This window comes from Rhinoderma darwinii, chromosome 5, assembly GCF_050947455.1.
Source record: "Rhinoderma darwinii isolate aRhiDar2 chromosome 5, aRhiDar2.hap1, whole genome shotgun sequence".
Classification (NCBI taxonomy): Eukaryota; Metazoa; Chordata; class Amphibia; order Anura; family Rhinodermatidae; genus Rhinoderma; species Rhinoderma darwinii.
This window is the reverse complement of record NC_134691.1, coordinates 143,181,779-143,325,957: the sequence shown is the minus strand read 5'-3', so window position 1 is coordinate 143,325,957 and position 144,179 is coordinate 143,181,779. Positions and strand designations below refer to the sequence as shown.

The window sequence follows — 144,179 nt, the reverse complement described above, 5'->3', positions numbered from 1 at the left end:
TCCGCACCTTTGCAGTTTGGGCAATTTTGCTGGGAAAGTTTTGACCTGGTATAATACAGGCACCGATGCTTCCAGCAGAGATGTTAGGGCCCGCCCCCCTTTCTTGGTTCCCTAATTTTTAGGGCCCTGATAAATCACCTCCTGTAACAGAAGAAATGTTCCCCCTCGAGCCGGCACAACTGCATATTTTTCTTAAAGAGGCTCTGTCACCAGATTTTGCAACCCCTATCTGCTATTGCAGCAGATAGGCGCTGCAATGTAGATTACAGTAACATTTTTATTTAAAAAAAACGAGCATTTTTGGCCAAGTTATGACCATTTTTGTAGTTATGCAAATGAGGCTTGCAAAAGTCCAAGTGGGTGTGTTTAAAAGTAAAAGTCCAAGTGGGCGTGTATTATGTGCGTACATCGGGGCGTTTTTAATACTTTCACTAGCTGGGCGCTCTGATGAGAAGTAACATCCTCTTCTCTTCAGAACGCCCAGCTTGTGACAGTGCAGATCTGTGACGTCACTCACAGGTCCTGCATCGTGACGGCCACATCGGCACCAGAGGCTACAGTTGATTCTGCAGCAGTATCAGCGTTTGCAGGTAAGTCGATCTTACCTGCAAACGCTGATGCTGCTGCAGAATCAACTGTAGCCTCTGCTGCCGATGTGGCCGTCACGATGCAGGACCTGTGAGTGACGTCACAGATCTGCAGTGTCAGAAGCTGGGCGTTCTGAAGAGAAGAGGATGTTACTTCTCTTCACAGCGCCCAGCTAGTAAAAGTATTAAAAACGCCCCGATGTACGCACATAATACACGCCCACTTGGACTTTTACTTTTAAACACACCCACTTGGACTTTTGCAAGCCTCATTTGCATAATTACAAAAATGGTCATAACTTGGCCAAAAATGCTCGTTTTTTAAAAATAAAAACGTTACTGTAATCTACATTGCAGCGCCTATCTGCTGCAATAGCAGATAGGGGCTGCAAAATCTGGTGACAGAGCCTCTTTAACTTATTTTATGTTTTCATAGACGTAGTGGTATGAGGACTGTTTTTTTGCGGGACGAGCTGTTCTTATTTATACCATTTTCGGGTAGATGCAACATTTTGATCACTTTTTTTTATCTTTTCCTATTTTTTTTTTTTTGGGAGGCAAGGTGACCAAAAAACAGCAATTCTGGCATAGTTTTTTTTTTGTTTTTTTTTTTTATATAGAGTTCACCACGCGTCATAAATTAAATGTTAACTTTATTCTGCGGGTTAGTACAATTTCCAGCGATACCAAATTGATAGCACTTTTTTTATGTTTTACAACTTTTTGCACAACAAAATTACTTTTGTAAAAAGAATGTATTTTTTCTGTCGCCAAGTTGTAAGAGCTATAACTTTACGTTTTGTTTTTTTCTTGTCGCCGGAACTGTGTGAGGGCTTGTTTTTTGCGAGACGAGCTGTAGTTTTTATAGGTACCATTTTTGGATACATGCGACTTATTGATCACTTTTTATTTCAATTTTTGAAGACCGTGACAAAAAAACAGCAATTCTAGCAATGTTTTTTCGCGTGGGATAAATAACATTTTTTTATAGTTCAGGACGTTACGGACGGGGCGATGCCAAATATGTGCAATTTATTTATTTTTTCAATAATGACTTGATAAAGGAAAGGGCAGTTTTATTTTATTACTGGATACTTTTTATTTTATTTTTTACAACTTTTTCTTTTATTTTTTTCCTTTTTTCTCTTTGTCCCACTAGGGGACCTGAAGGTCCAGCTGTTTGATTGCTGTTCACTGACAGCAAGCCAATCAAGACCTCCACCATCACTACTCCATGGCAGGGCTACCGATTTTGCTTCAAACCACTAAGATGCGCTTTCAATCGCTGCCGCGACCGCGATCACGTTGCTGGGGTGCTAGTGGTTAAAAACCCCTCAAATACTGCGATCTCTATTGAACGCAGCATCTGAGGGGTTAATCGGCCGGATCGGAGCTAGCTTCGGTCCTGGCCGTTCTATCAGGGTTTCAGCTGTAACATACAGCTGGCACCCGGCCGTGATGGTGCGGGCTCAGTGCAGACTCGGGAGCTATCACATAAGGTAATGGTACTGCGCTTTGTGGGAACCTCTGCACGACAGCACCGTATATATACACGGCGACTGTCGGGAAGGGGTTAAGGCACCATCATTGTCCACCAGGTGCTTGAGCAATATTGGAACAATCTAGTGTTATCCAGCAAAGGTTCCTGTATGCATCTGATTCCAGTCTGCTATTGCTATCAGTTGTCAGCCTGTATCTGGCTATCAATTATGAACCTGTATCTAGTCTGCTGTTGCTATCTGTGGTCACCATGAATCTGCTTAGCCATTGCCAGCCTGTATCCCGCCCGCGGTTCTCTTCTGTCACACTACCTGCTTGGGTCCAGCTATCCGCTATCTACCTGTGACCAGTAAGTTCACATCTCGTTTTGTGCACACGTTTGTGGTATTAGACGATGTATATGTTTTTAAAGTTACAAAAATGTATGCACTTGTAAAATATGCATACGTTTTTGTATAATACGTTTTTATATGGTTGTCCGTTCTTACTTCTAAAAACGCATACTTTTTTTTTTCTTTGTTTACCTAGTCAAAATTTCCCATATACGGTGACAAAAAAGTATACGTTTTAATTATGCAAATGTAGGGTTTAAGATTGCATACATCGTCCATTGACTTCAATACAAATAAAAATGTATACGTTTTGGAAAAGTACTGAAAAGTGTAGTAGACTATGCTTATCAGAACATGGGGGAAAAAAAGGATAGAACGTAAACGCACAAACTACACTATTAGGGCATCCGTCCTGACAATAGAAATCAATGTACATGCTGTGGTACACGGTTTTTTCATGTAAAAATGTGCACATCCGACGTACAGTAAAAACGAGATTTGTATCTCTGTATAGGGGATAAAGTGTAAAGACCGGGGCGGCTACGTAAATAACCACCTTAGAGGTGGACCTAAGCCAATCCGGTGGAGTAGCCCAGGGGGGGTCCACAAACCTGTAACATCTAGCAGCCATGATAAAATGTTGTGGGAAACTTTTATTTGTTTAGAAATAGCCCCAGGCAAGAGCAATAGTAAAGTCTTTTCAAAAGTGGGTACAAGCGATCCACAACAACCCGTATTATAAAGAGAAAATCGCCTTTTTGAAGGGTTTGAGGATCGCACACTCCTACCAGATGTGCATATGAGTATACGTAGAAAAAAAATTCGCTCCTCACACCTCCCAGTTATGGTAGAGTTATGAGTAAGGAAAAATGGAGTCGGTGTGGAAATGAAATGTTTTAATTAAGTGTATAGTAGTAGCCAGTCCCTGTCCGGAATAGTATAGGTCTCTTAGTGGACGCAGTCTGATAGATTAAATAATAACATATTCTGGGGCTCAGCGGTACCAACGAATCGGACAGGAACAAGCATTCGGTCCTGATGCTAAACTGTAAATTATCTACAAGGGGAGTGAGGACCAAGTCGCCAGGATAGTGGCCCTCTATGGAGCATTCGATCTCACAGTTGTGATCAAACCCTTTATTCGAAAGTCAGGAAGACGTATACCCCCTGATGACTTTATAGCTTATTCTGGCGCTAGTCCTTTCCAAATGAAATGGATGGCCATAGATTTACACTTAACCAATCCGCATACACAAAATTTTTTATTATTTTAGAAAAAAGTATAATGCCTGAGTAAGAATGTCAATTTTGAGGGCCGCCGAATTGCTAAACCAGGATAAGAGGGGTTTCGAAGTAGAGAGATCCATAGGTATAGTTTTAAGAAAAGCAGGAAATTTAGCAGAATAAAAATAGTTCAAATCTGGTGTTTGTTTGTTTTTTCCTAATAAAAAATTATCCATTTTATTTGTGCAACTTTGTAATTACATTTTATTAAAAATTATTTTTACTTTTTGAGATACAGCTGCTTTGTATCCTGTATACAGAGCAGCTGTATCTAGCGCTAAAACTTGTATCTGTGAGGTCAGCGGGACTAACTGGTTTAGTGACAGTGGGGATCGAGCTATTACTGATCACATCTAAGTTCATAAATTAGATATGATCGATAGCGCGTTGTGTGTGTCTCTGACACACAGGATCCACCTGTTGTCACAGAACCTGTCGGTGCTGCTGACCTGACGGATTCAGGTCTCAGCACAAGATACAGCTGCTCTGTATACAGGATGCAAAGCAGCTGTATCTAAAGTAATTTTTTTTTTTTTAATAAAATGTAATTACAAAGTTGCACCAATCACACTGATACATGTTTTTATTAGAAAAAAAAACACTACTTCAAAGGTGTACATAGCCTTTAACCCCCATTGTATTTAATGTCGTTAGATTGGCATTTGAAAGGTAAATTCAGATTTGTGTGTATTAACACCAAAGTTGCCGAGTGCTCCAAATTCGTAGAATTCAGAGAGTGTAGCAGAAAGAGAAAGTATGGGAGAGGTAACATATGAAAGAAGGTCATCTACATATGAGTTTGCACCTGTGAGGCCCAACACATATGCCTGGGATGGACGGATTGTTGTGTAGTGGTCAAACCATAGATTAATGGAGACCAAAGTCAACCTTGCCGTGTGCCATTAAAGATAGGAAAAGGTCCCATTTACGGGCAGTGGGGCCTATGTCTTTTATAGTGGCCTGTAAGAAGTCCCAATTAACCCTGTCAAATGCCTTTTCGACATCAATTGAAAATAGTAATAACCTATATATTTCCTGAGCCTATATCAAAAGCAAAAGACATTAAATATATCGATCACAAAACCCAAAAATGTCTATTTAAACCAAATCAGAACACAAATATTCCAAAATAATATTTGAAAATCTTTATTATTCCTAATGAAGGACAAATTACCCCCCTACATTTATAACTCGACACTGTACAAAACAGTATAAAAAACATTTATTTATTTAAAAACCGTTTGAGGTGAAAAGAGCCACAATAGTACAATATTTAATATATATATATATATATATATATATATATATATATATATATATATCAATGGATATTTACCAGGGGACAAGTACCTAGGATCAAGTCCTACTGGGAAAAACACAGGTCTTGGTCAAACAAAAGTGCAAGAAGATACGATAATTAGAACATCGTCAAATACCTGCGATGGCAGATGGAAAATCTACACCTGAGGAGACACCTTGACGCGCGTTTTGCACCCTTCATCAGGAGGGGTACTAACTGCAGTATGGGAGTACACTTGCTAATATACATTCTGGTTCTCCATCGTGCTGATTTGAGATTTTAATGGATTTTTTTTTATTCCAGGAGACTGGAAATCTAGTTGACTACTGCAACTGCTTGTACATAGAGTACAGCGGGGCTGGTCACATAATGAAGAATTGTGTCGTCATGAAGGAAGACTGCGCAACTAGACTTCCGGTCCCCCTCCAGCGCTATAAAATATATATTAAAATCCCATAATCCGCACGACGGAGGACCTGTATGTATATTAGCGAGTGTACTCACATACTGCAGTGCGTACACTGCTAATACTATTCGGTCTCCACATAACCCCTTTAACGTCACCCATGAGGATGAATCTTTAGGATAAAAGGTGAAAAGGGGGAGGGTGTGAAAGGGCGGTCGAAAGAAAAAAGAATAGAAACAGCTCCATACAAAATATGATCTCAAGGGTCCTAAACTGACCAGCAGACAATAACGGCATCATAATCTTCAGTCATACATATTGGTAGTAGAAGCCCTGGAAAAGTAGCAAGCAATAGGGAGCTCCAGAACACGCCCCCCTCCCCCTTTCTTTGTATTCTGGGTAAAACACACCTGTGGGTATTATAAGGGCATGTTCACACGTCCTATTTTCGGAAGTTTTTCGGGCCGTAAACGCCCAAAAAAATCGGAAGCTGAACCCCTCTAAACATCTGCCCATTGATTTCGATGGTAAAACGGCGTTCTGTTCCGACGGAGCATTTTTCGCGGTGTTTTTTTTACACGTAAAGAAACTGTTGTGAAAATGAAGTACAGGACACTTCTTGGGACATTTTTGGAGCCGTTTTCCATAGACTCTATTGAGAAAAGCTCCAAAAACAGCCATAAAAAACGCCGCAAAAATCGCGAGTGGCACAAAAAGCGCTCCGTATTTTGAGATGTTTTTGACTCTGCGTGTGAACATACCCTAACGTGGCATTAGACAAGACTAAGGGTATGTTCACACACTAGACTAAAAACGTCTGAAAATACAGAGCTGTTTTCAAGGGAAAGCCGCTCGTGATTTTTGTGGCGTTTTTCGCATGTTTTTTACGGCCATTTTTGGAACTGTTCAATAGTCTATGAAAAACCGCTCCAAAAACGTCCCAAGAAGTGACCTGCACTTCTTTTTCGCGGCCGTTTTTCAAAACAGCCACGTAAAAAAAACGGCCCATTGCAACAGAACGCCGTTTTTTCCATTGCAATCAATGGGCAGATGTTTGGAGTCATTCTGCTTCCGATTCCCAAAAATTTTTGTGCTGTTTTTCGGGCGTTTATGGCCAGAAAAACGGCCAAAAATAGGCCGTGTGAACATGCCCTTATGGTCTATATGGTATAAAGTAAACCACAAGAACATGTGGACTGTTGAGGTGCAATGCATGAAGGGGTTAAAATCCGTATCACTTATTCGAAACCCAATATAAAAATCCAAACCCCAAACGTGTTTCATGTGAGGCCACATTCACACAACTGTATTTTGGGTCGGTTTTTGCTTAGAAATATTAAGAGTGGGCCAGAAACCTAGCTGTGCTGCAAATCTTTCTATTATAGTTTTCCTCTTCTTTTTTTTTTTTTTTTTTTTTATATCTACTCTTGATTTTAGCTTACAAATACTGTTGCAAAATACTAACTAAAATATACATGTGTAAACTTACGACTTTGTATTGGTGTTTGATTTTATTGAACCTCTAACAAAGTAATGTTGTCTTGAAACCAGATAGAAGTGCTAGACATCCCTGATATCTATATCCAGGAATGCCCCACGTGTCTCTGCACTTACAATGGGACAGATTTACTAATACTGTCTTAAAGAGGCTCTGTCACCAGATTTTGCAACCCCTATCTCCTATTGCAGCAGATCGGCGCTGCAATGTAGATTACAGTAACAGTTTTGTTTTTTTTTAAAACGAGCATTTTTGGCCAAGTTATGGTCATTTTTATATTTATGTAAATGAGGCTTTCTAAAGTACAACTGGGCGTGTATTATGTGCGTACATCTGGGTGTGTTTACTACTTTTACTAGCTGGGCGTTGTGACGAGAAGTATCATCCACTTGTCTTCGCAACGCCCAGCTTCTGGCAGTGCAGACACACAGCGTGTTCTCGAGAGATCACGCTGTGACTTCACTCACTTCCTGCCCCAGGTCCTGCATCGTGTCGGACGAGCGAGGACACATCGGCACCAGAGGCTACAGTTGATTCTGCAGCAGCATCGGCGTTTGCAGGTAAGTCGATGTAGCTACTTACCTGCAAACGCTGATGCTGCTGCAGAATCAACTGTAGCCTCTGGTGCCGATGTGGCCGACACGATGCAGGACCTGGGGCAGGAAGTGAGTGACGTCACAGCGTGATCTCTCGAGAACACGGCTGTGTCTGCACTGCCAGAAGCTGGGCGTTCTGAAGAGAAGTGGATGATACTTCTCGTCAGAACGCCCAGCTAGTAAAAGTAGTAAAAACGCCCCGATGTACGCACACAATACACGCCCACTTGGACTTTTGCAAGCCTCATTTGCATAAATACAAAAATGGTCATAACTTGGCCAAAAATGCTCGTTTTTTAAAAATAAAAACGTTACTGTAATCTACATTGCAGCGCCTATCTGCTGCAATAGCAGATAGGGGTTGCAAATTCTGGTGACAGAGCCTCTTTAAAGAGGCTCTGTCACCAGATTAAAAATGCCCTATCTCCTACATCAGTTTATCGGCGCTGGAATGTAGTTATTAGCAATGTGTTTTTATTTTAAAAACGATCTTTTTTTAACCAAGTTATGACCTTTAGAACATTTATGCAAGTGAGGTTCTTAATGCCCAACTGGGCATTTTTTAATTTTCAACCAAGTGGGCGTATGACAGAGGTGTATGACGCTGGCCAATACGCATTATACACCTCTCTGCCTTAGGCCTCATTCCCACGACAGGGTTTCCCGGCCGGGTGCTGGCCGTTCATAAATCGTCCGGCACCCGGCTGCATTAGGAATAATAGACCCCTAATGGGGCTATTCACACGACCGATTTTTTTTGACGGCCTGGAAAACCGGCCGTCAAAAAAAATAGGACATGCTCTATCTTCGGCTGGATACCCGGCCGCCCGGCTCCCATAGAAGTCTATGGGGCCGGGTAATACACGGCCATCACCGGGATGTGTCCCGAGTGATGGCCGGGTTTTCCGGCGCTTGCGCTCAATCTCCTCCTCCTCACAGCGCAGAGTGCATGTGAGGAGGAGGAGTTGATGCCATTCTGACGAATGGCTGTGCGCTGTACACTGTGTGGCAGGGCCGGGGTGTACAGTAGGTGGAAGGGAGCGCTCCGCTGGCTCCCTTCCCCTGCTTGTTTTAAAAGCGCCCTGACCCGGCGACACCTTCGATGGCGCCGCTAGCAGCTGCTGCGGCTGCTACTACTGCAGCGACGCCACTATAGCAGAGCAGGGAGGTATCTCCCCGCTCTGCTATGTGCTAGCCGCACTTTAGCTCCTTGAAGGAGCGGAATCCCCGTGTTTTCGGGGATTCCGCTCCTGGACAGAGCGCTTGATGTCTCTGTCCATATCTGGGCAGTGACATCAGGGGAAACTCCTGAAGCGGAATCCCCGAACACATGGGGATTCCCCTTCAAGAGTTGCCGCTGATGTCACTGTCCAGATCTGCCCGGCCCGGCACGGATGCAAAACTTTATGGCCGATTTTACCGGCCGGCACTCGGGCGCGACCCGGTCGTGTGAATCCCGCCTTACACCCAAGCTTGATTCACTGAGTATAAATGTTCTAAAGGTCATAACTTGGTTAAAAAAGATCGTTTTTAAAATAAAAACACATTGCTAGTAACTACATTCCAGCGCCGATAAACTGATGTAGGAGATAGGGCATTTTTAATCTGGTGACAGAGCCTCTTTAAGGAGCCAGATCGCGCACACGTGTGAGATTGAGCTGATTGCTCCCAGAGCACCCTAGACTATAAGAAGGGCCCAGCCTGAGCTTTGTTGTCATTACCCTAGTTTGTCTCTGCAAATGGTCTCCCAGTTTCCAGTGTTACCCGTTCCTGCTACCTGTATCCCATGCTATCCTGGTCAAGTGCCGTGTCGAGTTGGAGTCGTGCTGTGCCGTATACCACGCCTGTCCCGGTTACACCATGCCTGGTGTCCGCCTGCTGCCAAAGTCCCTTCCGAGCCTGCCTTGCTACTGTCCGAAGCAACCTCAGGTACACCTATACGAACTATAGACTTTGACCTGTGTCCTGTTGGCCAGCTGCCATACCGTTAAAGTGGTACGGTCCAGTGGGTCCACGTACCCAACGTAACACCCTGTTGTGCTTTAACCCCTTAACGACATCCAACGTAGTAGTATGTTGCTGTTGGTAAGGACTTAACGACACACAACGTACTGATACGCTGTGTTGCTGATGCTGGCTCAGAAGCTGAGCCGGCACCATCGCCAGCAGGTGTCATGTGTATATTACAGCTGACACCCTGATTCGTGGCCAGGACCGGAGCTAGCCTCCGATCCGGCCGATTAACCCCTTAGGTGCAGCGCTGCATCTATGGTGGTTCCTAGCAAATTGGAACCCCGCAATGCAAATCGCGGGGTTCCGATGGCTGTTCTGGCAGACCAGAGGCCTAACAATGGCCTCCTGTCTGCTAAGTATGGAAGCCTGCTAGGAACCGCCCGGAGGCGGGGTCTAAAAGGCTTCTGACCGCATAACAAAGATGGAGCAGGCTCAGAAGCTGAGCCTGCGACATCATCCGCCGGTGTTGGCTGTATGTTATAGCTGACACCGTGCTGTAACGGCAGGGAGTGGAGCTAGCGCCTATCCCTGCCATTAACCCCTTAGATGCCACGATCAAAAGCGATCACCGCATCTTAGTGGTTTGTAGCGATGAGCATCGACACAATGTGATCGTGAGGATACAGATCGTTACTATGGTAACCGGAGGCCTAACAATGGCCGTCTGGTCTGCCACGTTCGATATCCTATTCGGGCCCGTTCAGAGACGGGACCTAATAGGCTTGCTGTCAGCGAATGACTGACAGCTCTAATGCATTGCACTGTATTAGGCTGGGTTCACACGACCTATTTTCAGACGTAATGGAGGCGTTTTACACCTCCGAATTACGTCTGAAAAAACGGCTCCAATACGTCGGCAAACATCTGCCCATTACTTTCAATGGGCTTTACGATGTACTGTGCCGACGACCTGTCATTTTACGCGTCGCTGTCAAAAGGCTTCTTGGGACGTTTTTGGAGCCGTTTTCTCAGACTCCAATGAAAACCGCTCCAAAAACGCAGCGAAAAACGTGAGTTGCTCAAAAAACGTCTGAAAATCAGGGGCTGTTTTCCCTTGAAAACAGCTCCGTATTTTCATACGTTTTTTGTTAAGCGTGTGAACATACCCTTAGAGTAAAAATCAGAGGTGCAGGCCCTCAAGTCACCTAGTGGGACAAAAAAAAAGTTGAACAAAAGTGTAAAAAGAAAAGTTTCAAGTTAATAAAAACAAACACTGCCTTTTTTCCCAAGGGTATGTGTACACACAAAATCAAATACGTCTGAAAATACAGAGCTGTTTTGAAGGGAAAACCGCTCCTGATTTCCAGACGTTTTTTAATCAAACTCACGTTTTTTGCTGAGTTTTTTACGGCCGTTTTTGGAGCTGTTTTTCTATAGTCAATGAAAAACGTCCCAAGAAGTGACATGCACTTCTTTTTCATGGGCGTCTTTTCACGTGCCATTTTTGGAAAACGAGGCGTAAAAAAATGCTCCGTTTCAACACAGTAAAAAAAAATAGCAATTCTGCCATTCATTTTTATTTATTACCACCCCTCTCAAAACCTGAAATAAAAAGTGATAAATTCACATGTGCCCCAAAACCGTACCAATAAAAACTACAACTGGTCCCACAAAAAACAAGCGCTTGCACAGCTTTTTTGACTGAAATAAAAAAAAGTTCTGGCTCTCAGAATATGGTGACATAAAAAAAAAAATGTTTTTTTTTTTTTTTGCAAACGCTGCAAAACGAAAAAAATAAATCTATACATATGGTATTGCCGTAATTGTATCGACCCACAGAATAAAGTAAAATTGGCATTTATTGGCCACTGTGAACACTGTAAAAAAAATAAATGGCAGAATTGCTGTTTTTTGGTCACCTTGCTTGCCAAAAAATGGAATAAGAAGTGATCAAAAAATTGCATGTACCCCAAAATGGTATCAATGAAAACTACAGATTGTCCCGCAACAAATAAGCCCTCACACAGATCTGGTGGAGAAAAAAAAAAAAAAAAAGTTCTGGCTCTCAGAATATGTCAACACAATATGAAGAGTGTTCCAAAAGCGGATAGGATCGGGCACCATTTATCAGTGCGACAGTGGCCACATGTCTATGAATTATTATTTATTTACTGCATTATTATACCCTCTTATTATACCCCTGATGTACTCCACACAGCTTACATATGTGCCCACATTATAAACTGAAATACCAGCATTACTCCAAACAGAACAACTACCAAGCAAAATCTGCGCTCCAAAAGACAAATGGCGCTCCCTCCCTTCTGAACCCTAGTGTGTCCAAACAGCAGTTTACGTCCAAATATATGGCATCGCCATACTCTGGAGAACCTGCTCAATGTTTTATGAGGTATTTGTCTTCAGTGGCACAAACTGGGCACAACATATTGTGCACTAAAATGGCATATCAGTGCAAAATTGCACTATACCCCTTTAAAATGCCTTTAAGAGTTTTGTTTCCAAAATAGGGTTCACTACTTGGGGGTTTGTTTTACTATTTGACCTCCGAGCTCCGCAGTTGTGGGCCAATGCTGTGAAAATCACCAAAATGCGCAGGATGCTCTCCACTTCTGAGCCCTGTAATGTGTCCAGGCAAATGATAAATGCCTTGAGGGGTGTAGTTTCTAAATTGGGGTCACTTCTTGGGGGTTCCACTTTTCTTTGATCAGTGCGAAAAAAGTAAATGTGTGTGTATAATATGTGTGTGAAACATATATATTCGAGGAAGTCAAGAAGCGCTACTTCATCCGGAGGTGGAGAGAAATGGAGTTAAGTATTTAAAGAGTATTTATTAAGGTAACTCGTTTCTACGCCGGACTGGCGCCTTCATCAGACCTAATACAGTAAAAGCTACAAACAGTGTGGTTTATATACATAAAAAAACGCCAGAATGCCCCCTGAGTGACAGTTGAACTGCCAATCAGAGGAGACAAAGGTATACCAAGAATTACCATAAAAAATTCAATCACAAAAACTTTTTAAAAAAACAAAACCTATAACAAAGGGTACAATAGAATGGTTATTCATATGTTAATGTTGATTAGCTGTATTTATTTAAAAAGACTAATAAAGAATGTACGTATAGATGTGCCTAGAGAGGTGGACATAGATGGAAGGACCGAAGAATCGAAGCCAGCGAGTTAGAGGTTAGGGAATGATATGTCAGAAGCAGAGGCAAGGGAGTGAGTGGAGTAGAAATGAACTGCATCCCCAAAAACAAACATAACCCCGAAGTATAATGCTCAGTAGACCGTGAGCGCAGGGACAAGAGGATTAAAATCATTGGCGGCAGTGTGACGGGAGGCGGCCAATCAGAGCTCAGCATTCGGCCAACATCCAGTTGTCATGGAGATCGGATGCTCCCCTGATTAGGCTGGGGAAACAGCCAAAGAGAGAAAAAAAAAGGACGAGCCCCCAGTGGAACGTAACGGCCACTGAGAGAAGGGAGATAGGATCGAAAGAAGGGGGAGAATGGGGGAGTAATAGTGAATGGATGTAGCAAGGAATAAGGAGATAGAGATACAGGAAATTGAAAGGCTATAATTGTAATCGGTAGTGCAGGAACATTGCTAGAAATTTTAGAAGGCCGTATAGGAAGGAACGATTCATTAGGTGAAGGCATATAAGGACATAATTAATAAAAGGGGATAATCAAAAACTAACTTATATCTAAAAAAGGAGAGTTTAGGTGAAGCAATGCATCGGTAAAAATAAAGAATCATTAAATGAATACATTGTAGGTGACAGGATTTAACTATATACTCTATCAATGGAAATGTATATTATTAAAAGGAGAGGTGTTATTAGATTAATATATTGTCAGAGAAAATATCAGTCGATTTAGATATATGATATAGAATTATAACAGTGAGAAAAAAATAACTCCATGAAAGTATAAATAAATACAATGTTGATAAATAATGCATAAAAAGCTGTTCGTGGGTAATACATAAAAGGATGTATAGTACACATAAAAATTACTTCACATAAAATTTAAAAAAATATAGATATATCCCAAAAAATATTTAGAATATATAAATATAACCACATGTACATGCTCACCTGCAGGAATGTAAACCGTGCGCATGTACATTACCCAAGTAAACCAGAAATGGTATAAATGCATGAGTAAATTTTATATATATATATATATATATATATATATATATATGCACACATATAAACATATAACAAAACAATATGTATGTACGTATAAATAAATATATATACAGAAATACAACAAGGGTAAAAAGATACATGGTTGAGATTAAATGGTATTCATAAATAGATAACTGTATAATGGGTGGCCTTAAAATGATGTCTCGATATACTCATTAAGACCATGCGGTTGTAGACATGACTGTTTATAAATCCAATAGTTCTCAAGTTGCCTGAGTTTAGCAAATCTATTGGGTGTGGAATTAGCAATTTGTTCAATAGGCGTGATACTATGCATTTAAAATCATTATTATGTGAAGTGGTACGGTGCCGTGATACACTGTTTTTAAAAAACCATTGCTGGCATAAGACCTATGCTTATTTATCCGGTTTCTTAGATGCTGTATAGTACGCCCAATATACTGGAGTTTACAGGGGCACTGTAGTAAATACACAACAAAGTCAGACTCACAATCTACTTAATTTGGAAAACCTCCTGTGCCACCAATGATTGAGAAGATGTTGCTCTATGGGTGATATTGAGACCACACAAACAACTGGAGTTATTGCATCTAAATGAACCGATGATATTAGCTGTGGGATTTATTGCAGTGCATTTCCACTCACTCCCTTGCCTCTGCTTCTGACATATCATGCCCTAACCTCTAACTCCCTGGCTTCGATCCTCCCGTCTATGTCTACCTCTCTGGGCACATCTATACATACATTCTTTATTCGTCTTTTTAAATAAATACAGCTAATCAACATTAACATATGAAAAAACATTCTATTGTACCCTTTGTTATATGTTCTTTGTTTTTTTTGTAAAGTTTTTGTGATTGAATTTTTATGGTAATTGTTGGTATACCTTCGTCTCCTCTGATTGGCAGTTCAACTGTCGTCTTTTTTATGTATATAAACCACACTGTTTGTAGCTTTTACTGTATTAGGTCTGATGAAGGTGCCAGTCCGGCGTTGAAACGCGTTACCTTAATAAATACGCTTTAAATACTTAACTCCATTTCTCTCCACCTCCGGATGAAGTAGCGCTTCTTGACAACCTCTAATATATATGTTTCATATATATATATATATATATATATATATATATATATATATATATATTTACTTTTTTCGCACTGATCTATTGCCACGCGGTGTAACTTTTTTGGTCCCATTGGCTAGGAAGCAGCGGCAATTTCATCTATTGTATGCCTTCTCAGCAGCGTTGTGCCTGGACACTGCACAACTTCCCCAGGTGAGGATAATTCTTACACCTGCATTCTTGTTCGGGATTCTGCACCAGGAGGCGCTTCTTCCATTGATTTATTTCAGAAATAAAGTGTTCCTTTCTACTTTGGTACCTCATGGTTTTGCAAATGCAACATGGCGCCCAAAAACGAAGCCAGCAAAATCTGAGTGCCAAATAGCACTCCTGCCTTTCTGAGTACTGCCATGTGTCTAAATAGCAGTTTATGACCCCATATGGGGTATTGCCGTAATCGGGATAAATTGCTTTTCAAATCTCGGTGCTTTATCTCCTTTATTCCTTGTAAAAATTGAAAATTTCCACGTTTTGGCCGAAAAAATTACATTTTCAATTTCACAGTATAATTCCACTAAATTCAGCAAAAAGCCTGTAGGGTCAAAATGATCACTATACCCCTTGATAAATTCCTTCAGGGGTGTAGTTTCCCAAATGGGGGTCACTTTTGGGAGATTTACACTGACTTGGTGCGGCAGCGGTTTTGCAAATGCGACATGGCGCCCAAAAAACATTCCAGCAAAATCTGCATGCCAAGTAGTCGCCCTGACGTGTATCCAAATAGCAGTTTATGACCACATGTGGGACATTGCCGTACTCGGAAGAGATTGGCTTACAAATGTTGGGGTGCTTTTTCTCCTTTAACCCTTGTAGAAATAAAACATATCAACATTTTAGTGGAAAAAAAATGTTGATATTAATTTTCATGGCCTAATTCCATAAAAAACCTGTGGGCCAATCCAGCAAAATCTGCACACCAAATTCCAAATGGTGCTCCTTCCCTTCTGAGCTCTGCCGTGGGTACAAACAGCAGTTTAGTACCACATATGGGGTGAAGTAGCTTTACAAGTTTTGGGGTGCTTTTTATTCTTTGCTTTTTATTAGCTGGAATGGTTTTCGGGTGTCATGTCGCATTTGCAAAGCCCCTGAGGGACCAAATCAGTAGAAACATCCCAAAACTGACCCCATTTGGGAAACTACACCCCTTAAGGAATCTATCAAGGGGTATAGTGGTCATTTAGAACCCACAGGTCTTTTGCAGAATTTATTAGAATTAGGCCGTGAAAATTAATATCAACATTTTTTCCACAAAAATGTTGCATTTTTTTCATTTTCACAAAGGATAAAGGAGAAAAAGCACCCCAATATTTGTAAAGCAATTTCTCCCAAGTTCGGCAATACCCCACGTGGTCATAAATGCTTTTTCAGAAGAAATTAATTGACCCTTTCAGTAGTGATCCATTTTTTTCTTTAACATTTTAGTTTTTCCCTCCCCGTTTTCCAAGAGCCATAACTTTTTATTTTTTATTTTTCAGTTAAGTGGTGTGAGGGCTTATTTTGTGCAGGAGGAGTTGTAGTTTCTAGTGACACCATTTAAAGTACCATTTAATGTACTGGGAAACTGAAAATCAAATTCTTTGCAGGCTGAAATTGGAAAAAGCTGTGATTCCTCCATTGTTTTTTGGGTTTCGTTTGTACGGCTTTCACCGTGCGGTAAAAACAACTTAAATTTTTTTATGAGACTTGATACGATTACGGTGATACCAAATTTATACAGTTTTTTTTATTTTTTATATATATATATATATTTTACTACTTTTACAAAGTAAAAAAACAAAACGTTTTGTTTCACCACATTCCGAGAGGCATCAGGTTTTTTTTTTATTTTTTGGTTGATTGAGCGGTGTTAGGGCTTATTTTTTGCGGGCTGTAGTTTTTAATGGTACCATTTTTTTTTAAATTTTTTTTTACATACAACTTTTTGATCACTTTTTATGATTTTGTTTTTTAAAAGTTAAGCTGACCAAAAAAAACGTTTATTTTTTATGGTGTTCCCAGTGCGAGGGGGGTTGAACGCAGCGTCTATGAAAGGCGCTGATTGGCTGGGCAGGATGACTTTCCCTGTCAGTCACCGCCTTTCATCGACGGAAGCTTGACTGGTACAAAAGGTACCAGTTGCTTCACTCGTGGAAAGGCGCTGATTGGCCGGGCATGGAACGTGCCCGGTCATTCATTGCTTCTAATTGTACCTGTGTCCTATAGACACAGGTACAATTATAGTGCAGGAGGAGGTGGCGCTGGCGCCCCCCTCTAAGCTGCACCCGGGGCACATGCCCCGCCTGCCCCCCCCTAGCTATGCCCCTGGCTGTAATACACAGCTGACACCTGCAGAATATGGAGCGGGCGCAGCGCATGAGCCTGCCCCATATATACCCCCACCCCCGCACCACGACATGCTATTAAGTCGTGGTGCGCGAAGGCATTAATGCGCAGCGGAAGGTGCAAAGTGAAAATTTAAACTTTCCACTGATATGTCATTTTAATGCACAATACGTTGTGCCACTGAAGACAGATACCTCATACAATGTTGAGCGGGTTCTCCCGGATATAAAATATCATATATGTGGACGTAAGCTGGTGTTTGGGCACGCTGTGGGGCTCAGAACGGAGAGAGCGCCATTTGGCTTCTGGAGCACAGATTTTGCTTGGTAATAGTTCTGTTTAGGGTTTTGCTGGTATTTCAGCTTATAATGTGAGGGTATATGTAAACTGTGCGGAGTACATCAGGGTATAATAAGCGGGTATAATAATTCATAGATATGTGGCCAGTTTAGCATTGATAAATGGCGCCCGATCTTATCCGCTTTTGGACACTGCCCAATTTCTGTCGCTATATTCTGAGAGACAGAACTTTATTTATTTTTTCTTCACTGGTGCTGTGTGAGGGCTTATTTGTTGCGGAACAATCTGTAGTTTTCATTGGTACAATTTTAGGGTACATGTGTTTTGTTTTTTTTTTTTGTTTTTTCTTTATCACTTTTTATTATATTTTTGGCAAGCAAAGTGACAAAAAAACATAAATTCTGACAGTTTTTTTGTCTATAAATGACTTCACTTTATTCTGCGGGTCGATACGATTACGGCTACCATATGTATATCGTTTATTTTTTGTGGCGTTTGCGCAATAAAATCACTTTTCGATAAAATTTATTTATTTTTTGACTCATATTCTGAGAGCCATAACTTTTTTTTTTCAGTCAAAAAAGCTGTGTGAGAGCTTGTTTTTTGCGGGATGGGTTGTAGTTTTTATTGGTACTATTTTGGGGTACGTGCGACTTTTTGATCACTTTTTATTCTATATTTTGGGAGGGTTGATGACCAAAAAAAGTGATTCTGACATTTTGTTTTTTAATTATTTTTTTTGCGGTGTTCAATGTGCGGGAAAAATAATATTATTGTTTTATAGTTTTGGGTCGTTACGAACGCGGTGATACCAAATATGTGTACTGTTTGTTTTTTTAACATTTTAGTTTTTTCCCTATAATAAAAGACTTATTATAAGAAAAAAAGCATTTTTTGTTTTTGTAACTTATAACTTATTTTTACACGTTTATAAAACCTTTTGTATCACTTTTTTTTTTTTTTTTTTACTTATTTTACTCGAAGACCTGCAGCACTGATGGCTGCTATAATAGATTACACTACCTAGGTAGTGTAACGTATTATAAACTGTCAGTGTGACGCTGGGAGTCACACTGACCGAAAGCATATTAGGATCAGCCTCAGGCTGGTTCTCATAGGCTGCTGTGCATGACAGACCCGGGGGCCGTTGTATGGCCTCCGGTTCTGCCATGCAACCGACTGCAGCACCCGCAATCGGTCCCCGGGAAAGTTTGTTGTAGCAACAAACTTTCCAGTTTGTTGTAGCAACGAACTGGAAAGTTTGTTACTATAACAAACTTTCCCTGCAATCACATGATCGGGTCCTGAACCAATCAGGTTTCCGATCATGTCTCTGGGACCAGAGGCAGGTGCTAACAGCGCGATCCGGTGTCCGCGCTACTCTGAGACACCCGGATTGCGCCTTTAACACCCACTGTGAACTCATTTTGGTACTGCATAGAGCCCAGCAAGTGCCGGCGTGAATTTACTGTGGGCGGTCGTGAAGTGGTTAATGGAAATTTTTGCAGTACGCGCCGCCATATCTTGCCATTCCCTAAATGAAAAGGATTTATGTAAGCTCCTCTCCCACATAGACATACATGACCATTTGTGCAACGGGGATACCAAATACAAGTAAATACTATATAGGAGATGACGACCACCACAATTATTCAGTAACAAGTTTTCAAATTCAGAATTGACTTTAAGGTCCGACAAAAGATTTAAATGAAGACATAAAATTGTGTATCTGATGAAAGCGGGAAATCTCAGAGTCTGGCATGTGATGTATAGATTGGTAAAAATGACAAGGTCGTATGCCTAATCTATTACAGAAGTGTCCAATACGGTAGAAATTCTTGTCAAACCACCGTTTGAAAACCGAAGGGCGAAGTACTGGAGCAAAGTTAGGATTAGCAAACAATCTAGCTCCTGGTGTATGTGGAGACTAGAGCCCCAATCTATGGTGCAATCGATCCCACAGTGCCAATGAAGAAGAGGAGTGGGCATAGAACAGGCGGTCTTTGACTGGGTTTTAACAAAACGTTGACAGGAATGTCAGGAGTAGCTGCCTGCTCAATGGGTATCCAGGGTGCTTGGTTGCGGACTCCAAGAAAGAGGCATAGAGGCTCAGTGGATCAGATCTGTTTTTAATTTTTGTCTTAAAGGGAGGAAGTTTGTGTGAAACTGGGTAGAACAGAAAGATGTACGTTGGACCCTTAGGTCAAACAGCCGTTTATGATCACATATGTGGTATTATTCTACTCGGTAGAAATTGCTTTACAAATGTTGGGGTGCTTTTTTTTTTTTCCTTTTAGCCCTTGTGGAACTGAAAAAAATGAGCTAAACCTACATTTTCTTTGATAAAAAATGTAGATTTTAATTTTCACAGCCTACTTCCAATAATTTCTGCAAAAAGCCTGTGGGGTAAAAATGCTCACTATACCCCTAGATAAATTCCTTGAGGGGTGTAGTTTCCCAACTGGGGTCACTTTTGAGGGATTTCCACTGTTTTGGCACCGCAAGATCTCTTCAAACCTGACATGGTGGCTAAAATATATTCTCATAAAAGGGAGTCCCCAAAATCCACTAGGTGCTCCTTTGCTTCGGAGGCCGGTGCTTCAGTCCAGTAGCACACTAGGGCCACATATGGGATATTTCCTAAAACTGCAGAATCTGTGCAATTCTCTGGTAAAACCTTCTGTTACAAAAAAACTGGATTAAAAATGAATTTCTGCAAATTCCTACTTTGCTTTAATTCCTTTCAAAATGTCTAAAGGGTTAAGAAACTTTCTAAATGCTGCTTTGAATACTTTGAGGGGTGCAGTTTTTAAAATGGGGGGGGGGTACTTATTGGGGTTTTTTAATATATAAGGCCCTCAAAGCCACGTCACAACTGAACTGGCCCATGTAAAAATAGGCTTTTGAAATTTTCTTGAGAATGTGAGAAATTGCTGCTAAAGTTCTAAGCCTTGTAACGTCATAGAAAAATAAAAGGACGTTCAAAAAACGATGCCAATCTAAAGTAGACATATGGGGGATGTTAATTAGCAACTCTTTTGTGTGGTATAATAGCCTGTCTTAGAAGCAGATACATTTAGATTGAAAAAAATACTACATTTTTCGCTACACTTTGGTGTTTTTCACAAATAAATACTGAATGTATCGAGCAAATTTTGCCAGTAACAAAGTCTGTGTCACGAGAAAACCATCTCAGAATTCGATATATAATAGAATTCCAAAGTTATTACCACATAAAGTGAAACATGTCAGATTTAGCTCATGAGTGATCTGGAATTGTTTCTTCTAGGTAGGCAGACAGTTTGATGTGGGAGAACTTGATATAGAAAAAATATCCCAAACTCCTTTCACGTCTCTCTGCTGAAGCCTGTGGTCCTGAACCACTTATGTTCCTATGGATGGATTCGATTCCAAGACTTAGTCCCGCAGTGGTCCCTAGCGGTTCGCGGAGACATTTGAGGTGAAGGAGATCTTGGCTACCAAGAGAGTAGGAGGAAGAACTTTTTATTTGGTGGATTGGAGGGGATTTGTTCCAGAGGAGAGGTCCTGGGAGCCAGAGGAGAACATAAATTCTCCTGTCCTCGTGAAGAAGTTTCTCTCCCGCTCTGGCCCCAAGAAGAGGGGGCGTAAGCGGAGGGATACTGTAACATCTATGGCCGCGGACCGTCGTCCTGACTTACCCCCTGACGGCCGCGGCCATGTATGACTGCTGGGCAGGATCTCGCTCCTGGGAGACGCCGGCACTGTCTTCCGCATCTAGGTACTGGTTCCCACAGGGTGCACGCGCTCGATCTTAAAGGACAAGTAAGCGCACATGCAGCATGTCTGCAATTAGCCCAGAATGCCTCTGGACTATAAAAAGTGCTATTCCCTTCCATTCATTACCTGAGCGTTTTTGTGTTACCTTAGTCTGTCTTTACAAATGGTCCCTTTAAGTGTTTTCCGGGTTCCCAGTGTTCCCGTTCCTGCTACCTGTATCCTGCATCCCGTGCTACCTTGTTCCTGTACCTTAGAGAGTTGGAGTCGTGTTGTGCTCTCTGCCTGCATCTGCTGTGTTGTACCACGCCTGGTGCCTGCCTACTGCCGGAGCCTCGTCACAGCCTGAAACCACCGCTACTTTCTACGTTGTCTCAGGTACTCTTTCCAGAACTATAGACATTGCCTATACCGGTTTGGCCAGCTACTATCCTGCTATGCGGGTCCACACCCCGCGCCGTGATAATAACCAAGCTCAATACATATATACAGAACCAAAGAGCTCAGTACATACATACAACTCCAAAAGCAAGCTCATCGTATAAATACAGCACCAGAACGAAGCTCAGTACATATACACATCATAACGCGACTAATTGATGTAGACGTGCTAGACAACTACCTGAGACCTAAATCTATTTTTTTTTTGTGTGAATTATGATGAAATAAATGAAAAAATTCCCCCTTATACTCTGGGAGGAGGTGGGGTCAGGAACTGGGCGGGGGTGATGAGAGGCGTGGAAGGGGTAAATGGGTGCTTTTTTTTACTCTGAGGGACAGACAAAACGGCACAGGCTCTAATCTCTTCACCAACTAAGAGATCAGAGCCTGTCACCGGTATTTTTCACCCGCCCTGAGGAAAAACGCATTTTGATTGGTAGGTCTGAACAGATCCACCAATCGCCAGCTATGAACCACTGCTATTGGTCCATTGCCGCTCACATGGGGCAGGGCGGGACATTGTAGTTATCGTTCCCGGACTTTACTGCAAGTACGGTTTTAGACGTAAATACACTGCGATCGCCGGCATCAGACCGCTATGATGGGTCCATTGCCGGTGATCTGATCAGCAGATGAACGAGTGTTTACTCATTAATCTGCTGATCGCTGCCCTGTTTACACAGGACAATTATCGTTTGCCCGATAATTGTCCCGTGTGAAACGGCCTTTACTGACTAGTGCGGCTAGGGGTTAAGGTAGATAACACATAATTACACCATTGATCATAGGTTATGGGGACAGCTCACGTCCTCCACCACCCTGCATCGTGACCTAGACATTTCAAAGCATGCACATAAAACCCTCCCATAGTAGTCAATGGGAAAGATTTATTAAAATGTCATACGCCAGTCTTAATATACAGTTAGCTTGAGTAATATGCAAAACATTTATTAAGAGGCGAACGCCTCTTAATAAATATGTTGTAACTTTTGGGTGGCCATCCGCTGACACCGCTGAGGCCCATCCCTCTCAATACCAGATTGTACATAAAAAAAACAACTCGGCGCTACATTATTCCACCCCAGACTGCACATACAAGGTCCTGATGCCAGGCAGCGTCAGGATGTTCTATGCGATGAAGCACAAAACCTCCGGTCTGATGTGGGAGCCTCAGGAGTTTCGGGGTGGGAGTAATTGGCGTTGATTTCCTCTATAATTTATGCCAGTTTCTGATGTAAATGATGATAAATTTGTCAGGCTGCAGGCGTAACCGACATAAAAGTTGCAACTTTTCACCCTAAGGGTATGTTCACACGCAGTGTTTTCAGACGTAATTCGGGGGTTTTACACCTCGAATTACGCTTGAAAAAACGCCCCTAATACACCTACAAACATCTGCCCATTGCTTTCAATGGGTTTTACGGTGTTCTGTTCCCACGAGCCTTAATTTTACGAGTCGCTGTCAAAATACGGCGCGTAAAAAGACGCCCGAGAAAAAGAAGTGCATGTCACTTCTTGTGACGTTTTTGGAGGCGTTTTTCATTGACTCCATTGAAAAACGACTCCAATAACGGCCGTAAAATACGCGAGTTGCTACAAAAACGTCTGAAAATCAGGAGCTGTTTTTGGTCACTGTGTGTGAACATACCCTACTCGTTTGTTGAAAAGTTGATAATCTCCCCCCCCCCCCCTCCCACAATGAGTTGCCTTATTACTGACTGAGGTTTGTAATGGAAAGTGGTTGCTGTAAAGAAAAAGTGTGCAGCTGCTGCTCACAACCCAGAGCAGCAGCTCCGGCAAGATGGCAGCCCCCATAATCATGTAAAGAACATAGAATAAAAATCACAAAATAAATACAGATTAGGAACAAATTTGTTTTAGTAGATATTCTTATTCAGTAAAATTGTATTTTAAAGGAATTTATCACATATCTGTTTAAAATTTTTCTGCACATAAATTATGTTAGAAATTATAAACACTGAAACCTCAAGGCCTTATTCACACGAGCTTCTCTGATTTGTGTCTGCAAAAAAGACAGTTTTTCATGCATATGAATGTCTGTTGCGTCCGTCTAGTTTCCGTGTGTCGTCTGTTTTTCTCTTCTGCTAGAACTTTCTGGTTTCTTTTTTTTTCCTCTGCATTTCTTAGCAACTGATCAGTGAAAAATGAGCAGCAGACGGATGTTATCTGTGTGCTGTTTTTTTTCCACGCACTCATAGACTTCCAAGAGCGAGGATAGGACACGGTGTGAGTTTCGCAACACACACACACACACACACACTTGACTTGTATGGGTCCGTGTGCTGTCCTTTGTTAAAATGGACAGCACACGGACAAAAAATACGTTTTCATGAATAAGGCCCAAGGCTGGATTCACACGGGATGAAAATGCTGTAGATTTTCTATGCAGAAAATCTGCACCGGATTACAGTTCCAGCTATGTGGATAAGATTTGTGCAAATCCCATTCACATAGTGCTGAACATTTTCTGGACTGAGGCCCCATACACTGAACCATTCCCGTAATCACACTCTGTGATTACTGGCACCGATGGCCACATTCAGCCATCTGCATTTGCAGGCCGAGCTCCCATATAAAGGGAGCACGGTCCGTAAAAAGCAAAAAATAGGACATGACCTATCTTTTGCGGAGCCTTTTTACGGCACGGACACCTTCTCGTAAACATACGGGAAGGTGTCAGTTGGCCAAAGAAATGAATGAGTCCGTAATTACGGACTGCTACGGTCATGTGCATGGGGCCTAAAACCAGAGCTTGCAGCGGATTTCATTCTTTTCAATGTAGAAGCGGTGAATTCTGCAGCAAAATCCAGGTACCCTGCGAAAAATCCACAACATTTCTGTCCCGTGTGAATTCAGACTTATAGTGCTCTGAATCATAATGTAAGCTCTGATATTAACACTCCAAACTACTTCAGTTTCTGACACAAGAAGATACTTGCTGTCTGCCATATACAGTTAAGCTACCCGCTGTCTGATGAAATTTCACCTTCACGCTCTCCAGTGTGATATTACCACCAAAGATTTTTGCTATAGAAAAAGTAAGAATCACAACCCATGTATAGGGGAGGGTCAGAAGTTCGAAGATATCTCACAGTATATGGCAAAGTTAACATATCGGGATCAAAATGCGGTTTTGCTGTGGTTCGTGGCAAAATACACATTTTGACTGCGACCGTTACCTGGCCTATGGTGGCTACCTTTTTAGCTCTCTTCCTACAACCAATAACTTTGAGACTTCCACCCCCATCCATCGCAGATTGAATTTCATCTTCTGTATGTTTGAAACAGTTTTCTTGTGTAGAGACATATGGCTCTTTTACATGGGCAGATCCTATAATGGCATGAGCCCCATGCAGTTTCCATATTGTCGGCAGCATACATATTTACACAATCGATCTTTTTACTAGCCGCATAAAAGATTTGATCAGCCGGTTTACAAAGATGACCGGGTGCAAGCGTTTATATGAGCGCTCGTTTTCCTGACAATTGGCCCGTGTAAAGGGGTCTTTAGATAAATAATGCAATTGAGCACTGAAATCACGTAATAAATATAAAGGTAGGTATTGATATCTCCTCAGTGAACTTCTGGGCAAGCTAAGCAATGTAGTCCAGTGATGATATACTTGATAAAGTGATCTGCATGCAGGGGGATTAGACTCCTCCATTTACACAAGAATGTGCTCATAACAGCCAATCACAGTGCAGCTTTAGTTTTTCAAGCGCATTATAATAAATGAAAGTTGCACTGTGATTGGTTGCTATGCGCACCAAAGTCAGTTTTTCTATTAGACAGTTTTCATGAATCTTCCCCAATATGTATAGACATGCATCTCCGATATGACACATGCCCAGAATTGTATGTGAGGAAAACAATGGAATTTATGAATGCCTTAATGCCTGTTATCTGGCGTTTAAAACTTGCAAATTATGGCACACACCATATTTGCGCAATAATTTGGTACTGTTTTTCCGTTTTACGCTACTCCTGACACTTTTACGTGGGAGGAGTTTACCAGAAGGGGCAGTGTGTTCAGCAACTTCACAAATTTTCTATCATTTATGCCAGAAAGTGGCGTGCAGCGTTTAATAAATTTGTTGTATCTTACACCAGCGGGCTTCAGTCTAAGGGCTTATTCACACGACCACGCCCCCTCATGACATGAAGGGAGACTGCAATGGTGCAGACCATTGATTGGCCAGCACAGCCACACCCCCAAAAATCGGGGCGGGATTCCAGCAAAGACGTGATGCCAGTTTATTCGCTGAAGATAACAGTGAGCTCATGAGGAGGAGGGTACTCTGTCTTTAAAAGACAGAGCATTTTGCCACTGACAGTGGCTAGCAACTATGTCCACGTTTGATCATAGAATCAGTGCATTGTCTACACAGACCTCTGGAATGCCAGAAGGTATAATCTATTAACTCTGTGAGCCCCTGATGAATTACTGCAGAGTTACTTATGAGTAAGGAAACACGTAGGGCTAGATAACTACAGATAGGCAGGATTAGTGTGTTGCTAAGCACGAGATCCTCACAGTGGAATCCACAGCAGCAGCAGCTGAAGCTGTATCAGCTCCTGGCACACACTGGGCTTGATAAATCAGCTGATCTGCTAATAAGAGAGCTGCACAGACATCTCTATAGCAGCAGTAGCTGAAATACAAGAGATTCATATAGAGGAACTCCTAGAGCAGCTGCTCATGTTGCTTCAGTTCCTGGCACACACCTTGTGACAAGGAGGGTACCGGTCCCAACTTGGAACAAAAATATTTAAACATAATATTTTTTGAAAAAATATATAAATATAAAAATAAATAAAAACCAGGAAAATTCTAAAATAAAATATAAATACTAGAGTGTGATGGTATTAACCATTTAAATCTCATCCTTGTCCTATCTGAACTTATTACATACGTCAATATAAAGTGCGCAAGCGCTAGTGAACGAACTTTATGGATACAATTGTATCACTATCTTAAATTGCTAAAACGTGAAATAAATCTCACATTAAAGGTTAGGCTCTAACCAAAAAAATTCCCATTGGTATTCATCCAGTGAAACACACACCATATTTGCGCAATAATTTGGTACTGTTTTCCGTTTTACGCTACTCCTGACACTTTTACGTGTGAGGAGTTTACCAGAAGGGGCAGTGTGTTCAGCAACTTCACAAATTTTCTATAATTTATGTCAGAAAGTGCCGTGCAGCATTTAATAAATTTGTTGTATCTTACACCAGCGGGCTTCAGTCTAAGGGCTTATTCACACGAACGTTGAATACGTTTGTGTGACGGCCATTAAAACAACGGCCTTCACACAGACGCATGTATTTCAAAGAGGCCATTCGCACAGCCGGTTTTTCAACGGACCATGTGAAGGGTCAGTTGAAAAATAGACTCAAGTCTATGGGGATCTGTGAAAACGGGTCCCACACGGGTGAAAAATGGCCGTTTTTCATGTCCGGGTTTCCCCAAGTTCTTGTGAATAAGCCCTAAGGCTGCCTATAAAACGTAAATCTGCCCCAATGATGTCACTGAGTTTAAGGTCTTGTGTCTTTCCTGTTTACTAATGGAAAATGAGTTCTACCTTGTCTTCTGTATGCTGTGATCGAAATGAAATGTATAAAGTTGTGTACTTACGCACAACCCGTGGTAGTGATTATGGAGAATAAATTAGAACTGAGTGATTACCACTGTCTAACACCGCAATGGAGCCGTCCTCTAACACCGCTAATGCCACTGGGTAAGACAGGCCACTGGCAACAACATACTTTATGGCATTAAATCCTTCTGTTCTCTGAAGGCAAAGAACACATCTATTATTGAGATCTGCTAATAAAATATTACCTGACTGATCAAATGCCACCCCAGAGGTATGTACAGCTAAAGGCAGAAGCAAGCTCAAGCTGAAACTATCAATTTGCCTTATGAGTTTCATCTCACTACTAAAAAGTTTCATGCAGGTACTGGAGGAGTTTTTGCTGTTCTTTGTGAGGTGCTCTACCACAATAAGATCTCCACTTGTCTGGCACACAGCAATTTCTCTGGGATTACTCAAATGAGAACAAATTTCTAAGCACTTTTGGATGTTTCCATTGTCAAAGTCTATAGCTAAGAGAACAAGATTTCCAGTGTCCGGATCAGAAACTATGACTTCATTCTTCAAGTTGATGTCCAGGCCCCAGGGCAATCTGAATGGCTGTTTTATTGCCAACTTGCACATCCCAGAATGACTGAACACCTTAAGGGAACGATCCCCTGTATCTGTCACAAGTAGGAAACCATCAAATGTTATCGCCACATCAGCTGGGTAAATAATGGCATTGCCAGAATCCGCTTTTGCCCCAGTTTGTTGCAAGCACTTCCCATTCACTGTAAATCTGGCAATTCTTTTCTTGCCATCATGTAACACGACCAAGCTCCTGGTTTTGGTACAGAAAGCAATGCCACTTGGGTTAAAAAGTACACCCCAACCACCAAATGATAGGCTAAGGTTAAAACTTGCAGATTTAAGTTTTGTCACTTGACTTCTTGCACAGTCTGCAGAAGAAACTTCAGGTTGATCTGGAACCACGCGCCCTAAGATCTCCAAAAGATGTAGGATAGGAAGACACACACTAATTTCCTGTCTTCGGCAACCTCTGCGGCAGAATGGGCACTCTAGCCGTTGATTTCCGGGGAGACAAAGAGATGAAACACAGTCTTGACACATAATATGGCCACAGGGAAGGTTTTTGGGCCTATGTCTCTGCTGCTGGCTGTATTTCTCAAAACAGACCTTGCATTCAAGTAAATTCATTTCAGTTTCCTCCATGAAATCCTTCATAGTCCTGATCTCTCTTTGTGCTGGAGATGACATTGCATATAGCTGTAATCCTTAGCAATAATGCTAAAGCTGATCAAGCTGGAATATATCACATGAGCAAGCCGCATGAAAGAGAAGGCAGTGCTATATAAAGCTATGTGCGCAAGTGCACGTAGTATCTTGATAGATTACGCCATCTATTGGGCTGAAAGTGAAAATTCATGGGATTTCTTTATCACGTCAACAGAGCTTCAAAGGCAATTTTCAATTTGGAGCGGGTACATTACAAATGTCAAAATAATGACAATTGATATTGTTAGGAAAGGCTGCCGGAATATGACCGTATTTTTAATTCATGTAGGATCTGTATATTTTATATATAAATTTGCCTTTAACCCCTTAAAGAGGCTCATTCACCACATTATAAGTGCCCTATCTCCTACATAAGGAGATCAGCGCTGTAATGTAGGTGACAGCAGTGCTTTTTTTTTTTTTTAAAACGATCTATTTTCACAAAGTTAGGAGCGATTTAAGTTTATGCTAATGAGCTTTCTTAATGCCCAAGTGGGCGTACTTTTACTTTCGACCAAGTGGGCGTTGTACAGAGGAGTGCATGACGCTGACCAATCAGCATCATATACTCCTCTCCATTCATTTACACTGCACTAGCGATATAGATATATCACTATGTGCAGCCTCATACACAAGCCCTAACATTACTACAGTGTCCTGATAATGAATATACATGACCATCCAGCCTGGACGTCATGTGTACTCAGAATCCTGACACTTCTGACTCTTTTTTTTGTGAGATTCCGGCAAGTGAAACCAAATCTTGTTTAGCTCCGTGATCTCGTATCCGTTGCTGGAATCTCACAAAAAAGAGTCAGAAGTGTCAGGATTCTGAGTACACATGACGTCCAGGCTTGGTCGAAAGTAAAAGTACGCCCACTTGGGCATTAAGAAAGCTCATTAGCATAAACCAAAATCGCTCCTAACTTTGTGAAAAAACATCGTTTTTTTAAATAAAAAGCATTGTCGTCACCTACATTACAGCGCCCATCTCCTTATGTAGGAGACAGGGCACTTATAATGTGGTTACAGAGTCTCTTTAATGACCAGCCTATTTTAGACCTTAATGACCAAGCCATTTTTTAAGTTTTTCCATCGTCGCATTCCAAGAGCTATAACCTTTTTATTTTTGCGTCGACATAGCTGTATAAGGTCTTGTTTTTTGCGGGACATGTTGTATTTTTTAATAGCACCATTTTGGGGGACATATTATTTATCGATTAACTTTTATTAACTTTTATTTGGGGGGAAATAGAAAAAAACCTGAAATTTTGCCACGCTTTTTCGCGTCTTAAATCTACGCCGTTTACCGTGTGATATAAATAACACACTAACTTTATTCAGCGGGTTGTTACGATTGCAACGATACCAAATTTGTATAGTTTTTGTATGTTTTACTACTTTTACACAGTAAAAATACTTTTTTTGCAAAATTATTTGTTTTTGTGTCTCCATATTTGAAGATTAGTAACGTTTTTATTTTTTCGCCGATGCGGTTGTATGAGGGCTTTTTTTTTTGCGGGAAGACGTGTAGTTTTTATTGGTACCATTTTGTAGCAGATGTGACTTTTTGATCACTTTTTATCACATTTTTTTTAAAGTCAGGATTCACACAAAACAGCAATTTTTGCATAGTTTTTTATTACATTTTTTACGGCGTTCACCGTGCGGGTTAAATAATGTAATAGATTTATAGTCGGGGTCGTTACGGACGCGGCGATACCAAATATGTGTAACTTTTTTGTTTTGTTTTTTTAAATTAACTTTATTAAACTTTTGCATTTTGTAAGGGGAAAAGCTGGGTTTTTCATTTTTTTTCACATTTTTTTTAAAATTAACTTTATTAAACTTTTTTTTCACTTTTTTACTAGTCCCACTAGGGGACTATAATATGCGATTCTGCGATCGCATTTATAATACACTGCAATACTTCTGTATTGCAGTGTATTACTGCCTGTCCGTTTAACACTGACAGGCATCTGCTAGATCATGCCTCTGGCATGATCTAGCAGGCATTCGCTCCAGGCAGACCTGGGGGCCTTTATTAGGCCCCCGGCTGCCATTGGAGACACAGACACTCGGCGATCGTATCGCCGGGTGTCGGTGGGATGAGAGGGAGCTCCCTCCCTCTCTCCAAAACCACTCAGATGCGATGCTCGCTACTGAGAGCAGGGAGATTTGACAGCTCCCTGCTCTGTTTACTTATTCCGATGCCGCGACGTAAAAAGTCTATGGCATCGGAATAAGGCCCGTTAGTGACCGACGTAAAAACACGATGGGCCGGTCACTAACGGGTTAATCATCAACGAGGCTCAGTCTTCCCAGACGAGATTATTTGTGAGTCCTGAATCGCTACAAACCCACACTTTTGTTTTCTTGCACGTTGTGGCTTCCTTGAGCACTGATGATCCATATATCATAACTTAGGGATGTTATATGCAAAGACACTATATGGGCAAAAGTATTGCGACACCTACACATTACACCTACATGAGCTTTTATGACATCCTATTCTAAATCCAAACACAATAATATGGAGTTGGTCCCCCGTTTGCAGCTATAACAGCTTCCACTCTTTTAGGAAGAGTTTCTACAAGATTTTGGAGTATGTCTTGTGGGAATTTTTGCCCATTTATCAAGACGAGCATTTGTGAGGTCAGACACCGAGGGCCTGGCTGGCAATATCCATTGTAGTTCATCCCAAAGGCATTCAATGTAGTTGAGGTCAGGGCTCTGTGCAGGCAGTCGAGTTCTTCCCTAACCAGGTCTTTATGAATTTTGCTTTGTGCACTGGGGCCCAGTCATGCTGGAACAGAAAAGGGCTTTCCCCAAACCGCTCCCACAAAGTTGGAAGCATACAATTGTCAAAAATGTCTTGGTATGCTAAAGCGTTAATATTTCCTTTCACTGGAACTAAGGGGCCTAGGCCAAACCCTGAAAAATAACCCCACAGAATTATCCCTCCTCCACCAAACTTTACAGTTGGTACAATGCAGTCAGACAGATAACGTTCCCCTGGCATTCCCTAAACCCAGACTCGTCCATCAGACTGCTGGATAGAGAAGCGTGATTCATCACTCCACAGAACGTTTCCACTGCTCTAGAGTCCAGTGGTGGCTGCTTTACACCACTCCATGCGACTCTCACAGTTTTTGTGCTGATAATGCCAGAGGGGGTTTGGAACTCTGCGGTTTAGTATATCCATTTTGGACATATTCGGGAAACAACTTCGAGCAGTAAAATGGACTTGTTATAATCGGCGACACTGCTTCTTGAAGATCTGGCTCCTGTAAACATCTGTATTACGGACGCAACTCCCGGACCTCTCGCGGTTCATCAGATCAGTTAGAGTACCATAGAAGCTTATGGTGCTCTTACGCCGGTTCTGATGAACAGCGTGAGGTTTGTTTGTTGTGTCTGAAGAATGAGCGCAAAGAAACAACCATAATAGGATCGTCTGAAAGGCGGCCTTATACTTCCTCTCTGTGTAGGTTCCACTCCTAATTTTGGCTTCCGAATACCAATGCACAATACTGACCTAAATACTGTTGTCTGAATGAGGCCTTAGATTAATTCAGATTTTTTGAAACAAATAAGATTGTAAGTATCATACAATTATTCTTATAATTCTCCTGGATTTAAATGGTTGGATTTAATCGCCCGCAGATACATATTTGTCTATGTCCATTGTAGAGCATAGCCTTCTAAAAACAGGGCATGTCAACACGAACAGTATATTAGATAGGCAAGACTGTCTGTCTGCAAGGTGCTGTATTCTATGCCTGCATGTAAGGCGCGGTTCATCACTGCTGCTAGAGAGATCCGTTCTCCCTTATGATTTATTTTTTATTTTTTTCCCACAGAAAACTGAACCATATCTCAAAAGAAGGAAAACGGGGAAAACATTCCTAAATTAACTGGATATACTCTCTGCTTCTTGTCACATTGGAAAGCAACTCTATGTAAAACTTACATAAAATAAATAATAAATATACTGTAGTATAAATGATAGGTAAAATTGAGGAAATAGAATTTATTGATCTTAACATTACAAGATGGGTAATTTTCGCTAATTCGATTTTCCAAAGAGGTAGTGGCAAGAAGATGAGAAACATTTAAAGACTAGGTAGGAATTGATGACTTGGACACCAAATTAGCAGGCCTGTGCTCCAGAAATAAGAATGACAAGAAAACCCATAGGGCCGTGGCGATTCAAGACTGCAATTTTGGTGTGACGAGGTAAATGTTTTCAAAGAAAAAATCGAGTCCCCATTGTTTATGCCTGTCAGTAAGTCCATCAATCTTCTTCAATAGCCTAAAAGTACACGAAGGACCTGAAGAGAGAGATAAAAAATAAATGTCTATGCTGGAGTATCATCCGGCTTTTTTTTTTTTGTGTGAGGATGTTTCGCTCTCTTCCATTTAATTCTGCGGAGTGTGACTGAGCATGCATGGTCAGCTCTAGTCAGAGATTGGGATTTAAGAGGATATCAGGGTTTCCAATTGTTATATTGCATAGCTAACTTGGCTTGGTTAAACATTATGCCCATGGAGGGTGGCTGTAGTGGCTCCAGTGCCCATAAGATGTCGCATCCGTGGGATGTTAAGTCATTATGGGCAAAACCTCACCAGGGCCAGAAATCGGCTGTTGATGGGACATCATTATGAACCACAGAAAAAGTGGTTGGAGTAAGTGTATTGCAAAATATTATTGTTTTATTTTTCTAGTTGAGGGGGCTTTAAGGAGCATTCTAATTAACAGGAAAATACTTTAAAGTGCTACGTATTGTTATAAATATTCACTTTACTAAATTCTCATATGCAATTACTTACCAAGCAAATTTTCTATGTCAGATTCAGACACATAAAATGGTGGGCCTATGAAAAAAAGAGGAAACAGTTAGGCTTGCCATCCTAGTCTCCCACTGTATAGTATTGGTAGGGACCATATATCACTGGGACATCTTACAAGCAAAGCTCATGGCACAGTCCATTGGGGGAAGTTGCTTGTTTTTCCTACAGGTTATGCAAATTATTAGATGTACTCATTTTAAGTGAGTCTAAAAGGGTAGAAGTTACTGGCACATCTGGAAGTTGGAGGATTATGGGGCCTTTTCAAAGGTATAGAAGCCTCTACAGGCGTGTATTCAGTGGCGGATTATCATTAGAGCGGTTCGGGCGGCACATGATCGCACGGGCCCCCTCATTCCCGGTGGTGCCGCTAGCACCGGAGGGGGCCCTGGTGCTAGCGGCAGCCACATTCATTTGTATCTGAGTCCTCAGGACTTCGGTACAAATGAATACTATATTTAAACAAAAAAGAAAAGACTGAGAATAGAAGCCATATATGTAAAAAATTATGACAATTTTTATTAATCACATAAATTGGACAGACATAGTTTAAAAAGGTGCAAAAATGGACAAGAAGACTCTATAGTATTCCAGTGTAAACATGAGAGGCAGACTTCCTATATATTTATGGAAATATATACTGAATCCTAAGAGTAGGAATATAAGGGATGGGTGGTAGGAAACTCGGTGATCACTGGATCCTCATACAATATTGATTAAGTGTAGACATAATAGTCAAGTGGTTTTCAAGAAGTTATATAAGGGAGACAGTCACAGAGGGTTTTTCCAAAAACCTTACCCATATTGGTGCTCATGGAAATCTGTATGTCATGCAAAGGACCCCAACGCGCGTTTTGTGGTGTGTGCTTCCTCAGGGGGTGCATAGTGTCTAAATAAGGTAAGGTTTTTGGAAAACCCCTCTGTGACGAACTGTCTCCCTTATATAACTTCTTGAAAACCCACTTGACTATTATGTCTACACTTTTTTTTTTAAAATCAAACAAGTTTTTATTGAGAATACAGCATACGTTATACATCTCATGTAAACCAGAAAAAAACTAAAACTAATACATTTTCGGTTTTGTACAGAATATTCAGTTACATTTAAAGTAACTCCCCATCCCTTCCCCTCCAACCGAACTCCCCTCTCCCCGCAGTACCTCCTCCTTTCCCTGGCTCGTCCAACCAGTCTAACTCTCCCATCATACTGATATAGCAAAAAGAAAACCAGCCAACAAAAAAGAAATATGTAAAATCCGCTGGCCAAATCACCTCAAGATGTCTCCTACCGCCCTGCAGTGCCATAGTTGTGTATCCATTTTCCCCATTGTTTATCATGTTTGTGTATTGCCCCGCGTTTCAAATTTATCCGATGTTCCAACGATACCGTGTGATTAACATATCCTACCAGTTCAGACACCTCCGGGGGATCCGCTTGCAGCCAATATTTTGCTATCATTTTCCTTGCGTGGTACAAAACCTTTTTAATAGACAGTAATTCAGCCCCATCTCCTCCCTCCTCCCCCATACAACCCAATAAAAAGATCTTAGGGTCTAACGGGAAATCCCTCCCATATACTCTCGTTACCATGCCTCTAACCTCCTTCCAATATTCATTTAGCATCGGACAGCTCCAGAACATATGCTTTAAGTCTGCCCCATCAAACGAACACCTGGGACACTCCTTCGTTGGTCTGAGCCGCATTTGCCATAACACCTTAGGCGTCCTATACACCCTATGTAAGAGAAAAAGTTGCGACCTCCAGTGCGCTACACTAATGGAGAGTATTTTGGACGATTCAAGTATCTCCTCCCACTCGTCATCTGTTATAGTCCCCCACATCCTCTTCCCATTTGCGTCTGATCTCCGCCAGCGGATCTCCAAGGAATTTGGAAAGTAACGTACTATATAGCACAGAGATAATCCCTTTTGTGTCCTTTGCCCCCAATACCTGTTCCACCACTCCCATAGTGGAGCAGCTCAAGTCCACTGACCTACCCTGGGCCTGTGCTGCATGACGTAATTGGAGGTATTGGGAGAACATCTGATGTGGGAGTCCAAACTCCTCCTGCAATTGTGAGAACAGTTTGAGACTTCCTCCCTCATATAACTGGTTTACGTATCTGACCCCTGCTTGTTCCCATTCATGAAAACCGTCTAAGATATTGAATTCCCATAGGTATGGATTGTCCCATAGAGGCATATAGTTTGAGCACCCTGTAACGCCCAATATTTTCTTACATTCCCACCAGACCCTATGTATCAATAGCAAAGTCGGTTTCCCTCTCGCCTCCCTCCGCAATTTATGAGACTCCACGGCCTCCAGTATATCCGTGCGCTGACTCAAATAAAACAGCAGTTTCCCACTAGAGTCCCACTCTTCCAACCTTTAAAGTGTTGCAATTGGGCTGCTAGATAATATATCCACGCATTTGGGATAGCTAAACCTCCCTGGTCCGTTGGTAATTGTAATTTTTCCAATTTGATCCGGGGGATCCCCCTTTTCCACACTAAGTCCCTAAACAAATTATGTATTCTCCTGAACCAGTACTTCGGCAACCACACCGGGGCATTATGCACAACATAAAGAACCTGAGGCATCAGAATCATTTTAATAAGGTTTGCTCGACCTAGCGCTGAAAGTAAATAATACAGGAAAAAGGACCACCGGCGCTGCTATAAGGGATGTCAAGGCAAGAGATGATAAATAATTGTTTATTGGAAGAGAAGGGGCTACGCGTTTCGACGCCGGACCGGCGTCTTCATCAGGCCAATCATTCTCTTCCAATAAACAATTATTTATCATCTCTTGCCTTGACATCCCTTATAGCAGCGCCGGTGGTCCTTTTTCCTGTATTATTTACTCACTTTGACAGCAAAACCGTTTTGCATGTGTACGGACCTGGCAGCAGCTTCTGGCTTTTGTGATACTTAACGGTATCCACTACCTAAGGTGAGCAATTTTCTTGCACTAGATTGCTCATTGTACTCCCTCGCTTTATTGCACTATGTGGCGCCGTGTCTCCTTTTTTCTTCTCCCTTAGCGCTGAAAGTGGTAGCCCAAGCCATATTTTGGTCTTATCTTTTAGTTTGTCCAATAATGGTTTCACATTCAGCGCGATAAAATCCTGCACCCTCGCCGAGACCGTAATCCCCAGATATTTAAACTCCTTGACACAAGGTACATCAATTCCCCCCACCACCAATGGCGTATCTAATGGCGTAAGTGGCAACAGTGCCGACTTGTTCCAATTAATTTGCAGCCCCGAAAATCTACCAATCCGTTCCAATACAGTCATTATCACCGGCAGTGATCGGTCTATCTCTCCCAGGAACAGTAAAATATCATCTGCATATAGTGCTATGCGCTCCTCCAAATCCCCACAGCGAAGCCCTTCTATACCCGGATGCTGCCTACTACATTTGCCAGGGGTTCGATCGCCAAAGCGAATAGTAGCGGGGAAAGTGGACATCCCTGACGCGTCCCCCTCCCCAGCCCAAAAGAGTCCGACATCCTTCCATTGGCTCTGATTGTAGCTACCGGTTCCTTATACAGCAATTTTACCCATAAAATTCCTCCCAAAACCGAACCGCTCCAAAACAGCCCACAAGTACCCCCACTCCACGCTGTCAAACGCCTTAGCGGCGTCTAAAGACAGCACTGCTCTACACCGTGCATCTTCAGCATCTGTCTGCAAATTCAGAATAATCTTCGTAGATTAACCGCTGTAGATCTTGATGGCATGAATCCCGACTGATCCGGGCCCACTACTTTATATTATGTCTACACTTAATCAATATTGTATGAGGATCCAGTGATCAGAGTTTCTGTTTAAACTGGAATACTATAGAGTCTTCTTGTCCATTTTTGTACCTTTTTAAACTAGGTCTGTCCAATTTATGTGATTAATAAAAATTGACAATTTTTTACATATATGGCTTCTATGCTCCGTCTTTTCTTTTTTGTTTAAATACATATTTAGGAGTTGCCTCTGCTTTAATTAAGGGAGAATGCTTTTGTCTATAGCATCATCTAGCCCATTATTTGAATTGCATTAGGAGTTTATGCAAATGAAATGAATACTATAGGCTGCAGCCGGTCACGGTCGGCTTGCAGCTTATAAGGCGCTAGGAAGACTCCCTGCACAGGCCGGCGTGATGAGGTACTGCATCAAGCCAGTCTGCGCATGCATCTAGTCCGGAGGATTCACATGCGTCCAGCTGGAGCGGCCGCCACAGGGTAAGGTAAATAAACTGTATATATTTTTTTTTTAGGTGGGGACTATCGCTGTGTATATATTCAAGGAGGGGGGGGGGGAGTGCTCTGTGACACTATATACAAGGGGGGGGGGGAGTGCTGTGTCGCACTATATACAAAGGAAGGAGCGCTGTGTGCACTATATACAAGGGAGAGCGCTGTGTGGCACTATATGCAAGGGGGCGGGGGCCTGTGTAGCGCTATCCACAGGGGTATGTGTGTGGCGCTCTTTATAGGGGGGGGCTTTTTGGCGCTAGTTACAAGAGGGGGAGGGCTGTGTGGCGCTCTACGGGGGTGCTGTATTGCACTACCTATAGGGGGATGTGTAACGCTCTCTACGGGGAGATGTGATATCTACAGGGGGCTGTGTGTGGCACTATGTACAGGGGGCTGTGTGTATGTGGTGTTTTACAGTGTGTGGTATTATTATATTCAGGCGTACAGTGTTTGGTGCTATTATATTTAGGGGTACAGTATGTGGCACCATGATAACTTTATTTTCGTTTATAGGTGTGGAAATGTTGGAAAAGTGAGGAGCCGAAGACATCTGAGTGGCAAATTCTGCAGAAATTAGTCATGGCCGGGAGAAGTCATCATGAGCTGTGGACCGGATGGAGAAGAAAAGAGGAAAAAAACGACTAGAATCTGAGATGTCGTCACCTGTGAGTCACTAGATTTATAGAGAATCTGTCACCTCTCCTGACATGTTTATTATAGTAAATCCTTGTATTTCACAAAAAGTCTTTCTGCAGTCCAGGACTTAAAGGCAATTCCCCTTGTCAGGAGGATGTGTCCCAGCACAGTGTGATACGGTCAGTATGTAGGGACATAGCCCTATGACAAGGGGAATCGTAACACCCATTTGTTAATGCTTGCCCAAAAAGGTAGTGTTAAAAACAGCCCAGGGTCCATGGTCTACTTAATCCGTCACTGCTTGTATTTGTTAGGGTACCTCATGGATTGCCTAACATCAGGAGTATTCTGCTGACAGATGCCCTTTAAAGGCCCAAATGTGAGGCTTGAAATGTTTAAATTGTAGCATGTTGGTGAGCAAATAAACTTCTAATTTTGACACTATTGAGTGCATGCTGTTGCTAGTGTGCTTGGCTATTTTGTTAACTCTCAAAAGAAGTGAATAGGATATGTCATAAATGTCCGAGATAAGAATACCCCTTTAGATGTCATCAAAATGAAGAGATGACAAGCCAGATGCACAAGCACTTTTTTAAATAGAAGCTGGTCTGATGATCCACTGATCGCCACAGGTCTGACTTCTCTAACGCCTGGCGATCAGTGGTTTATGCTGGGCAAAGCTGTGGCCAGCCATACATTTCCACTACAGGGACCACTGATCTCCATTCTGACTCCTAGATGGCGACCCTGAGCAGGGGACCCCCTTTCTGACATCCATATGCCTTTATAGGGCATACAGACAGAAGTTGTGGGACAATCCCTTTAAATCAATATATGATGAAACAGCAATCCCAAGGCTTGCATGTCTAATAACAACAGATATAAGCTAATGTAACTGCATGAAATGCATTATATTACATAGTTAACAATAAATCATAATCAGTTGTGTTACACGATGACCAGGTTTAATGTATCCATGTGCATTAGTGTTATTACACAGATGAAGTTATATGTGAGCATATTAGGAAACCAACTTAAAGCATTAAAAGAAACTTGTTAGCACGGTGTCATAATGGGTGACACTGCTCCTTGAAGCTCTGCCCACTGTATTAACACCTGTATTAACCTTGTATGAATGTTTTCTTGCTCTGTACTATGATGTGGAATTTGATGGCACTATTAAAATAAAATTAAAAGGTACGAAATAAAGCATAAGAGACATACTGTATTTTACATCCGCTCTCACCTTTATGCAACTTAGGATCATATTCAACTGTTAGAAGCAGGTAAAGACAGTCCTTAGCCATTAGTGACAAAACGACATTGGAATAACTGTGGAAAAAAGATTAATGCAAGTATGTCAACACATGACGAGACAGAAGTTTGCTCTGTACAATACTCGATTAAAACAAGTCAAAGCGGCGGAAAAATAACATATTGACCCCTTACGACACTTTGTGTACATTCACGTCATTGTCGGTAAGGGGGGGGGGGATATGGAGCGGCTGACAGGCTGAGCCCACTCCATTTGCCACAGGTGTCAGCTATGTATTAAAGCTGGCCCCCATCTCTAATGTCCAGGATCGCAGATAACTTCGCTCCTGGCTGCTAAACCACTTCAATGCCACTGTCGATAGCAACGGCTGCATCTCAGCCATTAGACAGAGGAGGTGCCCCTCTGTCAGTCCATCAGCCCAGTCGATGGTTGTCTTGGCAGCCTGGGAGCCTAATTAAGGACCCCAGATGTGCCATCTTTATGCTCCCATTAAGCTGTTGAAAATCACAATATACTGCAATCGCTTGTTCAAGTCCCCCTGACTAAAAATAAAACATAAAAAACTAGTTCAATAATTTTTTTTTGTAATATACAAAGTAAAAAAATACAGTTTTCCAATTTCCCCCCTAAAGCAATATAAAAACTAAAAATAAATAAATATTATTATTGCTGCGTTCGTAAAAGTCTGAACTATTTTTACTTATTTAACCCGCAGCGTAAACACTGTAAAAATTAAAAACAAATGGTGTCAATAAAAACTGCCGCTTGCAAAACAAGCCCTCTCACATCTCCATCAACGGAAAAATAAAAAAGTTGTGGCTCTCAAAAATATGGCAACACAAAACAATTTTTTTAAAATAGTTTTTTCTTTGTAAAAGTAGTAAATCTTTTCAAAAAAATAACTATATTTATCCTAAACTGTTATTTTCTGACTGTATATTTGGGGCAGACATATTGCCTAAGCTGTAGCAACAGCAATTCAAGAGATTTGCTTTACAGCAGGCACCTAGACATACAAACGATGGACTTCTATGGGAGAGTGTTGCGATCATGCCCTGCGACATGTGCAGAGGTAACTGTGCAGGAAGGTTGAAGGGGAGGTAGATGTGTCAATCATCTATTGTTAATCGTGTGATCTTGTGTTATCTGCCTACAGCTTTATAAGAAAAATGTCACATGGAAAATGTAAGAAACAAAAAACACACAAGCACCATTGTATTCATGGGGAGCGTGTTCCCCCTGCCCTCCAAATTGTTTGAGAAGGAAGAAAGTGGGAGCACTTGTATGCCGGACTTATAGGTATTCTTTGCAAAGGGTTATTAGACAAACGGCACAATTTTTTGTGCCATTTTGTCCTAGTAACCCCATGGACCTGGTGCTGCCGGTAACAAAATGCATACAAGATAAACAAAGAAAAACTTTTTAGATGTAGTTCTTCCTTATTTTCCCCGTAATGTAAATATATAGGTATTTTAATTGATTATATGATTGGATGTAAAAACGAACCGTTCTCTGTCTCTCGGGTTCACAGCTACCATTGCTCCTCTGTCCCACATTCCATTAAACTTTCCGATGACTGAGCTACAAATGACAACGATAGAATCATTGCAGACATACTGACTCACTTACAATTTTACAGTCATAAATATGCGTTACTCATGTCACATGCTCAACGTATTGTATTAATTTTCTTTTTGTAAGAATATGATAATATTGATAATAGCGGTGTCCTGACGTCCTGTAAATAATATTATGGAGTGAATACTTACTCTGATATGTCATAGATACTGCAGCAGTACAGTGAAATGTTCCCAGATTCACTCTGATGACAAATAACAGATATGAAACAGTTACATTGTCCTCACACAGGCTGCCCCCCCCCACAGTGATGTCATACAGGAGTGGTGCACGCACTGGGCTTAAATAGCCAAGTTCTAGTGTACTCATGAGACCTACACACCACCCCATCTGCGGAGAAGACGGGTACCACCAAGCCTGCTGAACTCACTCCATAAGAGGCTCCAGCAGTCTAAGTATCATTACAAACCCTATCCTAACCCTCTTTTTCCATGGCTCAGCAGCAGCCTTCTATCTGAATTAACCCTTCCCTACACTGCCATAACTACTCAAGCTGTTGCACCCCCCCAGAAATAGCTTAACTCCTGCAGCTCCTTCTCACTGCATTTTCCCTATCCTATCATAACCCTGCACGAACCCCCTTCCAGGCTCTCAGCCCATAGCCATATCCCACAAACCTTATCCTATTCCAACCCCCTTTGTACTTATTACTCTTTTCCCTACAGCCCCTTATTGTGTTAACCCCCTTAGTTACAGGGACAGTTCGAGCCAGGTGGGGGAGGGTCACAGAAGTAAGCGTTAGTGAGTGTATTGTATTTTATGTGTACGTGGGTGGGTATTCAGATAGGATACTGTACCACGTATAGTGTTAGTATACTCATTACATATTAATAGTTAGCATGTATATATTGAAGTATACTGATACTAGATCGTGAATATATAGATATTTTGTGTATACTGTGTTTTATAGCACAGTGTGATTTTGTGTTGGTAATAAACCTTGCTTTATTATACACTTGTGTCGGGAATCACCGCACGCACACTTGGCTAATAAGGCAAATAGAAAGTTTAATACAAGGGAAAAGATAGGGGAGCTAGGCATAACCCCAGTGACCCTAATAAAAGGAGGTAGTATCAGCGCGGGACCCTAGCGCAGTGAACCTCGCCAAATACTAGCCCGTTACAAACCGGACATATGCTCAAACTCTTGGCATACATCCCGCCCATAGGAATCTATGGATACTTTGCTACACATTTTTTTAATTTAATTTTTTAACCATTTCGAAACTCATAGTCGACAATTTTTTTCAATACAAGGGCATCCTGCACTTTAAACGAAGTCTGAACAGAGCCTTACTTGCACAAGAATAGTTCAATATTACTAACCTTAAATACTTTAGCTTGAGGGATCCCTGCTACAGCTTCTTCAGTGTAAGGGATATTATGTTCAGAAAAAAAATCCTTGAGTGCTATCTCACAGACATCAACCCCAACAATGTTATGGCCCATGTCAGCCAGCCTAACATAAACCATAATAAAAAGATTCTAGTCATTAAAATGATTCAGAATATTGCATGATTCAATTCCTGGCTATTTGTATTATGACCGCTGAATACTATCTGCATGTACCATTTCATATCCACCGCCTTGCCACAGAGAGGGAAGAATATGTTCAGTTTTGTCCTACCATTTTGCATTTCATTCAAGAATTCTGCTAGTAACCTAGATTAAAGATAAAAATAAGTCATCTGGTTAACAATTTAATTTATATAACAATACAATATTGCTAAAGAGATTAATTGGGATATGGCTCCCTAATACCTATGGTCAGTGAGTGATCGTGTTCACAGCTCCCCAATATCTCTGATCCTCCACTTTGTTATAGGTAAGTGGAATATTTTCATAAGCGCAAGAAGCTTTTCTAAGATGTTGGAAAATCTCATCGAACACACAATCAGGGTGATTATTATATATGAGGGTGAGTCATAAATTATCCGCACTCCAGTTATATTAAAACTTCTGTTGGCATCTTATCAGTGTTTTCCGTATGAGGTCGCTGTCTCCCCAGTCACCGCTGTGCAGGTTTGAACGTGTTGTCTGTTTATTTATGACTGCGGTACGAGAAACAATGGCTGTCCCACCTGTGATTTGCGCGGAAGAAGAACAGCGTGCAGTGATTTTTTTTCTTGTGGTCTGAGGGGGTGTCCGGTGCCGATATTTATCGAAGACTTTGTGCACAATATGGAGAAAGTGTTTTACCGCCAAGAAGTGTGTATGAATGGATAGAGAAGTTCAAGGAAGGTCGTACAAGTGTCAGCCATGAAGAAGGAGCCGGACGCCCGTCCACGACTGATGACAACATTGAGCGTGCACGTGAACTCATTCTATTGGATAGACCATCACCTTTTTGGTCCCATTAAAGAAGCCCTACGAGGACGAAGATCACGTGAGATGAAGAGGTGAAGACAGTAGTGCATTCGGGGGTCGCAGCTCAGCTTAAAACATTTTTTAATGTGGGAATACGAAAGCTTGTTGACAGAAGGACAACTCGTATTGAAAAGCAGGGAGATTATGTCAGAAAAGTATGTATTTGTCTTTTCTGAAAATTGATTAAAATAAATTCTACATTTAGTGCGGATCATTTTTTGACTCACTCTTGTACATTGTTGCATAAGGCTGTAACATTGTACTGTGTGTACTGTACTTTTTATACTTACGGGTGTATATTATTTTCATGAAACCCAATATTTCTTGTTTCCCATTTCTGTCTCCAGTCTTCTTCTGAAAGAACCCTGTTCTGCTTTGTTTCATTGAGTTCTGAAGGACTGGTCATAATTTGAAGCTGTGAAGAAAAAAAGAGAGGTTATACTGTAAAGTATTAGTATACATTTTTGAAAGCAATAGTCTGTCTAGATGGCTGGAAGTGTTGCCATTACAGCTGGAACTTGAGGAGTCTTCTAGTGAAATGGGGCTTCTCTCCTATGAAGTGGAATCACTAGCACATCACCCGGCCATTTCATTAGCCTTTGCTTTCACAAAGGATTTGCAGACGTGGAAAAGCAGAGTTGCTTATGTTGCATTAGCATCAATGGCAGGAATGTGTCATTCCTCTGGGCTATTAGAGTAGCGACATCTATTTTTGTGTTTGTTTAAATGCAATCTCATGTATCAATGTGATTTCTTTATTTCGGTTTAAAGGGGTTTTCGCATAATGATCATTTATCACCTATCCATGCTGGGACGGCCACCGATCTCGAGAACGGGTACTGGAGTGCCCTATGTGAATGGAGCAGGAGTGCGCATGCTCGGCCACCGCTGCATTCGCTTTCTATGGGGCTGCTGGAGACAGCGCTCAGCCCCATTGAAAGTGATCAGACAGTTATCACCTATCCAAATGATAGGTGATAAACGATCATTATGAGAAAACCCCTTTAACCCCTAGTACCAAGCTTATTTTAGTTTTTTTTTTTCTGTTCCCGCATTCCAAGAAACATTACTTCATTGGTACCATTATTGTGTACGTATGACTTTTGTTCATTGTTTGTCCCATTTTTGTTTGGGAGGTAAGATGATCAAAAGAAAAAGAATTCAAGCGTTTATTGTTATATTTTTACAGTGTTCACCTTGCGGGTTTAATAATGTTATATTTTAAAAGTTTGGACTTTTAAGGACGGGGCGATACCAATTAAGTTTTTATATTTTTTACATTACTTGAGGGAAAAAAATGGGAAATTTTTTTTTTACTTTTAATAGTTTTTCCTATATTACAAAAATTTTTTTTTGAACACTTTTGCAGTTTTTTTTTGTCCTATTAGGAGACTTGAGAATGTGATTGTTAGATCGCTGGTACAATACACTGCGATACTTTGTATTGCAGTGTATTGTGCTTTTAGTGTCCCCCTATTATAGGTGTTATCCTGGATTTTAAAATTGATGGTCTTAGAATATCCTTAGAATAGGCAATCAATATTAAATCGCTAAGGGTCCGACTCTCGGCACCCCCACCGATCAGCTGTTTAAAAGGTGGTTGCAGCGCTCGTACCAGTGCTGCAGCCTCTAAATTGTTTACATTGGTTTAATTTCTGTTCGTACCTACACACGCCGTTACTTTAGTAGCAGTTGTGCAAGATATTGTAGTATTGTCCCATTCAAGTGAATGGGGCAGTGCTGCAATACTTAGTGTAGCTAAACGTTCGACAAACTTCTGACATGTCATAGTGAGATGTCAGAAGTTTGGATTGGTGGGGGTCCGAGCACGGAGAACCCCACCAATCACTAGAACGAAGCAGCTGAAACACTCGTGTGAGCACTCAACTGCTTCGGGTCTGTTCGGCTTTTTCCGGAAATAAAAAGTCTATGAGCCTGTACTCCGATACATCGGCTTTCCGGAAAAAGCCGAACAGAAACGAAGCAGCTGAGTGCTCACACGAGTGCTTCAGCTGCTTCGTTCTAGCGATTGGTGGGGGTCCCCATTCTGTCTAACGGCTTGAAAGGCCACAATCGTTACTGACCGCAGCATCGAAGTGATTAAACGGCAGGATCAGAGTTATCTCACAGCTGTAATACACAGCTGACACTCGCAGTGTATGGAGCTTAGCCCATGCCCCGATAATTACATACATGTACGTCATCATGGATTAAGGGGTTAAGGTGGTACAGTTACTAGAAATCTATGTGCAATTACATGAAAAAAAAAAAGTTTACCGAAGTCACATCTTTTAGATTTTAATATCTATTCACTGCCATCCAGTGTATAATGCCGGTGGTTGTAAAAAAATAAAATAACATAAAAAAATTATTACACTTTAAATTTCCAACATCTTAAGGGGGTACAAGGGCTGTGATGCCTGTTGTGAGTTTGTTCCCTAATTAAAGGTAATATTTTGTGATGATACCCCACTATGCTTTCACCCTGCTTTTCACCATATGGTACCCTACTTAGCCATTTTGCAGAGTCTCAGTGTAGTTTGTCTTCGCCACCTCCTGCTAGTGATAGGTTACTCTTTACAAGCAGGATGCAGTGAGAAGCTGCATCTCATAGAAATACACTGAACTCTATGCACACAGCAGTCAAAGGAACTATGGAGAGTTCGTGTGAGTCATAGGAGTTTTAAAACTCTGCAGCTAAATATTGTATAGACTCGCCTATTCTATTACTGCACTCCTGGTCAGATAAAATCTCTACAGCAGCACACTATGCATGGAGGACCTACAGAGCAACAAGGAGGGTGGTGCTGAGTGAGGAAGGGAGGTCTCAAAACTGCCAGGAGGGATGTGATTGGTGATGATGTAATCCTATAGTTCAGAGGAAGTCAGACACACAGGAGAAAATGACCTCCTGTCTACACATGAGTACATGGTCTATTTTGGTGGTCAGGCTGAGATCACATGACAACTCCCCATAATAAAAAGGCTCAAAATACATGAATGCAACTGAGCAGGGAAGAAACAAATTACACTGCTAGAATATTGCTGTTGAGTTAGCATGATATGTGCAAAAATACTATTTGCCAGAGTGCTTCTTTAACCCCTTAGTGACCAACAATACGCCTTTTCACATTCGTCACTAAGGGGCCTTAGGCTAGGCTGACGCCTTTTCACGTGAGCCTAGTCTAAGTCCTGCACGGGTCTCCCGTGCAGGCTGGAGCCGGGGCTCAGCTGTCTGATGACAGCTGAGCTCCTGCTCCAACGCCCGCGATCAAAGTTTACTTAGATCGCGGCCGATTAACCCATTAAATGCCGCCGTCAATAGCGACCGCGGCATTTAACTTTGTTTACAGAGGGAGTGAGCTCCCTCTGTCACCCATCGGCGGCCCGCAAATGCAATCGCGGGTCTCCGATGGGGTGTCATGGCAGCCGAGGGCTTGATAAAAGCCCCCAGGTCTGCCCTGGACATATGCCTGTTAGGACGCGCCGGAGGCACGTCCTAACAGATTGCCTGTCAGATTTACACTGACAGGCAATAATGCTCTGGTATACGAAGTATACCAAAGCATTATAGCAGCGATCTGAAGATCGCACAGTAAAGTCCCCTAGTGGGACTAGTGAAATAAATAAATGTGAAATAAAGATTAATAATAAAAATGACAGTAAAAAAATCCATTTTTTCCATAAAAAGTGGTTTTATTTAGTAAAAGTGTAAAAAAAAAAAAAAATTTACACATATATGGTATCGCCGTGACCGTAATGACTCTATTAATAAAGTTAATATGTAATTTAAACCGCAAGGTGAACACCGTAAAAAAAAAAAAACAAAAAACAATGGCAAAATTGCTATTTTTTCCCATTGCCCCCCAAAAAAGTCCTAATAAAAATGAATCAATAAGTGCCATGCACCCCAAAACAGTACCAATGACAACTACGTCTCGTCCCGCAGAAAACCAGCCCAAAAAATCACTACATTGATGGAAAAATAAAAAAGTTACGGCTCTTGGAAAGCAACGATGCAAAAACAAATAATTTTAGTTCAAAAGTGTTTTTATTGTGCAAAAGTCGTAAAACATAAAAAACCTCTACATATGTTGTATCGCCGTAATCGCACCGACCCATAGAATAAAGGTAACATGTTATTTAAGTCGCACAGTGAACGGTGTCAATTTAAAAATGCATAGAACAATGGCGGAATTTCAGGTTTTTTTTATAATCCCCCCCCCCCAAAAAGTTAATAAAAGTTAATAAATAAGTTATATGTACCCAAAAATGGTGCCATTAAAAAGTACAACTAATCCTGCAAAAAACAAGTCCTCATACAGCTATGTAGACGAAAAAAGTTATAGCTCTCTGAATGCGACTATAGAAAAACGAATAAAATAGCTTGGTCATTAGGGCCTAAAATGGGCTGGTCACTAAGGGGTTAAGCGGACCATGGAGGATATGACAATGTTAACATTCATCTAAAATTCAACATTGTTTTGTCCACGTTACAAGAACGTTCAGTAAATAATGGTAAGGATGGGAAAGAAAACGCACAGTATCACTGTGCAGAGAAAAGGCGAAAGGGGCCGTGGACCCTTCCTCTAGTGATCAATATGATCCCACTGGACTCCACTCATCAGTAAGTGATGTCATTCAGTGAAAATGATTCAAAATAAATACAAAATCTGAACCTATGGCAATGGTTAAAAGTGACATTTAAAGCGCACTAAAGATTGCTTTACTGCACTTCGTTCTACTGTAACAGGGCTCATATTGCTGTTGTTTACTATCACCAAGGTCAAACTCAACTGTTCCTTGTTACACTGTGCCCTTCTTTTAGTACAGCAGCTAAACTGGTTTTCTTAACCCTCTACCAACCACAGCACGTGTAGTCAGTCTGATGAGATGTGAATCAGATATACTCCAGTCTGATGCAATTTAAGTGTAAGTCAGCTTCACACCTTTCTGATTGCTTACATAATGCTTTGGAATACATAGTGTTCCAAAGCATTATAGCCTGTGTACAGGCAAACTATTAGGCCATGCTTATGACAGACCTACAGGCCTTTGTTAGACTTTCGTCTTCCATGGTAACACATCGGCGCCCTAGTTGCGACAGGAGCTTGGCTGTATATAACCGCCTCGCTTCTGCCGCTGATCTTGCAGGAGATAAAGCGGTCATCGCAGTAAGCAATATTCGCCAGTGGCGGATATATCAGTCATAGGTCATTAAGGTGTTAACCCTTAAGACCCGGGCCAATTTTGGTCTAGAGGACTAGAACATATATTTTTTTTCCTTTTATGCATTCTGCCAAGAATAACTTTTTTATTTTTTTGTCCAACATACCCGTAGAAGACTTTGTTTTTTGTGGTATGAGTTGTACTTTATACAGTTGCCATTTTTTGGTAACTTGTGATGATGCAGCAAATGTTCACCATAAAAAAATACGTATTTTGAACCCCAGGAATTGTAACAACACGTAAAATGAAGTTAGCTTTTTATTTATGACACAGCGCATGGCATAAAGAAAAAAGAAATATAGAACGATGGTGGATTTGTTGTTTTTTTTATTCCCCTTCCTCCTAAAAATGTTTTATAAAAATGAGTCAATAAAATGATATGTACCCCAAAATGGTACAAATTAAAACTACGACCGGTTTTGCAAAAAATAACCACTCATGCGGCTACGGAAAATTAAAGGGGTTAAATATTGACGAATATATTGATCTCCGCACATTAGTGCACTTACTAATTTAGATGCTTTATCAAATATGCCTCGTTGCGCCAATACAGTCACATGGTTTGTCACCGATCATGTGGCGGCAAGGTGCTAAACAGATTGGCAGTTCATTGCGGTCATGTGATGACATCCCTACACTAACAGGAAAGTAAGTCTTAGCTGTATAACCAAGTACAAGTGCCAGCCCCGTGTAGTCACATGTCCGTATACAACGGGTTCCCTAGAAGCGCATGCGCAGTCTGAGAGGCGAAAGAAAAACGCAGTGCAGGGGAAAAATTACGATGCTGGGACTCCAAAAACACTGATACAGGTAACTGGCCCTAGTATGTGAGTGCATTTGAGATAGGAAATTTAAATTGTAAGCCCCACGGGAGACAAAAACTGATGTCCGTGTACAGAGCTGCAGAATATGTTGGTGACATATAAGCAACAACAAGATAATAAAAATTCCCTGCAGACCATAGACGTTTTTAGAAGAGTTTTTTTTTAAATTTGGATCTCATTCACAGAGTTATCGGATTGTTACCATACTACTTGATGGCTGTATTTCTGCTTCTAGCCAACTGGTCCAATACAAACCAAAATAGCTTGAAAAAAATACGAAGATCTGGTAGCTATAAGATATTGCAACATTCCCTGCTTGCTTGTTATAGCCCACATTTTGGTGAAAAATTCTATAGATTTACTTTTCTGAAATACATTCTACTGTTTGTCCACATATGTGATCTATAAGCCGTGTTCACACGTTGTGGATTCTCTCAGGATTTAGATGTGAATTGCGTGGTTAAACCTTGACAGGATCAGCTCGCATTCCGACAGCAATGTATGTGAATATGATATTTTATGCTCTGGAAAAAGAGTTAGCAGATTAACTCCACCGAATTACAATAGAGCTAAACCGTGTGCAGATCCGCATGCCAATCTGCAGCAGAAATCCAAGTTTCAGCTACGGATTCCTGCTATGAATTATCTTCAAAATCCATGTCGGATTTGCCTAGGGCAATTCCTGACCATACCCGTCTCATTTAGGGTCAGTTCACACGTTGCATAAATATTGCAGCTTTTCTGCAACGGAATTACTTGCGGAAAATCCTCAGCAAATACAGTAGCAGCAAAGTGGATGAGATAAAACAAATCTCATCCACATGCTGCGTAAATACGGAGCAGAAAAAACGCTAAGAAATTGACCTGTGGTGCCGAATTTTGTTCCGCAGCATGACTATTGTATTTGCATAAACGCTGCTTACTTGTTGCGGGTTTTCCCCATTGAATTCAATGAACCGGTAAAACACGCAACAAATAGCAGTTACTGCGTTTTTTTTGCAACGGATTCGTATAGATTCTGCCGCAAAGAACGCAACTCAGAAATAAAATCGAATACTTACACAGGAGTCTGTTTCTTCCGCCGGGCCGGCCTCCTGGGATGACATTTCATCCCATGTGACCACTGCAGCCAATCACAGGCTGTAGCGGTGGTCACATGGGATGAAATGTCAACCCAAGAGGCCAGCCTGGATGACGTCATCCCATGTGACCAATCATAGGCTGCAGCGGTCTCCTAGAATAAAACGTCATCCTAGGAGGTTGGCGTGCTAGCAGGCCGGCTAAATGCTGCAGTTTTCCACAGCGGACATTCCGGGCGAAAAACTGCACCACAGTTTGGTGCATTTTTTGGCCCGGATTTCGCTGCTGCGCACAGGGCGCATATACGCTGCGTGCTTTTACGCAGCGTATTTGCCCCGTGTGAACTCAGCCTAACACTTCTCATACATTCATGTGGAAATATTATATTTTCCCACTACTGTCAAACAAACATTTTTAGATACGTTGGTCTTTCAGAAATAAGCTGGAATAGGAGATCTAAACCACACATCACTCTGTATCGTACACTTACCTGTGGATTGCAGTGCGATGATGAGCTGCACTCCCAGCAGAGAAACTCCTTATAGTAGATGACAAATTACAATGACAAGACTCTTTAAGTGGAATGCTTGATCCCTCCTCCTCCTACTGGAATGTATGAATGAGCTAGTCACTATGAATAATCACTTTTAAAGTCAGTCTATACAGCTTTTATAGAAAACACGCTCCAGACAGATTATTCTACATACAGGATTATGTGACAAAAAATAGTATTATAAGTGACAGCCAGCACGGTTTTACTAAGGACAGAAGTTGTCAGACCAACCTAATCTGTTTTTATGAAGAGGTGAGCAGAAGCCTAGACAAAGGGGCCGCTCTTGATATAGTGTTTTTGGACTTAGCAAAGGCATTTGACACTGTCCCTCATAGACGTCTAATGGGTAAATTAAGGACTATAGGTTTAGAAAATATAGTTTGTAATTGGATTGAGAATTGGCTCAAGGACCGTATCCAGAGAGTTGTGGTCAATGATTCCTACTCTGAATGGTCCCCGGTTATAAGTGGTGTACCCCAGGGTTCAGTGCTGGGACCACTATTATTCAACTTATTTATTAATGATATAGAGGATGGGATTAATAGCACTATTTCTATTTTTGCAGATGACACCAAGCTATGTAGTAATGTTCAGTCTATGTGTAATGACGGGGGTGGGGAGACAGACAAGTGAGCCCTAATCTACCCGCCACTCAGTCCCTGCCTACTTGCAACGACCCGCCCTAGGCAATTGGGCGACTGTCCCTACGCTCAATAAGTGCACAACAGACAAACAGACAAGGGTACACAGAGCTAGGGGGAGAAAGGGGCAGTTGCCCACGGCAACACCGTGAGCAACAAGAGAAGTGAGCAAGCCGAGTCAAACCAGGAGAGTACGAGGTGCCAAACGCAGAGCAGAAGAGTAGTAAACAAGCCGAGTCAAACCAGGGGTGTACGAGGTACCAACGCAGAGCAGGAGAGTAGTCAGCAAGCCGGGGTCAATATGAAGCAAGGACAATAGTACAAGAAGCTGCAGCAGGGCCAGGAAACCAAACGAGAAGAATCACAAGCAAAGGAGGAACAGGAAAGGCAGGTATAAATAGACAGAGGGCGGAAGCTAGCTCCGTCTGGCCAGGCTGTGATAGGTTCTCCCACTCCTAAGCCTGCCACCCTGAGTGGTGGAAGATGGAGTCAGTCTCACAGACATAGAAGCAGATGCAGACTGATTATCTATGGGTGTTAACCCCAAAGCTGTGCCTGGCAGATCCTTTACATCTTGTTCTTAGAAATGAAGGCTATTCCATGCGAGAAATTGCCAAGAAACTGAAGATTTCCTACAACTGTGTGTACTACTCCCTTCAGAGGACAGCACAAACAGGCTCTAACCAGAGTAGAAAGAGAAGTGGGAGGCCCCGCTGCACAACTGAGCAACAAGACAAGTACATTAGAGTCTCTAGTTTGAGAAATAGACGCCTCACAGGTCCTCAACTGGCACCTTCATTAAATAGTACCCGCAAAACGCCAGTGTCAATGTCTACAGTGAAGAGGCGACTCCGGGATGCTGGCCTTCAGGGTAGAGTGGCAAAGAAAAAGCCATATCTGAGACTGGCTAATAAAAGGAAAAGATTAATATGGGCAAAAGCACACAGACATTGGACAGAGGAAGATTGGAAAAAAGTGTTATGGACAGACGAATCGAAGTTTGAGGTGTTTGGATCACACAGAAGAACATTTGTGAGACGCAGAACAACTGAAAAGATGCTGGAAGAGTGCCTGACGCCATCTGTCAAGCATGGTGGAGGTAATGTGATGGTCTGGGGTTGCTTTGATGCTGGTAAAGTGGGAGATTTGTACAAGGTAAAAGGGATTTTGAATAAGGAAGGCTATCACTCCATTTTGCAACGCCATGCCATACCCTGTGGACAGCGCTTGATTGGAGCCAATTTCATCCTACAACAGGACAATGACCCAAAGCACACCTCCAAATTATGCAAGAACTATTTAGGGAAGAAGCAGGCAGCTGGTATTCTATCTGTAATGGAGTGGCCAGCGCAGTCACCAGATCTCAACCCCATAGAGCTGTTGTGAGAGCAGCTTGACCGTATGGTACGCAAGAAGTGCCCATCAAGCCAATCCAACTTGTGGGAGGGGCTTCTGGAAGCATGGGGTGAAATTTCTCCCGATTACCTCAGCAAATTAACAGCTAGAATGCCAAAGGTCTGCAATGCTGTAATTGCTGCAAATGGAGCATTCTTTGACGAAAGCAAAGTTTGAAGGAGAAAATTATTATTTCAAATAAAAATCATTATTTCTAACCTTGTCAATGTCTTGACTATATTTTCTAGTCATTTTGCAACTCATTTGATGAATATAAGTGTGAGTTTTCATGGAAAACACAAAATTGTCTGGGTGACCCCAAACTTTTGAACGGTAGTGTATATATATTAACCCCTTAGTGACCAGCCTATTTTAGGCCTTAATGACCAAGCCATTTTTTAAGTTTTTCCATCGACTCAAAGAGCTATAACTTTTTTTTATTTTTGCGACGACATAGCTGTATAAAGGTCTTGTTTTTTGCAGTACAATTTGTATTTTTTATTAGCACCAAATTGGGGTACGTATAATTTATTGATTACCTTTTATTAACTTTTTTGAGGGGGGGAATAGAAAAAAAACAAGCAATTTCGCCAAGCTTTTTTTGCGTCCTAAATTTACCGTGTGGTATAAATAACACAATAACTTTATTCAGAGGGTTGTTACAATTGCAACGATACCAAATTTATATAGATTTTGTATGTTTTACTACTTTTACACATTAAAAACCCTTTTTTTTTTTTTCAAAATTATTTGTTTTTGTGTCTCCATATTTGAAGAGCCATAACTTTTTTATTTTTCTGTCTGCAGTTGTATGAGGGCTTTGTTTTGCGGGACTACTTGTAGTTTTTATTAGTACCATTTTGGAGTGCATGCGAATGTTTGATCACTTTTTATCAAATTTTTTTTTTAAGACAGGATTCACAGAAAATAGCAATTCTTGCATTTTTTTTTCTTACGGCGTTCGCCGTGCAACTTAAATGCAGTAACTGTATATTTGGGGTCGTTACGGACGCGGAGATACCAAGTATGTGTAACTTTTTTTTTTTTAATAATAAAGCATTTTGTAAGGGGAAAAAGTGGGTTTTTATTTATTAAACTTTTTCTTACTTTTTTACTAGTCCCACTCATTCGATCACCTTTATAATACACTGCAATACTTCTGCATTGCAGTGTATTTCTGAATGTCCGTGTAAAACGGACAGGCATCTGCTAGGCCAGCCTCGGGCCATGCCTCTGGTCCCTAGACAGGGAAAAAATAATAATGTAGCTTCACCCTGTCTCCTCTGCCTTTTGCTTGTGATAGGTTTCTCCAATCAGTAATTACACAGGAGGCAGTGAAGAGCAGCATCTCATAGCAATACACTGGACTCACTGCACACACAGATAGTATAGACAGTTAGGCCACATTAGCACGAGCATGACAGATTTATGCGTAATAAAAAAATGCGTGCGTTGCGTTATTGCATCAGTGTGCTTTGTGAGTGGCATGCGTTTTTTTTTCAATGGAATTGATGTGCAAATCATGCAGAGCACACGGATGTGCATCCGTGTGCCTTGTGTGGTTTACACGCACCCACCGACTTCAATGGGCACATAGGTGCGTGAAAACGCACCAATATAGGACATGCAGTGAGTTTCACACAACGGACTCGTGTGAGTTTTCACGCAGCAAATGTGTGAATAGCCCCATTGAAATCAATAAGGTTGTGTGCTCTGCGTTGTTTCAATGCACAGCACACAGACGAGATTCACGTGAATTAGGCCCTTAGTGTGAGCCAGGGGAGTTGTATGACTCTGCAGCTAATCATTGTATGGACTCACCTATTATATCACTGCAATCCTGCTCCCTTAGACAGGGAAGAAATATTATTTTCAGCAGCACTATATGCATGGGGAACATACAGAGGAACATGGAATGTGGAGCTGGATTGGGAGGTCTCCGGACTGGGATTTTATTGGCGATTACGTAATCTGGTAGTTCACAGGAAGTCAACCACACGGGAGAGCCTAACCTCCTGTCTACACATGAGTACATGGTCTATTTTGGTGGTCAGACTGAGATCACATGACAACTCCCCATAATAAAAAGGCTCAAAATGCATGGATGCAACTCAGCTGGGAAGAAACAAATTACACTGCTAGAATATTGCTGGTGAGTTAGCCATATATGTGTAAAAAAAAAAAAAAGTGCTTCTTTAACCCCTTAGTGACCAGCCTATTTTAGGCCCTAATGACCAAGCTATTTTTTTCATCAAAAAGATTCAAAGAGCTATAACTTTTTTAATTTTCTGACGACATAGCTGTATAAGGAAGGTTTTTTTTTGCGGGATTAGTTTGTCATTTTTAATGACGCCATTTTGGGGTACATATAATATTTTGATTAACTTTTATTGACTTTTTTTTGCCGGGGAATAGAAAAAGTCCCTGAAATTCTGCCATTGTTCTATGCGTTTTAAATTTACGACGTTCACTGTGCGGCATAAATAACACGTTACCTTTGTTCTATGGGTCGGTACGATTACGGCGATACCACATATGTAGAGGTTTTCTATGTTTTACGATAATTGCACAGTAAAAACACTTTTGAACTAAAATTATTTGTTTTTGCATCGTCGCTTTCCAAGAGCCGTCATTTTTTTATGTTTCCTTCCAATGTAGTGATTTTTTTGGGCTTGACGTAGTTTTGGTTGGTACTGTTTTTGGGTACATGGGACTTATTGATTAACTTTTATTATGACTTTTTTGAGGGGCAATGGGAAAAAATAGCAATTTCGCCTTTGGTTTTTTGTGTGTTTTTTATTACGGTGTTCACCTTGCAGTTTGAATTACATATTAACTTTATTGTTTGGGTCATTACAGTCGCGGCGATACCATATATGTGTACTTTTATAAATTTTTTACACTTTTACTAAAACCACTTTTTATGGAAACAAATTGATTTTTTTACTGTAATTTTTATTTCACATTTATGACTTCTTTTTTTATTTCCACTAGGGGACTTTACTATGCGATCTTTAGATCGCTGCTATAATGCTTTGGTATACTTCGTATACCAAAGCATTATTGCCTGTCGGATTTACACTGATTCAGACCTGAGGGCTTTTATCAGGCACCCGGCTGCATTTGCGGTCCGCCGATGGGTGAGAGGGAGCTCCCTCCATCTGTAAACTATTTAAATGCCGCTGTTGCTATTGACCGCAGCATTTAACGGGTTAAATGGCCGCGATCTGAGTAAACTTCGATCGCGGTCGTTGGAGCAGGAGCCTGGCTGTCATTAGACAGCCGAGCCCCGACTCCAGCCTGCACTGGACACCCGTTCAGGGCTTAGGTCGGATTTACACGAGTGTATGCGTTTTGCGCACGCAAAAAACGCGGCGTTTTGCGTGAGCAAAAGGCACTTAACAGCTCCGTGTGTCATGTTCATATGGTGCGCGGCTGCGTGCTTTTCGCGCAGCCGCCATCATTAATTACACTCCGTTTGGATGTTTGTAAACCGAAAAGCACGTAGTGCTCTTCTGTTTACATTCATTTTTTTACTGCTGTTGCGCGAATAACGCGCGTCCCACGGAAGTACTTCCGTGTAGTGCACGTGATTTTCACGCACCCATTGACTTCAATGGGTGCGTGATTCGCGGAAAATGGCGAAATATAGAACCTGTCGTGAGTTTTACGCAGCGGACTCACGCTGCGCAAAAATCACGGACAGTCTGCACTGCCCCATAGACGTGCATAGGTCCGTGCGACTCACGTGAAATTCACGCGGGTTGCACGGATGCAAATCACGTTCGTGTAAATCCGCCCTAAGACTGGGCCGCCGTGAAAAGGAGACGGCCTAGGCTAAGGCCCTATAGTGACCGCCGTGAACAGGTGTATTGGTGGTCACTAAGGGATTTGTCCACACATAACGGAATGGCTTGCAAAAAAACTCTGTGTGAACAGGGCCATGGGCTTTTAGAAGCTGGCTCTCATATGATGTAGGTTGTCTGTGATGAGACAACCGCTTTAATATTTGACTGCAATAAATTGCAACTGATGTGTCTGATTATGGACAACTGAAATATAACTACAATATTAATCTATGTCTTTTTCAAGACGTTGCTGCTTATTTACAATTAGTCCATTATTAGTCTCTCTCAATGATGACTACCGGTTATAAAAGTATACGTGCCTTTTACACGGGCCAATTATCGGGCAAACAAGCGTTTTTGTGAACACTCGTTCCCAATTGCCTTGGGGAAACAGGGCAACGATCAGCTGATGAACCCGCGTTTGCTCGTTCATCGGCTGATCGTATGGTTTATGCTACACAAAATATTATTGTCGTCGGCAGAACATCTCTGTTTGTAAACAGGGAGTTGCGCTGCCGACATGTTGGAAATGTATGGGAACGTGCGATTTTCAAAATCGTATCCACTTTGCTGCTACTGTAAATGCTGCGGAATTTCCACACAGAATTCCGTTGTGGAAATTCTGTAGCGTTTCCGCTATGTGGGAACCTGGCCTAAGGGTTAGTTCACACGTAGCGTAAATACCGTCAGAAATTGACCTGCGGTGCAGCTTTTTAATCCACGGCATATCAATCGTATTTGCGTAATCACTGTTTTTGAGTTGCAGGTTTTCCCTATTGAATGCAATGGGGAGGTAAAACCCGCAACGAATAGCAGATAGTTTTTTTGCGGAGTGAGGGTATGTGCACACACACTAATTACGTCCGTATTTGACGGACGTATTTCGGCCGCAAGTCCCGGACCGAACACAGTGCAGGGAGCCGGGCTCCTAGCATCATACTTATGTACGACGCTAGGAGTCCCTGCCTCGCTGCAGGACAACTGTCCCGTACTGTAATCATGTTTTCAGTACGGGACAGCAGTTCCACGGAGAGGCAGGAACTCCTAGCATCGTACATAAGTATGATGCTAGGAGCCCGGCTCCCTGCACTGTGTTCGGTCCGGTACTTGCGGCCGAAATACGTCCGTCAATTACGGACGTAATTAGTGTGTGTGCACATACCCTTAAAAGCGGCGATTCCCCTGGAAAAAATCCACTCAGGAAAAAAAAAATAATAATCTTATACTTACCCAGAATTCTGTGTTTCTTCGCCCATGTGGCCTCCTGGGAGTGGTCACATGGGATGAAAAGTCATCCCAGGGCTGCAGAACGTCATAGGGATGCATCGCCATGGTAAGTATCCAATTTTTTTTTCTGTGCAGTTTTCCGCAGATTGGCTGCAGCGGTGACTTAGGATAAAACGTCATCCCAGGAGGCTGGGCTGCAGGACGTCAGAGGGTAAGGCCTTATTTACACGAACGTGTTTCACATCCATGATACCGCGTCGCACGGACCTATATAAGGCAATGGGGACATTCAGACATTCCGTGTTTTTCACGCAGCGTCTCCGCTGCATGAAACTCACGACATGTCCTATAACTGAGCGTTTTTTGCGCATCACGTACCCATTGAAGTCAATGGGTGCGTGAAAATCACTCGCAGCACACTGACGCACTTCCGTGTGCTGCGTGTGATTCGCGCAACAGTAGATCAAGAAATGAAGGGAAAAATAAAACCACCTCCTTCATTTCTTTTTCTAAACCTCAAAACCGCGTGTCATAAGGATGGTATATGCGCGAAAATCACGCAGCCATGCAGCAAACACTTATGACACACTGAACTGCAACGCGCAAAAAACGCTGCGTTCGTGTGAATTTCGCCTAAGTATGTTTTTTGTTTTTTTTTACCTGCTGTTTTCCGCAGCGGACATTCCGGCCGAAAAACTTCACTACAATTTGGTGCGGTTTTTCGGACGGAATTCCAGGGCCGATACGCTGTGTGCTTTATGGGTATGCCCTATGGGAATATACCCTAAGGCTGGGTTCACACGAGCATGTTACGTCCGTAAAGGATGGAACGTATTTCGGCTGGAAGTCCCGGACCGAACTCAGTGCAGGGAGCCGGGCTCCTAGCATCATAGTTATCTATGATGATAGGAGTCCCTGCCTCGCTGCAGGACAACTGTCCCGTACTGTAATCATGTTTTCAGTACGGGACAGTAGTTCTACGGAGAGGCAGGGACTCCTAGCGTCGTACATAACTGATGCTAGGAGCCCGGCTCCCTGCACTGTGTTCGGTCCGGGACTTGCGGCCGAAATACGTTCCGTCCATTACGGACGTAACATGCTCGTGTGAACACAGCCTAACAGTTCAACACTAGAACTACATAGACTGCACTGGCTGTTTGGGTTATCTCACTGGCTAGTAGAATCAAATCTACAGCCAGTCAGATGAATTAGCTAAGGGCACCATACTGACATGTGAGTGGTGGTCACCGCTGATACATCATCTATCTCCGCACATTGAGGTTGCCAGATCTGTGGCATTGGGCGACGGCAAAAAAAAAACTACAAATGGACGTATTTTGGAATTCTTTGCTAAAACATTTAAATCACACTGCATTCAGGGTTTATGTTTGGTGGCACTTTTTTAAATGGTACTGCCAAATGTATGGGGAGTCCACGGGGTGCCACCCCTGGACTCACCACCCCTATGGGCTTCTGCTTTTTTTGTGCTGTCCTGTGATGTCTTCCATATCTGTCCTTCTCCTTCTATTCGTGGCTGTCTGCGGAGCTGAGCGATGTGGAGGCGGTGGCAGGGTGCTGCAGGGAGTGGTTAGCTACGAGTATTCCTGACAAAGGGGGCTGCATGATACACGTGGAACAGTGGATTTTGTGTCATGTTTTAATATTTTTCTATATTTAAAGTCAATTTCTTGATAAGGACTTTTCTTCGGAGCCGTCAGTTCAGCTGACCTGACTGAATCGGCTTTGATGGAAGGATACAGCTTCTATGTACACAGGTTGCATAAAAGCTGTATCGTAAAAAGTATAAAATGTTTTAATTTTTTTTTATAATAGTCAATTTAAAAGTTGTTTTAAGTAGCTTTAAAGAGGCTCTGTCACCACATTATAAGTGTCCTATCTCCTACATAAGGAGATGGGCGCTATAATGTAGGTGACAGCAGTGCTTTTTATTTAAAAAAACGATCTATTTTCACCACTTTATTAGCGATATTCGATTTATGCTAATGAGTTTCTTAATGCCCAAGTGGGCGTGTTTTTACTTTAGACCAAGTGGGCGTTGTACAGGGGAGTGTATGACGCTGACCAATCAGTGACCAATCAGCGTCATGCACTTCTGTCCATTCATTTAGGCAGCGCATAGGGCTCCTTTTAGATCACTATGTGCTGTCTTATACGAACACATTAACAATACTGAAGTGTTTAGACAGTGAATAGACATTCCACGGGATGTAGTAGCACTTATACGGTAGCACTTATACGGTATAAGATAAAATACCACTAAAACACCAAGCAAAATCTGCGCTTCAAAAGCCAAATGGTGGTCCAACTGAGCCTGGCCGTGTACACAAACGGCAATTTATGACCACATATGGGGTATTACTGTATTCTGGAGAACCTGCTTAACAATTTATGGGATGTGTGTCTACGGTAGTACAAGCTGGGCACAACACATTGGGCACTGAAATGGCATATCTGTGGAAAACAGCAATTTTCAATCTGCAACATCTATTGTTTACTCATTTTTGCAAAACACTTGTGCGGTCAAAATGCTCACTACACCCCTAGATAAATTCTTTGAGGGATCTAGTTTCCAAAACGGGGTAATTTATCGGGGGTACCACTGTACTGGTACTATAGCTCAATGCAACGTGGGGTCAAAAAACGAATCTTGTAAAATCTCCACTCCAAATACTAAATGGCGCTCCTTCCCTTTAGAGCGTTGCTGTGTGTCCAAATAGCAGTTTATGACCACATGTTGTGTATTTACGTACTCTGAAGAAGTTGCTTTACAAATGTTACGGCGCTTTTTCTCCTTTATTTGATGAGAAAATGAAAGATTTTGAACCAATGCTGCGTCTTATTGGAAAATAATGTAATTTTTCATTTTCACTGCCCATTTCTAATAAAATATGAGACACCTGTGGGGTCAAAATGCTCATTACACCCCTAGATGAATTCCTCAATGGGTGTAGTTTGCCAAATGGAGTCACTTTTTTTGCACTGTACAGGTACCTTAGGAGCTTTACAAATGCGACATGGTGCCGAGAAATCAAACCAGCAAAATCTGTACTCCAAAAGCTAAATGGCGTGCCTTCCCTTCTGAGTCCTGCTGCCCAAACAGCAGTTTATGACCACATGTTGGGTATTTCCGTACTCTGGAGAAGTTGCTTTACAAATGTTATGGTGCTTTTCATCATTTATTTGTTGAAAAAAAATAAACATTTTGAGGTAAAGCTACATCTTATTGGAAAATAATGTGATTTTTCATTTTCACTGCCCAATTCTAATGAAATCTATGAAACACCTGTGGAGTCAAAATGCTCACTACACCCCTAGATTAATTCCTCAATGGGTGTAGTTTGCCAAATGGAGTCACTTTTGGGTAGTTTCCACTGTACTGCTACCTAAGGGGCTTTGCAAAAGCGACATGGTGCAGAAAAACCAATCCAGCAAAATCTGCTCTCCAAAAGCCAAATGGCGCTCCTTCCCTTCTGAGCCCTGATGTGTATTCATACAGTACTTTATTACCACATATGGGGTATTTCCGTACTCTGGAGAAGTTGCTTTACAAATGTTACAGTGATTTTTCTCCTTTATTTGATGAGAAAAATAAACATTTTTATCTAAAGCTACGTCTTAGTGGAAAAAAATGAAATTTTTCATGTTTACTGCCCAATTCTAAGGAAATCTATGAAACACCTGGGGGGTCAAAATGCTCACTACACCCCTAGTTGAATTCCTTTAGGGGTGTAGTTTCCCAAATGGAGTCACTTTTGGGGGGTTAACACTGTACTGGTACCTTAGGAGCTTTACAAATGCGACATGGTGCAAAGAAATCAAGCCGGCAAAATCTGTACTCCAAAAGCTAAATGGCGTGCCTTCCCTTCTGAGACCTGCCGCTTCCCCAAACAGCCGTTTGTGACCACATGTTTGATATTTCCGTACTCTGGAGAAGTTGCTTTACAAATGTTGGGGTGCTTCTCCTCATTTATTTGTTGAAAGAAATTAAACATTTTGCGTTAAAGCTACATCTTATTGGAAAATAATGTAATTTTTCATTTTCACTGCCCAATTCTAATGAAATCTATGAAACACCTGTGGGGTCAAAATGCTCATTACACCCCTATATGAATTCCTCAAGCGGTGTAGTTTCCAAAATGGGGTCTTTTTTGGGGTGTTTCTTTTATTTTTGCACCACAAGACCTCTTCTAACCTGACATGGTGCCTGAAATATAATTTAAGAAAAGGAAGGCCCAAAAATCCACTGGGTGCTCCTCTGCTTCTGAGGCCTGTGTTTCATTCCAGTAGCACACTAGGGTCACATGTGGGATATTTCTAAAAACTTCAGAATCAGGGCAATAAATATTCAGTTGTGTTTCTCTGGTAAAAACCTTCAGTATTACAGGAAAAATTGATTAAAATTGAATTTCTGCAAAAAAAAATGAAATTTGCAAATTTCCCTCCACTTTGTTTTAATTCCTGTGAAACGCATAAAGGGTTAAGAAACTTTCTAAATGCTGTTTTGAGTACTTTAAGGGGTGCAGTTTTTAAAATGGGGTGATTTGTGGGGTTCCTAATATATAAGGCCCTCAAAGCCACTTCAGAACTGAACTAATCCCTAAAAAAATAGGCTTTTGAAATTTTCTTGAAAATGTGAGAAATTGCTGCTAAACTTATAAGCCTTGTGACGTCCTAGAAAAATAAAAGGATGTTCAAAAAACTATGCCAATCTAAAGTAGACACATGGGGGATGTTAACTAGTAACTATTTTGTGTGGTATAATAGCCTGTCTTACAAGCAGATACATTTGAATTTAGAAAATGCTAATTTTTTGCAAATGTTCTCTAAATTTTGGTGTTTTTCACACAAAAATATTGAATATATCGACCAAATTTTTTCACTAACTTAAAGTACAATATGTCACGAGAAAACAATCTCAGAATCGCTTGGATAGGTAAAAGCATTCCAACGTTATTACCACATAAAGTAACACGTCAGATTTAAAAAATGAGGCTGTGTCATTTGGTGCAAAAGTGTCTGGGTCCTGAAGGGGTTAAAGACCAGATTGTTTGTTCTAATGTCCCCAGCACATCTAGTAATAATTCTAATATTGTCAAGTTGTGACCAATAGAGGTGGTGCCCAGACCCTACCGACCACAACGTCTGACATGTCTCCGTGAGATGTTACTTCTGTTTTTAATGACAGTGGCCCTTTAAGGGGAGGGGTAAATATCGTGGTAATGAAGAGGTTAAATGCATCAGATAAACACAACCCGTATGCGTGCAGCAGCCCCATTCCTGTATTCAGCCACATTCACCACCATAGACACCCAGCCCGCGTACCTTTCAAGAATCGGTACCTATATCCTATATCTGACGTTGAGCGCCGCACGTCAGACGACATAACCTACGTCGTGACGTCCGACGTCAAGTTTACTGGGAGAGGGGGAGGTCGCTGAGTACAAGTGAGTTGCTGCTACTGCTGCTTCCCGGAAGAAACCCCTCCAGAGTCGTGCAGTAAATGTTACGCCGTGAAAATCCGCACAGAAAGGGTTAAGTAATAGCTCCACCCCTTTCCATTAGTGTCACATTAATTACAGTCATCCTCCAGAGAACCCCGGGAAATTGTGTATCCAGCAGCACTGAGCAGAAGCCCCGACATATGCGAGTGGCCTGACAGTCCGGGCACCTCTCACTGCTGTGATCATAGGTAACCAGCAGCGGGAAGAACTGCAGTCCTGGTGTAGGGAAGACTGGCAGCACGGAATCGTCAATGCCTGCCCTGTACATCTAACATCACGTGCTAAGCACAAACAATCACGTGATCTACTGTATCTTTCTAGGTGATCTACCACCATGTCTGGATCTAAAGGCAGAGCGAAGAAAAAGACCACCACCACCACCCCAGCTGACCCTTCACCTGACAACCTTCCTGTGCGATCGTCTGGACGACAGGTGGCGTTCACTCTTCCTTTTCATACCCAAAGACCCATTTACACAACCCGATATTCATATTAGCCATCGCCGATACGACCCTAACGGTTATTACAGGCACGCATATACATGAAACGTTATCGGCTCCATAATGTTTACAAATTCATCGGTGACTTAATGGAACGTTCACACCTGTAGTATATTCGTAGAATACGCCTGCTTAATAATTTAATCTTTACATAAAGTCATAACGGTTAACCGTATGTTTTCACACTGTTAATAAGCGTTGTATTACTGGGCGCTCAGTCGCTTCACTTACATACATTAAGCGATTATTGTTGGTGTTTTGTATCTGACCGGTTATCTGCTCATGTAAATGGACCTTTATTTCTGTTTTATGCCTTTTGCCTGTCCTCTATTCTGAAGGGTAATACACGTACTAATGGTCTATTATGGCTTGGATTAGGTGCGGAAAAAGGCGAGCGAAACGGTAGAAGACGACGAGGATTTCTTAGAGAAGAAGTATAGGAAATGTGAGAAGGCAGGGTGTACGGCAACGTGTCCAGTTTGCTTTGCCAGTGCTGCTGAAAGGTAAGACTCCCGCTAACCTGGAATACCAACGATATTGTAGCTTTTATTATTACCTGGTAATGGCATCCAAAATTTGGTGTTGGGCACATTGTATCGCCTCCTCTCCAAAACATGCCCGTTTTTCTCAGTTGTAAGGAGTCACATAGGTTCTTAACAACTAGGGACACATGCCAGAACAAAGACGGCGGAGAATCCATAGAAATGGCTCCTCAGCGTTGAAGAGGACCTATCGGCTCTGAGAAAAGGACAAAAATCAACCATAGACCTAGGCTACATGGCAACTTTGGCCACGTAGCACGTAATGAAAGTGCGTTGCGACCCGCATGTTGCCACGACCTGACATTCGCAAGAAATCCAAACCTCCGTGTTAGGGCGGATTCAGACGAACGTGAGCGTTTAGCGCGCGCACAAAACGCTGCATTTTGCACGGCAGCAGCGTGTCAGCTCCGTGTGTCCTGTTCATATGGATGCGCGGCTGCGTGCTTTTCGCACAGCCGCCATCATTATGACACTCCGTTTGGATGTTTGTAAACAGAAAAGCACGTGGTGCTTTTCTGTTTACATTCATTCTTTTACCTCTGTTGCGCGAATAAAGCTTGTCCCACGGAAGTGCTTCCGCGGGGCATGCGTGATTTTCACACACCCATTGACTTCAATGGGTGCGTGATGCGCGAAAAACGCCTAAATATAGAACATGTCGTGAGTTTTACACAGCGGACTCACGCTGCACAAAACTCACGGACTGTCTGCACTGCCCCTTAGACTTGCATAGGTCCGTGCGACGCGTGTGAAAACCACGCAGGCTTCACGGACGAAAATCACGTTCGTGTGAATCCCCCCTTACTGGACACAGTGCTACTTATTTCATCAGTGACCTCCAAATCTTGTGAGATTCTCTTTTCTGGGAGGTACCAATTGTAAGGGGGGAGCTTAGTCCATAGCAAAGTGGAGCCTCGTGGTCAGGATTGGGCGTGAGCGAATCCATTCACCCGTTCTGCTGTTTTATCGATTCGCTGGTCCATAGAATAGACTGGGAGAATTCTTACAAATTTGCCAAAAATGAATCTCAAACCTGGTGAATGAATTCTCCAACGCATTGTAATGAGCAGCGAATCAGCGAAACGCAAACTGGTAAAAAAAAAAAAAAATCCTCACTTCCAGCTACGTTATACAGATTATTGTTATTTATCAGCCATTTAATAAGATTTTCCTGTGCCTTACGCAGCTCTGCTAGAGGAGGATGACACAGCTTGTCGTAAAAAGGTTTAACCTGCTAAAGGACAAGGGGATACCGCAGTTTGTAAAGGGTTAATCTGCTAGAGGAGGAGACAGCTGCTTGTAAAAGGTTAATCTGAGTATCCCTACATACACACACAACCATGAGCAGCCACTGAAGAGACCGCTGTGACAGGATTTACCTCTGCTGCTGCTTCTAATCTCCTTCCCCGGCCCCATAATACCCAGGAATCCATTGCTGTAATATAACAACATCCAGCAGTAGTAAGAAGTAATATAACAGCAGAGATCTTCACTGTGTACACATGCTGCACACTCCGTCACCCCCGACCACACACAGTGGGCTGCCCTGGAAATCTCACATAGCAGCCTAAATCTTTTGAGACTTTTGGTGCCTGTACATGATGCAGTAGTGTGCCATGCGGCAAAACCAAATGCTTTTTTACCACAAACTGCCAGTTTGGCGATGTGGTCTTCGGCCGCATGGCTTGCAGGGACGTGGCTTGTGCAGGTTTCAATGTGCTTTACCTGTTCAAGCGGTGGAGCCGAAAACAATCCTTGGTTTTGCAGCAGTTGGGCACCTTTTGGCTTTTTACTGCTACCTGTAGAGAGACCTTCAGATAAAGTCATCCAGCTCTTAAAGGGCCAGAGCTTTTATCAGTGAAGTAGAGAAGACATTTTAAAATAATTCTAATCTATATATAGTGAGACCTTTTTTATTTTTGGTCTCCTATTACTTAGTGACGTTTCCCAGAACTGATAGGCCCTCTTTAACCCCTTAACGACCAGGCCTATTTTGGCTTTAGGGACCAAGCATTCGTTTTAGAGTTCTAACTTTATTTTTCCATCGACATAGCTGTATAAGGGTTTGTTTATTCAACATGAGTTGTATTTTTCATTAGCACCATTTTGAGGTACATATGCTTTTATTAAGGCTTTGTTCACATCTGCGTTGGGACTCCGTTTATGGGTTCCGTAGGAGCTTTTCCGACAGGGGAATCCATGAACGGAAACCAAACAAAAACCATAGGTTTTCGTTTGCATCAACATTGATTTCAATGCTGACACATCTGGTGCAAATGGTTTCTGTTTGTAACCGTTGTTTAAGGGTTCCGCGGTTTTGATAGAGTAGCGCAGTCGACTACGGTATTGATTACATCAAAATGACGGAACCGTAAAAACAACGGTGACAAACGGAAACTATTTGCACCGGATCCGTCACCATTGAATTCAATGGTGATGCAAATGTAAACCTATGGTTTCAGTTTGGATTCCATTCATAGGTTCCACTGGCGGTAAGCTCCGACGGCTGCCCTGAACGGAGTCCAAATGCCGATGTGAACGAAGCCTAACTTTTCTGAACTTTTTTTTTTAGTAGAGCAATAAAAAAAGACCACAATTCCGCAATTGTTTTTTGTGTTTTTTTATTTTTATTTTTTTATATAAATGTTTTTATTTGGTTTCAACAAGTTTTAAGTATAACAAGAGGAGGGAAGGGGAACAGAGGAGGGAAGACACTGTTTCCATAGTTTTTAATGCTGTTGCGCGAATCACGCGCGTCACACAGAAGTGCTTCCGTGTGCTGCGCGTGATTTTCACGCACCCATTGACTTCAATGGGTGTGTGATGCGCGAAAAACGCACAAATATAGGACATGTCGTGAGTTTTATCACGGACCTTCTGTACGGCCCCAATGACTAATATAGGTCCGTGCGAGGCGCGTGAAAATCACGCGCGTTGCACGGATGTATTATACGTTAGTGTGAATAAGCCCTAATTATCAGTTATCTCTGAACTAGTGGGTGGAGCCTAATGGCTGTCATGTCTTCTATACACAGCACACTGAGGAGAGGAGAATCCTGCTCTTCTATCTCTCAGATCTCTATATAAAATGGCAGTTTTTCATGTCCAAGTTGCACATGTGCGGGTCCCATTTTCACGGATCCCCATAGACTTGAGTCTATCGAGGGATCTGTGAAAACTGAAGACAATAGGTCATGTTCTATTCTTCAACGGACCCTTCACACGCTCCATTGAAACAGCCGTCTGAACGGCCCCATTGAAATACATGCGTCCGAGTGACGGCCATTGTTTTACCGCCTATCACGGGCGTATACTACGGTCGTCTGAATTCGGCCTTGCTCTGCTCCTGCTTTACCCTTCCCTCTCCATAGACTTGTTTGGGCAGCGTGTGTCTTTTCTCCTGCTCCCTCTCTATAAACTTGTATGGGCAGCTTGACTATCTGACTCGCTCTGCTCCCCCTCCCCTCTCCCTAGACTTCTATTAGCAGGCAGTGAAAGACATCTCCACCCTCTTCTGCAGTCCATCAATTGTAATTAGGGATGTATTTTGCTTGACAACAGGTGGACATCTGATTAGCGGAAGGGAGACACCTAATGGCAGGAACTTCACACAGAATTGACATGCATAAAACTGCAAATTCTTAACAAAGGAACTTACAAAGTTGATATAGATATATACATACACTACCGTTCAAAAGTTTGGGGTCACCCAGACAATTTTGTGTTTTCCATGAAAACTCACACTTCTATATTTATCAAATGAGTTGCAAAATGACTAGAAAATATAGTCAAGACATTGACAAGGTTAGAAATAATGATTTTTATTTGAAATAATAATTTTCTCCTTCAAACTTTTGCTTTCGGCAAAGAATGCTCCATTTGCAGCAATTACAGCATTGCAGACCTTTGGCATTCTAGCTGTTAATTTGCTGAGGTAATCGGGAGAAATTTCACCCCATGCTTCCAGAAGGCCCTCCCACAAGTTGGATTGGCTTGATGGGCACTTCTTGGGTACCATACGGTCAAGCTGCTCCCACAACAGCTCTATGGGGTTGAGATCTGGCGACTGCGCTGGCCACTCCATTACAGCTAGAATACCAGCTGCCTGCTTCTTCCCTAAATAGTTCTTGCATAATTTGGAGGTGTGCTTTGGGTCATTGTCCTGTTGTCGGATGAAATTGGCTCCAATCAAGCGCTGTCCACAGGGTATGGCATGGCGTTGCAAAATGGAGTGATAGCCTTCCTTATTCAAAATCCCTTTTACCTTGTACAAATCTCCCACTTTACCAGCACCAAAGCAACCCCAGACCATCACATTACCTCCACCATGCTTGACAGATGGCGTCAGGCACTCTTCCATTATCTTTTCAGTTGTTCTGCGTCTCACAAATGTTCTTCTGTGTGATCCATACACCTCAAACTTCGATTCGTATGTCCATAACACTTTTTTCCAATCTTCCTCTGTCCAATGTCTGTGTGCTTTTGCCCATATTAATCTCTTCCTTTTATTAGCCAGTCTCAGATATGGCTTTTTCTTTGACACTCTGCCCTGAAGGCCAGCATCCCGGAGTCGCCTCTTCACTGTAGACGTTGACACTGGCGTTTTGTGGGTACTATTTAATGAAGCTGCCAGTTGAGGAACTGTGAGGCGTCTTATTTCTCAAACTAGAGACTCTAATGTACTTGTCTTGTTGCTCAGTTGTGCAGCGGGGCCTCCAACTTCTCTTTCTACTCTGGTTAGAGCCTGTTTGTGCTGTCCTCTGAAGGGAGTAGTACACACCGTTGTAGGAAATCTTCAGTTTCTTGGCAATTTCTCGCATGGAATAGCCTTCATTTCTAAGAACAAGAATAGACTGTCGAGTTTCACATGAAAGCTCTCTTTTTCTAGCCATTTTGAGAGTTTAATCGAACCCACAAATGTAATGCTCCAGATTCTCAACTAGCTCAAAGGAAGGTCAGTTTTATAGCTCCTCTAAACAGCAAAACTGTTTACAGCGGTGCTAACATAATTGCACAAGGGTTTTCAAGTGTTTTCTAATCATCCATTCTCCTTCTAACACAGTTAGCAAACACAATGTACCATTAGAACACTGGAGTGATGGTTGCTGGAAATGGGCCTCTATACACCTATGTAGATATTGCATTAAAAACCAGACGATTGCAGCTAGAATAGTCATTTAGCACATTAACAATGTATAGAGTGTATTTCTGATTAATTTAATGTTATCTTCATTGAAAAAAAATTTGCTTTTCTTTCAAAAATAAGGAAATTTCTAAGTGACCCTAAACTTTTGAACGGTAGTGTATCTATCTTCGATATACTATTCAATTAGTATAAGTTGTTTGAAAAGTTAGTGTCCATTTAAGGGCGCAGTTACACATGGCGTATGTTTTTTTTTTTCCGCTGCGGAAAACTTTACAATGCAAGCTTATGGGAAAAATATTTTTAAATGCAAGAAAGTAACCCCTTAGTGACCACCAATACGCCTTTTCACTGCGGTCGCTAAGGGGCCTTAGGCTAGGCCGTCGCCTTTTCACGGCTGCCCAGTCTAAGCCCTGCACGGGTTTCCCGGGCAGGCTGGCGCCGGGGCTCGTCTGTCTGATGACAGCCAGGCTCCTGCTTCAACGACCGCGGTCGAAGTTTACTTGGATCTCGGCAGTTTAACCCGTTAAATGCTGTGGTCAATAGCTTATAACTTGTTTACAGAGGGAGGGAGCTCCCTCTGTCACCCATCTGCGGCCCACAAATGCAATCGCGGGCCTCCGATGGGGTGTCATGGCAGCCGGAGGCCTGGGCATATGCATATTAGGATGCGCCATAGGCACATCCTAATAGATTGTCTGTCAGATGACAGGCAATAATGTTCTGGTATACAAAAGCATTATAGCAGTGATCTAAAGATTGCATAGTAAAGTTCCCTAGTGGGACTAATGAAATAAGTAATAAATGTGAAATAAAAATGACAGTAAAAAAAAATAAATTTTTTCCATAAAAAGTGGTTTTATTTAGTAAAAGTGTAAAAAAGAAAAAAAGTACACGTATATGATTTCGCCACGACCATAATGATCCAAACAATAAATGTAATATGTAATTTAAACCATAAGGTGAACGTTTATTTTTCTATTGCCCCCCAAATAAGTCATAATAAAAGTTAATTAACAAGTCGCATATACCCCAAAACAGTACCATTCAAAACTACGTCTTGTCCCGCAAAAAACAAGCCCTCATATTACTACATTAACGAAAAAATAAAAAATTACTGCTCAAAACAAATCGTTTTAGTTCAAAAGTGTTTTTATTGTTCAAAAGTCGTAAAACATAAAAAACCTATGTGGTATCGTCGGAATCGTACCGACCCTTGGAATATAGGTAACGTGTTATTTACTCCGCACGGTGAACGGCGTGAATTTAAAACGCATATAACAATGTCAGAATTTTAGGTTTTTTTTCTATCCCTCCCCCAAAATAAAGTTAATAAAAGTTAATCAAAAAATGATACATTAAAAAGTACAACTAATCCCGCAAAAAAAAAATGACTGCACCCTAGGGGTATGTTCACACGCAGTGACTAAAAACGTCTGAAAATACGGAGCTGTTTTCAGGCAAAAACAGCTCCTGATTTTCAGATGTTTTTGTAGCAACTCGCGTTTTTCGTAACGCATTTTACGGCCGTTTTTGGAGCTGTTTTTCAATGGAGTCAATGAAAAACGCCTCCAAAAAACGTCCCAAGAAGTGACATGCACTTCTTTTGACGAGCCGTCATTTTACGCGCCGTTATTTTGACAGCGACGCGTAAAATAAAGGCTCGTGGGAACAGAACATCGTAAAACCCATTGAAAGCAATGGGCAGATGTTTGTAGGCGTAATGGAGCCGTTTTTTCAGGCGTAATTCGAGGCGTAAAATGCCCGAATTACATCTGAAACCACTGCGTGTGAACATACCCTAATACAGAGGTTCACTTAGTTTTTATCCTTCACTGTGGCTGTTTACTGCATGTGCTCAATAAAAGAATTAAACAGTACACTGCGTGTGTGTGTGTGTGTGTGTGTGTGTGTGTGTGTATCAGTTCAGTTATATTGTGTTGTCTAGAATTGTGATTTGGTTTCAATTTAAGACCACATTTTATTAAAAATCAGTGCAGAAATTCAGGTAATGCCAAAGGGTTCACGTACCTTTTTCTTACAACTGTACATAAATTCTCAGACAATTTAAGAATCCATATATCGGTGGTTTAACAAGAGGTTAAAATATGAACTTTTATTTTTTAATTTCAGGTGTGCAAAGAATGGTTACACATCAAGATGGTATCACCTTTCCTGTGGGGAACATTTCTGCAATGAATGCTTTGATCACTACTATAGGAGGTAGGTAGTGATATTATTATTAAAGGGTCACTGTCCTTTAGCTCAACTTTTGACACATCATTTGTTTTTTCTTTAGTCACAAAGATGGTTACGAAATATATTCTTCTTGGAAGCGTATATGGACAGGTAATGGAAAGAGTGAACCAAGTCCTAAAGCATTCATGGCTGACCAGCAGCTTCCATACTGGGTAAGATACGTAGAAATTGTGATAATATATATAGAAATTGTGTAGCTAAATCATGAGTGTTAATAAGGACTTTACTAATAGCAATTTTTCAAAAAAAACTGCGTTTCTGCTAATATTCATTGACAACACTGCTAACATTTTTGAATGTTAAAGAGGTGCCCCCACTAAACCCTTTTAGGGCGATTTTGAAGTCAGTGGGTGTCTTGACCATCAGACCACACTTTTATGGTCTATATTGTGTTCCTGGTGGTCACAAGTGGCTTGGAGTTTAATTCTGAATATTTCAGGTTATGTAATAGTTAAGGATAATTTCCCTGGTGATCTAGTGTACCCAGGAGGTTAATTGTAATATCTATGGTGATCTAGGATGGATCACGGTTTATTGATAGTATTTATGGTGGTTTAGAGGTTAAAATATTTTATCCCTGGTGTAATCTGGTGGTAGAATGTTTAATCGCTATATCCCTAGTAGTCTTGGGTTGTAAAGGAAGTGATCGTAACTTCCCTGGTGGTCTAGGGTTGTGAAGGGGTTAATTGTTTCATACCTAGTGTCCAGTAGGTTATTTACCTCTTCCGGCTATCTTATGTATTAGGGTATGTTCAGACGTTACAGGTTTTAGTAAATACTTTCATTCATAAAATAAGAAATCTTGAGCATTTTGTATTACAACTCTGCATTGCACCGTTCCTCTGTTATTCCTCCTGGAAGTCCATAAATAAATTGACATATGGGCGTTAGCATTCCGCTCATCAATAGGGTGTGTCCCTACACAGTCTGATATTGTCAGCACTGATTTGACGGTGTCAGACAGTATAGGGATATGCCCCATTGTAACACTCCGTTGTCAATTTATTCATAGATTATCAGGAGAAAGAACACAATACAGGGTTCTAAGAAAATAGAAAAGAAAAGAATCGTAATTTAATGGCGAAGTATTTACTAAAACAGACCAGTCAGGAGAGCGGACAGGTCCCCTTTAAAATACTGTGTATTGCGACATGTTCTACATTTGGGAAAAATATGGCTCTTGTGCATCCTTTGTTGTATTTTATTGTAATGCATTTTATCAAATGATTTCTAGGTACAGTGCATAAAACCTGATTGTGGGAAATGGCGTCAGTTAACAAAGGAGATACAATTAACTATGCAAATGGCGAAGACGTACAGATGTGGCATGAAGCTGAATAATGCTCTCAAGGTAATAAATGACATTTAGCTTCATTTATGAAAACTATTACAGGCAAAAAGTGGAGGAGTTGCTTATAACAGCTTTAAGTTCACAGTTATAGTTTTGTAAGTACAGTCTAAAAAATGAAAACCATCAACTTATTGGTTTCTTATGGTCATTATTTTTCTATTCTTTTGAAAACTTTTTGTTAAAATAAACCCAAATCGTATAGGAAAGTATACTTTAATGTAGTACCGTATTTTTCGGACTATAAGACGCACCTGACCATAAGACGCACCCAGGTTTTAGATAACAGAAAATAAGGAAAAAATTATGTTAAAAAATAATTTATTCTGCTTCACCACATTCTGAGAGCCCAAAAAACATTTGTTATATTTTTTTTTTATCGATTGAGCGGTGTGAGGGCTTATTTTGTTGCGGGACGAGATTATTTTATTTTTTACATTGTGCTTGGGGAAAAATGGGAAAAGGTTGTTTTGTTTTTTTACACTCCTAAAAATGTATCTAACATTTATTTACACATTTTATTAGTTCCCCCTAGGGGACTTGAACCAGCGGCCACTTGGTTGCATGTGGAGTTACTGAAACAGCGTAACTACGCTGTTTCTCTAACTCCTATAGTAGTGAATGGCCGTTACGGAAGCAGCGTAGCATGCGAGCTACGCTGCTTCCGTAACTACTGTTCAGTTCTATGGGAGTTACGGAAACCGTGTAGCTCAGCGAGTTACGCTGTTTCAGTAACTCCACATGTAATCAAGTGGCCGGGAGAGCACAGAAAGCTAGAACAGGGTTTAGGGGGCCCCGTTCTAGAGATAGGTGCAGGTCCCAGAGGTGGGACCTGTATCTACCTGACATTTATGACATATCCTGTGGATATGGCATAAATGTCCTTCATAGAAAAACCCCTATAAATGCCGCGGTCGCTATTGACCACGGCATTTATCTAGTTAAAGGGGTTTGCCATAAAACACATGTATCCCCTATCCACAGAATAGGGGCTACATGTGAGATCGCTGGGGCCCCCAGCAATACGGAGAACAGGGGAGCGAAAGTTACCAAGAGCGCTACATGAGAAGCCTAGACTTCCGGGTTCTGTGTCCGGCTTACCTGTTCTGCAGCTCCATAGAGATCAATGGAGAGCCGCTCGCACAGAAGAATCCCATTGATCTCTATGAAGCTGCCGGACACAGAACGCGGAAGTCACAGCTTCTCATGCAGCGCTCTTGGTAACTTCCATTCCCCGTTCTCCTTATTGATTACACATGTATCCCCCATCCTGTGGATAGGGGATACCTGTGTTTTATGGCACAAGCCCTTTAAACTGCCAGGAACAGCGAAATTGCAGTTCCTGGCCGTTAGAGCAGGGTGTCAGAAGCTGACACTTGCAGCGTATGGAGCGGGCTCATCGCCCCTCCAGCTCCATGATGTGCCGGCACATCATGGGTCGGGAAGGGGTTAAGTAATGAAGCGGTCATGGCGCCCGGCGATGCCGGATCTCTTGACTGCGGACTATAAGACGCAGGGACTTTTTAGCAAGATTTATTCTCGCTAAAAACGGCGTCTTATAGTCGAAAAATACAGTACTTTGTTTTCTATGGCTCCAGCGTATGGCAAAATGTCAGTTTAGCTTACATTTATGGTTTCAACTGTATTTTTGTTAAAGATTTTCCAAAATGTATACAGAACAATAGATCATAAATTAAAATTGCACAAAAAGTACAAGAACAATATAAACTTATAAGTGGAAGGCAAGTAGAGGTAAGGGAGGTAAGACTAGGTGCAAAAAGAGTGTAAAATAGAGGTAAAAAAGGAGGAGGTAAGCTGGATACCTAGATAGGTCAATGATACATTTTCTAATTTTATTTGAAGTTTTGTTTAACAATTAGAGGGTGAGCGGGGGGACATTAATAGGGAGCACTTCTGTCTTCGCTATGTTTGTTTTGTATCCCGTGAAGAATAGTTGAAAAGGTTCGGTAAGGAGATGTGAGGGTTCGTGATGATCAGAAGCATGTCGTCCGCAAAAAGTGAGACCTTAAACTCCCTATCTTGTGCCAGCTGTGAGAAAAAGGCCTGAGACCCCCTAAGCGTCCATGGCTTCAAGCCTGAATGGCCACCCTAGGCGATCAAACACTTTATCTGCATCAAGGCTGAGGAGGACTGCTGATTCTTTCTGTTTATTCAGGATATAATTGAGATCGAGGATCTTTCTGGTGTTGTCGCCTCCTTGTCTAAGAGGGACAAAGCCCAATTGGTCCTTATGTATTAAAGAGGGAAGCCATACATTAAGTCTGTGGGCTAAAAGGCGAGTAATAATTTTAAGGTCCGAGTACAAAAGAGCTATAGGTCTATAATTAGCGCAGCCTGCATGGTCTTTACCAGGTTTAGGGATCAGGTTGATATGCCAATGTAAGAAGGTCTGGTGGATAGGGAAACCTTGTAAAAAGGAGTTAAAAAGGAGAATATTTGGAACCAGGATCTCCCCAAAGGTCTTAAAGTAAATTTATGTGATGACATCCGGGCCGGGAGCTTTACCACCAGTTAGGTTCTTCAGAATTTCCAAGAGCTCCTCAGGGGAGGTCGGGGCATTCAAAGAGGAAAGCGCTTCTCCGGTCGTTTCGGGAGGTTACAGGAGGATAAGTAGGCCTTTAATGTCGCTTGGCGGCGATCGGGGTCTATGGGTAGAGTAGAGGGCAAGTTATATAAGGCCTTATAGTAGTCCTGAAAAAGTATAGTCATAGTATCAGGGTGATTATTGAAGGAGACCCATACTGTCTCTAAGAGACTTTGTAGTTTTTTTGATCCCTCAGTAGACGCGCTAGGTCTTTATTGCCCATGTCATAGTAGCGTTGTTTAATATAAAGGAGCGACTTCTCGACTCCCTTCATAGCGATATCTTTGAGCTGAGCTTGGGCTTCTGTCAGTCTCCGCAGGGACGACACAGCCGAGCGATCTTCCATTAATTTTTCTAGTCTAGCGATACGCTTGTGAAGTGCACTATACTTAGCAGTAGAATCTTTTTTTCAACCTAGAGCCCATAGCCATGAAGTGTCCTCTCAGGACAGCTTTATGGGCTTCCCAGAGAGTGGAGATAGAAGAGACCGAGCCTTCGTTATGTGTATGGAAGCCTTGCAAATGTGTACGTAATTCATCTGTAAGAGTAGGAGTCTTAACCAATGACTCGTTCAATCGTCAGTGGCACGATCTGGTCGGGAGTCTAGCAATCGTTAATTCTACTGTGACTGGTGCATGGTCTGACCAAGATATGGGGTCAATGGTGGCTGAGCGGAGATTACCCGAAAAATAGTCTAGATGTGTGAGAAGAAGATATGGCGTGTTGATCATCCAGGTGACCGATCCTATAAGTCATAAAGGGTAAACTCCCCTAATCAATTGTCTAAAACTAGTAGAAAATCCAGTCAGGGTGGGTGAGGAGGCGGTATGTGAAGGAGAGCCTCTGTCCAGTAACGTTGGGAACGGGATGTTGAAATCTCCCCCCCTTGATTAACCAAGCCACACGAGAGAGGTTATGCAGTTTGGAGAGGAACGGACGGAAGAAAGTAATCTGGAACTTATTAGGGGCGCAGACAATACAGGGGACTAAAGGTTGACCTGACATCGAAGTCTCTAGAATAATGTATCTACCCTTTGAATCAATGTGGTGAGTATGAATCTGAAGTGGACATGTGTGGGATATCAAAATGGCAACTCCTTCTTTTTTGCAGCCTGAAGAGGCAGAGTAGGTGACATGGTACGCTCTCTGCGCAAAGCATGTGTAGTCTGAGTTTGTCTCCTGTAAAAAAGCAATATCTGATTTTACCCCTTAAGGACGCAGCCTAGTTTTGGCCTTAAGGCTCAGAGCTTATTTTTCAAATCTGAGATATTTCACTTTTTGTGGTAATAAAAAGAGCAAGCATAATCTCGCGAGATCTCGCTGTAAATGACAGGTTACAGAGAGATTACGCTTTGCTCTGCTGTAAGTACAAAACGTTAACGAAGTGTCGCGATTGTGAATAGACATCCTGTCCTGTCTGGAAGGAATGTTTAGTCACTGTCGAAACACTTCAGTAACGTTAATATGTCAGTATAAGACAGCACATCGTGAACAAACCAGTGTCACTATGCGCTGTCTAAATGAATGGAGAGACGTGCATGACGCTGATTGGTCAGCGTCATACACTCCTCTGTACAACGCCCACTTGGTCTAAAGTAAAAATACGCCCACTTGGGCATTAAGAAGCTAATTAGCATAAAGCTAAAATCGCTCCTAATGTGGTGAAAATAGATCGTTTTTCTAAATAAAAAGCACTGCTGTCACCTACATTATAGTGCCCATCTCCTTATGTAGGAGATAAGGCACTTATAATGTGGTGACAGAGTCTCTTTAAACACGGAGCAGACTATTAGGGGGAGGTAAATTAACCTTTACAATACCCCACCATGCCACAACACAATTATAAAGGAAATGTGCAATATTGAGTCAGCCTTACAGAAAGCAGAACATGGAAATACAGCTAAAGTGTGCCATTCGGTAAATGCCTAGTTATCACAACAATAGATACATATGTATCGGCAAATTCTAGTGTCCATAAAGGGGGGATGGATCTTGGGGACCGCTAATGGGGAGATCTTCTGGAGCAAAAGATTCTACACTTGTTGCGGATCGTTTGCCAAGCTGGAGGTGGAGGCGAGGGTGGAAGGGAATTCTCCCAATCCTGTAGTTTGGGAGTCCGTACTCTCAGTGAATCACAGAAATTAGGCAGATCTTCAGGGTCACGGAGGCGCCATCTCTGCGAGCCTTGAGGAAGAACGGGAAGCCCCATCTGTAGATAATATGGTGATCACGCAGAACAGTGAAGAGCGGATGCAGGAGCCTCCTCTTTTGCAGGGTAATCCAAGAAAGGTCCAGAAACAACTGGATTGGAGTTCCTTCAAATCAAGGTTCTTGTGCTGTCTGGCTTTAGACATGATCTCCTCTTTAGTGCGATAGTCCTGCACACAGCAAGTAACATCACGCGGTTGAGAGGTCGCAGACTTAGGTTTCAGAGCCCGGTGAGCCCTGTCAAGCGGTATTGTGTGAGATAAAGGGGCTCCCAAGATCTTATTAAAAATAGCTTCAAGAGTGTGGTGAAGGTCCTCCACTACCGGTCGATCACCATCTATAATTTTGATCTCCACTGACTTTACGATACGGTTTATGCTTTAGAAAAGTATATGTAACAATTTTTGCAATGAATGCCATACGTTACGATAGATTTTTTTTATTTCTTTATTTTTTTACATGTGCATAAAAATGCACATTTCACCCCGACTGTGAGCACGTTCTAAAATTTTTTTTCCCCCTTTCATCATTATTTAATATAGCTTTTTATTTTTTATTTTTTTTAAATTGTCAAATGAAAGCAAACCTGTCAGCCTATGTTTTTATTAAATAAGAAAATGTATACTTTGCCGAACGCTTTGTGCATGGGCTCAATATTTATGTTTTTTGAAGATTTTAAAATCTTATGGTGACAAGTCTATGACTTTCAGGGCATATTTGTATGAATGATTTCAATGTAATATATGTTTTATAGCTACTGTTTTCATTATGTTTTTCTGTTAGGCTGAAGGGTCAGATCATTGCTCTCTGCCAGAAGATCTGGTAAGTGCAGATGTACAGAAAACGTAGAGATAAACTATAATTTGGCATATCGTTTGCATTGTAATGTACAGGGAGTCTGTTCTCTGTTGCATACAAATAAGTCAGAGGTTCAGTTTGGAGCCTCTGTTATCAGAATCTTGTGCTGACTTAACCCCTTAGTGACCACCAATACACCTTTGCACTGCGGTCACTAAGAGGCCTTAGGCTATGCCGTCGCCTTTTCATGACGGACCAGTCTAAGTCCTCCACGGGTGTCCCGTGCAGGCTGGAGACTGAGCTTGGCTGTCTGATGACCTGCTCCAACGGCCGCGATCGAAGTTTACTTCTATAGCGGCCGCTTAACCCACTAAATGCCACGGTCAATAGCGACCGCGGCATTTAACTTGTTTACAGTTGGAGGGAGCTCCCTCTGTCACCCATCGGCGGCCCGCAAATTCAAACGCGGGCCTCCAATGGGTTGCCATGGCAGCCGTGGGCCTGATAAAAGCCCCCAGGTCTGCCCTGGGCATATGTCTATTAGGATGTGCCAGAGGCACGTCCTAATAGATTGCCTGTCCGTTTTACACTGACTGGCAATAATGCTCTGGTATACTAAGTATACCCAAGCATTATAGCAGCTATCTAAAGATCGCATAGTAAAGTCCCCTAGTGGGACTAAAAAAAAGACGTAATGAATGTGAAATAACAATTATTAATAAAAATGACCGTAAAAAAATAAATCCATTTTTTTTTCCTTAAAGTGGTTTAATTTAGTAAAAGTATATAAAATAAATAACTGTACACATATATAGTATCGCCACGACCGTAATGACCCAACCAGTAAAGTTAATATGTAATTGAAACCGCAAGGTGAACACCGTAAAAAAAATAATGCAAAAAACAATGGCGTAATTGCAATTTTTTGCATTGCCCCCCCAAAAAAGTCATAATAACAGTTAATCAATAAGTCCCATGTATCCCAAAACCGTACCAATCAAAACTATGTCCTGTCCTGCAAAAAACAAGCCATCATATCACTACATTGACGGAAAAATAAAATTACTGCTCTTGGAAAGCGACGATGCAAAAACAAATAATTTTAGTTCAAAAGTGGTTTTATTGTGCAAAAGTCGTAAAACATAAAAAACCTCTGCATATTTGGTATCGTCATAATCGTACCGACCCATAGAATAAAGGTAATGTTTTATTTCCGCCACACAGTGAATGGCGGAAATTTAAAACGCATAGAACAATGTGAGAATTTCAGGGTTTTTTTTCTATCCCCACCCCCCCCCCCCCCAAAAAAAGTTAATAAAAGTTAATCAATAAATATGTACGCCAAAATGGTGCCAATAAAATGTACAACTAATACTGCAAAAAACAAGTCCTCATACAGGTATGTCGACGGAAAAGTAAAAAAGATATAGCTCTTTGAATGCGACTATAGAAAAACGGGAAAAAAATATATCTTGGTCATTAGGGCCTAAAATAGGCTGGTCACTAAGGGGTTAATGGACCTCTAAACATGAAGTTGGCAGCTTATGATAGTGCTGCTTGTAAAATAAAAACAATAAACCTAAAGCTGCTATTATCCTGTTACAACTTGATACTAAATTAATTTTCTAATAATGAGAAGAAGCTTTTTGTATGGGCCTAAAATAATTTTTCTAATATACTTCCCGACTCCCCTCTGTTCACCTGCTGATCGTTGTTTGGAAAGCTATGACATGAGATGTTGTCCATAGTGATAAGACGTCTTGTGGCATCCAATCATTGCCATGGGACGTGACTGGAAGAAATCTCACCATGGCATGCAGCAATTTAAAGCGGCTCTGTCACTAATGTAGATTGCAGCATTGTTTTTTATTTAGAAAAACGATCATTTTTGGCGGAGTTATGACCTATATTAGCTTTATGCTAATGAGTTTCTCAATGAACAACTGGGCGTGTTTTACTATATGGCCAAGTGGGCGTTGTGGAGAGAAGTGTATGACGCTGACCAATCAGCGTCATACACTTCTCTCCATTCATTTACACAGCAGATAGCGATATAGCTATATCGTTATGTGCAGCCACATACACATACACATACACAAGCACTAACATTACTGCAGTGTCCTGACAATGAATATACATTACCTCCAGCCAGGACGTGATGTGTATTCAGAATCCTGATACTTCTGTAGCGTCTCTGTGATTTACAGCAGAGCTGGCGTAGTCTCGCGAGATTATGCCGTAACCTATCATCCACAGCGAGATCTCGCTGTGCTGTAAATCACAGACGCTACAGAAGTGGTCAGAAGAATGAATACACATCACGTCCTGGCTGGTGGTAATGTCTATTCATTGTCAGGACACTGCATTAATGTTATAGTGTGTTTATGTGGCTGCACATAGCGATATAGTGTAAATGAATGGAGAGAAGTGTATGATGCTGATTGGTCACTGATTGGTCAGCGTCATACACTCCTCTGTACAACGCCCACTTGGCCAAAAAGTAAAACACGCCCAGTTGTCGATTGAGAAACTCATTAGCATAAAGCTAATATAGGTCATAACTCCGTCAAAAATGATCGTTTTTCTAAATAAAAAACACTGCTGTACTCTACATTACAGCGCCGATCACATCATGTACAATATAGGGCACTTATAATGTGGTGACAGAGCCTCTTTAAATGATAAAAAGCTGTTACTTTTTCACCAAGACAGCCCCTTTATCCTCTATTGATCTCCAGTAACCCTTCTGATGTGTTAATGTTATATGCTGCATTATTGTCTTTCTGCTCACTTACAGAGGGTTTCTGAGGTATCCACTCATCCATGGTATGCGATGCTTATTCTACCTCCTCTGCTGAAAGACAGTCCGGCTGCTCCATTGCTAGCCGCTTATTACCCTGACTGTGTAGGCATGAGTCCATCATGTACCAGCACAAACCGTCTTCATGGAGAAAACAAACTAGAACAAAGCAGAGTAGTATCTCCAAATTCTGGTAAGCCTCTGTACTCCGCTACCATCTTTATTACTGTAGTTGCTTCCTATTCAGCTCGGTTCTCTGATGAACTTCTGGCGTACGTATAACTACTGGGAAATTTTCTTTTTAAACCACAGGGATCAATCCTTATTTTCAACCCTTCTACCAACCCAATGAATGTGGCAAAGCTCTCTGTGTCAGACCAGATGTAATGGAACTAGATGAGCTTTATGAGTTTCCCGAGTACTCTAGAGACCCCACAATGTATTTGGCCATGAGAAATCTTATTTTGGCCTTGTGGCACATAAATTGTAAGGTAGGTATTTTGATTACAACTAATGATTAGAAGTAAGATGAATCTACGATATTTTAATTATTCTAGTATATGACCAGATGTGGCAGATTCTTTTCAGAAATTTCTGCAATTGAAAAATCCATTCCGTACATCTGAATGGGGTTTCTGCAGCATGTGCGTTTTAAATGAATTGCACAGTTGCAGAATTTTTTTGCTTGAGCCCTAAGAGTAGACCTTGTGCATGGATCCTGTACGGCTCCTTAGTATGGAGCCGTACGTCCTCTGTGTGTTCGGAGCAATTCTTCTATAGTGTAATACCGCCATACATGCAGAGTCTGACAGAACATGTCACAATTTTACTGTCTGATTTCTATAGAATACTACATAAAAAAACCTCCATATAGCTCCGTATGAAATCGGCATATAGAGGCACATTAGAGACCCCATGGACCTCTAAGGCAGCCCGCTCTGTAATATGGCTGTGTGCATGAGACCTTAGATGCGCTGTTTTTATAACAAAATGGTTCTTAACCCCTTAGTGACCACTAATACGCCTTTTTACGTCGGTCACTAATGGGCTTTAGGCTAGGCTGACGCCTTTTCACGTCAGCCTAGTCTAAGTCCTGCACGGGTCTCCCGTGCAGGCTGGAGCCGGGGCTCTGCTGTCTGATGACAGCTGAGCTCCTGCTCCAACGCCCGCGATCGAAGTTTACTTCGATCGCGGCCGTTTAACCCGTTAAATGCCGCCGTCAATAGCGACCGCGGCATTTAACTTTGTTTACAGAGGGAGTGCGCTCCCTCTGTCACCCATCGGCGGCCCGCGAATGCAATCGCGGGTCTCCGATGGGGTGTCATGGCAGCCGGGGGCTTGATAAAAGCCCCCAGGTCTGCCCTGGACATATTCCTGTTAGGACGCGCCGGAGGCACGTCCTAACAGATTGCCTGTCAGATTTACACTGACAGGCAATAATGCTCTGGTATACGAAGTATACCATTGCATTATAGCAGCGATCGGAAGATCGCACAGTAAAGTCCCCTAGTGGGACTAATAAAATAAGTCATCAAAGTGAAATAAAGATTATTAATAAAAAGTACAGTAAAAAAATAAATCCATTTTTTCCCATAAAAAGTGGTTTTATTTAGTAAAAGTGTAAAAAAAAAAAAAAAGTACACATATGTGGTATCGCCGCGACCGTAATGACTCCATTAATAAAGTTAATATGTAATTTAAACCGCAAAGTGAACACCGTAAAAAAAAACGCAAAAAAACGTGGCGAAATTGCAATTTTTTTCCATTGCCCCCCAAAAAAGTAATAATAAAAATGAATCAATAAGTCCCATGCACCCCAAAACAGTACCATTCAAAACTACGTCTTGTCCCGCAGAAAACAAGCCCAAAAAATCACTACATTGATGGAAAAATAAAAAAATTACGGCTCTTGGAAAGCGACGATGCAAAAGCAAATAATTTTAGTTCAAAAGTGTTTTTATTGTGCAAAAGTCGTAAAACATAAAAAAACCTCTACATATGTGGTATCGCCGTAATCGTACCGACCCATAGAATAAAGGTAACATGTTATTTACGTCGCATAGTGAACGGCGTCAATTTAAAAATGCATAGAACAATGGCGGAATTTCAGTTTTTTTATAATCCCCCCCCCAAAAAGGTTAATAAAAGTTAATATAAAAATTATATGTACCCAAAAATGGTGCCATTAAAAAGCACAACTAATCTCGCAAAAAACAAGTCCTCATACAGCTATGTAGACGAAAAAATAAAAACGTTATAGCTCTTTGAATGCATCTATAGAAAAACGAATAAAATAGCTTGGTCATTAGGGCCTAAAATAGGCTGGTCACTAAGGGGTTAAATACTGCTGCATCTAATAATCGGAATATAGCTGGGAGTGGGAAAGTGTAAACACTGAGGAACATCCTCACTATATTGGCTCATTTCTTGTAATACTAGAGAGGAGGGAATCTGATGAGTGGGTATATTTCCTTTTTGTTTTTTCTGGCAATTTGCAGATCCAGACGGTGGGGGAGTGGGGTCCAGTTTTTAAGATGGAAAATCTGCAAAACTCCATCTAAATACTATCAGACGTTACTGAGCAACATGACTTCCTGTCATCACAATCCCTTAAGGCCGTTTTATATGGGCAAATTATTGTGCAAACGAGCGTTGACAGAATGCTCATTCCCGATCAATGCCCTGTGAAACCCTCGTTCATCGGCTGATCGTTTGTTTCTAAAGCAGAAAATATTATTTTTGACGGCCGCACGTCTCCCTGATGCGCTGCCGGACATGATAGAAATATATGGGGACGAGCGATCGTAGTAACAAGCGCTTGTCAACATACATTACTAATAATAGCTCCTTGTGAAAGCAAACGAGTGCCGATCAACAAGCTGTCTCGTTGTTACGGCCAATGGGCCGGTGTAAAAGGACCCTTAGTGAACTGAGAGCACAGACATTTATGTTTTATGTGATTCGTGAGTATCTCTCCTGATTGTGAGCTTATCTGTGGAGGTGCTAATAAGTTGCTGGAGGTGCTAATAAGTTGCAAACCTACATGGAAAATGTAGTGTTAAGGCCCTTTTACACCGGCCATCACTCAGCTGGTGCAGCGAGCGCCGATCAACAAGATATCACATCTCACACGGAGCAATGGATGGGCACAAGTGGTCGTTCCTCCGATCGCTCATCCCCATCCATTATTATCATGTCAGCAGCACGTCTCGCAGTTTACACAGGGAGATGAGCTGCCGACAACAATAAACTTTTTAACTTTTTTTAAAACGATACGACGAGCAGATGATCGTTCCCCTGTTTACACAGGGCAGTTATCGGCGACGAGCATTATATTAACACTTGTCTGCCCGATAATCGTCCTGTGTAAAACCCCCTTTACACAGTGGTAATATACGTGGTTCTACCTTGACCTTCAGAGTGAGAATCTCTATTTGGAGAGGCTCTGGTTAATAGAGGGGGTCCTCTGGCTAATAGAGGGGGTCTGGATGAGGAAACCACATGCCAACTATAGCATACATATGCATTAATAGGCCATATGGACAAGGGTTGTTTTTACTGGACAGATTGTTTACATGTGATCTTTCAGTGAGGAGACATCTAAGATGTCTCTCCATAATCTTCAAACACTAAACCAGACCTTATAATGCTATGTATGCTACAACGAAATAAACCTGTAACTTCAAGTCAAGTGCACATTTTTCAGCATTGTATTTCATTTCAATATTACTGTATAAAATGCATGTAAGACATTAAGTGTGTTTTTGCGATATCTATAACGGGATACTAAGAATCTTGAATTCTACTTGGAAGGGCTGTGACAGAATTAACAGATTAATTTGTCTTTTTTCAATATTAAAGTAAATAGTTAAAGTTTGGAAAAATTGCTGTTTGTGCTTCAGATGGTAAATATGATATTCAGATCTGTGCATTCAGCAATTGGGATTAGGAATTATTAATAGTAAATTTTTATAAAATATTCTATTCTGTTTCCATAATTTGGATTATAGGGGGTGCTCACACCACAGACTTGTGCTTATCATATAATGGTGAGAGGATTAATTCGCATCCGCTGCGTGCAAGAGATGGAAAAGATTCTCTATTTTATGACGAGGAAAGGACTTGTTAACACTGGGGTTTTGTCTGTTTCCCCTGGTCAGTGTCTCCTTCCAAAGGAATATCACAATGTAAGTAAAGGACTTTGGCTTTTTACTTTCTTCAAAGTGTCACTGAGTCATACAGAGTTGTAACTTCCTCTACTTTTTTTTTTTTTTTTTAAAGAAATCTGTGATTATTGTTGGAGCAGGACCAGCGGGATTGGCAGCCGCTCGACAGCTACACAACTTTGGCCTTCAGGTAAGGGGCTTATTTATTTATGTTTGGTACACTATATATTGTGTTTCCAGCAAAGGATAGAGGAGGAGACCCTGAGCCTGGAGAATATATATAGATATCTTTCATTCTTTTAGTATTTTCAAGTTAAAAAAAACGGTTTTAATGTTGCTAGAATGCCAGGAGGGGAGAGCATGTAAGCCCTGCTTCCCAGCCCTATCTTTTGATGTAGTAGTTTTATATATATATATATATATATATATATATACAGTGAAGGAAATAAGTATTTGATCCCTTGCTGATTTTGTAAGTTTGCCCACTGTCAAAGTCATGAACAGTCTAGAGTTTTTAGGCTAGGTTAATTTTACCAGTGAGAGATAGATTATATAAAAAAAAATAAAAAAATCACATAGTCAAAATTATATATATTTATTTGCATTGTGCACAGAGAAATAAGTATTTGATCCCTTTGGCAAACAAGACTTAATACTTGGTGGCAAAACCCTTGTTGGCAAGCACAGCAGTCAGACGTTTTTTGTAGTTGATGATGAGGTTTGCACACATGTTAGATGGAATTTTGGCCCACTCCTCTTTGCAGATCATCTGTAAATCATTAAGATTTCGAGGCTGTCGCTTGGCAACTCGGATCTTCAGCTCCCTCCATAAGTTTTCGATGGGATTAAGGTCTGGAGACTGGCTAGGCCACTCCATGACCTTAATTTGCTTCTTTTTGAGCCACTCCTTTGTTGCCTTGGCTGTATGTTTCGGGTCATTGTCGTGCTGGAAGACCCAGCCACGAGCCATTTTTAATGTCCTGGTGGAGGGAAGGAGGTTGTCACTCAGGATTTGACGGTACATAGCTCCATCCATTCTCCCATTGATGCGGTGAAGTAGTCCTGTGCCCTTAGCAGAGAAACACCCCTAAAACATAATGTTTCCACCTCCATGCTTGACAGTGGGGATGGTGTTCTTTGGGTCATAGGCAGCATTTCTCTTCCTCCAAACACGGTGAGTAGAGTTAACGCCAAAGAGCTCAATTTTAGTGTCATCTGACCACAGCACCTTCTCCCAATCACTCTCAGAATCATCCAGATGTTCATTTGCAAACTTCAGACGGGCCTGTACATGTGCCTTCTTGAGCAGGGGGACCTTGCGGGCACTGCAGGATTTTAATCCATTACGGCGTAATGTGTTACCAATGGTTTTCTTGGTGACTGTGGTCCCAGCTGCCTTGAGATCATTAACAAGTTCCCCCTGTGTAGTTTTCGGCTGAGCTCTCACCTTCCTCAGGATCAAGGATACCCCACGAGGTGAGATTTTGCATGGAGCCCCAGATCGATGTCGATTAACAGTCATTTTGTATGTCTTCCATTTTCTTACTATTGCACCAACAGTTGTCTCCTTCTCACCCAGCGTCTTACTTATGGTTTTGTAGCCCATTTCCAGCCTTGTGCAGGTCTATGATCTTGTCCCTGACATCCTTAGAAAGCTCTTTGGTCTTGCCCATGTTGTAGAGGTTAGAGTCAGACTGATTAATTGAGTCTGTGGACAGGAGTCTTTTATACAGGTGACCATGTAAGACAGCTGTCTTTAATTCAGGCACCAAGTTGATTTGGAGCGTGTAACTGGTCTGGAGGAGGCTGAACTCTTAATGGTTGGTAGGGGATCAAATACTTATTTCCCTGTGCACAATGCAAATAAATATATATAATTTTGACAATGTGATTTTCTTGTTTTTTTTAAAATATAATCTATCTCTCACTGGTAAAATTAACCTAGCCTAAAAATTCTAGACTGTTCATGACTTTGACAGTGGGCAAACTTACAAAATCAGCAAGGGATCAAATACTGTGTGTGTGTGTATATATATATATATATATATATATATATATATATATATATATATATATATATATATATGGAGAGCTGTCAATCAGTCACTCTGGGTGGACTGTGGTAGCAAAGGATAATCATTTAAATGATAGGATATCATAGAGGCACTTACAGAGCTGCTTTAATTCGGTTTCTAAAGTGGTATAAAAATATAGGTGCAAATGTCTTGAATTTTTTTTTTTTTTTACTGTGCACTTTTACATACCTGAAATCTGTAAGACAGTGTTTTTATATGTATGATGTACAAGTTTTTATATGTAATAATTATTCACAATCCAAACTTTGTGGTCACATGGCTCAGTGGGTGGGGGGAAATCTTTAATAAAGGTGGTTTAGTATTGTGTAACCACATCATGGTTACTTGTCGGGACCATCAAGCAATTGTACTTGACACCCCAATCAAAATTTTAGCAAGCCAGAAGATTTGCAATCATAGTTTTCAGTATCCAAGCTCGTCACTTGGAAATGTTAACATGCGACGACACTCTAAAGCAATAATCCTGCATGTTAGCATCACTTAGAAATATGCTGTTTCTTTATAAATACCATGCACTAGTAAGTAATATTTATTAGTTTTGAACATTTTGAATACTTAGTTTTGTTTTTCACTGAATTGCTTAGAGACCCCCCCAGTTTTACAAATCGGGGAGAAACTTTTTATCCAATGTATGAACATAGCAGTTTACTTAACGTTCCTACACTGCTTGTATATTCTATTTGCATTCTATATTTTTCCTAGGTGATGATACTTGAAGCAAGAGACCGAATTGGTGGTAGAGTTTGGGATGACAAATCCTTTAAGGGGGTCACTGTTGGAAAAGGAGCACAGATCGTGAATGGTTGCATCAACAATCCCATTGCAATAATGTGTGAGCAAGTGGGTTTCTATGGTCAATGTATTTGTTACTTAACTGCCAGTAGGACAAAAGTAAATATTTAAAAACAAAACACAAAAAAATGTAAAAAGAGAAATACAATAAAATTATACAAAAAAAAACAGTAAAGTGGTAATAGCCATTTAACCGTATAGAGTTCCAGAGAATTTATCAGACTGCAAATCCTTTAAATATAATCAAGCAGCCCCGTTTAGTTAGAAATTTAAAAAAACATATGGGATATTGCACAATTAACATTGCAAGGAAAGCATTGAGTCCAGAACTAGCAGCCATAAGTAAATGAGGAAGGAAAAATTTGTCTAAACTGAAAAGGAATTAACGGAAATCTAAAATATATAGAGTCCATTTTTTTATGAATTTATTTGGCTTCATAAGTAAAACTGTACATAATAAGAGAGTTATTAACTAATTTAGGGGAAAATTCAGGATGTTTCAAACTGATCAGAATCTTTCCCTCAAAATATTCACGTCTGAGCTGACAGTTTTCTTCATGCTGTCCTCCCTCTGATTACCTCCTTTCCATCCTATGGAATACTTTCTCAGTCACGTGGATGTGGTCGCAGCTTTTCGAATTAATCTGTCCCAAACAGTAAGGAATTAGACTACCGCATGTGCGATGTTATTTGTTCCCTTTCCCGGGGACTGCCTTCAAATGCCCCACGGTCTCCTGTATCCCCAACTGACATGAGTGAGAAAAAGGCATTTTTTAGTACTCCCCGTAAAATCTTTTGCTCGTCGAGTTCATTGGGGGACATGGCTCCCACGCAGTTATTTTTCTCCTGGTCTTTGGACACCTACTGGTTTTACTGGTTACTTGTTATGCTTGTTCTTGCTTCCAACCCATTACGAGTTTTGTTCTGGGTATACGGTTTACCTTCTCTTGGCTTCTAGTAGCTCCTACATCTTCTGTATAGACTGACTAGCTCAGTGTCTGTGTTGGAGGAACTAAAAGTGTCGCCTACTAGTGGCAGCAGCTTATACCCACGGTCCTCTGTGTCCCCCAATGAACTTGACAAAAATAGGATTTTACGGTGAGTACTCAAAAAAATAAAAATCTCCTTTTTGAGTAGTTTATTCCTTTACTGCTATCCCTTCCTGCCAGAGCTGTCTGTTTTTCGTTCATCAGGGCTAAGGTCCAATAAAGTGCCCACATCCTTGTATCTAATTATCCGACCAAGACAAAGTGGCTCGTTGTCATCCCCCATGGCACCCAACACCTGGACACACAAATGCAATCCCTCAACATATAGTTGGGGTCCAAAAATAATATCTCCCATACCATTGTGTACTTTTTTTTACATATGCAGTAACAAAGTTTAAAATTCAATCTACTTGACCATCACCACTGTGCCCTATATATATCCATTTATATAACTGAAATTACGTTGACATGTTTACTGTTATGCATTGTATAAGTGAAAACATAGGTTTCGATCTAGTTGGCTGAGACATGTGAATTTGTCAAGGTTTTACAAAGAGAATCTAAAGGATTCTCATCGTAATCCGATTAAGCTGGTGCAATAGCTATTCAGTGCCCAAAACTTCCAAATGGGGTGTAGTTTAAAAGAGCGCTTAGTATAGTATTCACAGCCCCTCACGACTGGGGGCAGTAACATCTGCGGATGCACATTACTATAAGCACCTTTTTAGATTTTTATTTTTTATTTTTTTTAAAGGGGTATGTCTCATTTGACATATTCCCTTTAAACTGTAAGGCCCTGTTCACATCTGCGTCAGAGGCTCCACATGCTGCTCTATTTTGCATGGAAAAATTATGTACTTCTTGACATAACCCATTCAATTCAATGGGTTTCGCAGGGCTTTGTTGGTTTCTGTAATGCGACTGATCCGGTGGCTTTGTTTTTAGTTGCTCTGCTCCTATGATGGAGCAGAATGACGAAAAGCCTTGGCGTAGATGTGAACATCTTATTAATGGGGTATTCCTAACTCACACATTTATGCCATAAATGTGTGATAGGTCGGGGTCCCAGCACTACAACCTGCACCTGAGTGGCTGACCGCCAAATCCAGACTAAGAATGAATGGAGCGGTGGCTCGCTTGCTTGGATGTTTCCGTAACTCCCACAGGACTGAATGGCGAGAGCCACGCATATGCCCGGCCACCTCTATTCTGCGTGTGGATGCAGCGCTCAGTGGCTGCCTTACCAGGCGGCACAGGGAGCCCTTGTTATACCTCTAGGACCTGCACCTATCACACATTTATGGAATATCCTGAGTCATGCTGGATAGAGGCTGATATTCCTCTGATTCAGTTATTTTATTGAAGATTTGAAATGTTGGACAGTTTTTTTTAAATATTAGAATAAGGGATCGTGGAATGATTCCTAGCAATTTGACATAATTTAAAGGTCCTACAACAACCCTTTTTTTTTTTTTTTTTTTTTTTTTTTTTTTTTTTTTTTACTTTTATAACTTGTCAATCTGGGACCCCCACAGTTGCCAAGACTGGCCGGAGAGCAGGGCGAGCATTGCAATGTTCATCTCCATATGTAGATGTTTGTCAGCCCCATTTACAGTGAATAACTATTACACTGAGCCCAATATACAGTGAATAACTATTCCACTGACCATTTGATAGCATCCAGAAGAAATTCATGTATGTGGATAGGAAAGGTGAGATCCTAAAAATGACAATCATTTGAACTATCTGGTTTCTGCTTTCATTTTCCAAAGGACCTCTGCAAAATAAAAAGTGAAATCTGATCGGTTGCTATGGGCAACTACTCGACTTTTCCTTTGCACCAGCTTTGATACATTTCCCCACTTGTTAAAAAACTTTTATTATAAAATGAAAATGCTTTATTTACATACAGTATAACCAAAAGGTTCTTTTGTTGGGTAAGTTTTACCCAAATTATAGTGTTTTGTAATATATCTATATTACCAGCATATCTTTTTTTTTTTGCTGTTAACTTCTTTTAGAGGTTTTTCTCATCCCTTTCGCATTTTATTTGTATAACAGATCGGGATCAAAATGCGGAAACTTCGAGAAAAGTGTGATTTGATTCAGGCAGGAGGAAGATTAACTGATCCAGCTATAGATAAACGCATGGATTTTCATTTTAATGCCATACTGGATGTTGTGGCAGAATGGAGGAAAGATAAGAGTCAGCATCAAGACGTCCCACTCGGAGGTATATCAAACATTTTTGTAATATCTTGGGAACACGTTTGTGGGTTCCTAAAAAAAAAAAGCAACATATAATCCTATTATTGTGTATGCATGAAATTAATTAGCTAAAGTATGTTAATTATAATATCAAATATATGGTCACTTACATTTCCTCGCTGCATCTTTTTATCATCTACACCAATACTTTCTTGCCATACACCACTGCTGTTCATGTACTCCTCATAGAGAATCCATAAAATGTACATGTATGTAAGGCTCTGTTCACACGTGGTCATGGCTTCTGTTCATACGTGGTGTATGTGTGTGTGTGTATGTATGTGTGTGTATATATATATATATATACACGCATTTTGCTTATTACGTATTGTATATTGCTGTTTATATTTTTTTTAGATAAGATACAAGAGATTTACAAGACTTTTATTCAGGAATCTGGAATCCAATTCACAGATGTGGAGGAAAAGGTTCTACAGTTCCACCTAAGCAATCTGGAATATGCCTGTGGAAGTAATTTACACAATGCAAGTATCTTCAGTGCACATGATGGAAAACTTACTCAAACTAGTGACTCCTACCCACTAAGCGTCATTGCTGCTTACCGGAAATAGTGCCCCAGTGGCTTTAATATATAGATTGCTCATCCCGAAACGTTACATTTTTCAATGTATTTATGCCAGAAAACTGTACTGGTCATGTTCTGTATTTTGTAATAATTTTTTTGACATTTTATTGGATCTTTTATAAAGCACTGTAGCTGTTTAAGATTTATCATGATGCAGTATTATCCAGAGAAACAGTACGGGGTCCAGATGTCCACATGTATGACCAGGAATACATATTAGCGTTTGGCTGGCTTTATGCATGAGCTTTTCGTTTGACATCTATGTCTCTCGGCTCCACCATCAATGTGTTTAACTGGTTGCCGACACAGGACGAGAATGCTCGTCCTGAGCGGCGAGTGCTTTGCGCATTAGGACGAGCATTCTCGTCCTGTGTGACAGCCGCCGGTGCATGCGATCGAGAGCGGGGCAACGGCTGTAATACACAGCCACGGCCCCGCTCTGACAGCGGAGAGGAGAGAAAGCTGATCGCGGTGCTCAAGGAGGGGGGACTGCACTTTGATGGCGTCACGGAAAATAACTGTGACGTGATTAAAGCCCACAACTCATATGGGCAGACAGCCCAGGGTCCATTGAAGGACCCCAGGGCTGTCTGAACATATTTCCTGTTGTTAGGGCATACTGAGGTAGGCTAACAGGCTAATGATGTACTGGCATATAGATCTATGCCAGTACATTGCAGTTACAAAATAAAAATGATAAATCCGTTTATGGGATTAAAAAAAAAAGTTAAATGAATGTAAAAAAAAATTAATGATAAATAAATAAGAAGTAAAAAAATATACACAAACACACATAAAATAATATAGACATATTTGGTATCGACCCGACCGTAACAACCTGTACAACAAATGCATAACATTATTTATGATGCTTGGTGTATGGTGTAAAAAAATAAAATATTAAAACTGCAGCGGAACTGCTTTTTTTCTTTAATTTCGCCAAAATAAAAATTTATAGAAATTAAACGATAATGTATTTGTACCAAAAAATGGTACCTACATAAAGTACAACACATCCTGCAAAAAACAAAGTCTCATACAACTACGTCGTACAAAAAATAAGAGTTATGAGCGTCGGGACGCAAAGAGGGAAATCTAAAAAAATTGTTCTGTCCTCAAGGCCAAAATTGGCCGTGTCCTTAAGGGGTTAAAGGGAACCTGTCACTGACTTTATGCTTCCCCGCCCAGCCGCGGATTTTTTGACCGCTTTCTCCCTATTACAGTGCATAGGGAGAAAACGGTCAATCATTGGCGGGCGGGGGGGCCGGCGGCAGCTCATAAGTATGCCGGAATCCTTCCTGTCAGCGCTTGCATCGTGCTGCAACACTTAAAATGTAAGTTTTCCTGAATCTGTAAACGATCTGTGGGGGAAAAAGTTATTGTCATGTTGAAAGCGAACATGCCCTATCCCTATTGCCCCTGACAATTATGCATGACACAGCTCAAATACTTTGTAGGTTCCTCAGAATTTTCTTGTATTCATGTTCTGGTCCACAGATGGGTAGACCAGTAGTAATTATTGATGGACTCTGAAAGAACATTCCTGATTTTTGTTCTCTGTTTACTCTCTACAGGTATCTGCTCGTTCTTGGGATCACAATGAGTTTTTTGCTCAGTTTGCTGGAGATCATACAATGTTGACTGCTGGTTATTCAACAATCACTGACAAAATGTCAGAAGGACTCGATATTCAATTCAAGTCACCTGTAAGTGTGAAGTTATTTTTCTTGCTACAAAACGGTTTGTGGCTTGTCACTTCATGCTTATTGCCTTTCATTTCTCAATTCATGTATTTGATCGGTATTGGCTGTCATAAATGAGAATCTCTTAAAGAAGACCTATCGCCTCGCCTAAAATGTCTGTTGTAGTAAATTGTATTATCCAGTTGTCAATTTATTAATAAAATTGTAGGAGAAATAACAGGGGAATGGCTCAACGCAGAGCACTAAGAAAAGGTGCTCAAGAACTATTTCATGGGGAATGCAAATATGTACTAAAATAGACGTGTCAGGAGATACTGGACATTTGCATTAAGAGCAGACCGTGGCATAACACTAAAAACATCACATTTTAGACCTAAAATGTCTGACGTTTCCTGATATTCCAATTAAAATGTAACTTTGGATTTGTTTAACCCGTTAGTGACCGGCCCATAGTCTTTTTACGTCGGTCACTAACGAGCCTTATTCCGATGCCATAGACTTTTTACGTCGCGGCATCGGAATAAGTAAACAGAGCAGGGAGCTGTCAAATCTCCCTGCTCTCAGATGCCAGAGGTAGCTGAGGGCTGGGAGCGTCCCTGCTCTGCCGGGTGAGAGCGATATTAGCATCGATCTCACCCGTTTAACCCCTCAGATGCGGTGCTCAATAGCGAGCACCGCATCTGAGTGGTTTTGGAGAGAGGGAGCTCCCTCTCATCCCACCGACACCCGGCGATACGATCGCCGAGTGTCTGTGTCTCCCATGGCAGCCGGGGGCCTAATAAAGGCCCCCAGTTCTGCCTGCTAGGCATGACATAGCAGATGCCTGTCCGTTTTAAACGGACAGGCAGTAATACACTGCAATACAAAAGTATTGCAGTGTATTATAATAGCGATTGGAGGATCGCATAGTGAAGTCCCCTAGTGGGACTAGTAAAAAAGTAAAAAAAAAAGTTTTAATAAAGTTCATTAAAAAAAATGAAAAACCCACTTTTTCCCCTTACAAACTGCTTTACTATTAAAAAACCAAAATAAAGTTAAAAAGTTACACATATTTGGTATCGCCGTGTCCGTAACGACCCCAACTATACAGCCATTACATTACTTAACCCGCACGGTGAACGCCGTAAAAAATTAAATAAAAAAACGATGGAAAAATGGCTGTTTTCTGTGAATCCTGACTTTAAAAAAATGTGATTAAAAAGTGATCAAAAAGTCGCATCTACTCCAAAATGGTGCCAATAAAAACTACAAGTCGTCCTGCAAAAAAAAAGCCCTCATACAACCGCATCGGCGAAAAAATAAAAACGTTACAGCTCTTCAAATATGGAGACACAAAAACAAATAATTTTGAAAAAAAGCGTTTTTACTGTGTAAAAGTAGTAAAACATACAAATTTGGTATCGTTGCAATCGTAACAACCCGCTGAATAAACTACCGTGTGGTATAAATAACACAATAAAACGTCGTAGATTTAGGACGCAAAAAAGAGTGGCGAAATTTCAGATTTTTTTCTCTCCCCCACCAAAAAAAAGTTAATAAAAGTTAATCAATAAATAATATGTACCTCAAAATGGTGCTATTAAAAAATATAACTTGTCCCGCAAAAAACAAGACCTTATACAGCTATGTTGACGCAAAAAGAAAAAGGTTATAGCTCTTGGAATGCGACGATGGAAAAACGTAAAAAATAGCCTGGTCATTAAGGTCTAAAATAGTCTGGTCATTAAGGGGTTAAGGGGGTGGCTGCCTTGATGGATTGTAACCATACAAACACTATCCCACATTTGTTTCTTCCTCTGAACTAGTACACTGGTTTTGCTCACTATTGGTACCAGTGTTACACGGAGACAGTGTACAAGCATTACAACCACCAAAGTTCGTTAAAAATGTCAAAACTTGAGACGAGAGAAAGTCATTACAAATCAAAAAATACTCTGTTAACATTTTTCGGAGTATCTAAACTTGAAGATTTATGAAGATTAGATTATTAATTTTTATTTCTTGCTCGTGTCATTGGGGGGGGGGGCAGTAACAAGGGGCAGAGGCTCCTGCCACTAGTAGTTGGACATTAAAGGGAACCTTTCACTAGCCCATACATGTGCAGCTGAGTGCACCATGTAATAGGTAATGCTGCACCGACTTTGTGTAACTTTAAACTCTTTCTAGCCTCCTCCTGTTTTTTAGATATCGGTGCTGTTATATTTGGCGCCCAATATGTAAATGACCGCCTGAACTCTCAATGGGGCGTTTCTTTTCTTGTAGAAGGCAGGGGGGCGTTATACTTCGCGCTCTGAGACTGTCCAATCAGCTACGGACAGGGTCAGAGCGGCTAATGCTGTGTGATCTCTCTCGCGAGATCACACAGTCTTTCCTTCACTGTCTGATAAGAGCTGGAGAGAGGAGGAAAGAGTGCGCGTGAACAGCTCTGCTGCCACCAAACAGAAGTGGAGAAGAATGTGCACGCTCTTCTTCTCTCTCCAGCTCTTGTCAGACAGTGAAGGAAAGACTGTGTGATCTCGCGAGAGAGATCACACAGCACAAACCGCTCCGACACTCTCCGTAGCTGATTGGACAGTGTCAGAGCGCTAAGTATCACACCCCCCCCCTGCCCTTTCCAAGAAAAGAAACGCCCCATTGACAGTACAGGGGGTAATTTACATATCGGGTTCAAAATATAACAGCACCGATATCTAAAAAACGAAGGAGGCTAGAAACCATGTTTAAAGTGACACAAGGTCTGTGCTTCAGTGCCTATTACATGGTGCACTCAGCTGCACATGTATGGGCTAGTGAAAGGTTCCCTTTAAAGGGGTTTTCCCCAAATTGTAAATTATCGACTATCTACTGGGTAGTTGCTTATTTTCTGATCACAGGTCAGGGCCCACCGATCGTGAGAACGTGGGTCCCAAACCCACCGTTCCTCCTCAATGGTCGACCGCAGTGAGGAGGACATTGAATGGAGCGGCGGTCGAGCTTGTATTCTGCCGCTCAATTCAAAGTTTTTCCCATAACCATTATTTATAACCTAGGTGATAAATAGCTTTATCAGTAGGAGTCCGTGCGCTGGGACCCCCACCGATCACTAGAACGGGCTTACTTTGTTGTTCCTTGGAGCACCATAGGAATGGAGCGATAGGGCGTATGCTCGACCACTGCTCCATTAATTTCTGTGGGGCTGCCGAGCGCTATCTTTGGCATCCCCATAGAAATGAATGGAGCGGTGGCTGAGCAAGCGCACTACAGCTCCATTCCTATGGGGCTCCCAAAAATGGCATAGTAAGCCCGTTCTCGTGATCGGTGGGGGACCCCGTGGTCACACTCCCACCGATCAGTTATTTATCACCTATCCTATGGATAGGTGATAAATAATGATTATGAATGATTATAATAAAAACACCTTTAATCTCTTTAATTCCTTTTGATCATATTTTGTCTCCATATTGCAATTAAAAAATTAAGTTGGGCAGCTGTTGCTTCTACAGAGACCAACATGACTTTATTCAAAATGTCAGAACCTATAGCACTGAAATCACCACTGTGGATATTTAAAGAAAAAGATAAGAATGACTATTAGGCCGATGTAAGTAATTGATTGAGAAGAAATGGAAGCTGTCCTCTTTAATTTTTGCAATATGTGATGACATGTATATAGTGAGTATTGACCACACACTTACACATGTATTTGTTGAAAATCTGCTGTATACTTTACTTCTGTATTCTCTAACATAGGTCAAAAGCATTGATTACAGTGGCCAAGAAATCTGTTTAACAACAACAGATAGAAAAATCTACAGTGCACAAAAGGTATTATTTGCTTACTAGAAATATTTATTGGTAGTCGAAGTGCCCTAAATAAATAAAAGTGTCACAGTTGGAGCCATTTGAACCACTATGTTAGGAAATTGTATAATCAGCAAAACCCTAATATTAACCAGTTGTTGAAATTGCTTCCTTTACCATTACAAGTCGGAGGAATTTGGTTAATGGATCCTGACAGTTTAGAAAATCATATTCCCTGTCACTGCCTTATTCGAGGTATTAGCAGAAAGTAGGAGCCATTAACAACCGTCTGCTTTCCCTAAATGGAAGGAGTAGAGAGGCTGGAGCAATGTGCTAACCGGTAGCAATTCTGCATACTACATTCATGGATAACAAGCTGCTGTCACATGCGACACTATGCATTAAAAGTGTTAATTCCTCCTACACAGGCTATACTCCTCTTGCAGACTCCGAGCTAATCAGTTTTAGCTTAGTGTCCGTAGGAGGCAGACCTCCCTGCTTATGCAGCAGTCTGTTTTTTCTTATTTAGCTTTTTTTTTTTTTTCCTCTAGTTTGGAAAACCGGGTTGACGCAGTGTCCCTGTTCTCCCCACCATGGGCAGGGCGTGTGATTGCAATGCTACCCTGACATTGTCCTCCTGCCAAATAAAACAGCTGGGACAAGAGCAGAGCTACTCTGTCGACCACCAGCCCAAGGGTCTCCCAGACTCCTGTTTTCTCTCCACCCGTGCTCCTAGGCAAAGTAATTCTATTCTTGCAAACTTCCTTCTTCTGATAGACCGTGCAACTGACTTTGCTGCACAGTTATTTCCGGCATCAGGCAGACAATTACCCAATTCCATGGGTCGAGTAGATATGTTATACACATTACCTTCCTTGGTGGATGTTGTAACTGACATTGCTACGCAGTTATAGTGAGCATCCAGAAGCCACATTACTCCCTGCCATAAGCGGTGTAACTAGATTTACGCTATATGCTGTATCTGATATTGCTGCGTTGTTACTATACATAATCAGAGTTATCTTGCTATCGCTAAACTCTGTACTTGACATCACTACACAGTTCTTGCAAACATCAGAAGGTCACATTACCCACTACCATGGTGGAGTTATTGTGTTTCTTGTAGTTTACCCTCTTTATTTCTAGACTGGGTACATGAATGCTACTTGAGATGTCGGAGCTTGACGATGAATCGTCTCACTCAGTTTCCTTTTGCACGGTTTTTATTTGCTTTAGAGACTAAATCCAAGGTTCTCTTTAGCACTGCAGTCAGAGTAGCAAGAAAGATTGGAGAATCCGGAGTTCCAGTACAGGGAATGCATTTCCTAACCGGTATATTATTATATGGCCATTCTTGTCCCATCTGCCCTCCCTGCCAGAACAAGTATACCATCTTTGATCCCACCTACTCCCTAGCCAGTTCCTACAAAGCTGGACAGGACATAGCCCTTATCTGTGGCATAGGTCTCTCTCTCTCTCTCTCGCTCTCTCTCATGGCCAGCTTGGGTCATCTAGCTGGCTGATTCCTTTACAAGTGGCTGCCCTCTCCACCTCGGTGTACAGGCTCTCCTTTTGGGGTAGTTCCCTTCAAATGGGCCATGTCTGGTTCTTTTGTGGGTTTTCAATCCTATCATTCCTTGACAGTAGGTTCACTCTGACATCCTGTTGCTACAGGACTTATTTCATGGGAAGATACACCAGTCCTAAATAGATGCTGTACTGTGCTCCATTAGGGCTGTCACATGGGATTGCCTTATCACTTCATTTTGGCAGATGCTACGAATCCTCCTGGGTCCTGAGGGTTATTTTCCTCTTGACCACTTGGTCATAAGTTTCTCAAACAAGGTACAAACTGTCTTATGGGCGTTTGCTCTTACTCTGAACTCCTGAACCTGCAGACCTCCTGGTCATTGAGCCTGCTTTGCCGACTGTAGACCTGTCGATCTATTGACTGACCAATGCCAACACTAACAGACACTATATCTTGGACTCGCCAGGGCATGTTGTCTGACACCAGGTGGCATTGTCATAGTCTTGTTTTCCTTTTACAGAAAAATAAATATGCAGCGAAGCTCCGCTGGGTACAGGAAGACCCTTGGTGCACCCTATACAGCAAAGACTCCTCTGGGTGCGGGGAGACTCTTGGCGCATCCATGGCTCTTATTTTTCTTGACTTCTGTCTCCTTGGTCCCAGGCTGGATGAGATTTTTGAGGCTCCTGGTGTCAAGGACTCTCCCTTGCCCCAGCATAAACAGCGACGCTTTGAGGACCTTCCTCTACGTGATGATCAGCTTTTACTCAGGTCAAAAAACCCACAAAAAAATGCCATACTTACTTAATGGGTTGGTAGACACCAGTTCCCAACAGGACGCAGACGAGTCAAAAATGTTACAGAGGGAGAAGGCTCAGGTGCATTAAATAGTAGTAATATCCACTCCCACTAGTCTTGATGGAAGTGTCTGTTCAGTGTTATCACTGCAAACAACCAAAGCTTAAAATTTTTTTCCAGTTGCCAGGTGCAGCGTATCTTGCCGGATCACAGCCTATTAGTCACGCCCATACTATTAGATCAAACGGGCTGCCCTGCACGCCACACCAAACCATGGCACCCTAAATTCTCCCAACATTAGAAGGAAGACCTGGCTGAATCCTGAAATGATTATCAGCTTTTACTCAGGTCGACTCAGGTTGTTGGCAGGCTCCATTATCCGGTCTCGTGGTTCACAGTTGCATGGCGCTATGACATAGGCCCTTCTGGACTACAGAGAGAGCGATCGAAGTCCTTTTCTCCTAGCCATCGTTCTGTTGTTACTTACCCCAGTACTTCTCTGGTCCCCAAGTGGGTCGGGCCTGTCCGCTTCTTTCTGGATTTACAGCATTTGTAGGTTTGTCAGGATTAATTTCTTCAGGTGCAGTCAGTAAAGACTGTTACCAAGTTTTCTTTCTGTGATCAATGTCACATCTCTGCATCCCAATAATTCCAGCCCAACAGTGCTCCCTCAGGCTTTCTTTGACCTGGCATTTGTCCCTTGCCGTGCTCTTGACTGTTCTCCAGTACAGGAGGTTCTCTATCATGCCATACTTTGGACTAAATCATTGTTCAGACCCACTCCCGGTTTGAACCTGGGACAGCTTTAATTCATCCCAGACACTCTACAGACTTACTACATTGTCTTCCAGGGGTTTCTCCATTAAATTACTTTCCCCTACGCTCTGTGTCACATTCGCCTGCTTAATTGGGAGATTCTGGTCTGCTGTGATTGATCTCCCTTCATTTGTTCATCCTATTTTTTATTTTTTTTCCCCCTGGTGGTATGTTGTGCATCTCATCTGGGGTTTTGTTCTTCAACCATTCACCAGGGCCGCCCTTTTGCCAGTATTTTCATTACTGGATTTCCCTCTTAGAGCTGGCTGTGCCATAGTGGTTGCCTACTTGAAACTTCAAGTTGACCTACAGCTCAGTATTGCTTCCAGAGTCAATCACGTGCCTACTTTTGGGTTAAGAGCCTGGTACAGACTCTATCTGTGGCCCATTTTCACTAGTGGACTACTGGACAGCGAATTTCTTCAGCAGGTGACTTCTGGACTGGTGTAGTGGATGTACTTCTTTCCTTTACTCCTTTGGATTTTTAGGCAGCTCGCAGCTGAGGACTTACATCATCTGGGTAGCACAGTTCCTACTTTGATGAAGGTGGTCTCTCACCTTGTCCATTTCAACTATTTCTCCTAGGGTCTACTTTTCTGAGGCAACCTCTTTTGGTTGCCTCTTCTTCTAGCCCTCCAAGTCGCTACATTTGGCACCACACTTTCGCTTAACCAGTCATTGCAACAGTACTGAAGGCCAAATAATCTTCCATATCCTATTTTTCACAGGACCTGAAAGTCTATTTTTTTGTGCTCGTCTTGAGGGAAATTTCCTTCTTTTTTTTTTTTTTGTCTTTTCACCAGCAGGGTTTGAATTTTGGTCTCGGCCTTAATTTTCTCCCTGACGTGTGGACTGCTCTCCGATGGGTTGCCCCTCAGCTCCCCTAATTTTTGGCCCACAATTCTTTGGGATCTCAACCTGTTCTTGAGTGATTGTCATCTTCTTTTAGGTCTTTTCCCGTTCTGGGAAATGTGGTCACAACTCTCCTTGCCATCTTTCCGCATGGCGTCCCAGGCCATCGCACTAAAGGCACAGCTTTCCACTTCCTGCTAACCGCTTATTCCTTCAGCCCTGTGGGGGGCCCCTTTACTGCTGTGCTTTCAAGCCTCTGTTCGACAGGTGCTTACAGCCTTTGCCTGATTCTCTCCACACCTTACTCTGTTCTATGAGTTACAGACTTTTGCATGTCGAATGTTTTTCGCTACGTTGATTAGACGGCCGGCTGTGCAATGATCCTGTTTTCTTCCGTGGGGACTGCTTTGGGATATCCCACGCTCTGTGTCGCTCAATGACACGTATGATAAAAGAGGAATTTTTGAGTACTCACCGTAAAATCCTTTTCTTGTAGAGTTCATTGGGGGACGCAGCTACCACACAATTCATTTTTTTCAGGTTTTTTTTGGGCTTCTACTGGTTTTGACTGATTCCTCTTGATCGCGGTTCAGACCCATCAAGTGTTTTGTTCTAGGTTTACTGTTGGCTTCTCCTGGTTACCCCTTCTGCTTCTGAACAAACTGATTAGCTCAGTGTCTGTAGGTGAGGTATAGCCTGTGTAGCAGGAGCTAACACGATCAGGCACCATGCACACGAACGTATTTTTGCGGCCGCAATTCACCTGCAAATCTGCGGGTGAATTACGGCCCCATTCATTTTAATGGGCCCATGCACACAACCGTGGTTTCCACGGTCCGTGCATGTCCCAGGAGCCTGGACCGCAAAAAGATCGGACATGTCTTATTACGGCCGTGTTTTGCGGTCCAGGCTCATAGAAATGAATGCACGCGGCCATGTGCACGGCCGGCGGGTGACACTCCTCGGCCGTCCGAGCCACAAAACACGGCCGTTCACACCACTAGGGTCGTGTGCATGAGGCCTCAATGCTTACTCTCACCTCTTAGTGGCAGCAGCCGATACCCACTGCCTGTGTCTCCCAATGAAATTATCAGAAAATAATTTTACCGGGAGTACTCAAAAAATCCTTTTTTTTTTTTGTGCCGATCTTTCTATATAATGTTATAAATTAATTGTACCGGTTTCTACGGTTATGGGGATGCCGACAGTGTGTATTATTTGGTGATTTGCAATCAATATTTAATAAACTTTATTTGTGACATTTGTCTCGTCAAAAGTGGGTGTGGGCAAAGCTGTAAATGTACTTTTAAGACACTTCTCAAAGGCAAAGTAGAAAAAGGCACAAATTAGTTGCATAATTGTATGACATAGCAGGCGGAAGAAATAAATTCATTCAGACAATTCCAAACTCACCAGGTATTTTTTAAAGAGAACCTTTCACCTGCCCATACATGTGCAGCATGTAATCTGCAGGGCTTCAAAAACACTGTCTCACTTGAAATTATTTTTCTAACTTCCTCCGTTATTTACATATCGGTGCCGTTATATTTGGCGCCCGATATGTAAATAAGCCCCTGAACTGTCAATGGGGCGTTTCTATCTAACTAAATGGCAAGGGGGCGTAATCTCGTCGCTCTGACACTGTCCAATAATCTACGGACAGTATCAAGCCGGCTTGCGCTGTGTTCCCTCCCGCGAGTACACACACAGGCTGGTGGCTCTGCAGAGAGCACTCTCAGTCTGTTTGTGTTCTCGTGGGAGGGAACATAGCGCAAGCCGCCCTGACACTGTCCATAGCTGATTGGACAGTGTCAGAGTGAAGACATCACGCCCATGTGCACATGTATGGGCAGGTGAAAGATTCTCTTTAAGAGATATTCCCTTTTTCTTAAATTAGGCGCCATACACCCCAATATTCTAGTGTGGTATTAAAATGAGCAACAGAATCATGTCCCTGGTGTTAGGATTTCCCCCTATGCTGCAACTTACCTTCACAGCTACTTGTCAGACTCTTCCACATCAAACATTACTTTTGGTGTTGAAGCTTACAAACTATTGCCCCACATGAAGACTTCACCCGCAGTGGTTCAGATTGCTACCTGCAGATAAGATTTTAGTCTCCTTTGTCGTAAATGATGGAAATATGGTTATCTATTACAAAATTAAGGAAAAATAAATCTTGTGCATCAATGAATATTATATATGGTATTGGATCTCTGAATTAAAGGGGTTGTCCAGGTTGTGGGCTGTTTTTTATACTGATGACCTATCCAGAGGATAGGTTTTCAGTATATGATCTGTGGGGGTCCAACACCTGGACCCCGCACCAATTCGCGGTTCCGGTTGCCTCCGGGCGTGGAAGCATTTCAGGTGACTGAAGCAAAAAGCTGTTTGACGGGCCACATGGGCTCGTACGAGCACAGCAGCTTTTTCATTATTTACATTAGTTTTCATTTGTTTGTGCTTGTACACGCCGTTACTTCCGTAGCAGCTGTATTGCCGCACTGTCTCAATCACTTGAACTGATGTAAACGATGAGGGGGCTGCATCGCTTGTATGAGTGCCATGGCCCCTTAAAAAGCTGATCGGCGAGGGTGACAAAAAGCCAGACCCCGAACTATCTAATCTTGATTGCCCAGCCAAAGGATAGGCCATCAATTTTAACATGACAGATAAAAATTTTAACTACTTTAACCAATTGATGCCTTTCTGCAGGTTCTGGTTACAGCACCCCTTGCACTTCTTCAGAAAAATTTTATTCATTTTAATCCTCCCCTACCAGAGAAAAAGGTTAAAGCCATAAATTGCCTTGGAGCAGGAATCATTGAGAAGGTATGTTGTTTTTTAGAAAGCATGTCCATCCTTCAACACCATTATTATTTTTTATTATAGATTAAAAAAAAATGCTGATATATTAAAGGGGTTGTCACATGACAACCCCCTTTTTTTTTTTGTCTGAAACAAAGTTAGGTGGGGGTTTGACTGGTTGTCGAGAACAAGGGGCAATTAGTTGAGCGCAGGACGAGCATGAGTGGTGTCAGAAATAGCCGAATGTGTTCATTTGACTGCTTTCAAGTGCGTAGTGATCGTTAATGGGCACATTGCCATATTTAATATATGTATTACTATGTAGGATTCTTGGCTGCTTCATATTGATTCATCTTATCCTCTTACTTTCACTTTTTCGAGTAAATAATCATCGAGTAAACTTATCGTTTGCCATACTTAGTCCGTTGTGATGTTATAGAGGGCGTGTAATTACACAGTGTTCCAAATTATTATGCACATTGGATTTAAGTGTCATAAACATTTAATTATTAGTTTTTCAATTAAACTCCTGGATGGTATTGTGTCTTAGGGCTCTTTGGATCATTGTAATCAATCTCAGACACCTGTGATAATTAGTTTGCCAGGTTTGCCCAATCAAAGGAAAACTACTTAAGAAGGACGTTCCACATTATTAAGCAGGCCACAGGTTTCAAGCAATATAGGAAAGAAAAAGGATCTTTCTGCTGCCGAAAAGCGTGAAATAGTGCAATACTTTGAACAAGGTATGAAAACATTGGATATTTCAAGAAAATTTAGGCGTGATCATCGTACTGTGAAAAGATTTGTGGCTGATTCAGAGCACAGACGGGTTCGTTCAGATAAAGGCATAATGAGGAAGGTTTCTGCCAGACAAATGAATAGGATTAGGAGAGCAGCTGCTAAAATGCCATTGCAAAGCAGCAAACAGGTATTTGAAGCCGCTGGTGTCTCTAGAGTCCCGCGAACCTCAAGGTGTAGGATCCTCCAGAGGTTTGCAAGTGTGCATAAAGCTATTATTCGGCCACCCCTAAACAATGCTCACAAGCAGAAACGGTTGCAGTGGGCTCAGAAATACATGAAGACTAATTTTCAAACCGTGTTGTTTACTGATGAGTGCCGTGCAACCCTGGATAGTCCAGATGGATGGAGTAGTGGATGGTTGGTGAATGGCCACCAGGTCCCAACAAGGCTGCGACGTCAGCAAGGAGGTGGCGGAGTCATGTTTTGGGCTGGAATCATGTGGAGAGAGCTGGTAGGCCCCTTTTAGGGTCCCTGATGGTGTGAAAATGACCTCTGCAAAGTACGTAGAGTTTATGACTGATCACTTTCTTCCATGGTACAAAAAGAAGAACCGTGCCTTCCGTAGCAAAATTATCTTCATGCATGATACTGCACCATCTCATGCTGCAAAGAATACCTCTGTGTCATTGGCTGCTATGGGCATAAAAGGAGAGAAACTCATGGTGTGTTCCCCTGACCTCAACCCTATTGAGAACCTTTGGAGCATCCTCAAGCAAAATATCTATGAGGGTGGGAGGCAGTTCACATCAAAACAGAAGCTCTGGGAGGCTATTCTGAAATCCTGCAAAGATATTCAAGCAGAAACTGTCCAAATACTCACAAATTCAATGGATGCAAGAATTGTGAAGGTGATATCAAAGAAGGAGTCCTATGTTAACATGTAACTTGGCCTGCTAAGTTTTTTTTAATTGAAAGAGCTTTTGATTTCTGTAAATATGACCTCCAGATGCTGCAAATTCAACAAATTACCATTTTCTCTTTACAACATTTAAAATGTTTTGATCTCTGTTGTACATAATAATTTGAAACCGTGCATTTTGAGTTTTTTACTTCTAAAAAAAAAATATGTTATCATTAGGAGATTTGTTCAATAAAATTCGCATTATACTCCATCGGCTGATGGCTTGAAGATTATACTGACTGTCATTTGCATCGACTATTTAGGAAAATCAGCGAAAAATAACATTTGCATAATAATTTGGAATGCGGTGTATTTTTATACAATTTTGGTGTTTGGCAGCTATATTACCCTTGAAATTCTTATCTTTCACCACTCATTTATTTTTGGGTTTTGTACCTTGGTTTCTTTCCTGTATCATGAGGGTTGCTCTATTGTATTCTGTATCTTTTTTTAAATGAGTAAAACTTATTCTATATGACTCGTTAAATAAAGCTGTATTGAGATTTATATTTATTGACTTTTGATTTGTTATATTTATTTGGTTGCGTGGTATATATTATATCTCCTTTTTTTGTCTGGATCCTCTATTGTATATCCGCTAATTGCACAATCCACAGCCTAAGATGCCTGAGGAATGTGTTTTGATTTTGTAATAGTCCAATAACATATAAAAAAACAGCCTTGTAATAGAAGTGCTAAACGACAGCGAAGAAACTGGTAGTATTGCCTTCTCGTTAAGTTAACCCCTTAACGACCAAGGACGAAAATGTACGTCATGGTCGGCTGCTAGTTCCCGCACCATGTCGTACATTTTCGTCCGCATTTCAAACTGTCACTCTGTGTAAACACAGAGTGACAGACCCGCGCTGACAGTTGTCCCCGACAGCTGAGACATTAGTCTTGCCGGACAGCGGACCATCGCCGCTGATTTCGGCAGTTAACCCCTTAAGTGCGGCGACGGATTGCCGTCGCCGCATTTAAGTGGTTTGAAGCACATCAGCAGCCCCCACGAAGTGATCGTGGGGGCTACCGATGCTTGTCACGGCAATCGGAGGTCAGATAATGACCTCCGGGTTGCCATGCACGGAAGCCTCGGAGGAACAGCCTCCGGCCGTTCCTCCTCTGCTTCCTGTCAGTGTGACAGTCACGTCACAATGACAGTTAGAGTACATTACACTACGTGTGTAGTGTAATGTACTCTAGCAGCGATCAAAGCTGCAAGACTAAGTGTCCCCTAGTGGGACAAGTTAAAAAAGTAAAAAAAAGTAATAAAAATGTTTTAAAAAAAGTGTAAAAATAAAAGTTATAAGTTCTATAAACACTAAATGCTTTTTTTCCTATAATAAGACTTTTATTATAGAAAAAAAATTAACACGTTAAAAAAGTACACATATTTGGTATCACCGCGTTCGTAACGAACCCAACTATAAAACTATAATGTTATTTTTCCCGCACGATGAACACCCCAAAAAAAATCAATAAAAAACTACGACAGAATCGCAATTTTTTGGGTCACCACCGCTCCCTAAATAAAGAATAAAAAGTGATCAAAAAGTCGCATGTACCCGAAAATAGTACCAATAAAAACTTCTATCCGTCCCGCAAAAAACAAGCCCTTACACAGCTTTTTTGACAAAAAAATAAAAAAATGATGGCTCTCAGAATATGGTGACACAGAATTTTTTTTTTTTATAAATAAGTCATTTTATTGCGCAAACGCTAAAAAAAAAGGACCAAACCTATATACATATGGTATCGCCGTAATCGTACCAACCCGCAGAATAAATTAAAAATGTCATTTATTGCGTACGGTGAGCGCCGCAAAAAAAAAACCTAACAAAACGGTGTCAGAATTCCTGTTTTTTGCTCAGGATTGCAAAAAAATTGAATAAAAAGTGATCAAAAAAAATCGCATGTACCCCAAAATGGTACCAATGAAAACTACAGATTGTCCCGCAACAAATAAGCCTTCACACCACTCTATTGATGGAAAAATAAAAAAGTTATGGCTCTTGGAAAGCGGGGAGTGAAAATCTAAAATATGAAAGCAAAAAATGGATCAGTCCTGAAAGGGTTAATTCATTTCTAATGAAAAAACGTATGACCACATGTGGGGTATTTCCGTACTCGGGAGAAATTGCTTTATAAAAAAATTGTTGTTTTTTTCCTCCTTTATCCCTTGTGAAAATGAGAAAATGCAACATTTTAGTGGAAAAAATTTTGATATTAATTTTCGCGCCCTAATTCTAATAAACTCTGCAAAAGACCCGTGGGGTGTAAATGCTCACTATACCCCTAGAAAAATTCCTTGAAGGTTTTTCCAAAATGGGGTCACTTTTGGGGGGTTTCCACTGTTTTGGTCCCTCCAGTGCATTGCAAATGCGACATGGCACCGAAAACCATTCCAGCAAAATCATAAATCCAAATGGCGCTCCTTCCCTTCTGAGCCCTGCTGTGGGTCCAAACAGCAGTTTATTACCACATATGGGGTATTGTCGTAATCGGGAGACATTGCTTTACAAATGTTGGGGTGCATTTTCTTCGTTATTCCTTGTAAATAATAAAAATTTCTATGTTGTTTCAGAAAAAAAGTACATTTTAATTCTTACAGACTAATTTCAATATATTTAGCGAAAAACCTGTGTGGTCAAAATGCTAACTATACCCCTAGATAAATACCTTAAGGGGTCTAGTTTTCGAAATGGGGTCGTTTATGGGGAGTTTCTATCATTCTGGCAGCTCAAAGCTTCTCCAAATGTACATTGGGGCCTAAAACATTTTCTAGCAAAATATGAGTCCTGAAAGCCTCCGGGTGTTCCCTTCCTTTGGGGCCCTGCCGTGTGTCCAAAAAACGCATTAGGGCCACAATGTGGGTATTTTTGAAAACAGGAGAAAGAGGGTGATAGATTTTGGGGTGTGTTTCTTCATTTTCATGGTCGCTTTACAAAGAAATCGGTCTTCAAACAAATACTTTTATGAAAAAAGTGAAATTATTTTTTTCACCTGATATGCATTAAATTTAGCAAAGAACTGTGGGGTCAAAATAATTACTATACCCCTAAATAAATACCTTATGGGGTCTAGTTTTCTAAATGGGGTAGTTTATGGGGAGTTTCTATCGTTCTGGCAGCTCAAAGCCTCTCCAAATGTACAGTGGGGCCTAAAACATTTTCAAGCAAAATATGAGTCCTGAAAGCCTCCGGGTGCTCCCTTCATTTTGGATCCTGCCGTGTGTCCAGGCAGCGCATTAGGGTCACAATGGGGGCATTTTTTAAAACAGGAGAAAGAGGGTGATAGATTTTGTGGTGTGTTTCTTCATTCTCATGGTCGCTTTACAAAGAAATTGGTCTTCAAACTGATACTTTTATGAAAAAAAGTGAAATTATTTTTTTTTTCACCTGCTATGTATTAAATTTAGCAAAAAACTGTGGGGTCAAAATACTTACTATACCCTTAGGTAAATACCTTAAGGGGTCTAGTTTTCTAAATGGGGTCATTTGTGGGGGTCTCCATCACTCTGAGACCTATGAGCCTCTGAAAACCTGGCTTGGTGCCGGAAAACAAAATGTACTTCAAAATTTATAAAATTATTATTCAATTTGTAAGTCCTCTAAATTGCTGAAAATTTATTTTATTTTTTCAAAAGTGCTGCCAAAATGGAGTAAAGAGATAGAAATATATATTTAATTAAAAAAATTGTACAGTATGTGTGTACATATGTGACATATTGCAGTTAAAAATAGGGGAAAATGGTAATTTTTACTAAATTTCTTCAATTTTTCTATTTTTTAATTAATTTCCGCAAATCGTATCAGTCTACTTTTACCACTAAAATAAAGTACAACATGTGACGAAAAAACAATGTCAGAATTACTTGGATATTCAAAACTTTCACAGAGTTATTCTCTGATAAAGTCAGACATACCAGATTTGACAAATCTGGCTTGGTCATTAAGGTACAAACATGCCCGGTCATTAAGGGGTTAAAGGGGTTTTCCAGTTATTTATTTGTAGAATTGGAAATCATACAATATACATGTACTACAAATTCTGCTCACATACTTTTCTTATTGTAAATGAGGCCCCTGTCATAGTATAATGGTTTAGCCCACGGATTCCACAGGCTAACTGAATATGACTAAACATGGCGTCAGCCATGTGCCCCCCCCCCCCCACATACACACCATGTGTCCTCTAGCATTCCATTAGCAGCATGGTTACATTACATACATGTGTTTGGGACACATAGAAGACACATCCATGTGCTAAGTGAATAGGTCTAATGATGGAATAATAATGAACAACTTCTTCACTGTGCCTGTACAGATTTTTAACCCCTTCCCGACATTTGTCGGCAGTATATGTAATGAAAAATTTGTGCTTCCTGCAATTTGTCGTATACTTACGACAAATGGATGGCACGGGCTGTGACATGGACCGAAGTTAGCTCTGATCCCCACCGCTGGTTTCCGGTTTTCCGACGGAAGCAATAGCGTAGTCGACTCCGCTATTCCGTCGGAAAACCGGAAACCAGCTGGAATAGTGACGAACGGAAAGCATTAGCGATGTTTCCGTCACCATTGAGATCAATGGTGACTGAAACGGAAGCTGTGCTGTCACTTTCACTTTCCGTTGCGGGGTTCACCTGACGGAAACCTAAGAACGGAAGTGAATGGTGATGTGAACAGGCCCTTATATATACTTTATTTCTAGATGGATAGAATAGCCTTGCTGGCTGCTCTCCAAACAAACTGTCTTCATTGGAATGTGAAATACACTAGTTACAGTAAAAAGTTCCTAGTTTTGAATTGTTTCTCATTCTAAAATGTTTCTTAATTTTTATAGCTAGTGTTTATCTTTTATTTATATTTTTGTATTTTTTTGTGTTTTTTTTTTTTTCTTTTCAGATTGCTTTGCAGTTTCCTTACAGGTTTTGGGACTGTAAGATTCATGGAGCTGATTTCTTTGGTCACATCCCTCCAGACTCCAGTAAACGTGGTTTGTTTGGTGTGTTTTACGACATGGATCCACAGGTATTTAAAATCTTTGTTATATGAACCGTAACCCCTTTTCCGATATCTGATGTACTATTACGTCGCTGTCGTTAAGGACTTGTACAACTGTACATTGTGCTTATGGTTTGGGCTCAGTAGCTGAGTCCGCGTCATCGGCAGCATGGGTCCGCTGTATATTATCTGGCTGATTAACCCCTTGGATGCAGTGCTCAAAAGCGAGCGCTGCATCTATGCGGTTTACTAACAGATCTGCACCACGTGATGCGATAGCGGTGTTCCGATGGCTGCTTTGGCAGACCAGAGGCCTGACCATGGCCTCCCGTCGGCCAAGCTGTATGTGACAGCTGACACCCTGCTGTAACGGCAGGGAACGGAGCTAGCTTCGATCCCTGCCATTAACCGCTTAGATGCCGCAATCAAAAGCGATCGCGGCATCTTAGTGGTTTGTAAACGATCGGCATCACCGCGATGTGATCTTGGGGGTGACGATCGTTGTTATGGCAACGGGAGGCCTAACCATGGCCGCCTAGTCTGCCACGTGCGGAAGCCCATTGGGCTCCGCCCAGAAGGCGGGGCCCAATAGGCTTTCTGTCAGTGTATGACTGACCGCTCTAATGCATTGCACTACGTGGGTAGTGCAATGTATTAGAATAAAGATCAGAGGTGCAGGCCTTCAAGTGCCCTAGTGTAATAATGTTCAAAAGTTTCAAGTTAAAAATAAAACAAAAACTGCCCTTTTTCCTTTAATATGTCTTTTAGTATAGGAAAAAACGAAAACTTTAAAAAGTACACATATTTCATATCCGTAACGACCCAAACTATAAAACTATAATGTTATTTTTCTCGCACGGTGAACACCGAAAAAAATAAAATAACTTTCCAGAATCTCTATTTTTGGGTCACCACCCCTCCCAAAACATAGAACAAAAAGCCGCTTGTACCCCAAAATAGTACTAATAAAAACTACAACCTGTCCGGCAAAAAACAAGCCCTTACGCAGCTTTTTTGACCGATTTTATTGAGTAAACGATCCAAAAGAGAAAAAACTATACACATATGGTATCGCCCATATAGACCCGCAGAAGAAAGTACAAACTTCATTCATAGCCCGCGGTGAACGCTGTAAAAAAAAAAAGAATTAAACACATTGTCAGAATTGCTGGTTTTCAGTCACCTTGCTTGCCAAAAAATGGAATAAAATGTAATAAAAAAAATCGCATGTACCCCAAAATGTAATTAATGAAAACTACGGATTGTCCCGCAACAAATAAGACCTCACACAGCTCCATTGCAGGTAAAATAAAAAAAGTTCTGGATCTCAGAATATGGCGACACAATGTGCAGAGCGTTGCAAAAGCGGGAAATATTAATAATAATAATCTTTATATAGAGCCAACATATTCCGCAGCACTTTACAATTTAGAGGGAACATGTATGACAAAATCAGACATTACAAAGTGACAAAACTAATTTACAATTCAAACAAGAGGAGTGAGGACCCTGCTCGCAAGAGCTTACAGTCTATGGGGAAATAAGGGAGACACAAAACGTAAAAGTTCTTGTTCAGTACAATGGTCCAGCCATCTTTTATACATATGGGGTAGTACACATAAAGCTGCATGAGCCAGTCACCAGACAGTGTCTGTATGACAGACATGAAGTGCATTAGGGTGCAAGGAGTGTGGGGGATATTGCTGAATGAGGGGGTCAAGTTCTCATGACTAATGTAAAATGGGGCCAAGGAAAGGAGTCCGATTAGGGAAGGTGAAAGGCCTGTCTAAAAAGATGTGTTTTTAGGACACGTGTAAAACTGTGGATGTTGGTAATTAATCTGATTGTGTGGAGTAGGGCATTCCAGAATTCTGGTGCAGCATGAGAAAAATCTTGGAGACGGGAGTGGGAGGTTCGGATTATGGTGGATTTTAATCTAAGGTCATTGGTAGTACGTAGAGTGCAGGTAGGGTGGTAGACAGAGATGAGGAAGAAGATGTAAGGTTGTGCAGCACTGTAGAGAGCTTTGTGGGTGAGAGTAATAAGTTTGTATTTAATTCTGAAGGGTATGGGTAACCAGTACAGTGGCTTTCACAGGGTAGAGGCATTGGTGTAGCGGTAAGATTGGGCACCATTTATCAGTGCGACACTAGCCAGACATCTATGGATAGTTCTTTATTTACCGCATTATTATACACACCATTATACCTTGATGTACTCCGCACAGCTTACATATGCTCCCACATTATAAACTGAAACACCAGTAAAACCCCAAACAGAAATACTACCAAGCTAAATCTGCGCTCCAAAAGCCAAATGGCACTCCCTCCTTTCTGAACACTACAGCGTGCCCAAACAGCTGTTTACATCCACATATATGGATTTGCTAGACCCGGGAGAGCCCGCTTAACCGTTTGAGGTATTTGTCTTCAGTGGCACAAACTGGGCACAACATATTGTGCACTAAAATAGCACATCAGTGGAAAATTGCAATTTCCACTTTGCACCGTCCGCTGCGCATTAATTTCTAATGAAGAAACACTTGTGGTGTCAAAATGCTCACTACTCCCCCTAAAATGTCCAATCCAGCAAAATCTGCATGCCAAATAGCGCTCCTTCCTTTCTGAGCCGTGCCGTGTGTCCATACAGCAGTTTATGACCACGTGGGGTATTGCCGCACTCGGGAGAAATTGCTTTACAAATGTTGTGGTGCTTTTTCTAATTTAGACCTTGTGGAAATTAAAATATTTTACATTATATTGGAAAAAATTGTGATTCAAGTTCACGGCCTAATTCCAATACATTCTACAAAAGACCTGTGGGGTCTAAATGTTCACTATACCCCTAGATAGATTCCTTAAGGGGTGTAGTTTCCCAAATTAGGTAACTTTTGCGGGGTTTCCGTTCATTTGGTCTCACAGGGGCTTTGCAAATAGCGCTCTTTCCTTTGTAAGCCCTGCTGTGCGTCCAAAAAGCAGTTTATTACCACATATTGAGTATTGCCGTGCTCAGAAAAGTTTGCTTTACAAATGTTGGGGTGCTATTTCTCCTTTATCTATTGTGAAAATGGAAAAATCTGAGCTAAAACTACATTTTATTACCAAAAAACGTAGATTTTCATTTTCACTACCTAATTCCGCCAAATTCAGCAATAAAACCTGTGTGGTCAAAATGCTCACTTTACCCCTCGATAAATTCCTTGAGGGCTGTAGTTTCCCAAATGGGGTCACTTCAGGGGGTCTCAACAGTTTTGGTTCCTGAGGGGCTTTGCAAATGCGACATGGCACCCCAAAACCATTCCAGCAAAACTTGAGCTCCAAAAGCCAAATGGCGCTCCCTTCCTTTTTAGCCCTCCTGTGTTTCCAAACAGCAGTTTGTGAGCACAAATGGGGTATTGCCGTAATTGGGAGAAATTGCTTTTCAAATGTTGGGGTGCTTTTTCTCCTTTTATGCCTTGTAAAAATGTCCACGTTTTGTTGGATAAAATGTAGATTATCATTTTTATGGCCTAATTCCACTACATTAATCTAAAACCTGTGGGGTCACTATACCCCTTGATGATTTCCTTGAGGGGTGTAGTTTGCCAAATAGTGTCTGTTCCACTATTTTGGCACCACAAGACCTCTTCAAACCATACATCTTGCCTAAAATATATTCTAATAAAAAGGAGGCTCCAAAACCCACTGGGTGCTCCTTTGCACCTGAGGCCTGTGTTTCAGTCCATTAGAACAATAGGGCCACATGTGTTATATTTCTAAAAACTGCAGAATCTGGGCAATTAATATTGAGTTGCGTTTCTCTGGTAAACCCTTCTGTGTTAGAAAGCATCGGGCACACATGAAGCAGAAAACAGTACACTGTGTTCATAGTGAAACATCCGATTTTGAGGAAGGCAGGTTGGGAACACTAAACCCCAGCTGGTAAAGGCATGCTGGTGGTTTAGTGGCTCCACGCATCCTGTCCAGTTCTCTTTTAAATGCTGTGTGAATCCAGCCATCGACATTCCATTTTTCTTTAACCAGTTCAGAACCGGGCTATTTTGCGCCTTCAGGACCAGACACCGTTTAGCCATTTTTAGCACGTGTTCGTTAAATGGCTATAACTTTCTTATTTGTTGGGCTAACAACGTGATTTTTGCAATGTTTTTTCCGTAGACAATGCAGGTTTCTTTTTTTTATCGTTTTTATACACACCTTTTTTGCTATTTTAGAATTTTTATTCATACAGTTTAAAAATAATAGTAAAAAAATAAGCTTTTTGAAGTTTCAGCTATTTTTTTGGGGTAATAACATTGTTTACCGTAAATTGTAATATATTACATGTCTATATTAGGGTAATTGGGTCAGCACTAGCGTTCCAACAATGATTGGCGGGGGGGAATGTTTTTTTTTGGGGTGGGTATTTTCTGTGTATTTATTATTACATTTTTTTTTGCACTTTACGTTACTATTTTTTTTTATTACTATGGTCTGTCCTTCAAAGGTCAAAAAAGACCTTTGGGGAACTTTATATATTTTTTTTCTTTCTTTTACACAATGTTTTTCCACTGTAACTAGAGCTGCACAGCAGCCCCAGTTACAGGGGAAATCAGCCCTCTCATAGTGACGATTGTCACTAACTGGGCTGTGCTGGGTCTAGTAAGACCCAGCAGCAGTCTGTCAGTAACGGCACCCGGCGATCATGTGACCAGTCACATGATCACCGGGAGGAATAGAGACAGCGCCGCTGCTGCTGTCTCTATTCCTATACACAGTGTTCATTGAGCGCTGTGTAAAAGAGATCAGAGAAGACAGAAGCAGCGAAAGCTGCTTCTATCCTCTCCTTGGGGTCCCCGGCAGTCACTGACAGCCGAAGACCCGACATTCAGCTGCCCGATCGCGCGGGCAGCAAGTTAAAACCCGAGCCGTAAAAAGTCTATGGCTCGGGTTTTAAGGACCCTGACCGCTGGCCGTAAAAATACAGCCAGCGGTCGGGAACCAGTTAAATATCCTGTGAGGACTGCCCATTAGTCCCTTGACCATTGGGGAGACGTTTGACAGCCACTTCTTATTGATTTGGGGTACACAACTGTTGCTTATGTGGCAAACATTTATACTTTCATGACCGGTTGCGTTTTGGGCCTTGGTGCTCAAAGCAAAATGTACCTTTTTATTTTAACCCCTTAATGACCAGCCTATTTTAGACCTTCATGACCAAGCCATTTTTTTACGTTTTTCCATAGTCTCATTCCAAGAGCTATAACCTTTTTATTTTTGCATCGACATAGCTGTATAAGGTCTTGTTTTTTGTAATTTTATATAGCACTAGTTTGGGGTACATAGAATTTGTTGATTAACTTTTTTTTGGGGGGAATAGAAAAAAACCTGCAATTTCGCCACACTTTTTTGCATCCTAAATTTACGCCGTTTACCATGTGGTATAAATAATACAATAACTTTATTCAGTGGGTTGTTGCGATTGCAACGATACCAAATTTTTTAGTTTTTGTATGTTTTACTACTTTTACACAGTGAAAACACTTTTTTTTTTTCCAAAATTCTTTGTTTTTGTGTCTCCATATTTGAAGAGCCATAACTTTTTTTTATTTTTTCGCCGATGCAGTTGTATGAGGGCTTATTTTTTTGCCGGACGACTTGTCATTTTTATCGGTACCATTGTGGAGTAGATGCAACTTTTTGATCACTTTTTGTCACATTTTTTTTTAAGGCTGGATTAAAAGAAAACTGCAATTTTTGCATGGTTTTTTTATTTTATTTTTTACAACTTTCACAGTGTGGGTTAAATGATGTAATAAGTTTATAGTTGGGGTCGTTACGGATGCGGCGATACCAAATGTGTGTAACTTTTTTACTTTATTTAGTTTTTTTAATAATAAAGCAGTTTGTAAGGGGGGAAAAGTGGGTTTTTCTTTTTTTTTTTCACTTTTTAGTAAACTTTTTTTTAAACTTTTTTACTAGTCCCACTAGGGGACTTCATTATGCGATTATCCAATCGCATTTATAATACACTGCAATACTTCTGTATTGCAGTGTATTATGCCTGTCCGTGTAAAACAGACAGGCATCTGCTAGGTCATGCCAGAGGCATGACCTAGCAGGCATTTACTACAGGCAGACCTGGGGGCCTTTATTAGGCCCCCCGGCTGCCATCGGAGACACATACACTCGGCGATCTTATCGCCGAGTGTCGGTGGGATGAGAGGGAGCTCCCTCCCTCTCTCCAAAACCACTCAGATGCGGCGCTCGTGATTGAGCGCCGCATCTGAGGGGTTAAACGGGTGAGATCGATACTTATATCGATCTCACCCGGTCGAGCAGGGATGCCCCCAGCCATCCGCTACCTCTGGCAGCTGAGAGCAGGGAGATTTGCAGTGCCGTAAAAAGGCTATTGCATCGGAATAAAGCCCGTTAGTGGCGGCTGTAAAAACACTATGGGGCGGTCACCAACGGGTTAAAAGTATCTCCCTCAAGTTTAGACGCAGCCTCTGTATATGGGTGTTCAGCCTCTGTACATCCAAATACAGATTTTTTTAGTGAAGGCGCAAAAGCAAATATGGCTGGGGTAGAACAGGCAAAAATTGGTGGCTGTGGGTAATTGTTGTATGCTTAGGGTAAAGTACGTTCTGCATAACAGGAACGTATAAAAATGATTGAGCAACTGATGCCCATGCAAAATGCGTCTGTGTCGCACAGGATGTGTAATATTGATGCTTGTGGGATTGGAAAGGTGTTTTTTTTTTCTAATTTCATTTATTTTTCCATTTTACTATATTTGTTAATTTTTCTGTACTATAGGGGCACAGGTTAGCAGGGAACTTATTCTCTGTGTTCTCTGCTATCGCCATATACAGATCACTTATAATAGTGATCTAATGGTAACAGACTGTTAGATCACTGTTATCAGCGATCTGTACACACAGACTTCCACAGAAGACGTAGATAAAACCTTCTCTGCATTCCTCCAAGCTACCTCTGCACATAGAATCTTTGTGACATCATTACTGATGTGACGGGTTCCCTAGCAGGCAGAATTAGCGCTTCTGCATTCGAAAACAAAGCATTCAATATGTGTTCAGATTTTAGTGACAGGGAACTGATTATTTCAGTTCCCTGTCACAGTACAGGATCCGGCTGTCCGTGCCAAAGGCAAATCTTGTCGATGGCCCTGCGTGCAGGAGTTCACAGTTCTATCAAAGCCAGCTTGTAAATTAATAGGCTTCTGACACAGAGACCTTGCCATTAGACCGTTAATTTACGTGACAAAGAGGGGTAATGAGCAAAGTTAACAGTGGAACATTAAAATGAGCACAACATATTTAGTTGTTGATGTTGCTAAATCAGAGATCAGTGCAGCCATAGAAAAGCCTGTGCTGCATATATTCACTAAGCACTTAACTCCTAGTTTAACACCAATGTTAGGAGCTCTTTCAATTTTGAGGCTTTGCTGAATTCAAATATAAAAATGGCATTTAGCATTTTTTTCTTAATTGCTTCTGATCTATATTCTGTTGTTGTCACACAGACAGGGCAAACTTGTTATCCTTTGCATTATCTTCCCTACTATTTGAATGACTCCTGCTTGTAAATTGAATCATTTGGTTAAAAGCTACAGTATATTCAGGGGAATAGCTTAAATGCTATTTTCTAATAATGAAGAAAAATAAGAAATAAACATTTATATATATATATATATATATATATATATATATATATATATTCAGCATGGCATATTGCATCTATATATATATATATCGGGGAATGTAATACTATAACTCAATAAAACTTTTGTTTTGTGCTTTGCATTTCATAATTGTGTTCTCACCTTTGATTATATGCTGTAGGGTAAACACGCTGTCCTGATGTCTGTTATTACCGGAGATGCTGTGACTATCATGAAAGACATGGATGACAAGCAAGTAGTGAAGCAGTGTATGATGGGTCTCAAGGAGCTGTTTAAAGAACAGGTCAGAGCAATAACCCTCCCTGATTGTTAAAAGAATCAAAGTCAGATTTCCCTTATAGGAACATTGCTTAAAGCCCACAAATGCTGTCAACTGTACTGAAACCTATAAACATATTTATCAGGAATGCTCATAAATATTAGAAGTCCGATTTAATATAGTACATTTTAAATGAAAGACCATTCGTAGATTAAGTGGGATGGTCATTTAACAAATAAATATATATATATATTTTTTACTTTTAAGCTTGTTATTGAGTTGGTCCTCAGAGCTGTGGTTATGGCTTTAAATAATCACTGCCTCCTCCTTGGCTTCTGATGCCCAAGAGCTGCTCCACCTGCAAAATTCTAATTTGGTGCAAAGTGTGAGCTTGGTACTCCTCTATTATCTACACCACATTTCAAATTATTAATCAAATGTTATTTTTCGCTGATTTTCCTACATAGTCGATGCAAATGACAGTCAGTATAATCTTCAAGCCATCAACCGTTGGAGTATAATGCGAATTTTATTGAACAAATCTCCTAATGATAACAGATTTTTTTTTTTAGAAGTAAAAAACTCAAAATGCACTGTTTCAAATTATTATGCACAACAGAGATCAAAACATTTTAAAGGTTTAAAGAGAACTAAAATGGTAATTTGTTGAATTTGCAGCATCAGGAGGTCATATTTACAGAAATCAAAAGCTCTTTCAATAAAAAAAAACTTAGCAGGCCGAGTTACATGTTAACATATGACCCCTTCTTTGATATCACCTTCACAATTCTTGCATCCATTGAATTTGTGAGTATTTGGACAGTTTCTGCTTGAATATCTTTGCAGGATGTCAGAATAGCCTCCCAGAGCTTCTGTTTTGATGTGAACTGCCTCCCACCCTCATAGATATTTTGCTTGAGGATGCTCCAAAGGTTCTCAATAGGGTTGAGGTCAGGGGAACATGGGGGCCACACCATGAGTTTCTCTCCTTTTATGCCCATAGCAGCCAATGACACACAGGTATTCTTTGCAGCATGAGATGGTGCATTATCATGCATGAAGATAATTTTTCTACGGAAGGCACGGTTCTTCTTTTTGTACCACGGAAGAAAGTGGTCAGTCATAAACTCTACGTACTTTGCAGAAGTTATTTTCACACAGTCAGGGACCCTAAAGGGGCCTACCAGCTCTCTCCCCATGATTCCAGCCCAAAACATGACTCCGCCACCTCCTTGCTGACGTCGCAGACTTGTTGGGACATGGTGGCCATTCACCAACCATCCACTACTCCATCCATCTGGACTATCCAGGGTTGCACGGCACTCATCAGTAAACAACACGGTTTGAAAATTAGTCTTCATGTATTTCTGAGCCCACTGCAACCGTTTCTGCTTGTGAGCATTGTTTAGGGGTGGCCGAATAATCGCTTTATGCACACTTGCAAACCTCTGGGGGATCCTACACCTTGAGGTTTGCGGGACTCGAGAGGCACCTGCGGCTTCAAATACCTGTTTGCTGTTTTGCAATGGCATTTTAGCAGCTGCTCTCCTAATCCTATTAATTTGTCTGGCAGAAACCTTCCTCATTATGCCTTTATCTGAACGAACCCGTCTGTGCTCTGAATCAGCCACAAATCTTTTCACAGTACGATGATCACGCCTAAGTTTTCTTGAAATATCCAATGTTTTCATACCTTGTCCAAGGTATTGCACTATTTCACGCTTTTCGGCAGCAGAGAGATCCTTTTTCTTTCCCATATTGCTTGAAACCTGTGGCCTGCTTAATAATGTGGAACGTCCTTCTTAAGTAGTTTTCCTTTGATTGGGTACACCTGGCAAACTAATTATCTCAGGTGTCTGAGATTGATTACAATGATTCAAAGAGCCCTAAGACACAATACCATCCATGAGTTTAATTGAAAAACTAATAATTAAATGTTTGACACTTAAATCCAATGTGCATAATAATTTGGAACACGGTGTATAGACCATGTTGAAAATGTTGTCAGTAATATATTTCAAATGTAACCTTCCCCATTATTTATTGTGGACGGCAACTTAGGGTATCTGCACACACACTAATTACATCCGTAATTGACGGACGTATTTCGGCCGCAAGTACCGGACCGAACACAGTGCAGGGAGCCGGGCTCCTAGCATCATACTTATGTACGATGCTAGGAGTCCCTGCCTCGCTGCAGGACAACTGTCCCGTACTGAAAACATGATTACAGGGACTCCTAGCATCGTACATAAGTATGATGCTAGGAGCCCGGCTCCCTGCACTGAGTTCGGTCCGGTACTTGCGGCCGAAATACGTCCGTCAATTACGGACGTAATTAGTGTGTGTGCACATACCCTAAGTCAGAACATAAGGAAAATAGAAATCGGAAAGAAATTCCCTTATGATTTTATCAGAATCTTGTACATGCAGGAGTAATTCAATAATAACCCTGATGAGTTCAAAAACCCCACCGTTGCCATTTAGAGGCCATTTTCAACACTCTGTAATTTATGAACGCAGGTTGTTATGCCCAGGTTCCTGTCTCACAGTGAACAGTCAGCAAGCGAAAACTTTAGAAGTGTGAAAAATTGCCTGCACATCTGAACACTTAGTGGTGGATTACTAGATTTTACCTCTTGTGTGAAGCTAGCCAACATTTAACTGTGCACATCTCTTTACTGCTGCAGGATGTACCATCCCCAATTAAATACTTTGTGACTCGGTGGTCCAAGGATCCTTGGGCACAGATGGCTTACAGTTTTGTGAAGACTGGTGGCAGTGGGGAAGCCTATGACATCATAGCTGAAGATATTCAAGGGAAAATATTTTTTGCAGGCGAGGTAAGAAGTAAACACGTTTTCTAAATAAATGCAATTGACTGTAGATTTTGAAATGTTTTTGTTTACAATAATTTGTAGAAATGTTTCAAACCATGAGAACTTTTGCACCAGTAAGTGTCGTTCACATGAAACCATTTATTATATGAAGATCTAAATGGCTTCAAGCATTTGCAAACCTTTACCTGTATAAATGAACAAAATGATCAATGATGACCAATAAATATATTCATTGACAAAACTTTATGCAAATTTTACCTGAACATTCAGAGCATTGCGTAATTTTTGCACACCGCTCAATTTGAGCTCTTCTGCTTCTGTTGTGTTGGGGTGCTGCAATACCAGAGGGCAGACTGTTTTCTGGAACTTAGACCCGGGATGTTTGCAGCATCATTTAAAAGCTGCAGAACATTGACTTAGCCCTTATTCACATGACAGGGTTTCCCGGCCGGGTGACGGCCGTTCATAAAACGTTCATAGGTAGTGCAATGTATTAGAAAAAAAAAAACTGACAGTTGGACCTTCAAGTCCCCTAGTGGGACTTGAAAAAACGTGTATAAACAAAAGCTTTAAAACGTATAATAAAAGTTTTTGTTGTTGTTTGGCCTAGCAAGCAGGGTAGCCCGCTCTATGAATTATCAAGGCGTCACAAATAGGCTTCTACCTGGCTAGTTACGTTGCGCCTCATGACTTACACACTATTCCTCCATGTTTCACACACTTGCATCCCATTATTTATTTTATTTATTTTTTAGGCACTTTACTCATTACTGCCCCCTATATTTCACTCACATTATTACACTTGCACATACACTATTCATTTATTATTTCTTACTACACATCCCATGCACCACATACCACTCCCCTCAAGACTAGTGGGAGTGGCTATTATTATTTAAAGCACCTGCTCACTCGCCTTCATCAGCGTTTCAGACCTGGCTGTGTCCATTTGTAAGTATGGCCTTTTTCGGTGTTGTTGCATAAATGTCCTTGTTTTTATCTGTTTTGTATAATAAAAGTTTCAAGTTATAAAATCAAACACAATCGCCCTTATCAAGTACATTATTATTGAAAAAAAGAAAATAAACCATACATATTTGGTATCGCCGCAGCCGTAATGGCCTAAACTATAAAAAATTTCTGTTATTCCACGCGATGAATGGCGTAAAAAACGATACCAGAATTTCTGTTTTTTTGGTCACTTTACCCTACAAATATTCTAATAAAAAGTGATCAAAAAGTTGCATGTATCCAAAAATGGTACCGATATAAACTATAGCTCGTCTCGCAAAAAACAAGTCCTCATACTGCTCCGTCGACTAAAAAATTAAACCGTTATAGTTCTCACAATTTGGCGACAGAAAAAATACATTCCTTTTACAAAAGTAATTTTGTTGTGCAAAAAGTTGTAAAACATAAAGTGCTATAAATTAGGTTTTAACGGAATCGGACTGACCCGCAGTATAAAGTTAACATGTAATTTATAACGCATGGTGAACGCTGTATAAAAAAAACTATGCCAGAATTGCGTTTTTTTGTTTACCTGGCCTCCCAAAAAATAGGATAAAAGGTGATCAAAAAGTCGCATGTACCCCAAAATGGTACCAATAATAACTACAGCTCGTCCCACAAAAAAATAGTCCTCATACCACTACGTCTATGAAAAACATAAAATTAGTTAAGGCTCCAATAAGCCAGGAAATAAAAAATATGCAGTTGTGCAGGCCCGATGGGAACATTTCTTCTTTTTCAAAAGGCGAATTATCAAGGCCCTAAAATTAGGAAACCAGGAAGTGTAGGGCCCCAACATATCTGCTGGAAGCGAGGGTGCCCATATTATACCAGGACAACACTTCCCAGCAAAATTCCCCAAACTGCAAAGGTTCGGAGTGTGGACCAAAAGGGGGATAAGAAAGGACGCCATATATCAGTTCTGCACCGGCCTGTGCAGAAAGGATTGCTTCACAGTGTAACACACATCTATGGATAATTTTATTGTTTTTTTACCCCATTATTATACCACCTGACTATGCCCCTGATGTACTCTGCCCAGCTTACATATGTCCCCACATTATAAACGGAAAAACCAGCAATACTCGAACAAAACTACTACCAAGCAAAATCCGCTCTCCTAAAGCCAAATGGTGTTCCTTCCCCTCTGTACCCTACAGCGTGCCCAAACATCTATTTACTTCCACATAGATTGCATCGCCATACCCGGGAGAACCCTTTTAACAAATTTTGGGTTGTGTCTCCAGTGGCATAAGCTGGGCACAACATTTTTGCCACTGAAATGGCATATCTAGGGAAAAATTTTCATTTTTACTTTGCACCATCTGCAGCACAATCATTTATGGAAAAGTCCTGTAGGGTGAAAATGCTCACTACACCCCTTAATAAATGCCTTGAGGGGTGCAGTTTCCAAAATGGGGTCACTTCTCAGGGGTTTCTTTTATTATTTCACATCAGAACCTTTGCAATTGTGAACCAATACTTTGTAAATCACCAAATTAGGCCTCAAATTTACATGGTACTCTTTCACTTCTGAGCCCTGTCAAATGTCCAGGCAAAAATTAGGGCCACATGTAGGGGGTTTCTACAACCGGGAAACACAGCATAATAATTAGAGAGCTGTCTTGTTATGGTGGCACAAGCTGGGCACCACATATTGGCATATCTATGGAAAAAAAATCCCATTTTCACACTGCAACATCGAGTGCACACTAGTTTCTGCAAAACACCTGCGGGGTTGACATGCTCACTACGCCCCTAGGTGACTACCTTGAGGGGGTGTAGTTTCCAAAATGTGGTCACTTCTGGGGGGGTTTCCACTGTTTTGATCCCACAGGGGCTTTGCAAATGCTACATAGTGACCATAAACGAATCCAGCAAAATCTGCACTCCAAAAGCCAAATGCCGCTCCTTCCCTTCTGAGCTCTGCCGTGTGCCCAAACAGCAGTTTTTTGGCTTCTTTTATTTGTTGAGAAAATGAAAAATTTTGAGCTAAAGCTACGTCTTATTGAAGAAAAAGGATTGTTTTTATTTCCACTGCCCAATTCTAATAAATTCTATAAAAAAAACTGTGGGGTCAAAATGCTCACTACACCCACTAGATGAATTCCTCAAGGGGTGTCGTTTCTTAAATGGGGAGTCACTTTTTGGACTTTTTCATTGTTTTGTCGCAAATGTGATCTCCAAAAGCCAAATAGCACTCCTTACCTTCTAAGCCCTGCGGTGTGTCCAAACAGCCGTTTATGACTACATGTAGGGTATTTGCTTTTTCCCCATTAGTCCACAAATTTTGTGGTGTTTTTTCTCCTTTAGTCCTTGTGGAAATGAGAAAGAATTAGCTAAACCTACATTTTCTTTGAAAAAAATGTCGATTTTCATTTTCACGGCCTACTTCCAATAATTTCTGCACAAAACCTGTGCGGTCAAAATGCTCACTATACCCCTAGATAATTTCCTCAATGGGTGTAGTTTCCAAAATGGGGTCACTTGTGTGGGGTTTCCACTGTTACGTCCCTTCAGGGGCTTTGCAAATGTGACATGGCCTCCGTAAACCATTCCTGCTAAATTTGAACACCAGAAGTCAAATAGCGCTCTTTCCTTTTTAAACCCTGCCGTGTGTCTGGACAGCCGTTTATGACCACATGTGGGGGATATTGTTTTACTCGGGAGAAATTGCTTTATAAATGTTGCAGTGCTTTTTCCCCTAAAAAATTAGCTAGACCTACATTTTCTTTGAAAAAATTTAGATTTTAATTTTTACGGCCTACTTCCAAATAATTTCTACAATAAACCTGTGGGGTCAAAATGCTCACTATATCCCTAGATAATTTTCTTGAGATGTGTAGTTTCCCAAATGTGGTCACTTTTGGGGGATTTCCACTGTTTTCGCACCGCAAGAGCCCTGCAAACTTGACATGGTGGCTAAAATATATTCTAATAAAAAGGAGGCCCCAAAATCCACTAGGCGCTCCATTGCTTCTGAGGCCTGTACTTCAGTCCATTACCGCACTAGGACCACATGTGGGATATTTCCTAAATCTGCAGAACATGTGCAATAAATATTGAGTTGCATTTCTCTGGTAAAACTTTGTGTTACAAAAAAAAAAAAATTGATTAAAAATTAATTTCTGCAAAAAAAATGAAATTTGAACATTTTACCTCTACTTTGCTGTAATTCCTGTGAAACGTCTAAAGGGTTAAGAATCTTTATAAATTCGGTTTTGAATAGTTTGTGGGGTGAAGTTTTTAAAATGGGGTGACTTATTGGGGGTTTCTAATATATAAGGCCCACAAAGCCACTTCACAACTGAACTGGTCCCTGAAAAAATATCCTTTTTGGAGTTTTCCTGAAAATGAGAGAAATTGCTGCTAAAGTTCTAAGCCTTGTAAAGTCCTAGAAAAATAAAAGGATGTTCAAAAAACGATGCCAATCTAAAGTAGACATATGGGGGATGTTAATTAGCAACAAATTTGTGTGGTATAACTGCCTGTCTTACAAGCAGATACATTTATATTTAGAAAAATGATAATTTTTTAGCAAAATTGTGGTGTTTTTCACAATTAAATACTGAATGTATCGAGCAAATTTTGCCGGTAACATAAAGTCCAATGTGTCACGAGAAAACAGTCTCAGAATCGCTTGGATAGGTAAAAGCATTCCGAAGTTATTACCACATAAAGTGAAAGGTCAGATTTGAAAAATGAGGCTCTGTCAGGAAGGTCAAAAGTGGCCAAAGAGGAAAGGGGTTAATTTAAAAAGATTTGTCTGTGTTTCAGGTGTTTTTTTTTTGTTTTTTTAAAACTCTGGAAAGTTTTGGAATTTAAAGAATAAACAAATAATATATTCAAATGACTTGGCCGCAATGACATTGGCTTAACAGGAATGTCACGTGACCACGTCATCCATTGGCTGTAGGCCGTTTGGGATCCCACCATTAGCTTTGGCATTGTGGTTTATATTGAAATCTGTGTGCCTAACAAAATCTCCCAGGGCTTCCTGAGGTAATACCTGTTCGGGCAAAGACCCCAAGTGGAACAAAAAGTAAAAGCCCTGCAATACTGACATGCACAGTACACTGCAATAAAGAACTATTGCAATGTATTCGGATAAGTTTACACACATCAGATATGTTGCAGAAATTTCTTTGATTGAAAATCCGCTTCATTCATCGGAATTGGGCTTGCAGTAATCTATGCAACTGCTCCAGAAACAACCCATTTTAGATGAATGGGACTGATTTTCACTTGCAGAAAATTCTGCAATAAATTTTACTCGTGTGAACTTAACCTTATAGAAGTGATCGTTGGATCACATGTTCAAGTCCCAGAGTGGGACTAAAAAAAGTTAAAAGCATCCTTTTTTTTTTCTCTGACAAAAATGCTTTATAATGGGAAAAATAAAAAAATAGACATAATTGGTATTGCCGCAGCCATATATCCCGTAATATAAAATTAAACATTTTTATTTCTCGCTAATCATTGGGGGACACTGCACCATGGGTTAATTCTTCTGCCACTAGGTGGTGAAACTAGGTAGGAATGAGTCTTGGCTCATCCCAGGCGGGCCATATTTTTTATTTTAGTTGTATTTGTATTCTTTTCTTAGCTGCAGGTGTTTTCATTCGGTTTACAGTGTATGCCAACCCCCTGCAGGTGTCTTATAACCAGGCAGTCCTCTGCTCTGTTTCTCCCTCACCGCCGGTCATCTAACTTATATTTTTTGCTTCCGAAGGCTCTAGTACCCCACTATATGTGTGAGGTTACGGAAGAGGTGACCCTGGGTGTATCCAAAGAAGCCTGAGGGTAAGTATTTTCCCATCCCTTCTCTTGTTCTACTGCTGTCTGGGGAAATGGTATGATTCCTTTCTCTAGGCACTTTTTTTTATATTGGCCAGTGTATCCTTCTCTAGGGACGTTTCTAGGGATTTAGTCCCTTCTTACTTACGTCTGGAGTTTTGTTTCTGTTCCTTTGCGGAATTGTTGCCGCTCGTCCCGCCATCCTTGTGGCTTGGCTTCCTGATCTAGCCCCCAACTTTTTTTGTTTAGTTTTGGCCGCATTTTATTTTTTTTGTTCCATTTTGGCCCCGCCTCGGCCTGTCAGGTGTTCCTTTTCAGCCTATGGCCTCCCTCCTCGTATCTGCAGTTGTTTGGAGGAAGAACTTCTTGGGAGGTGGGGATGAAGGCGGGGCTTAAGTCTTCTGAACGACTCCATTTTCAAAATGGACTTGAGGACTTCAGATCTGCTGCAACTAATTTTCTGGTGGCATTTTTCTCCTGTCTTCTTCCATAGGGGTACACCGTTCCAAGGGTCTGTAGGCCAGCCTTTTGGCTGTATTGTTTGTTTGTTGCTTGTTCTTCCCTAGGATCTGGCATCCCTTGAATGGGCGATGTCTTTTGCTGAAGCCCTAGGGAACATTTCCAGACTATTCCAGTCTACCCCCAGACGAAGGCTTCCTGCCTCTGGGTGTGATGCCAGACAGTGCCGCTCTCTAAACATGGGTAAGGTGTTCCACTGCAGCTGCAGGGGTAACTGGTAGTTTATACCAACATTGGACTTTCTTTTATCTCAGAACCGCCCTCCTCGTAAGTGGCATTCTCTCCGGTCACAACATTACCGCTCCTTTCCTAATGTCTCCTCAGGGAGGTTATTTTCTTTCAGACTAGACAGGGGACGAAACAAACATACGACTCCAGACGGTCAGCTTTCAGGCCTAGACTGGCTTGGCAGCTGCGGCCCAGGCTCCAGAAGCCCCCCTTAACAAGACACCTTCAACAGGAAGGTGTTTCCTCACTAGCTGCAGATGTCCGAAGAGGGGGATGACTTCTTTCTTTTCAGGAGACATGGCCCACTCATGTGGACGACACCTTTGTTTGAGAGGTGGTGTCTACGGGATACAAGATCGTTTTTAAAGCTTCCTCCTGGAAAATTCATTCTCCCTGCTCTGCTTAGCTCTTTGGATCAAGCTTTTTCCTAGGCAGATTCTTACCTCCTCCTGTGGAACGTTATTGTCCCAGTTCCTCAGCTGGAACGATTTGAAGCGTTTTACTCAAATCTTTATACAGTTCCCAACAAGGACGGGTCTCTTGATTCAATTCTGGACTTATGGATTTTGAAACGCTTCGTACGGTTTCACACGTACAACTGTTTCGCATGGAATCCTTGAGGTCGGTCATCACATTGCTGGAACAGGAAGTATTCCTTTCTTCCATCCACATTTTAGATGTATACTTCCATATCCCCATCGCAAAGACCCATCATTTCCTTCGTTTGGCGGTGGGTCCTCTACATTTCAAATTTGTTGCTCTCACTTTTGTGCTTGTCACGTCTCCTCGGGTCTTCACTAAGGTCCTTCCAACTCTTTTATGGCATTTCTCCATGCCAGGGGAGTCGCTGTCATTTCTTACCTGGATGACCTCATGGTGAAGGCAACGTCGAGCATGGACAATCTTCAGTCTCCAGGTCTGTCTGGACACTTTGAGAAGGTTCGGCTGGATCATCAACAAGGAAAAATCAGGGGGGGGGGGTTTGGGTCTGCTACTCAATACCAGGACAGCAAGGACCTTTCTTCCAGTGGACAAGGTTTCTCTTCTTCGCTAGTACACTTTTATTTTTATTTATTTTTTAATCTATCCTTTTTTTGCATGTGAGTTCTAGGAAGAATGGTGTCAACCTTTGAGGCGGTTCCATATGCACAATTTAACTTCCGGTCCCTCCAGAGGGCTAACCATTCACACTGGGACAAGTCTCAGGACTCGCTGGACAAATTGATACTCCTCCCGCTCAGGTCTGTCAGGAGTTGCGATTGTGGCAGACTTCGCCAACCATCTCGATGGGTCAGTCTTTTTCTCCCCTCCAGTGGCTGGTCATCTCAACGGATACTAGTGTGTCCGGGTGGAGTGCAGAAATGGATCCTCACACAGTACAGAGTACTTCGTCGCAGGAAAAAAGGTTCTTGCAGATCAACCTGTTGGAATTGAGGGCAATCTTCCTAGCCCTCTCCCACTGGACTTTTCTCTATTAGGGTCGGCCGGTTTAGATCCAGATCAACAACTCTTTTGTTTATGTGATCCACCAGGGTGTCACCAGGAGTCTGGCGACACTATTTGGAATCCTTTCAGATCCTACTGTGGGCAGGGCAACATATTCCAGTGCTGTCAGTGGCCCACATACCAGGAGTAGTGTTAGGGATCTGCCAGGTACTTCATCTAGGTATACTCCTGGGATTAATCAATCCACACCTGAGGCCAGACCTGTTCGACTGACACCATCTCCCACCAACCAGGATGGCAGGCTCAGGAGTGGGAGAGCCTATCGCGGCCTGGTCTGTCGGAGTTAGCTCCGCCCCCTGTCCTTTATTACCTGCCCTGTTCTCTCCCTCAGTGCTTGTAATTCTTTTGGATTCCTGGCCCCACTGCTGCTTGCTCCAGCCTGCTTCTGCCGTGCTTCTGCCTTGCTGCAGTTCTGCTTGACCTGCTTTGCTTTGCCCCTGGCTTGCTTCTGTCTCCTTAGAAAACACATCGGCGAAGTCCTGAACAAACTCAGGAAGCGTGTTTACCTCCTCCCGGGGAGAAATAGAGTTAACAGAAAGACATGACATAAGACATTCATTACCCCATTTGGTGAGATCCCCAGTATTCCAATCAAACGTGGGATTATGCAACTGCAACCAGGGAAGGCCTAAAACCAGATCAGACGATAATCCCTGCATCACCAGTACAGAGCACTGCTCCAAATGCATGGAGCCAACAAGGAGTTCAAAAACAGGAGTATGCTGAGTAAAATAACCATTAGCAAGGGGAGTTGAGTCGATTCCTACTACAGGGATAGGATAAGGTAAATCAATACAAGGCATCTTTAGAGACATAGCAAATTCCGCAGACATGATATTAGCAGATGACCCTGAATCCACGAAAGCACTGCCCGTGGCAGCCCGGCCAGCAAACGAGACCTGAAAGGGAAGCAAAATTTTATTGCGTTTCACATTAACGGGAAATACCTGTGCGCCCAAGTGACCTCCCCGATGATCACTTAGGCGCGGAAGTTTTCCGGCTTCTTATTCTTGCGCCTGGGACAGGTGTTCAGTAGATGCTTGTCGTCCCCACAGTAGAAGCAGAGACCATTCATTCTGCGAAACTCCCTACGTTGTCGAGGGGACATGGAGGCCCCGAGTTGCATAGGTACCTCCGAGTCCTCCGTGGAGGGGCGAGGAGACGGGACCTCGGGGGGGATCGCAGAAAAGTCAGAGGGGAGCACACTGAAGCGTTCTAGCTGACGTTCCCTGAGACGTCGGTCAAGTCGTACTGCTAGGGCCATAACCTGGTCAAGGGAGTCAGACGAGGGGTAGCTAACCAGCAGATCCTTCAGGGCGTCAGATAATCCTAACCTAAACTGGCACCTTAGGGCCGGATCGTTCCACTGAGAAGCTACGCACCACTTCCTAAAATCAGAACAGTATTCCTCAACCGGTCTCCTACCCTGACGTAAGGTCACCAGCTGACTCTCGGCTAAGGCAGTCCTGTCAGTCTCGTCGTAAATGAGTCCGAGGGCAGAGAAAAAACGATCAACAGAGGAAAGTTCAGGGGCGTCAGGAGCCAAGGAGAAGGCCCACTCTTGGGGCCCTTCCTGGAGTCGGGATATGATGATACCCACCCGCTGGTTCTCGGAACCTGAGGAGTGGGGCTTTAGGCGGAAATACAGTCTGCAACTCTCCCGGAAGGAGAGAAACGTCTTACGGTCCCCTGAGAACCGGTCAGGTAACTTGAGGTCGGGTTCTAGAGGTGAGGTGAGGGGTACTACTAAAGCAGCGTCACCCTGATTGACCCTTTGGGCCAGGGCCTGGACCTGTAGGGAGAGGCCCTGCATCTGCTTGGCCAGGGTCTCAAGGGGGTCCATGATAGCGTCAGCGTAGGAGAAATGGTAGACTAGGTAAGGGCTTGTAATTGTGTAATGGCCGGAAGGAGGTGAAGGGAAAGTGAGCCCTAATCTACCCACCGCCCTGTCCCTGCCTACTTGCAACGACTCGCCCTAGGCGACGAGGTACAACTGGGCGGCGGTCCCTACGCTGTCCAAGTGCACAGGAAAACAAACAGGGAACATGCAAGGGAAGGGGCAGTAGCCACGGAACGCCACGAGGAAACGGAGCGGCGAACGGACAGTCAGGACCAGGACGAAGTGAGTACACCCAAGCGGGCAAGGAGACAGAAGCAAGCCAGGGGCAAAGCAAAGCAGGTCAAGCAGAACTGCAGCAAGGCAGAAGCAGGCTGGAGCAAGCAGCAGTGGGGCCAGGAATCCAAAAGAATTACAAGCACTGAGGGAGAGAACAGGGCAGGTAATAAAGGACAGGGGGCGGAGCTAACTCCGACAGACCAGGCCGCGATAGGCTCTCCCACTCCTGAGCCTGCCACCCTGGTTGGTGGGAGATGGTGTCAGTCGAACAGGTCTGGCCTCAGGTGTGGATTGATTAATCCCAGGAGTATACCTAGATGAAGTACCTGGCAGATCCCTAACAAGTAGACAATAAGACTGCAGATTTTCTCTGCTGAGAGACTAGATCCAAGAGAGTGGTCTCTTCACCCAAGGGTATTTCATCAACTGTGCCAGAGGTATAGCTACCAGATTTCCCGTCTTAACCCCAAGGTTCTGAACTATGTGGCTACAATCCCAAGGCCATCACAGTTGACACTCCATGGAGAGTGGTATCTCTTCACTCCACTTCCACTCTTGCCCAGAGTGCTCAAGAGTGCTGCAATTGCGTTACTGCAATTATGGTGGCTTCACAGATCTAATTTACCTTTTTGCAGATGCGCTATACTTTTTCACAAGGTTTGCTATTCCACCCCACTTATCTTCCGATACATTTTACTGCAAGGCTGTTGAAGCAGAGGTTCTGAGGGCACATCAATTTGCCTCATCTTCCCTGAGCAATCACGTTTCTGCTCTGTCCATTTTTTTCAGAGAACTTTTGGTATTCCTTCTCATGGGAAGACTTTTTTTTGCAGGGGGTGTCTCAAAGTACCTACTTTCAGATATTCTATTGAGCTTTGGGATCTTAATTTCGTTCTTCGAGCTCTTCAGGTAACTCTTTTCGAACCTTTCAGAGACCTTTTGCTGCGTCCCCTTTCCTGGAGGGTAGCTTTTCTGGTGGTTATCACCTACATCACGCTGGTTTCGGAAATTGCTGTCTTGTCCTGCAAGTGACCTTTTTCGCACATCCATAAGGAAAAGGTGGTGTGTTCCAACCTAATCTGCCTTTTCTATCGAGGGTAGTCTCTACCTTCCTTATTAATGAAGACCTTGTTCTTCCTTCTATTTGCCCCATCTCAGCCAAGGGAACAAACTACATTACCTTGATCTGGCAAAAGCAGATCAGTAGGAATCTTTCTGGCTGTGACAGGTTCGTTTTGTCACTCCAATTCTTCTTTTTTTTGTTTTGGTTTTTTTCTACCTAAAGGGCCACGCAAGGATTTAGCAGCATCCAATTCCTCTATTGTATGTTGAATCCAGTCTGTGAATTTGGCAACCCATCAGTCGAAGGGTAAAGTTCCTCTCCTTCGGGTTACTGGCCATTCTACAAGGTTGTTGGTGCCTTATGGGTGGTCAGGCATCAAGCTTCATTTGTTCAGGTCTGCTACCTTTTATGATTAGTTTTTTTCTCCACCCTCTGGGACTGCTTTAGGACGTCACATGGTGCTGTATCCTCCAATGATTAACGAGAAAACTAGATTTTTGTACCCACCATAAAATCTATTTCTGGTTTAAATCCATTTGGGAGATAGATCCCGCCCTCTTATTTTTTTGTTGTCTATTTTAGGCCTGGGACCTGTAGCTCTGTTTGGTTTTCTTCCGGGACTGTGAATATGTTTGTATTCTTTCCTACTGCTTTTCTGCAAACTGAATTAGCCAGTGTCTGTGGGAAAGGCACCGCCTGCCTGGGCAGAGTCAAATCTCTCTTCCAACCTAGTATAGCCTCCTAGTGGCAGAAGCATATACCAATGGTGCTCTGTCCCCCAATGGATTAATTGAGAAATAGATTTTATGGCGAGTACAAATATCTTTTTTTATCTCACACCGTAAATGCAGTAAAAATACAGACAAACTATAAAACAATTACTGTTTTTTTGGACATCTCTACTCTTCTAGAAAATCTATAACAAGTGTATGTACCCAAAAATGGTACCAATGAAAACTATAACTCATCCCACCAAAAATAAACCCTCATACAGCTCTATCGGTGGTGTGTAAAAAAAAAAAGTTATGACTCTTAGAATATGGTGACAAAAAGAAATATTATTTATACAAAAAAGTGGTTTTATTGTGCAAAAGTTGTAGAAAATAATTAAAAATACAGTCGTGCTTGAAAGTTTGAGAGTACTTCAGAATTGTCTTTATTTCTATAAATTTGACCTAAAACTACATCAGCTTTTTACACAAGTCCTAAAAGTAGATAAAGAGAAACAAATGAAACAAAGTAAAAAATATTAGACTTGGTCATTTATTTATTGAGGAAAATGATCCAATATCACATATCTGTAAATGGCAATAGTATGTAAATCCTTGCTTTCAGTATTTGGTGTGACCCCCTCGTGCAGCAATAACTGCATCGAAATGTTTCCGGTAATTGTTGATTTTGTCCTGCACATCGGCTTGGAGGAATTCTAGCCCATTCCTCCTTACAAAACAGGTTCAACTTTATGTTGGTGGCTTTGCTTCCATGAACTGCTCACTTCAGCTCTTTTCACAACATTTCTATTGGATTTTATTGGTTATTTCTTTATGAAAATCATTCATTATCATATATCTCTGAGTGGCAAAAGTATGTGAACCATTAGGATTGGCAGATAACTTGTAGGTGAAATTAGGCAGATGTTTTCAATCAATGGGATGACAATCCGGTGTGAGTGAGCGACCTGTTCTATTTAAAGAACAGGGATCTATCAAAGTCGGATCTTCACAACACATGTTTGTGGAAGTGTATCATGGCACGAACAAAGGAGATTTCTGGGAACCTCAGAAGAAGAGTTGTTGATGCTCATCAGACTGGAAAAGATTACAAAATCATTTCAAAAGAGTTTGGACTCCACCAATACACAGTCAGAGAGATTGTGTACAAATGGAGTAAATTCAATACTATTATTCCCCTTCCTAGTGGTGGTCAACCAACAAAGATCACACCAGGCGTATAATATTCCTCAAGGTCACAAAGAAACACAAGGTAACCTCTAAGCAACTAAATTCCTCTCTCAAGTTCGTGAGTCTACCACCAGGAGGACACTGAACAACAATGGTGTGCATGGCAGGATTGGAAGGCGATAGCCGCAGCTCTCCAAAAAGAACATTGCTGCCTGTCTGCAGTTTGCTAGAACTCGCCTGAACAAACCAGAAGGCTATTGGAACAATGTGGACGGATTAGGCGAAAAAAACATTTCTTTTGTTTAAATGAGAAGCTTTCTGTTTGGAGAAAGGAAAACATTGCATTCCAGCATAAATACCTCATACCATCTGGGAAACCCGGTGGTGGTAGTATCATGGTTGGGCCTGTTTTGCTGCATCTGGGCCAGGACGGCTTGCCATCATTGATGGAACAGTAACTTTCCAGGTCATTCCCCCTTTCCCCTCACTCACATTTCCCTTTTTTGAAGTCCACACCCTCAAGCTCTTTCGCCCATTCTCCCTCCGAGTGGCAGTTGTCTACCGCCCCCTGGGCTCACCGCATCAATTCCTGGATCATTTTGCTGCCTGGCTTCCACAATTCCTATCATCTGAAACACCAACTCTCATCATGGGTGACTTTTAACATCCCCATTGATAACCCAATCTCCTCATCTGCCTCCCAGTTTCTGTCTTTAACCTCCTCCCTAGGTCTGCCACAACTTACTAACTCTCTTACACATGAAGACGGTCATTCACTTGACCTGGTGGTCTTCCGTCTCTGCACAGTTTCTGACTTTAATAATTCTCCTCTCCTTCTCTATCATCACAACTTTCTCTCCTTTTACTATCAAAAATTCTCTGCCTACACAGGACATGCCTACCTATCCTACATACAGAAATGTATATGCCATCAACACTCAGTAACTCAGGCAGTCTACAGTCCACATTGTCCCCTATCTGTTCCCTCTCATGTCCCAATCTGGCCGCCAAACATTACAATAACACTCTCAAAAATTCTTATGATGAAGCAACACCCCCTACACTCCGAACTACCCGGCAAAGATGTCCACAACCCTGGCACACACCCCAATTCCGCTTTCTTCAGCGGTGCTCGAGATGTGCCAAACGTCTGTGGAGAAAATCGCACCTGTCAGCAGATTTCCTCCATTACAAATTTATGCTCAAAACTTACAACTCTGCCGATCACAAAGCCAAACAAGTCCATTTCACCTCTCTCATCTTCACACTATCTAATAATCCAAAATACCTCGTTGATGGCTTTCATTCCCTCCTTAGTCCTAAAGTGCAGACCCCAATCACAGATCTCAGTCCTGGCGACATATTTTAAGTTTAAAATTGACAACATCCGGCATGATATTATCTCCCAGACCTCTTCTTTACTTTCAGCATTTGACCCAATAACACAAGAAGTCGTCTCTAGGCTCCTTTCTTCTTCTTGTCCTACAACCTGCCCCAGTAACCCTATCCCCTCACACCTCGTCCAGTCCCTCTCCCCGGCTCTCACTAGTCACCTGACTAAAATTTTTAATCTCTCCCTTTCTTCTGGAATCTTTCCTTTCTCTTTTAAACATGCCATTATAAACCCATTACTGGAAAAAATAACTCTAGACCCATCCAGCGCTGCTAACTACCGACCTGTCTCTAATCTCCCCTTCATCTCCAAACTCCTGGAATGCTTGGTCTACTCTCGCCTTATCTACTTCCTCGCTGCTAACTAAATTCTTGACCCATTATAATGTAGTTTCTACACTCCACAGAAACAGCCCTCGCTAAAGTCTCAAACGATCTCTTGGTGGCTAAACCTAACAGCAAATACTCTCTACTGATTCTTCTGGATCTCTCTGCAGCCTTTGACACTGTAGACCACAAATTCCTACTTAACATGCTCCACTCTATTGACCTTAAAGACCCGGCTCTCTTGGTTTTCTTCCTATCTCTCTGACCAATTAGCCCCATAGTACCCCTGAGGACGCTACGTGTTTAGCGAAACATGTCGAGGGGGGGGGGTCTTCAGTGCTTTTAACCCCTTCGCGCTCAGCGACGTACTATTCCGTTGCGCTAAGTGCATCGTTCGCGCTCAGCGACGGAATAGTACATCCAGGGGAAAATGCATCGCCATTTTCCCCCGGCACTTCATCGAGCTGTGATACCTGCTGTTTCCGACAGCAGGCTATCACAGCTCAATACTCCGGGACCAATTGCAGTGGTCCCGCCCCGGCGATCACTGCTATTGGTTAGTCAGTGACTACTAACCAATAACAGCGATCGCATATTTAATTTCCTGCCCCAGACGTCACATCCTGCCGCACCCGCTCTGAACTTCTCTGTTGGCGTTGGAGAGTTGTTCAGAGCGGTTGTGTCAGAGAATTGTGTGCGGAAAACGTAAAAAAAAATTACTTTTTGTACTTCCCTCTTGCTCCATCCACTTCCCACACCTGTCCTCCTCCAGTGTTCCTCTTGTCACCCCCGTTTTTGGTCAGTGATCTATCACTGACCACTTCTTAGTTTCAAGCCACATTTTCTTGGTCCCTGTGGATTATTTTTTTTTCTCTTTTTCTTTTTTTTTTTTCTTTATAAAATACAAAAAAAAATAAAATATATAAAAATTTATTAAAATTAAAAAAAAGTGAGTTTTTAGAAAGTTATCATCTAGCTAGTTTAGTATTCGGGTTAGTTAGTGTCAGGGAATCGTCAAAAAGTGTAGTGAGGTTTAGTGTCGCCGTAGTCAGGTTAGCGTTAGGGATCCATCACACTAGTTAGGTTTAAAATCAGTTGTTAGCGCCAGGAAAGCTCGGAATAATCTAGATAGGTTTAGTGTCAGGCACCCATCACCGTAGTTAGGTTTAGCGCCAGGAAAGCTCGGAATAATCTAGATAGGTTTAGTGTCAGGCACCCGTCACCGTAGTTAGGTTTAGCGCCAGGAAAGCTCGGAATAATCTAGATAGGTTTAGTGTCAGGCACCCGTCACCGTAGTTAGGTTTAGCGTCAGGAAAGCTATAAAGAATAATCTAGTTTATGTTTAGTGTCAGGGAATCGTCGCCGTAGATAGGTTTAGTGTCAGGGAAGTTCACATAAAATCTAGTTAGGTTTAGTGTTAGGAACCCTTGCCCTAGTTAGGTTTAGTGTCAGGGAAGTCCACTCGTTCTATAAAAAAATTAAAATATATATATAAGTTTAGATATTTAGTTATCTGCAGCATCTCAGCTGGTATTGGGGTTTCAGGGAATCATTCCATAAAAACAAAAAAAAAGAGTTTTAGGTAGCAGTCTATTGCTTCTACTGGTACTAATAAAAGTACTGTACAAAAGAATAAATTTTGCTGTATACATAATACACGTGTCTAAGCACACAATTTACAAGTGTGACACACAAATAATAAAATATGTCCCAAAGGTAATTTTCTCTGGAAGAGGCCTATGCGTTTCTTGCCTCTGACACGGACTTGTCAGATGGCGAGACTCTTTTATTTATCAACCTCCTCATCCAGTGATGAAGAGGAGGGACCCCCTAGGAGACGCCCCAGGACCTCCACCAGTTGAAACCCCTGGGAGAAGTGACCCCGGAACAGTTGAAACCTCCGTGTGAAGTGACCCCATTTGGACCACCACACCAGACAATTATGAGCCCCAAATCCCTGAGTACACAGGCAGACCAGGGATAAAATTTAACACGGCAGGGCTCAGTGAGATGGACTTTTTCAAGTTCTTTTTCACGGATGAATTTAAAGAGCTTATGTTGTCCCAGACAAATTTATATGCCCAACAGTATATTACTAAGAACCCCACGTCATTTTATGCCCAATCCCACAGGTGGACCCCTGTAGACACAGCAGAGTTGGGCAAGTTCTGGGGACTTCACTTGAACATGGGGCTTCTGAAAAAGCCGTCCATTAGGACCTACTGGAGTACAGACCTGTTATACCACACCCCGATGTACCGCATGGCCATGTCCAGGATGCGTTATGAGGCAATACTTTGCTTCTTACATTATGCTGATAATGAGCAGTGCCCACCCTGAGATGACCCCAGTTTTGACCGTTTGTATAAACTGAGACCCCTATTAGACCATTTCAGTGCCCGGTTTGCCCAAGCATACACCCCCGAGAAGTGTATTTCTATTGATGAGTCCTTGGTACATTTTAAAGGAAGGCTTCAATTCCGCCAGTATCTGCCGAGTAAGAGGGCAAGGTATGGCATGAAAGTGTATAAGCTGTGCGAGAGTGAAACAGGGTATACCTACAAATTTAGAATATATGAAGGGAAGGACAGCAGTATTCGGCCTCCAGAATGCCCCCCCTTACTGGTAATTAACGCAAAAATTGTGTGGGATTTGGTACACCCACTGCTGGACCAGGGTTATCACCTCTACCTGGATAATTTTTATGCCAGTGTCCCACTCTTCTAGTGCCTCGCTTCCAGAAGTACTGTAGCATGTGGCACTGCTAGAAAAAACCTGAGAGGCCTCCCTAAGAGTCTGCTTGGGCAAACACTCAGAAGGGGTGAGAGCAGGGCACAAACTAGCAGCAATATATTGTGTGTCAAGGACAAGAGAGATGTCCTTGTATTGACAAAAATACATGGCCACACCAGTACCAGTACAGAGGTCCCCAAACCAGATTGCATTCTGGACTATAATAGGTACATGGGAGGGGTGGACTTGTCAGATCAAGTCCTGAAATCCTACAGCGCCATGCGGAAAACGAGGGTGTGATATAAGAAGCTGGCCGTGCACATCATACAGATGGCATTGTACAATACGTACGTACTACGTCGATGTGCAGGCCAGAGGGGAACTTTCCTGGAATTTCAAGAGGTGGTTATCAAAAATCTAATCTTTAGGGACCAGGAAGGGGAGGCACGTGTCCCGAAAATGCGACACGTGTCCCGAAAAACCAGGGCTCTGTATGAAAGATTGTTTTAGAATTTATCACACATCCCTTGATTTTTAATTTACCCTGATGCACTCCGCACAGCTTATCCCCCTCATCTTTCCCTTCTGAGCCCTGCCGTGTGCCCAGGCAGCAGATAACAGCCACATGTAGGGTATTTCCGTACCCGGGAGAACCCACATTACAGTTTATGTGGTGTATATCTCCGGTGGCGCATGCTGGGCACATTATATCGGACACTGACATGGCATATATATATATATATATATATATATATATATATATATATATAAAATTGCAAATCTCACCATCTGCTGCACATTATCTTTTACCCAGTACCTGTGGGGTCAAAATGGGGTCACTTCTTGGGGGTTTCAACTGTACTGGTACCTCAGGGGCTTCTGTATACATGACTTGGCACCAGAAAAGCTCCAGTAGGCCAAATGGTGGTCCTTTCCTTCTGAGCCCTGCCGTGTGCCCAGGCAGCTAATTTCAGCCACATGTAGGGTATTGCCGTAACCCGGGAGAACCCACATTACAGTTAATGGGGTGTATATCTCCGGTGGCACAAGCTGGGCACAATATATCGGACACTGACATGGCATGCGCATATATATATATATATATATATATATAGATAGATAGATAGAGAGGGAAAATTGCAAATCTCACTCTGCACCATCTGCTGCGCATTATCTTTTACACAGTACCTGTGGGGTCAAAATGCTCACTACACCTCTGGATGAATGTCTTAAGGGCTGTCGTTTTTAAAATGGGGTCACTTCTCGGGGGTTTCAACTGTACTGGTACCTCAGGGGCTTCTGCATACATGACTTAGCACGAGAAAAGCTCCAGTAGACCAAATGGTGGTCCTTTCCTTCTGAGCCCTCCCATGGGCCCAAACGGCAGTTTATCGCCACAAATGGGGTATTGCCGAACTCAGGACAAATTGGGCAACAAAATGGGGTATTTTATTCCTTGTCTCCAGTTTGTGGAGACATATTGATGTCTATTAACTCTCAAGACTCTTCAGTAACTTTAGTGTGTGAGTATGTGACTGCACATTAGTAAGAATACTATCTGCAGAGTAAATGAATGGAGAGAAGTGTATGATGCTGATGGGTCAGCATCATACGCTCCTCTGTACAACGCCCACTTGGTCATATAGTGAAACGCCCTGTTGTCCATTGAGAAACTCATAAGCATAAAGCTCATATAGGGCAGAACTTTCTAAATAAAAAAACACTGCTGTAATCTACATTACGGCGCCGATCACATCATGTACAAGATAGGCCACTTATAATGTGGTGACAGAGCCTCTTTAAGCCTATTACGTCCTGCCTTGGGCAGGACCTAATAGGCTCCTGTACCTGGCAACCAGGAAGCCTTTACTAGGCTTCCTGGTTGCCGTAGCAACCATCAGCACCCTGCTATTTTTCACGGGGGGGTTAACGTGATACAGAAGGAGCCCCTTCCCTCTGTGTCAATCACTTAAATGCCGCTGTCGCTATTGACAGGGGCATTTAAGGGGTTAAACGGCGGCGATCGGAGAGAACTGTGATTGCCGCTGTTGCAGCAGGATGTCAGCCGTATATTACAGCCGGCACCCGCTGAAGATGAAACGCGCACAGCTCCTGTACAGGCTTCATCCTCAGGGTGTTACTGTACGCCCATTTGCAGGAACGCACTGCTAAAAAGGACGTACAGTAACGCCCATTTGAGGGAAGGGGTTAAGTAAAAAGAATAAACACAATAATTATTTTAGTCATGAAAGTTGAAAAAATATACATATTTGTTGTACCCATATCCTTAATTATAAATAATTTACATTGTGTTTGTTATTTTTCAGGCCACAAATCGACATTTTCCACAGACCGTTACTGGAGCCTATTTAAGTGGAGTGCGAGAAGCAAGCAAAATTACAGCCTTTTAAATCAAGTTTTTTCTCATCCAGTTGTTTATCAGAGGAATTGTGGAAACATTTTTTGTTTGTTTTTTTATGTTTGGTTGTAAGGCTCTTTTAACGTATGCGCCAGACGTATTCAACTGTATGCCTTTACATTTGCATGTCTGCCATTGACTTCCACTGCCGCATGGCTTTCAGTAGTTGAAAGGTATACCGTCATATACTGGCCAACCGAATGATAAAAGGACGCTTTTGGCATATTTCTGGCCAGTACAAGTCCATGGGCACGTTCGACAAATACTTGGGGAACACTTCCAAAAAGCTTAAACGTGATGTGAACAGAGACTAGTTCATATCAAGGCTCTGTGTTGGCCATTTTGGAAGGTTGGAAGGTAGGTACTAATATTGATCTAAAAAAAAAAAAAAAGGCATGTGTTCATGTAAAATAGATGGCAGAACTGCCAGGGCTTCTGTTAATGGCACACCTAAACTTGGAGAAGCTTATATTTTGAATTATTATTTTTTTTAATTAAAGAGGTATCAGACCTTCTGCTGTACCCATTCAGCTAAAGATTGTAACTGGCCTTTCTAGGACAAGTTCGAAATAGGTGTACCCTACATAAGGTAATATTAATAAATAGTAAAATATATCTCTATCATTATACTTGCTTATGCCAGTATGAACATGTCATATGAAGACAAAATTATTTAACTTTGACCCATATGGGTGCACGTGGCCAGATTTAGCATACCGTTTAATGTCTTGTAATTTATTTTTGAAGTATCTGTATAATTTAAGTTGACTGATCTCTTAAAGAGTTTGACCTACGAAAAACATGCATAACCTATCCACAGGACACCACTGATCACAAGAACGAGTGTCCCGTGACCCCCTTTTGAATGGGAGCAGCGGTCACACATGCACACTACCATTCAATGTCTTTAGGACTGACAGAAATTGCTGAGTACAATGCTCAGCTGTTTCCCCCAGCCCCATAGACATACACCGATCTGTGGATAGGTGATAAATGTTTTTCGTGAGCCAACCTAAGTGTAGCTTAAAATTTCAGTTAATGGAAGTGTATATTTTTGTAAATACAATTTTTTGTATACCAGTTTCATCCTTTTTGAGTTTTATATATTTTTGATGTGAGGAAAAGCAGTTTGTGGACCCTTTGCTTCACTTTGTAAATCATAATTTAGACCACTGAAGGTCAAGCATGAGAAATATTATGCTAAGTTGGACATATTGCAAAATAAAAGCAATAATTTGTTACCATGTAAAGAGTTGAGTCTATTATAAGTCAAAATGATTAATTTGATAACAATCATTCATTATTTATCTCGTTCGTTCGTTCGTTCGTTCGTTCGTTCGTTCGTTCATTTATAGTAGAACTCCCTTAGGCCTAGGGCTGGGCAATTAATCTATGTCATCTTGCGAATTTCGGTTTTATCAATTATTTTCTCCCGGTTTAAGCTGTATCTGCAT

At 41.7% G+C, this 144,179-nt stretch overlaps 3 protein-coding genes across 7 annotated transcripts; 1 reads left to right on the top strand and 2 right to left on the bottom strand.

Moving 5' to 3' along the window:
• Window positions 1-23,525: 23,525 nt before the first annotated feature.
• NHLRC1 (NHL repeat containing E3 ubiquitin protein ligase 1) lies at window positions 23,526-28,550 on the bottom strand. The gene has a single exon (XM_075828404.1). It carries the CDS (start codon window positions 28,475-28,477, stop codon window positions 27,278-27,280), a length of 1,200 nt encoding a protein of 399 aa, XP_075684519.1. The 5' UTR covers window positions 28,478-28,550; the 3' UTR covers window positions 23,526-27,277.
• A 3,963-nt stretch (window positions 28,551-32,513) lies between these two features.
• Window positions 32,514-63,778, bottom strand: TPMT (thiopurine S-methyltransferase). Of its 3 annotated transcripts, none has more exons than XM_075826592.1 (10): window positions 63,660-63,777; window positions 51,143-51,258; window positions 43,810-43,934; window positions 42,722-42,814; window positions 42,479-42,611; window positions 41,284-41,336; window positions 41,021-41,095; window positions 39,485-39,570; window positions 33,329-33,373; window positions 32,514-32,829 (listed from the first exon to the last, which is right to left on the bottom strand). In XM_075826592.1, exons 3-10 carry the CDS (start codon window positions 43,923-43,925, stop codon window positions 32,708-32,710), a joined length of 723 nt encoding a protein of 240 aa, XP_075682707.1. In that variant the 5' UTR covers window positions 43,926-43,934; window positions 51,143-51,258; window positions 63,660-63,777; the 3' UTR covers window positions 32,514-32,707. The 3 variants fall into 3 exon arrangements, with proteins under 3 accessions (XP_075682707.1, XP_075682708.1, XP_075682709.1); XM_075826593.1 differs by having other exon boundaries at window positions 51,143-51,255; XM_075826594.1 differs by lacking the exon at window positions 51,143-51,258 and having other exon boundaries at window positions 63,660-63,778.
• KDM1B (lysine demethylase 1B) lies at window positions 63,684-143,969 on the top strand. Of its 3 annotated transcripts, none has more exons than XM_075826591.1 (21): window positions 63,684-63,781; window positions 64,160-64,271; window positions 64,717-64,841; window positions 72,157-72,246; window positions 72,323-72,434; window positions 73,517-73,633; window positions 79,227-79,265; window positions 82,039-82,234; window positions 82,354-82,532; window positions 86,052-86,228; window positions 86,323-86,397; window positions 89,006-89,143; window positions 92,146-92,317; window positions 92,710-92,837; window positions 94,513-94,644; window positions 98,371-98,445; window positions 105,134-105,250; window positions 111,836-111,961; window positions 119,775-119,897; window positions 122,564-122,716; window positions 142,634-143,969. In XM_075826591.1, exons 2-21 carry the CDS (start codon window positions 64,173-64,175, stop codon window positions 142,715-142,717), a joined length of 2,457 nt encoding a protein of 818 aa, XP_075682706.1. In that variant the 5' UTR covers window positions 63,684-63,781; window positions 64,160-64,172; the 3' UTR covers window positions 142,718-143,969. The 3 variants fall into 3 exon arrangements, with proteins under 3 accessions (XP_075682706.1, XP_075682705.1, XP_075682703.1); XM_075826590.1 differs by lacking the exon at window positions 63,684-63,781 and adding an exon at window positions 63,788-63,868; XM_075826588.1 differs by lacking the exon at window positions 63,684-63,781 and adding an exon at window positions 63,789-64,026.
• The last annotated feature ends 210 nt before the right edge of the window (window positions 143,970-144,179 follow it).

Bases quoted from the DNA above. Each gene is read 5' to 3' on its own strand.
- NHLRC1 (XM_075828404.1), bottom strand. From the start codon at position 28,477: ATGTCATCTCCAGCACAAAGAGAGATCAGGACTATGAAGGATTTCATG.
- TPMT (XM_075826594.1), bottom strand. From the start codon at position 43,925: ATGACCAGTCCTTCAGAACTCAATGAAACAAAGCAGAACAGGGTTCTT. The intron at 42,612-42,721 runs GTACATGCAGAT...GGTTTATGTTAG, and splicing joins AAGGCGGTGGATATGAAATG to GCTGGCTGACATGGGCCATA. The intron at 41,096-41,283 runs GTAAGTATTCAC...TGTCATTTGTAG, and splicing joins AGTATCTATGACATATCAGA to CTCAGTCATCGGAAAGTTTA.
- KDM1B (XM_075826591.1), top strand. From the start codon at position 64,173: ATGTCTGGATCTAAAGGCAGAGCGAAGAAAAAGACCACCACCACCACC. The intron at 82,235-82,353 runs GTAAGCCTCTGT...TTTAAACCACAG, and splicing joins AGTAGTATCTCCAAATTCTG to GGATCAATCCTTATTTTCAA. The intron at 89,144-92,145 runs GTGGGTTTCTAT...TTTGTATAACAG, and splicing joins TTGCAATAATGTGTGAGCAA to ATCGGGATCAAAATGCGGAA.